Source organism: Lycium barbarum, chromosome 9, assembly GCF_019175385.1.
Source record: "Lycium barbarum isolate Lr01 chromosome 9, ASM1917538v2, whole genome shotgun sequence".
NCBI classification, from domain to species: Eukaryota; Viridiplantae; Streptophyta; class Magnoliopsida; order Solanales; family Solanaceae; genus Lycium; species Lycium barbarum.
The window spans coordinates 113268947-113413125 of record NC_083345.1 but is presented as its reverse complement, the minus strand read 5'-3'; the positions used below and the strand labels follow the sequence as shown (position 1 = coordinate 113413125).

Sequence of the window (144179 nt, the reverse complement as noted above, 5' to 3'; positions counted from 1 at the left end):
GATCATGTCATGAAAAATTGTAGTCATGGCTCTCATATAGGTGGCACCTGCATTCTTGAGTCCGAAAGGCATCATTCGATAATAGTATACTCCCCAAGGTGTGATGAATGTCGTTTTCTCAGCGTCTTCTTCACCCATTATAATTTGGTGATATCCTACGTAGCAATCAACGAATGACTGCAACTCATGCTTTGCACAGTTATCAATAAGTATGTGAATATTTGGGAGGGGGAAATCATCTTTCGGGCTAGCCTTGTTGAGATCCCGATAATCCACGCATACCCTGACTTTGCCATCCTTCTTTGGTACAGGCACGATATTGGCTAGCCAAGTGGGGTACCTTGTAGCTCGAATGACCTTTGCATCAAATTGCATGGAGGCTTCTTCTGTGACTTTTAAACTCAAATCCGGTTTAATGTTTCTCTTCTTTTGCTTCACCGGAGGACAAGACGGATCAATAGGCAACTTATGCGAAACAATGTCTGTGCTTAGACCCGGCATATCATCATAAGACCATGAGAACACGTCTATATATTGTCTCAAAAGGTTGATCAATTCTTCCCTTTGTGACGGAGTTAAATGGACGCTAATTCTTGTTTCCCTCACTATTTCTGAATCTGCCAAGTTTATGGTTTCTGTTTCATCCAAATTTGGTTTTGGATTATTCTCAAAATGTTCAAAATCCTTAGTTAACTTTTCAGGTTGCATGTCCTCTCCATATTCTTCAGAGTCTTGTTCGGCATTTACTATGGGCTCGCTTGTTTCATTATGTGTCACGTTCACAGTATCAGCAGATTTACTAGTTTGATTGCTTAAAAATAAAAGAAAAATTAATTAAATAGAGACGAAATAAGAAATAGAAAAGCATAGTTTGGATTTGGCATTTGATCTTTCAAAAGTTGGAGGCAAAACACAACAAAAGCATAAACACGATTCAGGCCTCAATTTTGAATCGCGTTGTTTCATCAACTACTAATACAAATCATCTACCATGACTCCCGGAGAACCGGGGGCGGGGTACAAGTCCAATTGTTCAAAACATCTCCAGGCTCAGCATCCCAGATAGTTGGAGTTTCAGGGCAATCATCCAGAATCACGTTGCATTCAGCTTTCTTCTCGGCAATAAATAGATTCTTGAGTCCTTCCACGAGGTTGTCTTCAGCTGCTTCCTCTGATGCTTGGGTGGCGGATGCTTTGAAAAATGATTGATTCAGGAGAGGAACAGGCTTTGGCAAAGGAATATCACTTTTTCTTTTGAGACTAGCCAATGAGATTTCTTCAAGAGTGGGTTCGTATCCAAGACCAAAAGTATCATTCTGACCGGGTAGCTGAATTGGTTCCACTATTCCATTCAAGTTCACCTCGAGACCTCGACCAGTCTTGAAACCATTCTTCAACATCTACCAGGCCACCATCATAAGCACACGTGGCAATTTTACCCTTTCAGCTTGAGTAGTACACATGGTTTCCTTGATATGGAAGACAGATCCATCTAGCCTTTCTACGCTTTCAATAACAGGAATTGAGTTTTCGGGGTAGATCGGATTGTTGCCTTCTCCATGGATCACAATTTCCTGACGATTCCGGACCAATTTCAAATTTTGATGCAGGGTAGAAGGGACTGCACCAGCCATATGGATCCATGGCCTTCCTATCAGCAAATTGTAACTTGCGGATATATCCATCACTTGGAATTGCACCGTGAACTCCACAGGTCCAATTTCCAATGCTAAGTCAATCTCTCCTATGACACCTCTTTGAGCTCCATCAAAACCTTTAACTCTCACGTGACTGTCGCGAAGTTTCCCGATATCAATTCCTAAAGCTCGGAGAGTGGTGATAGGACATATGTTAACAGCTGAACCCCCATCGATCAACACTTTAGAAATGAATTTGTCCCTGCATTTGATTGTAATGTTCAATGCCTTGTTGTGCCCCAAACCTTCAGGTGGAAACTCGTCGTCATGAAAAGTGACTTTGTGGGCTTCGAGGACTTCTCCAACGATGGCTGAAAATTTCTCGCTAGAGGCCTCAGCTGGAACATAAGCTTCATTTAGTACCTTCACTAAAGCGTTCCTATAAGTTTCAGAATTCATCAACAATGCTGATAAGGAAATTTGGGCTGGTGTTTTCTTTAGTTGTTCGACCACGGAATATTCCTTAGTCGGCATTTTCCTCCAGAATTCTTCAACTTCAGCCTCAGTCACAGCCTTCTTTTGGCCGTTTTCTTTACTCGGTGCTCCTCGTGCTACCTCTTCGGGGGCATAACACTGCCCAGATCTAGTCAATCCAGCAACAACAGTTTTCTACAACAAATTTTCCCTTTGCTTTGTTCCTTTCATCAGACTGATAATTCCAAGGAACTGCTTTGGTGTTGAAAGAAGGTACCTGAGCAACTAAGGCCGTGATCCTAGGCCTTGGAGTAAGCACTTCCGCTTCGATTGGTGCCCTCGTTTGGACTGTGATTACGGGAGCAATAAAGGCTGATGATTCAACATTTTCCTCTTTTTTGACCGATACAATAGTCCCCTCCAATTTACAATCTTCATCAATGGTAATCATGTTCACATTTGCACCACCATGATTGGGTAGAGGATTGTCGTTTATATTCGGGGGAGATCCTTTGAGCTGGATGACTCATTCTTTGATTAATGCCTCGATTTTATCTTTGAGAGTAAGGAAATTTTCAGTATCATGTCCGGCAACTCCTGAGTGATACGCATAACGTTTAGTCCGGTCATACCATCTAGGAAGGCGATTAAGAACTCTTCCCTGAATTGGTTGGAGTATCCCTGCGGTTCTCAACCTTTCATATAATTGGGCTAAGGGTTCGGCTAACGGTGTGTAAGTTTTGGTTGGCTTTCTTTCAAAGTTTGGGCGAGGTCTGGGTGCATTCTATGGACAGTTTTATGGTTGGTATTGGGGTTGAGGCGAGTAGGTTGGCTGGTATTGTGATGGGCTTTGATGGGCGGGTGCTCGAGGTGGGTAATATGCTGGCTGGGTGTGGTAAACAGGATGGGGAGCGGGTGTAGGTGGATAATAAGGCTAAGGGGCTTGGGTGTATTAGCTATAATATGAAGGCTGGGATGAAGGGTATTAGTAGGTTAACATCTGGTTTGGTCTACGTTCCTGGATGGTCATGACCGCGGACACTCCGTCCCTCTTCTTCTTAGCTGAATCTGATTGAATTGCCTTATTTGTTGCTTGCAAGGCTGCCAGATTTATGATTCTTCCCATCTTGATACCTTCTTCTATGAAATCTCCCATCCTAATAACTTCAGAATTTTTTTTCCCGATGACACTTATCAGTCTTTCATAGTATGTGGCATCTTTTAAAGATTGTACGAGGAGCGTTGTCATCTCACTTTCCGCCATTGGGGGCTGGACTTTTGCGGCTTCTGCTCTCCAACGCATAACATATTCTCTGAAAGTTTCTGTTGACTTCCTTTCCAAGTTCACCAGATAGAATCTATCCGGGACAGTCTCAGTGTTAAAACTGAACCTATCCATGAATTCTTGCGCCATCTCTCCCTAACTATGCCATTTCTGCGGATCTTGGCATGTGTACCAATCAAGCGCTTCTCCTATCAAACTCCTTATAAACAGCTTCATCCTAATAGCTTGATCTTTCCCTACTCCAACAAGCTTATCACAGTACGATCTCAAATGAGCCCTTGGATTTCCTTTTCCATCAAACATATCAAATTTTGGCACCTTATATCCAGCAAGAACTCAATATCGGGATGAATACACAGATCCTCGTATTCCAGTCCTTCACATCCCTTGTGGGTATGGATGCTTCTAAATGCTTCCTTCAGACTACGAATCTCCTTTTCCACATTCTCATTTGTTTTTGCCCTAGCTTCCCTTTCCATCTCCTCATAAGGATCAGTCTCTGGATGCTGCACGGCCTGCAATTAGGTAATGAAAGGTTGAGCTTCTGCTACATATACCGGTGGCACATACTGCGTGTTATGGTTAGCGGTGTGTGCCAACGGTATGTGTTGGGCTGCTTGGTAGCTTTGGGTAAGTGGGGTAGTTTGGATAACTGAAGGCTGAGGAATATATGGAGTGGTGAAGGCTAGCGGATTGGCTTGTTGAAAGTTAACTTGTTGTGGGTTGGCTTGTTGCGGGTCATTTTGTTGTGGGATGGTTTGTTGTAGGTTAGTTTGTTGTGGGATGGCTTGTTTTGAGTTAATCAGTGGTGGGATGGCTTGTTGTGGATTAGATTGTTGTGAGATGGTTTGTTGTAGGTTAGTTTGCTGTGGGATGGGGGGTGAATTGGTAGTGCTTGGATTGACTGTGTGAAGCGGAGGGTTTGGGGGAAAAGACTGAGGGGCGGGTGAGTCAACAGGCGAAAAGGATGGTGGGATTGTCGCACTTGTTCTTTGTTCATGATGAGGCGTGTTGAGGGTAATGGACAGGTTGGTGAGATTTCGCAGTCGCTCAATTTCACTTTGCATGTTGGCCATTTGCTGCATCAATTGGGCGATGAGTTCATCATTCCCTCCCCCCGAAGCCTCAGGTTCTTCTCTCGGAACGGTGATAAGTCCCAAGCCAGTCTGTTCGGATGCCCCTGAATCATTCATATTGTTGGATGCTCGTGCCTTTGATCTTGTGAAGTATGGGTGATCTGCCAGTTCGCAGTCAACACGAATCAGCCTTTGGGGGAATAATCAAAATAAAAGAAAAACCTTCAAAAATAAAGAACACTGCGTTAGTATAGTGCGAATGATTGCTGCTTTAAGTAAAATAATGCGCACATTTGAAAGAAGCACATAGTAAACAAATCATATAGTAAAAGAGAAATCTAACAATCATAGTGCGACCAACTATGCACAGGACCTCTTTTGTGCCAGAGGTAGGCCTAGCGAGGATCTAAAGGATAAAACATGTAATTATATGTCATCCCAATGTGCTATTAGCTGAAGACCCCCGAAACATACAATGTTTGAAAATTTAAATCCTGGTACAAAGGAAATTATTACAACTACTACTTGACTTTCATAAGCTAATTAACACGACGAAGGACCTTCGTCATTCTTGAGCCATTGGTTGCTTGGATTGATTGACCGATCTTTCGGCGATTCTGGATAATGAATGACATAGCCAGAACCCCTCATGTTTTGATGCCTTCTTTGATGCAAGTTTCTCCTTGCTGAGCTAGAAGTGTATCTAATTCTTGCATGCTTTGTTCGTAACTAAGTGCTTGCTGCTTCCATTTCTCTGTCTCCCTTTCCTTTTCCTCAAGTTATGCATGGTGCTCAGCTTCAGAGACAAGATTTTTCTTACGCAGTTGCTGGAGTAAGATGTGCGGTTCTGCTTCTCCATCCTTAATTCGTCCCCTCAGGCTAACGCCGGGCTTGATTGATCCTTCCAAGTTAGCGGTCAGCCACTCCAAATAGTGATCATCACATCCAGCTTGGTATCTGTTTGGCTCAATTGACTCTGCTTTCATGGTTTCCCTCGATTTCCACATGCTTATAACTTCTTTTGCAAAAGAAATTTTTCCCTCTTTGTAGTTGGCTCGATAATGATCCATGTCTGCCACTAAAGGTATGTTTTGCTTTCTTCCAGATTGTCTTAAAACTCTTAGTGGGGCATAATGTTGCAAGCCCTGAATTCCCATCAAAACTAAAAATGGTACGATCTTTGTACGAAACACCGAACCCTCGGATGGAAACCAACCGAACATCCATTGAATTGAATCATCGTTCAAACGGCTAAGAAGTCGTACCCACCCTTCTACACAATTTGGATTTTCAAATGATCTATTAGTCAAAATAGCACCTGGAACATGTCCAAGAATGTCATTTTCACCCGTCGGCTTTCGAAATGCTAGACTTTTGTCGACCTTTTGAAGATGTTCCATCAGCCAAATTTGTAAAAGCAAGTTGCATCCCTCAAAATGCTTGTACCCGTGCTTGCAACGTCCTAACGCTTGATAGATATCTGCCACGACCATAGGGACCACAGTGTAGTATTTTCCTTCAATGCCACCAAATAGAGCTTTTGTTACAGTAATGAGTCGGGTGTGAATATCTCTTATTGTCCCTTTAGGGAACACCATAGTTCCTGAAAAACACACTGCGAAAGCGAAGCACCGTTTTTGTTTCCAAGAGTCATACGAGAAAAATTCATCTTGATGATTGGTGAAACTTTGTTGATAGCCAAATCTATGATACAAGTAATAAAATGGTATCGTAGACCCTTGTAAACATTCTACACCTTTACCTCCGAAACTGTCAACAAATTCTTTTGGTAAAGGTTCCTTTGGAATAATCATGCTGCAATTTTGCCATTTTTTCTTCTTATGTAATAAAGCTGCATTTTCCACATAGCCCCCTATTTCCTCTAACAATGGAGTCATTTCATTGTTGCTGAATCTGAACATGACTCTCTTCTCATCCCAAAACACAGTTGCTGCCTCGATGATGTCTCTACATGGTTGGATATCCATTAAATACGGTAAGTGTCCTAGTGCTCCACGTACCACCCGCTGTCCGTAGTCCCCCAAATCAATCCACCATGCCTTTAGTTGAGGAGGAATGCTCAAGACCATGCTAAACCTTGGGTAAATATTGTGCTGACTCAAGGTTACCCGCGTTCACAAATGGTTAGTTCTACCCATTACCCTTCTAAGTATCACATGGTCCACATAATATACATGTTTATCCTTCAAACCAATGCACATAACGTGATAACCGTCGCTCGGGGTCATACACCCACTCGGATATTTGGACGAGGTTGACTAATGGACTTAATACACCTTGGGTATTAAGCCTCCTGGGTTTGCATGATGCATGTCCGTAAAAAGGGGTTTTGGTTTAGCTCTATCTTAGGCTGACTAAGAGTTGGTTTCCTATGACACAAGGCTCTCCTAAGTGGACAACTTGGGAGTGGAAAGTCTGTGGTTGTCGACTGCACCGATCGACTAAATCCACAAGATCGATCCAACTAAAGGGTGATTTAATAGTGCACGGCCGCGAACCGCGAAACCGCTTTAAGTGTGTGAATTTTCCAAGAGTGGAGGAAGTATGAACGAAATGCCAGTTAAAGAAAACAATAACATATTATTACATAGAGAATTTTACATAAGGAAAAAACAATAATTAAAGTCACTTAAAAGCATATAAGAGAAACAATAAAGCAATAATTACGGCAAAAAATAAAGAAAACAACCAAAACATCCAACAAATTAATTTATTAACCTAAGTTGTTATGGTTAAGAACCGAAAGTCCCCAGCGGAGTCGCCAAGCTATTATACCCCATTTTAAACGGGTCAAATCGGAGTACAACATATTGGTGATTCCCAAATTATTTAACTTAAGGAGTTGCCACCTAATTATTTTAACGATGAATTAGGGCACCTAATTATTAACTAAAGCAAAGTTAAACTAAACCTCCGTTAATGGTCTGCTTATTTAATGTGATTCTAGGTAAGGGTTCTCGGTTATCCTAAAGGGAAGGGGTTAGGCATCCTTTAAGATTCGCTAACTACGATTAATCGGTCAAACTTAGGTTAATATAATATAGTCAGGAGTATGTAAAATAATAGATTGTTAAAGACTTATGGAAAATTTTATATAAATGTTTTAGTATGAGCAATTGAGGAATTTACACTTAGAGGTAATACTAGGTTGAATGATTTGAAAATCATTTGATAGCTAAACGATATAAATTATTAGAAAACTTTAAAACTTTTATTCAGCTAAGTTATTGGCATCTTAAAGAAAATTGTTATGAAAAATAAAAATTTGATTATAATTTGGGCATTAACAGGTAGCCCCTTTTAAAAAAAAAGACGGATTTGACTCAAAGTTCCTAAAGTTAATTGCAAATAAAATAGACTCAAATCTCATGAATGAGCTAAATCTTACAGTTTTCTTTTTTTATCACGTTATTTCTAAAAATTATGAGAAAACTTATTTATCTTTGCACAACAACCTATTTTCAAAAGAAATTTCCAAAAATATTCAAATCGTTATAAATATCTTCAGCTTCCCTTTTAACATATATAATTGATTTTGAAGCTTTTTGAGTCATAAAAAATACGTAGTTAAACCATTCGGGAGGTGAGCTCAATTAAGTTTCGAAAATAGTAATAATACTTCTCAAGGTTCTACAAACTAATATCCCCATTACCCCTCTGACAGTTAAAATATTCTAATGTTTAAGGCCGGCCGGTAGTTCTAAATAAGTAAGATACACAATCAAACTTAAGAAACAAATGAAAATCCCGGGGTTTTCCCGGTGTTTTTGTTCAGGAGTGTTCAAGGGAACGAGAGGAATGAATGGAAATGCGCGTTTGAGGTCCAGTGGCAGCATAGTCTCAAAGTGAGACTGCTCGGACAATGAGTCTTTATGAAGACTCCATTTCGCTCCGAAGTGTACATGTAAAAAAAAAAGATAAAGATTAGTGACAAGGGAATTTACACGAGGATATCTATACTTAGTTATTAAACTAAAATGAAACTTAAGTATGAATGCATATAAATTACATATACGGGTCATATGACAAGTATATTCATTATAATTTGCCAAACAAGTAAAGAAACAAAGGCCCAAGTAAGCTGACATAAGAAAGAAAACACAAACAGGCTCAAATTGTATGGCATGCAAGGGACAAAGCCCAATATTGAAAGCAATATGAATCGGCTAAAGCCTAGAGACGAACCCAGTTCATTAACATAGCGATAAAAGGCTAGAGCAGGCCTAATCAGTTGAGAGGTAAATTCAGACTGGCCCAATTCTGATTATAACCGAAGGATATACCATGTATATGCTGGATATACAAGTTCATATATACCACGGGTATACAGAGCTTTTGTATATACTTAGTACATCTTGGTATATCTTCTATATACACAGCTTGTACTCAAGTAAAACAATCATGTAGACTTCACAGAAAACCTAGTTCTATCCACTCATCATATCATGACACATTTAGAAAGTACATAAAGGCAGTTTGAAAGACATGATACAGGTGATATACATAAATATTCAGAACTCAGAAATTAACAGGAAGCAGTTACTCAATCATTCTCTTTTACTTAAGTATATGCCATGCAAGCTTGTAGTTTGATTCATACTAAGCGCAGATACTCAGAGCAAGCTACCAATAAGGTATTAAAGACACATAGCCTTATAGGTCTAATTAAGGTCACCTACTACAGATATAGTCAACTAGACGTAAACCTAGTAAGGATGCGAGACAAGATCCTTGAATTTAGCTAAGCAAGGCAAGTATATATTAGGTGATTCAGTACTGATAATAGCCTTATATGATGAAATGCAACAAGGCAGGTAAAGGGCTAAACATATGCTAGCATTTAGCACTCAAGTGATGAAACAAATACACTTTGCAGGTTACATTGTATAACTAAGTAACATTCAGAGGCATGCTTAGACATGAACAACAAGACACTTAACTTCAGACAATTAATATGAGGTTTCAGAGCTCAGATTTTGAATTTAGCAAACCACTTTTGAACTAACACACACAGGGTTATTTTCTTATGCTTATATGATATGCAGGCATAGACTAAATGCATACGTTTGAATATCTAAACTAGAATGAAGGCAGCATACAAGATCTCATGATATTTAGACAGTAAATGTAATCACATGATAACAACAAACAACGATGGAGACTCCAACATAGCCCATATGACCTTTCAGCAAATAGGGACATTTATCATTCAAAGGTTTATATCACATCTATCCCTTTTAGACCAGGCTTATTACATTCTGTACATAAGTCCAGTTTTCACAAATTATTTTCAAAATTCAGATGCAGAACCAACTCAAACAAACCAAATGTGAATATTTAAACCATCATTGTTTTAGCAGACCTATGGGACTTACAGGACATAACCCTTGCACCTTAACTATTTCAAATCTCAATTTCACCCAACATGTAGTGTATATAGATTTCAGGACAACTAAACATGTTTAAATTATTCCATACTGAGCAGAAATTAGTGCAAATATTAAATTTACAAAGGTTTCCTTTAAAACACATCATGTCTTGCCAACAAACAATCAACAAACTTCATGCTATTCTCAGATCACTTAACTGAAGCCCCGATGCAACTAGTCATGTTTATGTATACATATCAACAGGTGAATATACTCTATACTAAACAATACACATTGCAATATGGACTTACACAAACTGTCTATGGCACCTGTTACACTTAAAATAGGATAAGTAGGAATTCCACATGCTCTTTAAGCTAGATTAACAACAAAGTAGGGTCTAATTCCATATAATAGAGACTCAGCCATCAGTAATAAACTAAAACTAATTCAAAGAGACTAACAGGGAACTAGACCTATAAATATAACTAAACCGGGTTAAATATGAACAAAAATGTTATAATAACAACATACCCCGGTGGAATCCACAATGTGGGGTCTGGAAATATGAACAAACATGTGCAAACTAGTAACTAATAAGCATGCTTAAGCAAGAACAATTATTAACACACATGAACAAAAGGCTAAACTAGCAATTAATACTACATTTAGAACACACATGAGTAGGAAAGCAATTAATAAATGAGAAAATAACTAAAGGAAAGAGTGTTTACCTTTTTTGGAGGCAGTGAACAGGGGCTTGAATCTCGGGTCTACGCTCGAACGCGAACGACGCTCGGATCTTTCGAATGCAACCCTCACCAAGAAATGGAAGTGAAATTCCTTCCAAGACCCTCAATATACTCAAACACAATGAAAAGGAAGAGAATTTAGAACTAAGAAATCAAACTAAACTCCTTAGAAATTATGCTTAAAAATGACTCTTTAATTAAACGGGACTAAGTTTTTTTTAAAAAAGACTTAATTTGTAATTTTCGTTTTTTTTCAGAACCCCCCTTCAACACTAGGATGGGGTTCTTTTATAGAACCCCGAAACTCTAGATCCCATTGTCGTTTTGATTGTGAGGCGAATAGAAATGGAGGGAAAAATCCCTCCAATGTTTGAAACAACCAATCATAGGTGAGTATTCAAACTCACAAATAGACGAAACCCATTAAATGGTTTTAGATCAAAAGCAGAGGCGGAGGGAAAGAAAACAAAAGAGACTTCTTCAACGGTTGAAATTCTAAAGGAGGAGGGGTGAGATCATTAATTTCTTTCCCTCAAATGGTCATGCATGGCCTGTATTCACGAAAGCCTCTGCGAATTTTACTGTTTTCGTCGAGAAAGCGAGAGAGGGAGAAGAGAGAGGCGCGGCTGAAAGAGATTAGGTATAGATGATGAAATAAAGCTGTGGGCCGGGTCGATTTACGGGTGTGGGCTGGGTTGGTTTGGGTAGATTTTAACGAATGGTTAGCTGATTATTATGGATTGGTCCGAAAATATTTGTGGATTGATTGGGCTCGGATTTTGGCTAATATTGGCTGAATGAAAGAAACAATTTGGGCTTCTAAATTTAAATAAAAGATCTTCTTCCATTAATTATATATTAACGTATGCTAAAATATTACTTACTATAAAATATATTTATTACTAAATAAACTTATACGATGTTGTACTAGCCGTGCGATAATATTTTTAAAGCTTAACAGTAAGTAAATGCTATTGTTTAATTGCATAAAATGAATGCGATGTGTGTGTGCATAAGACGGTAAATAAAAATGTTAAAAGTGATCATAATGAAAATCCTAATAATAATGGTAATGATAATAATAATGATAATAATAATAATAATAATAATAATAATAATAATAATAATAATAATGAGAAAACGACAATATTAATAGAAAACTAATTAAAACTGTGGTAACGTATAAATAACTATTCTTAAGCTATCAAAAACATTAGAAATGCAAATAAATATTTGGAAGTAAGGCGGGACAAAATTGGGTGTCAACACTGCTGCCACATCCCACAATTTATAAGAAGCCAACTATACTGATTCTGTATCAGAGGCATGCATTACCCGTAAAGCACGACCCATTTGATCTATAAAGTACTGGGGATTTTCCTTCGGGTTCGACCTAGTGAAGATCGGAGGATCCAAATTAAGCATATCACGAACGCGGGAAATGACAGCCTTATCCGGAAGGCCAACCTGTCGCTAAGTCTGAGCGGCAACCAATCTGGTCAATAACTGAATCGTATCTCGCAAGTCCTGATCTGGAGCAGTAGGGGGAGGATGGGGAGGAGCTGCAGGCTGAGGAGCTGGAGATGTTGGGGTCCTCCTAAGCTCTTCTGGCACTGGTGGCGTAGGCGTAGTCTGTGAGGGGTTGGTACTGTGGGCTTTACTGTGCCCTGAGGCAACGGATGGTACCTACTAGTACCTTCTCCCATGGTAGCATTCAACTTCTAATGGACTTAGTCTTTCTCGTTGTCGGCATAGCTAAAAGTTTAAACACAAGAAAGATTAGAACATTGCATTCTTATAATTGGTCTCTATCGCACGATCTAGATCATGAAAGGAAAATGACATCCTAAATGCCCTGTAGCCTCCTAGCTATAGATATGGTGCACAACATACCGATAACCAGGACTCTACTAGACACAACTCATAGACATCCCTAAAACTGACCTGCTCTGATACCAAGTTTGTCACACCCCGACGAAGGGCATGACGGGCACTCGATCTTATCAATTGAGTACCACTTGCCGTACACTTACATGGCTACAGTATGACTATCGTAGAACATAATATGAACTGAATATGATATAGAAGGACACCTGCACGCAGAAAAGGCCCAATACAGTGAAAGATATATGCATAGCTGTATTTATATATATATATATATATATATATATATATATATATATATATACACACACACACACACACACACACTAGCCAACGAGGCTGCCACGAGTATCAACAAAATGACATACATCCGGTAAAGCTACAATATGAACATCAGAATCAAACTAAGGCCGACGAGGCCGCATATGACATCTATATACATCGTACTGTCTATGAGCCTCTAAGAGTGCATATACATAACATACTGGACAGGACAGGGCCCCATCGTACCCAAAATATGCATATACATAACATCTAAACCTCATGACATTTACTTAACACTTGTTTAACATGGCCTAAACACTTTATATCCTCAAGGATAACCTCACTCTCTGAGCTAACATCAACTAAATACGACGAACTTATTGTACGAAAGGGTAAGGTGTAACAAGGTCCCTCTGTTCTAAATTCCTTTTCAATAAATTTCTTATATTTCTGGACAACTTGAATTTTGGCTTTGCACGTATCCTTGTAGTGGTCAATCTTACCACAGTGAGTGCACAACCAATTTTCAGTTGCATTAACAAATTTGATTTAGGGATTATACAGAATTTTGCCCTTGTGAAAGCCAATGCCTTGCTCGCCACCACCATTACTCTTGTACATAGCAGCAGTTACATCAGAGGACCAGGTCCACTGAAGTGACTTGTCAAGCTTAATTCTTATCCTTTTCAAACTTTCTTGAAGCTGGTTATTCTTTTCTAACTCAGTGGTAAGATTCGTTTTGGTTCTCTCTAGCTCATTTTCAAGCTCAAGCTGAATCTTACTAGCCTCCGTTTTTCCTTTAGAAGGAGTGTTCATCCATTTTTTCATTTGGTTGTTTAAAAAGGAATATTTCTAGTTAATTCGTCAACCTGTTCCTTCAGATCTACAATTTAGACTACCATATCATCCCTTTCTTGTTCTATATCACAATTTCTTCAGTGAGAACATTGTTCTCTTTAATGAGGCCATGATAGGCATCAATCAACACATTTGTTAGGGACATCAATTTTTTCTGAGAGTAACTTTTCAAGTTTTTCTGAACATCAAGAAAGTTTACCTCATCTTGCTCATTATCATCATCAACATCAGATTTGGCCATGAGTGCAAGGGTTGACTCATATTCTGAAGGTTCATTGTCAGCAGCCATCATAGATGTATCACCTTTGTCATCTTCATCTTTAGATTCACTGGAGAAGTCTCCCCAGGCAGCCAACGCTTGCTTTACCATGTTGTCAGCAACATCTCTTCTGTTGAATTTCTTGTCAGGGACCTGGTTCCTCTTCACTCCCTTGTCAGCATTCTTGTAGTGATCTTGCTTGTGAAGAGGACAATCCTTAATGTAGTGTCCAGGCTTCCCACATTTGTGACATAAGTCATTTTGTTTGAAGTTCTTGCTGGAGCATCCTATCTTGGAGATCCCACCATTTTTATGAATCATCTTATGCAATGTTTTTGTAAGGTAAGCCATATCAGATTCATTACCACTTGAGTCACTTTTAGCTGCTTTAAAAACTAGGTTTTTCTCCTTCCTTGGCTCCCATCTTTCAAGCTCCTTCTTTTTCTTCACCTCATAGATTTTGAGATTTTCAATCAAATCATCAATAGTCATTTTTTCCAGGTCCTTGGCTTCAGTTATAACATTAACTTTACTCTCCCAAGAGCCTGGTATAACACCAAGTATTTTTCGAACTCACTTGTTGGTTGGAATAATCTCACTAAGAGAATGAAGCTCATTGATATGGAGGTGAAATGAGTGTGCATATCCTGGATTAACTCATCATCCTTCATCCTAAACAGTTCATACTCAGTGGTGAGCATGTCTATTTTGGACTGCTTGACTTGAGAGGTTCCTTTATGAGCCGTCAAGAGGGCTTCCCATATCTCATTGGCTATTTCACAAGATGAAACACGATTGTATTCATCTGGTCCAATACCACACATTAAGATCTTCTTTGCCTTGAACCCCTTTTCAATGGCTTTTCTATCAGTTTCAGTGTATTATTTTTTGGGCTTTAGAACTAAATTTCTAGACTCTGTATCAGTCTTTGTAGGGACAAAAGGACTATCAAAACTGATGTCCCAGAGTTCAGAATCTTCAGCCATCAAGTAGTCATGCATTCTTGTTTTCCACCATCCATAATACTGTCCGTTAAACCTTGGAGGTCTTGTGGTTGACTGGTCTTCCTCGAAGTTTGGTAGAGCAGCCATAATGAGAGATCCTTTCTCGGTGTTACCCTTTTAGAAAGAAGTTGCTCTGATACCAATTGATAGAAACTAAGAGTCCACCAAAATAGATAAGGGACCAGGTTCCTTATCTGTTTCCTTAAGCAAAACCAGAAAGTAAATGAGACATGATATTTACGTGGAAAATTCCTTGCTCAAGGGATTAAAAACCACGACCTACCCCAGCAGGATTTCCAACTTCACTAAACTAAGCAACTTCAGATTACAACCTATTGCAACCTTTAATCCCTACGCCTTACAATACCTCTATTGTAAGCCCTTTACAATCTCTATTGCAAAGACAACTCTTGACTAAATCTAGCCAAGAACCCAAACACACTTTGACTAACTCTAGCCAAGAACATAAACCAACAAAGGTTGTAAATCTGTCCTACTATTGCACTTCTTGAAAGCAGTGTAGGAATATAAGTTAAGAATAAAAGACAAAGACTCTTAGCAAACCTAAGAACTTAAAATATCTTCAGTGGTTGGAACTTGTCCTTCTGATTGTTAGAGCTTTGTTCTTGAGAACACCTTGAGAGGGGTGGTGGCTACACTTGAGAGAAAATGTGATTTTTCAGATTTGTAAGTGTTAGGTTAAACAATGCCAACATGTTGTAAATATAGGGGACCAAATGAGGAGCATGTGACCAGGATAGAGAGGTTACAATGGTCCTTGTATTTTAGCCGACATGCAGTTATGCTGCTGTAGTTCTGCCTATCGGAACAGTGCCACAACTTTACAGCTGTCATGTACCGTACAGTGCCCAGGGGACCTGATCAAGGACCTGGTTCTTGGCGTATTTGTCAAATCATCAAAACTATGAAATATCTTAACTCATCAGCTGGAAACTATGCCCTCCAACTTTGGATGTGCACAAGTAGGCATCATCAACTTATCTCCACTTTATCAGTAGAACACTCTAGCTTACAAATTGATCATTTAGACACCTCCAAAATTTCTGTGCCATGTTAATATTTGTAATATTTGTGTTTACATATTCAGCTTTATACAAGTTGAGGTGTCTACTTGTACACATCCAAAGTTGAAGGGCATAGATACTTGTCAGCTGAGGTCAAGTTTGGGGGCCTGCTCATGTATTGTGCCCTTACAATATCAGTGGATTAATAGACAAACCATTTGATAGTCCCATTAAAGTGAATCTTCAATGCTCCTTACACTTACAAGTAGCTCATTCTTATAGTATGTTGTACTGATTTCTTAATTCTAATGTATGAGTAAACAGCTTTACGTGAAACTATTTATGATATCAACCTCGCCTCAGCTAAGTGTCATTAAATGTTGAAATCACACTTGATCTCTCTCCCCTTCTTCTCTCTCTTTCATTCACAAAACATCTGCTCTGGACAATGAGTAGTTAAAGAGAATCACATGGATGCTATTTGGTCTTGTGGAAAAGATAAAGACAACGTCAATTGAACTAAGTAAAATCGGAAAAGATAAAAGACGGTGATCGTACCTCTATATATCTGAGCTTGAGGAGGCTGTCTTACTATAAGGATAACTCTTCTATTAGACATTCTAATTGTAGGGATTAAACTCTTAGATCAAGACAATTAAAGGAGTGCCTTGCATACCATCCCATTTAACTCAAATATAGGAGACAAAGAAACCTCACTAAACAACCCTTCCACAGAAGATTTGTTATTTTCACTTAAAATTGACCTTGAACCGAATTCCCCATCTCCTCAATTTGCATTTCCTTGATTTTGAGGGCAGCACTTTCAACCGAGAGACATGATCTTACTTCAATCAGTTGCATTATAATTTATTTATTAGTATGCGATCCACAATTGCAGAACTTAAATCTAATACTCTCAGGTGTTTCTAGGATTTAGTCAAATCATAATCTGAACAAAAGAAGACTTTAATACACTCGGAAGGATTAGTAAGGTGTTGATATTTCCTCCAGAAATAAATTTATCACTGCAAAGTAGCACTTCACCATCTGGTGCTCAAATATTCACACGTTTACAGTGACTCTTGCAAGATGGAAATGTACGAAGTGTCAGAGCCATTAACTTAATTATCATGATAAACAACAAGAAGCTAAAAGAATAATCAAATTGATTCACTTATTCATTTATCCTCAGCAAAAAGTTCTCATGTTTAGCTTTCACCAAGACAAATTCGTGTATTAAGTCATGAATGTGGACGGCTTCGACAAGAACAGGGGTACTAAGTAGTCCGTAAAGTATGAGCGTGTAAATGATATTTCTGGACAACTACGGAGTCTAACAATGTATTGTCCCTCAAATGTATTACTATCTTATCAAAGGTGTCGATTAATTAATTACTATTTAAATCATGTGAACTGAATATAAAAAAAATATTTAAGAGATTTGACATTGACATTACTGCTTTTTATTATTTAAATAGTTTTTTTTTGTCATTCAAATATGTTATCAGTCGATGATATTAGATCCAAATTTTATTTGGCACAATTGAAAAACCGAAAAACCAAAAAACCAAACCAAGAATAAGAAAAACCGAACCAAACCAAGTTTATATTAGTGTGGGATTGGATCCTATTTTTTCAAAATCAAAAGAATAATTCAAAAACAAACCGGAAAGCCAAATGCTCAGCCCCAGTTATAATCCAAGTATAACTTGGTTTTGAATCAAACCACCTTGAGTCAAAAGAGAGAAAGCGGAAGAAAGAGCAGGCAAAGAGAGATCAGGCTCGGGAAACAATAAAGAGAAGATTAATGAAATATTAAACCATGTACGTTTTACTATGAAATATTAAACCATGTAAGTTTTACTTTTTTGCACATTCTCCACTAGCTAAAGCACCCGCTTTTATACTTTCAACGTGGGTTCGCCCATAAAAAAAATGTAAAGTATTGTGGCTAGTGATTGATTACCCACTAAAAAATATTCTATCTGCTATATTTTCACATTGGTTACGCCTATAACAGTATCTATTTATTGAGTCTCAACTTTTACCTTCCTGTATATACTTTCCTTCTAGTTTGCAAGCAGCAGGCAATTTCATTCTTTCATTAAAGAGTTTATGAAGGCAACTCAAGTACATTTAGTTGTGGCCACTCTACTAGTGTCACGGTTACCTTCGCAGCTGGGTTTCGCATTGCCATGAGGTTTTGACAACTATCCCGATAGCCCTGACAATTCTAATAAGGAAAATTGCATTCCGTTCATTTGTTGTTTCGAATGCAATCACGTTTAAGGAATAGGTGAATGCAAAGGTGATGACCTCCGTAACAACGAATGCACGGAGCGATTCTTATTAGAATCGTCATCCCTTTATTAGGTTCTCTGTCAAAACCTCCTGGCAATGTGAAACCAGCTGCAAAGGTGACTGTAACTAGCAGAGTGGCCACAACCAGATGTATTTGAGCTGTTGAAGAGATAGCTTTGATTTCTGCTTCCCGTTTCATCCTCTGGATTATTCCGTTTTATCCTAAAGTCACGTCGTCCCAATCGATCAGAGCGAAGCTTGTGGTGGTCTTTGAATTTCTCCTATTTTGATCACCACTTGTAGGGGCGGAGCCAGGTGGAAGCAAGGGGGTTCATCTGAACCCCTTCGGTGGAAAAATACATTGTATATTCAACGTCAATTTTTTTTATGTATATACAGTAGATGTTGAATGTCCTTGTCTTATTCGTGTACTTACTTCTTCATATTTTGAATCCTTAGTGAAAATTCGAGCCACTGATCACTAGTTGAGTACATATTGTCGAAGAACATGGTAACTTGTTACACTGAGAAACATTACTCATATGGGACAATGATGTTGGACTTTATTTCTTCTGATGATTCAAATATTATGCATATTGTCGAAAAAGCACAATATAGGAGTATATATTTTCTGGAAAAATTTGTCCAGTATTTTTAGAGACATCTACTCATCAACTGAAGGGATGTATTCAATGTTTGTAGGACACATCTATTTAGAAAAGGTGGTGTAGTTAATTTTTCACTCTCCATAAATACACTAGTCTTGTTTGTTTTGAGAAAAGAATCATAAGAAGAAGTAAATCTTAAGAGATACTACTTTGATTATCTTTTTATCAAGGTGTACATGCAAAGAGCAAATCCCTTTCCAAAGGCAAAGACCAAATTCCTTTCTTCTGAGTGCTGATCAAGGCAAATATATCAAATCCCTTCCTTCATTACTGCCTATTCATCAAGAATCTAATTGATTTCCTATATTGTATAAAATGTTTCATCCAGGTAAAGCAATTGACTCACAAGATCATAAGTGATATATTTTGGATAATATAATTGTCACGACCCAAACCGATGGGTCATGACTAGTGCCCGAGCTGGGCACCCGTATACGACCCGCTAGATATAATCAGACTGAAACTGAAAACAATATGACACACTGTAAAAGCACGCTGTGAACTCATCATATCATACATCAGAAAGAGCCTGTCTGGTGAGAAGTCACAGTTAACCAAAACATAACAAATATGCAAGCCGACAAGGCTGCCGCTATACACCGGGACGTCCAAGACGAACTACGTCGATATAGCTGACCAACAGTATATACACAACCCACATATGTCTACAGACCTCTAAGAGTATAGCAGAATCTATGTCAAAAGGATCTGTACCAAAATATCTCAAGCTCCGGAACAATGGAGCTCTCCAAGCAGCTGGGTAGAAGTCCTAAGCCGAAGGATCACCAAACTGGGTGTCTGTACCTGCGGGCATGAAACGCAGCCCCCGAAGAAAGGGGGTCAGTACGAATAGTGTACTGAGTATGTAAGACATGAAATCGACATATATATAAAATCATGGAAAACATTTGAGACATGTCAATGAATAGGAAAAATAAATGCATCAGTATAGCTATATTAAAGAAACACATATATCTATAGAAATATCACAACAAAGGCCACAGCGTCACCCCCTGTCAACTGTGCCATATATATATACACATCATAACAAAGGCCACAACGTCACCCCTTGTCAACTGTGCCATACATATACACATCACAACAAGGCCACAACACACCCCCTGTCAACTGTGCCATATATATATACACATCACAACAAAAGCCACAGCACACCCCCTGTCAACTGTGCCATATATATATACACATCACAACAAAAGCCACAGCACACCCCCTATCAACTGGGCCTTGTAATACACAACAAAGGTCACAATACACCCCCTGTCAACTGTGCCTTACATATACATGAAGAATGAAAATGAGTGCAGTGCATAATCAAAATGAAATAATAGAGCTCTCTGTAATGTCACAAAATAGCCATACGCATATATTACACTCATGGCATGCATATGAGTTCAAATGAAAACTATCGCTCTATTCCACCTTGGAGGAACAATTTATAAGGTGAGATCAACAACAATGAAATAAATCGAGAAAATCATGAAATAGCTTAACATTTTCATATCATCGTTGAAATCATATTTGAGACCTTTAAGCATAAAATCATCCTCAACGTAATCCTCATAAAAACATTCTCGTTCTTAACATCATAAGAAGCTTTAAGAGTCATAAACTTCTAACTTTGAAATCAAGGAGGTTATGGAAACACTTATGGAATCATACCATAGGAATCATGCCTTTGAAAGAAAGGGACGAGCCTTAACATACCTGTTCGACTTCCTACTAGATACGCTCATCCGCCCAAGATCGTAAATCTACATATAAGACCATTCATACTATGATTAGGCCCATTATCATATATTTATCCTAAGCCTTCAAATAATTCTTCCTAAATTTTGTCAAAATTTCGGCAGCATCTCCTCTGTTTATATGCCTAGCCCGAAATCACAATTCAGCAACCAACAACAACAACAACAATACCAACATCAATAACATCATCATCAATACCAAAATATTCCATAAAATATGCCACGCTGTTTTCCAACTTCCATAACTAACAAACTTACTACACGATTGTTTAGCGACTTTATCTCCGTAAATAAGCCTTAAATAATACCATAAGAGAAAGATTCATACCTTTTTTCTTGTTAAGAAAGCCATATCCTTAATATCCACGCTAAAATCTCCTGCAAAACGATACTAGAATCACAACCATGCGTTACCCGGACCTAAACCACTACTCCGCGACTTAAAAATTGCTCACTTTTTGTTTCCCTCTCTATCTCTCTTCAATTTCTGGAATTTTCCAGCAAAATCTGGTGAAAAAAGGGGTTCTTACCCTTTTTATAAGGGTCAAATTCGAGTCAGGTTCACTGTAGCATTTTACTGTAGCAGCAATGTAGCAGTTCAGTACTGTAGCAGTACTGTAGCATGCATTTCTGCTTAGTCATCTGAACTTGTAACGTCCATAATTCTCTACTCCAAAGTCCCATCGACGAGCGGTTTGTTGCGTTGGAAACTAGACTCGACGAACTTCATTTTAAGCTTTTGTTTTACCTTAAAACACTTCATATGCTAAGAGATATTCGTCCACCAATTTGGACCAAAATTTTCACACAAAACATTACCCATCCTTTTTCCAAAGTCGTATTACTCCATTTCTTCCACTCATTTCCTTATAAAACCTTCTGGTATACCTTATATACATCCTTCCTCATTAAATATACTTAATAATGCTTGCTCCTTATATTCCAAAGTGGTTTTACTTAATCATAACTCAACGTACTTATGTTTCAAATTTGATAAGTGCTTCTTCGAAGATACGGAGTGTAACAATAATATATATCATCCCCCAAAGGAATGGATCCAATAAGTACACGGTTGGAGGCACGTGGCAAGAAAAATCTAAGGCCGATGAAATAAAAGTCGAAAATATTATGAAGGCATCTCAAACACATCTAGTTGTGGCCACTTTATTAGTTACAGTCACCTTCGCGGCTCATTTTGCATTGCCAGGAGGTTTTGACAGTGATACTGATAGCACTAATGAAGGGAAGGCGATTCTTTTAAGAAAAACAATTCCAGGCATTTGTTGTTACAGATGTCATTGCATTTGCATGCTCCACCGGTACTATGTTGAGAGTATTTGGCTTTGAAGCCACTCCCTTAGTTTAATTTGCAAAAAGGCCACTCATTTTCTTTTTCCATTATTTTTTCATTTTAGGGTTAAGGGTTGTGGTCCCGGGGTCATTTTATAATTTTAAAAACTTTAGAGTTTACAACTTATACACTTAAGTCCCCTTTCACTTATAATTAAAATGCACAAAAGCCCCTTCTCTCTCCTCACTTCTTCCCAACTCCTGCACTCCAAAAATTCAACTTGTCTCTCCCTCTGCCCAAGCTTCTCAACGTTTCTGCCGTCCATTCCAGGTATTTTCTTTAATTTAGCAACTTCTCCAGAGCATTTAGAGCTCCATTTTGCCCTGAAAGTTGTTATTATTTTACCAACTCGATAGAACCCTAGTGTTCATAAAATTGAGATTTTTTTTTTCAAAATTCTGGAAGTTTCGCCTGTTTTTTAGTAGAATATGTGTTATTTATACTTATTTTGCTTCTTTCGTTCTTTGTTTTTCTGTTTTTGCTTTTTGTAAAGTATGGTCTATTAATAGACTTTTGGTCAATTATTCTTTTTTTTTTGTCGTGGTTGATCAACGTCACTGTGTTGTTTGTATATAGATTATAAAAAGTGGTTAGAACTAGAGGAAGAGGAGGGCACATAATTCAAACCTGTTCTAGGGCCACATCTAATGATAGAAAAAGAAAAGGTAGAGAAGTTAGCTGAGAAGGTAAAAGAAGAAAAACTATAGAACCTGAAAATGAAGCGTACTCGGAGGAAAATAATGATGTGTATAGTGTCGAGGAAGGTGAAAGAGATGTTCCACATATTTTTGAGGAGTCTGGTGTCACACCCCAATCCTGATAGGGCATGACGGGCACCCGACCCTTACTCAGAGTCGATCGAACCCACGGGCTCTCGTTATACCTATAATCTCACTGGACTTACAAGTCATGAATTGAAATGCATAATGGAAGCTTTTCAGAAAAATATTCTTTTCGTCTTTCTTAAACCAAGTAAACTGTAATCATATGAAATCTGTAAAGTAATGCATACTGAATACATCGGCTTAAATAGCCGCTTACTAGTCTGGCAGGCTATATACGTGACTCTGTCTGCAAAGTCTCTAACATAAATCAATACACCATAACACACATACTCTGACTCGGCAACACTCCGAAAAGAAATAGAGCTTGTCAATCCCGCTGGAACATCTTCTAGCAATATCTTCTACTCATCTGTGTTCACCTGCGTGGCATGAAACGCAGCGCCCACAAGAAGGGGCGTCAATACGAATAATGTACTGAGTATGTAAGGCATGAGTAACAACATAAATCAGATATGAAAAGTAACAAGGAAGAAGAGAGATAACCTGTACATCTGAATGCCTCGTAGGGCGGATGTCATGCATGCTTAGCCTTTTAAAAAAAACATTTTATACATATACTTAGTACCATGCCCGACCATTATGGCTCGGTGTTATATATATAGTATCCTGCCCGGCCACTAAGGCTCGGTGTTATCATCATTAGCCCGCATCCGGGGCAATATCATAACATGCCCACTGCAGTGGTGTGCACATCTACGTGCCTGCCCGGCCGACTATAGCGCGGCGCGGTGTGAGAAAATACATACATATATACATAAAGCATTCATGAGAGCCAAGTAAAAGCCATAAGTACATCGGAGTGACGTAAGGTCGGTAATCTCCGATTATATTATGGAATAATCATCGTCGCTTTGTCTCACCTTGAAGGAACAATTATTATAAGGTGAGACGATCAATGAAGAATAGCATTAAGAGAAAATACAGAATAAGATCATAAATCTCATAAGGCATCAATTCATATACTTTTGGAATCTTAAAAAGAATAGTCATCGTCCATGAATAAAATTGAGAAATCAAGAAATAGTTCAACATTCTTATCTCGTCATTGAAATCATAAACTTGGAACCTTTAAACATGAAATCATTCTTATCATAGTCATCATAGAAATATTCTCACCCTTGACATCATTTTTGTTATTGTAAAACATATCCATCATTGTTGTCATAAAAGCTTACGGAGTCATAAACCTCTGGTTTAGGAAATACGAACATTTTGGAAAACATTCATGAATTATTAGGAAGGGGTTATGCCTTGGAATCATGAACATCTAACTTTTGGAAATAAGGAGGCTATGAACGCATTTATGGAATTATAATCATAGGAATCATGCCTTGAAAGAAAGGGACGAGCTTTAACATACTTGGAAGATAATTCTCGACTTTCAACTTACTTCCTATCTTGCAATTTACTGGCGATTATTCGTAGCCTCGTAATCTACATATACAACCATTCATAATATTATTAGAATTATCATCATACGCTCGTCTCGAAACTTTAATTAAAATCCTTTTAGATTCTGTCGAAATTCGGGCAGCATCTCCCCTGTTTATGTGCCTAGCCCGAAATCATTATATCAACAACAACAATACCAACATCATCAATACCATTATCCATACCAATATACTTCCTAAAACATCCCACACGATGTCTTCTAAATTTCTCAACTAACCAACTTGTGATACGACTATTTAATAACTTTATTCCCGTAAAGAAGCCGAAATTAATACCAACAACATCAATAAAACATCTTCAACATTCTACAAAATAAATATATGTATTTTTATCCAAGATTCTCTTCAAACCTCAATCCACAAATTAACAACATCAACACAACAAACTATAACCTTATTCTTGCAATTATTCCTTAATTCATATTGATAGAGGAAGAGATTCAACAATTCATACCTTGTATTTACTCAAGTAACAAGATCTTCAATACCCACTTGTTTCCAAACTCACTTCAACACAAAACAAATTTATAATCGCGTCTACGCGTTGCCCGGACCTCGATTGCTATTCCATAGCTTGAATTTCACTCAAAATCCTCACTTTTATGTGGGATTTAAGCCCCGTTTTGTTGCTAAATTTTCTGGAAAGTTTTGGAACATTTTGGATGAAAAAAATGGGGTTTTAACCCCTTTTATAGGGGCTTAGGCGGCGTACTGTAGCAGTACTGTAGCAGTACTGTAGCGCCCTGTTTCTGCGTCAACAATTCAGTTTGTAACGTCTATAATTCTCTACTCCGATGTCCTATCAACGAACGGTTTGTTGTATTACAAACTAGACTCGACGAACTTAATTTTTGACTTTTGAAACACCTTAAAAATCCATATATACTAGGAGATATGCGCCTCCAAAGTTGACTAAAAATCCTTCCAGCATTTCTCAAATTTTCGTCGAACTTATTTTCTTCAATTTGCTCGATCTCGAAATATTCCGAAACTCTCCATACATGATATTTATCACTTATTATACTACTAATGGCCATGTTCTCGTGTTTCAAAATACTCTTTCCCGATTTCGACTTACGAGATCGTAATTTACCCTTTTTCTTCGTTTTTACGTACTTTCCATGGCTTGTGCTTTTCAAAACATCATGGAACGTCTCCGACACTCCATTACTACGGTGAGGTAAATGTCATACTCATGCTCTGAAAACGCGGGGTATAACATCTGGTGGTGATGAAAATGTTGATCCCTTGTCGTTGCCATATTGTGCAAGGACAATTGACGTCGACAAGTATGGTCTGATCAATTGGCTAGATGATTACGAATCATTTCCAGCAAAAGTTTCAGTTAAGAGTAGGCTGACATTGCTTGCTGATTTTAAAACATTGATAAAAGATCATAAACTTAGGAAAATGTTCAGGCATTCCTGTTTTGGTCACTTAAGAAAAGTATCAGAACACTTCAATAGATTCAATGGAATGTTGGTGCACTATACGGTTCTTCGTCATGTGGTTCATAAGAAGAAGCGAGAGATGTGGTTCTTGGTGAATGACAAGCCCGTGTGTTTTGGCTTGAATGAGTTTGCTTTGATCACTAGTCCAAATTGTGGATCATGTCCCAGCCGAACTAGAGAGGAAAGGGCACTTAAGAAAAGGGCAGCATTCTGCACAAAAGTTTGTCGCGATAGAAAGATTTCTGCAGAAATGCTGTTGGCGGTGATCAGAAGGCCTAGGCTGACCAAAGAGGAAAAGCTCAAATGTTGTCTAGTGTGGTTTCTGCACATAATATTTCTTGCCAAAGATGTGTCGAGGGGTGTGGATCATGACACGATAAAAATGGCAGACGATTTGGAGTTCTTCAGTAGCTATCCTTGGGGAAAGACATCATTTGAACTCACTCTGGACTACTTGAAGAGCAAGACAGACATTCCCAAGCACCACCAAGTGCACGCGGAGAAAAAGGTTGCATCATATGCTCTCTATGGCTTCCCCCTGGGCATTCATGGTAAATATTATAGACCACTAGTGCAGTAGAGTATAGACTGTGTCTTGTTTATTTTTCACTCAGATTTTATTTCTGTGATTACAGGTCTGGGCATATGAAGATTTTTCTGCACTTGGAAGGAATGCTGGGAAATCAGAGGAGGTTCCCTTCCCTATTCCTAGGATTCTTAGGTGTCACACGAAGAAAATGGAGCGATTCGCTGAAGGAGATCCATTTAAGAGAGTTGGAGTTATCGAGGTATAAATTTGGAGTCTATTATTAATTTTTCAGCAAAAAGATAAGCTTAATGTTAATGTTTTTGTTATTTGTAGATGGCGCACCCTTACCTCATCCCTACAGTGCGTGAGTTGGAGCAGGATTACATGAAAAATCTGCTGCCATATGATGATGAAAATAATGATCCAATTATTGATGTGTTGGAGCGTGAACTTGAAGGCGTGACTGTTTTGATTACACCAAAAGAAGTCCCCAGTGATGAAGCTGAGAATGAAAAAGAAGTCCCTAATGATGAAGCTAATGTTGAGTATGACGCTGATAAAGCTGTGTGGACTGTTGTCGAGGAAATTAATGGCTCCATCAAGGAGTAATTTGATATTTGGGTTGTAACAAACAATTAATTTGTGTGTGGTGGATGATAACAAACAATTTTATTGCTTAGTTTTAACTGTTTGTTACTTTAACAAACAATTTATGACAACTGTGTTGTTGCCTGGTGAATTTGGACGGGCAAAGTTTTGTAAGTGGTAATTTATGACAAAGTTGGAGCGTTGCAACATTTTTATTTAACTGTGTTGTTGCTCTGTGGATTTGAATGTGCTTTTGTTTATTATAGACTTGAATTAATGTTTATGATTATCGACTGTGAGTATGTATTGAATGTTTATTATAGACTTGATTATTATTATAGACTATGGCTAAGATTTATACGCAAACTCATATAAATAAAATTTGCTTCATATTCTTAATAATTCATCATACATACGCACAAAATTAAAGACCCAATCTCACTACAGACCCATTAGACATTTCCAAATAGCAAACATTGCTAATGAACCATACAACAACATTCGAAGCCCAAATAGCAGTTGATATAAAAACCAGATCACTATTTGCCTAAAAAGGCTATAATTAAATTAAATAAAATAAATAAAAAGAATTGATGTTATTTTAACAATTTATTATATCATATTAGAGTCCCCATCCATTATACACATGATCCAAAGAGCTTTAGAACAAGTAATGGTCCTTAATCATCAAATATTTGCCTAAAAAGGCTATAATTAAATTAAATTAAATAAATAAAAAGACTTGATGATATTTTAAAACTATATTAACACTTTATTACATCATATTAGAGTCTCCATCCAGTATACACATGATCCAAAGATCTTTAGAACAAGTAATGGTCCTTAATCATCAAATATTTGCCTAAAAGGCTATAATTAAATAAAATAAAATAAATAAAAATACTTGACGCTATTTTAACACTATATTAACACTTTATTACATCATATTAGAGTACCCATCCATTATACACATGATTCAAAGAGATTTAGAACAACTAATGGTAATCATAACACTACTATCCAATTAGTCTGACAATAAGCTAATGTTCTCAAAGCACAACCTTGTTCCAAGGAGGGCCATTACTTGTTCCAAAGATCTTTGGATCATGTGTATAATGTATGGGGACTCTAATATGATGTATTAAAGTGTTAATATAGTGTTAAAATAGCATCAAGTCTTTTTATTTATTTTATTTTATTTAATTATAGCCTTTTTAGGCAAATATTTGATGATTAAGGACCATTACTTGTTCTAAAGCTCTTTGGATCATGTGTATAATAGATGAGGACTCTAATATGATGTAATAAAGTGTTAATATAATGTTAAAATAGCATCAAGTCTTTTTATTTATTTTATTTTATTTAATTATAGCCTTTTTAGGCAAATATTTGATGATTAAGGACCATTACTTGTTCTAAAGCTCTTTGGATCATGTGTATAATGGATGGGGACTCAAATATGATGTAATTAAGTGTTAGTATAGTGTTAAAATATCATCAGGTATTTTTATTTATTTTATTTAATTTAATTATAGCATTTTTAGGCAAATATTTAATGATTAAAAACCATTACTTGTTCTAAAGATCCTTGGATCATGTGTATAATGGATGGGGACTCTAATATGATGTAATAAAGTGTTAGTATAGTGTTAAAATATAGTGTTAAAATAGCATCAACTATTTTTATTTATTTATTTATTTATTTTATTTTATTTTATTATAGCCTTTTTAGGAAAATATTTGATGATTAATTAAGGACCATTACTTGTTCTAAAGCTCTTTCGATTATGTGTATAATAGATGGGGACTCTAATATGATGTAATAAAGTGTTAATATAATGTTAAAATAGCATCAAGTCTTTTTATTTATTTTATTTAATTTAATTATAGCTTTTTTAGGCAAATATTTGATGATTAAAAACCATTACTTGTTCTAAAGATCTTTGGATCATGTGTATAATGAATGGAGACTCTAATATGATGTAATAAAGTGTTAATATAGTATTAAAATAGCATCAAGTTTTTTATTTATTTTATTTTATTTAATTATAGCCTTTTTAGGCAAATAGTGGCTTGATTTATATATCAACTGCAGTAGAGTATAGACAAACTACAGAATCTATAATATACTTTACTCGTTGGATATTATACACTTTTGGTATATTATAGACCTATCCATGGTCCCTTAGATTTACGCAGTTTGGGGTTTTGACTTTTAAAAAAAAAATTATTTTTATGAGCTTTACATTCACCAGGCTTCTCATTCCAAAATAGTCCCCTTTATTTACATGGTCTATAATATACCGATGGTCTATAATTGTCACGACCCGACTAGGGGCCGCGACGGGTACCCGGGGCTAACCACCGAGCACCACTCGTATTATTACTTCTTGGGCTTATTAACAATCAATTATCCAATTCATGCTCAATTTATAAAAAGAAACTGTTTCATTTAGAACAAAATACTTTTATACACATGGGCTCTTAGGCTAGCAAAACAATTCATATATACATATACATGCATAAAGGCCCTGCCATAAAACCATACGACCCACATCGAGTATCTACGAGCCTCTATGAGATTACATCTACAATTGTACACAAAAGGATCATCATAGGCACCTCCGGGATAATGGAGGGCTTTCAATCAACTAGCAGCCTCTAAAAATCCGGAGCGAGATCTCCTCCCTGTCTACCTGTGGGCATGAACACAGCGTCCAAAGAAAAAGGACGTCAGTACGAACATTGTACTGAGTATGTAAGGCAAGAATGAAATGAACAACATAATGGAAAGATCATGAGTCAAGAGACAAGGATATAACCTGCACAAATGTCATAGGAAATTACATTACTTACTTATATCACATTTTACATAATTATAGCACACATGTTAGCACATCTCATACATCATTGCACACATCATCATATACATCATCGCATCATCCTCTGTATCGTCACCCGCGTCCGGGTAACCCTCATATGCCGCCCACTAGTGGTGATCATGCCCGTCCCTCTAGGCTCGGTGTAAACATAGCAGCCCGCATTCGCGGTGACATGCCCGTCCATATAGGCGCGGTGGAAATCATAGCAGTCCGCATTAGCGGTGACATGCCCGGCCATGTAGGCGCGGTGGAAATCGTATCATCACAACCTCAATCATACACATTATCATTATACATCTCTTGCCATAGCATCGTATTATCATTTCTTAGTATTCCATAGTCGTATTACAAATTAGTATCATTGATCATTTTACTATCATAGCATACGTTAAGCTTTAAGGCAACCACACTATGTCGGGGTGACATAAGGTCGTGAACCCCCGATGGTATTATGGACATTTGTGATTATCATGCCTCGCCTTGAAGGAAATAAAACATCAGGCGAGTGTTAACAATAATAACACCATTATCATGCTCATATGTGACTTCATACATAGAAGGACTCATAAGCTTCATCTTATCGGAGGATTGTGGAACTTGAAGGATTCATGCCTTTTTGAAAGAAGAGTTAAGCCTCACATACCTTTCGCGTTTAATCGATCTAGCGTTTGCTTATTCTCCTACAATGTCGCGTCTCTACCTTCAAGAGAGGAGTCGTACTAACATTAGTCAATTAGCCATAAGAACGCACTACTATTCTAGAGAAAATTGGGCAGCACTTCCGTTGTTTATACTACTTTTCCCGTATTTTATATCAACTCCCAACATCTACAACACAACTCACAATATCGCAAGCAACAATCATCATTTATATACTTTAGGCAAAATCCACCATTTCTCTCCAGTTTCTTCACATTTATGGTTATAGGTTCGCTATCGTATTTTCCCACGTATCACACTTATCTCATGGTCTACAAGTCATTTATAACGTATTTATACTCACAACACCCTAACATTCATGATTCAATTCAACTGTCATCCAAACATCACACTATTCACTCTTGAATGACCCATTTGCTATGCTTCTCTACAAGTCGGGTACCTTAACCTTCCAATACCTTAAGAAATATGTAGTGGTCATGAAACTTACCTTGGATGATGGTTGAACAAGCCTTGAGTGGAGTTTCCCCTTCTAGCACCAAAACCCTATCTCCTCTCTTTTAGGTTTTCTTGAATTAGATGCACTTGGATTAGGTTTCATACACTTGGGTTCATGGATTTGGTGTTATTGATCATGGATTTCCCTTGAGTTCTCTTGTGGAGGAGTGTTAGAGAAGGTTCTAGAGGTTTTCTTGGCCAAAAATGAAGAAAAAATATGATTTTGGACGAGTTGGGTATATTTAAAGTGGTCCAGAAAATTCTGGACCGACACAACATGCGGCACGCTTTGCGAAATGCAAAGCATGCTATGCGGAACACATCTTTGGTCGCAAAGCTTGCTAGCTGACCAACTCTCACTGGCACACTTTGTGGTGGAACTGCGGAGCCGCATGTCGTACTTGCGAGCCGCATGTTGCGCCGCAAAGTGCGCCAAATGTGATATTTCGCCCCGAACTGTCTGTCGTATAATGGACATAACTTTTGATCCCGATATGCTGTGAGGGCCCACGACCTATGGTTGGAAATATCTTTCAAATATCTACAACTTTCGTTCTGTGGTGGTTTCCCAAATTCCACCTATATAATAGCGTTTTGGCCCCTTCAAACCAGATCATCCGAAAATGTTTCCTTAACTCGCCCCTTTTGGATGACCTATGCCCATACTTGGCTTATGGATCCTTCTTGAAACTTACTTAACACTTCATTACCAATATAAGGGACTTTATAATTCTTCTCCAAAATTTCATTGAGACATCATTAATTCGATACTCGTACTTTCCCTTCGTTAGTCAATTCACCGTGCACGAACGAAAATTTTTCTGAGGTGTAACATTCTCCCCCCCCCCCCCCCCCCTTGGGAACATTCGTCCTCGAATGTTAAACTATTCGGGATTCTACGAAAATTTCGCCAGAATTTTCCCTGTACTATGGCACTACTGACCTGTCACAACAACTTATAATATCATCGCCTTACAGGGCTACATCACAATAGCAACATATTTATGGCCACAAACCACCAAAAACATAAAAATTAAAGTATACGTACCTTATCTCATTGGCGTTTCGTCTTGGATTTCTCCTGGGGCTTGGAATAAGTGCGGATACTTAGACTTCATACTTTCTTCCGCTTCCCAAGTCATTTCTTCCCGATTGTTGTTCCGCCACAGGACCTTAAATGAAGCTACCTCTTTGTTGCGAAGCTTTCGCACTTGCCTATCTAAGATTGCAATAGGCACCTCTTCATAAGTTAGTTTTTTCCGTTATTTGCACATCATCTATCGAGACAATCTTTGTGGGATCTCCGACACACTTGCGGAGCTTGGAAACATGAAAAACTGGATGGACTGATTCAAGCTCCGAAGGTAACTCCAATTCATAGGCTACCTGTCCCACCTTGCGAATGATTTTGTAGGGCCCGATGTATCTAGGGCTTAGTTTCCCTTTCTTACCAAATATCATCACCCCTTTCATTGGCGACACTTTCAAGAACACCCAATCATTAATTTGAAACTCCAAGTCTCGTCGGCGGTTGTCCGCATAGGACTTTTGGCGACTTTGGGCTGTCAACAACCGATCTCGAGTCACCTTGACCTTTTCTATTGCTTGCTGGATCAATTCAGGGCTCACTAATTGTGCTTATCCTATTTCGAACCATCCGATTGGAGATCTACATTTCCTTCCATATAGCGCTTCATACGGAGCCATTTGTATACTAGAATGGTAGCTATTGTTATATGCGAACTCAATGAGGGGTAAGTGATCATCCCAGCTACCACCAAAATCCAACACACTCGCCCGTAGAATATCTTCTAAGGTTTGAATGGTACGCTCGGCCTGCCCATCAGTCTGTGGATGAAATGCTGTGCTAAATTTAACTTGTGTGCTCAAACCTTCTTGAAAAGACTTCCAGAACTTAGTTGTAAACTGTGCTCCCCTGTCTGTGATAATAGACAATGGAATGCCATGGGTTCGCACAATTTCTTTAAGATATAGCCTCGCATAGTCCTCTGCTGCGTACGTGATTTTGACTGGGAGAAAATGGGCTGCTTTCGTCAACCTATCCACGATCACCCATATCGAATCATACTTACCTCGAGAACGAGGTAGTCCCACAATGAAATCCATGTTGATCACATCCCATTTCCAAGTAGGTATCTCTATTGCTTGCAATAAGCCTCCCGGCTTCTGATGCTCAACTTTTACTTGTTGGCAATTTGGGCATTGTGCTAGGAATTCCGCTATATCTCTCTTCATACCATCCCACCAATACATCATCTTGAGATCATGATACATTTTGGTCGCGCCTGGGTGAATAGAGTATCAGGAACAATGAGCTTCTTCTAAAATTCGTCGGCGCAGACCCGCCACATTTGGCACACATAACCTGCCTCGGTATCTAAGAATCCCATCCATTGAAACTTCGAACGGAGAGTTTTCCTTTCCATGAGATGCGTCTCTATAACGACATAACTGAGAGTCTTCATATTGCCGCTCCTTCACTTCCATGTCCAAGGATGAAATTGCGGAATCTTTGATACTAATACCTGCATCGCCTGAATCAATTACACGCACTTTAAGATTAGCCAATCGATGGAGTTCTCGAACCATCTCTTTTCTTCCCGGAGGGACTTTACATAAACTGCCCATTGATCGGTGGCTAAGTGCATTGGCTACTACATTGGCTTTTCCGGGGTGGTACAAAATGTTAACATCGTAATCTTTTAATAATTCTAACCACCGCCTCTGTCGCAGGTTCAACTCCCTTTGCTTGAAAATGTACTGGAGGCTCTTGTGATCCGTATAGATAACAACGTGCACACCGTACAAATAAAGTTTCCACATTTTTAAGGCATGAATAACCGCAGCCAATTCGAGATCATGAGTCGGATAATTCTTTTCATGTTTCCGCAATTGTCTCGAAGCATACGCAATAACCTTACCATGCTGCATCAATACACATCCTAATCCGACACCCGAAGCGTCGCAGTACACCACATAGCCATCTGGCCCGTCTCGAAGTGTTAAAACTGGAGCTGAGGTCAACCTGTCTTTCAACTCTTGGAAACTACGCTCACAAGCATCGTTCCATTGGAATTTAGCTGCTTTCTGGGTTAGTTTCGTCAATGGGGCTGAGATAGATGAAAAGCCCTCTACAAATCTTCTATAATATCCGGCCAAACCTAGGAAACTACGAACTTCTGTTGGCGTCGTAGGCCTTAGCCAAGTCTTCACAGCTTCGATTTTCTGAGTGTCGACTCGGATGCCATCACCTGAAATAACATGGCCCAGAAATGTTACCGAATTCAGCCAGAACTCACACTTTGAAAATTTCGCATATAATTCCCGGGCTCGAAGAATGCCAAGAACAATTCTCAAATGATCTGCATGTTCCGATTCCGTGCGAGAATACACCAGAATATCATCGATAAATTGTAACACCCCGCATCTTGGAACCAAGTTTAAACTCATATCATTAAAGTTCTAGTGGGTTGACAGGTCTATTTCGGGCAACGATAACTCCTTGATCCGTTGTGAATCTGGAAGAACTTCCTTGTTGAAAGTTGTAGCCCTATTACCAAGATTTCCAACGGTATATTATGGGGATTAAATGGATATATGTGCAAAAAGTTATGCCCCATTGACTGAAGCCTGTTCGCTGGAAAATCGCCTGCGTTACGGTGACGAGTTACGGACCGTAACTCGTGTTACGGACCGTAACAGTGTACCGTAACACAGACGAAATTTCCAGAACCTCACTGGAAATTTTCATCAAGATACGGTCCCAAGATACGGTCCGTCCCTTCGTGTTACGGATCGTACCTTGTGTTACGGACCGTAACATCGGACCGTAACACAGGGAAAATTTCCAGAAAGTTTCTGGAAATTTTCATCAGGGTACGACGCGACGTTACGGTCCGTACCCTGTGTTACGGTACCGTAACGTGGGCGCGTTTTGGTCCGCATTTGAGATTCGGGTCAACTGACTTCGGGAGGCCATAACCCCATCGTAAGTTGAGAATTTGGGAAAACTCAAAGAATGAAAGTTGTAGATTATTGAAATATCTTTCCAACCATAGGTTGTGGGTTCACAGGCGACGTCGGGATTGGGAGATATGGACGTTTTAAGACAGAACAGTCCCGACCTGTTTTCAAGTTGGGTCAACCCATTTTCCCTTGGTATTTAAAGAAAATGAAACCCTAGAAGCCTCATTTTTTCCCCTCATTTCAGATTTTAGAGAGAGGAAAAAGAGAGAGAGAAATTTAGAGAGAAGAAGGAGAAAATCAACCAATTTTAAGGCCCCGAATCCTAAAGCTCGTGAAGGATAAAGTGTAGTACGAGTTGTGGTCGTCATTTTAAGCTAAAGATCGGGCTTGGGAGTGTTGATTTCGTGGTGACTACCCAAAAGGTAATATTTCTACTCCCAAATCATTTATAATTGTGAATTGATGATTTATTGGGAGAATAATGATTGGGTTGTTGAAGATAATTATATGAACTATGTTAGAATTGTTGGGTTGTTGATTTGGGATTGTTGTATTCATATGGATTATGAAGAATGATGTTAATTGCATCTAAATGGGATTGTAGAAATGACTAGAAGTAAGAGAATGGGGATTTGGTGAAGAAAACACCATTAATGAGGGTTATAGAGCTTCATGCCCACTAAGTGTTTGATAAAATGCTTAGATGAACAAAACATGGATATTGTTGCTAATATAGAATCCCTATGACTTGTATGCTATAGATTGAAGTTGAAGGGGGTGAAGGACATTGTGATACGCTCAAAAGCGGAAGGTTAAGGTATGTAGAACTTCCATCCACATGTGGGAACTTCTATGTTCTTCCCCGTGATCCGTTTAGTAAATTCTATGAAGTTCAACTCCTAGGGCATTAAACCCAATGTATTGGTAGCCCGTAATTATGTATGTATGTATGAACATGAATTCCATATGTATGTTCGTTATTGTGTTCCTAAACCTCCATTTCGGACATTAGGAATCCTAGCTTAATCCATGAATCATGAATTCTTTCTCATGTGTTCTCATTATGTTCATATGAAACTGCATGAGTTATTTTTACAAGTTATTTCATGAAAATATGTTTACAAGTCCTTTCGTGAAAATCATGATTTCAAGACAAGTACAAGTTAATTCACGAAAGTCATGGGCTTCTTAGCCAACTATGTTATTTTCATGTTCGGGAGTTGTAATAATACTGAGAAGGCTCAGATAGCCTGAAACTACGTATGCCAACGTAGGATAAGAATCGCTCCGCCCAGTAGGACGATTCCTTCATATGTTCCCCATTGAGGGATTTGGATCCATTTATGTTATGTTCATGTCTCGTGCCCCGGCAAGGTACGAGATGGCTTAGCTGATCGGGCAGAGATCAGACTCCACGCTTCTCCCCGTGGTGGTTTATGTCGGTATTACAGATTATTACAGATCATTTCAGATTATCTCATGCTTACAGTACTCATGTTTTATGTTCAGTTTCAGTACTCAGTTTCAGTTTCAATTCCATGTTATGTACTCATGCTTATGCTCATGTTCATGTCCCAGTTTTCAGTTTTTAGTTCCTATCATGTTATTCTATGTCCCATGTTGTTCTTCCGGTTGCTTTACATACCAGTACATTTAATGTGCTGACGTCCCCTTTTATTTCCCGGGGGCCTGTATTTCACGATGCAGGTACGGATTTACAGGACGACGCTTCTGATCATTAGGATTTGCTCGTGCTAGCTTATTGGTGAGCCCCATTTCATTCGAGGTTTTAAGCATTGTCTTCTCTATGTAGTTTTGCATGTAAAGGTATGCTGGGGACCTTGTCCCAGTACGTATGACTTCCAGTCCAAACTCAAAATAGAGGTTTCATAGACTAGACAAATCAGTTATGTCATGATAGACATTTGAAGTCATATGGACATTTGGGCACACTCATGTTTAAACAAGTACTTTATTATGTAATATGACCTATTATGTTGTACAAAGGTTCATCATGCATTCACGTCATATTCCGCTTATAATATGAAATCATGTTAGTTCAGCAAGTCATGTGGTTCGCTCGGTCACATGTAGTCAGGCACCGAGTGCCGTGTTACGTCCAGGCCATGGTTCGGGGCGTGACAAAGCTTGGTATCAAAGCCTAGGTTCAAGTGTCTTTAGGGAGTCTATGAAATCGTGTCTAGCGGGGTCTCTTTTATATGTGTGAGGGCCCCACACATATAAACAGTTGACCACCAGGACATTCAGGATTGTCTCATTTCTTTCATATTCTAGATCGTGCAATTAGAGCAGTATTTTTAGGATGATTTCCTAACTCGTGCGTATACGTGTTTTCAGAAAATGCCTTACAAAAGAACTTACAAGAAGAAAAACACAGCCACTAGCCAAAGGGCTGCCGCCGAAGTAGCTCACGAAGATACTGTTCCGTCTCAGGCAACAGGTCCAACCACCTCTACTGTTACACCTCCGAATGCTTCGGATAGGGATGTTAGGAGTGCTATCAATATGCTCACCCAGCTAGTAGCAGCTCAGACCCAACGTCAGGAATCTGGGCCAAGTTCAGGAGGTAATGGGGAGTCTTCTAAGGCAAAGGACTTTCTCAGAATGAATCCCCCAGTATTCACGGGAACGAAAAAGGATGAAGATCCTCAGGACTACATTCACGCTCTCCAAAAGATCTTCAGGATTATGACAGTTACCGAAACAGAAGCAGCTACTTTTGGAGCTCATCAATTACAGGGCATTGCTAACACGTGGTATGAATCTTGGGAATTGTCCCGAGGTGAGAATGCACCTGATGCTACATGGGATGAATTTGCTAGCGCATTTCTAGACCACTTTATGCCAATAGAGCTCAGAGAGGCTAAGGCCGAACAGTTCCTGAAACTTAAGCAAAATGGCAGGCCAGTTCAAGAATACTATTTGGAATTCGTTAGTCTGGCAAAGCATGCCCCACACATGGTACCTGATATGAGGGCAAGAGTGAGAAGATTCGTGGGAGGTCTTGATTCCCATTTGTATGATGGAGCCAATATTGTTGCACAAAATGGGACCATGACTATTTCCAAGATGGTTGCTTTTGTGCAGGGCAAGGAGACAAGGCTAAAGGAGGAAGAAGCCTTACAAAAAGAGAAATACAAGGAGTACAACAAGAGGGTCAAATCTACCGGACAGTTCAGCGGGAACCGAAATAGGAACTTCTTCAAGAACAGGTCAGCAGCACCTGCTCCGTCCACAGCAAGTGCCCCACCCCCTAAGTTCCGCAATGATAAGAGGCAGAATTTCAGGTCATCAAGTTCGTACTCTCAAACTAGTGGGGGTCAGTCGAACTATAATTATCCGATATGCGGCAAATGTAATAAGAAACACTTAGGTGAGTGTCTCATGGGCAGGAACGTATGTTATGGTTGTGGCCAGAGGGGCCATATTCAGAAAGATTGTCCATCAGCTAGGCAAGGTACCGGAGGTAATGTGACGCAAACCACAAATTCAGCAGTCCCTCGTAATAATCAGGCCCAGCAGGGGAGCAATGCAGTTAGGGCTGGGAACGCAAGCGGGGGGCGAAACCGCATGTATGCATTGACAGGCCGTCAGAATGCAGAGGCTCGGGCAGATGTTGTTACAGGTACTCTAACAGTTTTCACTTTCGATGTATATGCCCTTATTGACCCAGGATCCACCCTATCTTATGTAACCCCTTTTGTTGCTAAGAAATTTTGTATTGAACCTGAAAAATTGTATGAACCCTTTGAAGTGTCCACCCCCGTTGGAGAATCACTCACAGTTAGACATATGTATAGGGGTTGCCCAGTTTTAGTCTACCACCGCAGAACCATAGCTGATTTAGCAGAATTAGAAATGCTAGACTTCGATGTGATCATGGGTATGGATTGGTTAGCTTCATGTTATGCCACAGTCTGTTGTAGAACTAAGGTGGTAAGATTCGAGTTTCCTAATGAGCCAGTCATAGAATGGAAGGGTAATTCAGTAGTACCCAGGGGTAGATTCATTTCTTACCTAAAAGCCAGAAAAATGATTTCCAAGGGCTATATCTACCACATAGTTCGGGTCAAGGATTCAGATGCTCAAACTCCAACTCTTCAATCTGTTCCAGTTGTAAATGAATTTCCGGAAGTCTTCCCCGAAGATCTTCCAGGAGTCCCTCCTGACAGGGAGATTGAGTTTGGAATTGATTTACTTCCCGATACTCAGCCGATATCTATTCCACCATACAGAATGGCTCCAGCGGAGTTAAAAGAGTTAAAAGCCCAATTGAAAGATCTACTTGATAAGGGGTTTATTAGGCCTAGTGTTTCGCCTTGGGGTGCACCAGTCCTATTTGTCCGAAAGAAGGATGGTTCTTTAGGTATGTGTATAGATTACCGACAGCTGAACAAGGTCACCATTAAGAACAGGTACCCTCTTCCTAGAATCGATGACTTATTTGATCAGCTGCAAGGTGCCCAATGTTATTCCAAGATTGATCTCAGGTCAGGTTATCATCAGTTGAAGGTTAAAGAAGTGGATATTCCTAATACAGCTTTTAGGACCCGTTATGGCCATTTCGAATTTCTCGTTATGTCATTCGGGTTGACAAATGCACCAGCTGCTTTTATGGATCTTATGAACAGGGTCTTCAAGCCTTATCTCGATTTATTCGTCATTGTCTTTATTGACGATATTTTGGTGTATTCCCGTAATGAGGCCTAACATGCAGAACATCTCAGAATAGTGTTGCAGACTCTTAAGGAGCGAGAGCTTTTTGCAAAATTTTCAAAGTGTGAGTTTTGGCTTAAATCAGTGACATTCTTAGGCCACGTGATCTCGGGTGAAGGTGTTAGAGTTGATTCTCAAAAGATTGACGCCGTAAAGAGTTGGCCCAGACCCGCTTCAGTTTCTGATATAAGAAGTTTCTTGGGTCTGGCAGGTTATTATCGGCGCTTTGTGGAAGGATTTTCTTCTATCTCTGCTCCGTTGACCAAGTTGACTCGAAAGAAAATTAAGTTCCAATGGTCAGATGCTTGTGAGCGAAGCTTTGAAGAGCTGAAGAAAAGATTGACTTCTGCCCCAGTTTTGACCTTGCCAGAGGGAACCGAAGGATTCGTGGTTTATTGTGATGCTTCGGGAGTTGGTCTCGGATGTGTCTTAATGCAGCATGGTAAAGTTGTAGCTTATGCATCTCGTCAGCTCAAGGTTCACGAAAGAAATTACCCGACTCATGACTTAGAATTGGCAGCTGTAGTTTTTGCGCTTAAGATATGGCGACATTATTTGTATGGGGTGCACGTTGATATTTTCACGGATCATAAAAGCCTGCAGTATATCTTCAAGCAAAGGGAGCTAAATCTTAGACAGAGGAGATGGCTTGAATTGCTTAAAGATTATGATGTGGATATTCTTTATCATCCGGGAAAAGCGAATGTTGTAGCGGATGCTCTTAGTCGGCATTCCATGGGGAGTTTAGCCCACGTGGATGTGGATAAGAGAATTATGACGAAGGAAGTTCACCGTTTGGCCAATCTAGGAGTCCGACTTTTAGAATCCGGAGACGGTGGGGTGGTTGTTCAGAATAGTACTCTTTCCTCTCTAGTCGCTAAAGTCAAGGAGAAACAATTTAGTGATCCCTATTTATTGCAGCTGAAGGAAGGGATTCACAAACATAAGACAACGGCTTTTGAACAAAGGGGAGATGATGGTGCCTTGAGGTACCAAGGCAGATTATGTGTCCCAGATGTAGATGGACTCAGAGAGCGAATCATGTCGAAGGCCCACAATTCCAGGTATTCTATTCACCCAGGTTCCACTAAGATGTATCATGATCTCAAGGAGATGTACTGGTGGAACGACATGAAGAAGAGTGTGGCAGATTTTGTAGCTAAGTGCCTGAACTGTCAGCAGGTGAAAGCTGAACACCAGAGGCCTGGTGGCTTGGCTCAGAATATTGATATTCCTGTTTGGAAATGGGAAATGATCAATATAGATTTTGTATCAGGTTTACCTCGTTCAGCTAAGAGGCACGACTCTATTTGGGTGATCGTTGACCGGCTTACTAAGTCAGCACACTTTTTGCCAGTCAAGACCACATATTCAGCAGAAGACTATGCCAAGCTGTATATTAGTGAGATTGTCAGATTGCATGGGACACCAGTGTCCATTATTTCAGATCGTGGAGCTCAGTTTACAGCGAATTTCTGGAAATCCTTTCAGAAAGGATTGGGTACCAAAGTGAACCTCAGCACAGCTTTCCATCCCCAAACAGATGGCCAGGCAGAGCGTACTATCCAGACTCTGGAGGATATGTTGCGCGCATGTGTCTTGGATTTCAAAGGTAGTTGGGATGATCACTTACCACTCATCGAGTTTTCCTATAATAATAGTTATCATGCTAGTATTGGGATGGCACCATTTGAGGCTCTGTATGGGCGAAGGTGCAGGTCACCAATTGGTTGGTTTGAAGTAGGTGAAGCAGAGTTATTAGGACCAGATTTGGTTTATCAAGCTATGGAGAAAGTCAAGTTAATACAGGAGCGTTTGAAAACAGCTCAGAGCCGCCAAAAGTCTTATACAGATGTGAGACGAAGGGATTTAGAATTTTCCGTTGATGATTGGGTGTTCCTTAAATTCTCACCCATGAAAGGTGTTATGAGATTTGGCAAGAAAGGGAAGCTAAGTCCCAGGTATATTGGACCTTACAGAATTTTACGAAAGGTCGGTTTAGTGGCTTATGAACTTGCGTTGCCACAAGATTTGGTAGCTGTACATCCCGTGTTTCACGTGTCCATGTTGAGAAAGTGTGTAGGAGACCCATCGTTGGTTGTTTCTACTGATACTATCACAGTTAAGGACGGGTTGACTTATGAGGAGATCCCTATAGCCATTCTTGATCGTCAAGTTCGCAAGTTGAGAACTAAGGAAGTAGCCTCAGTAAAAGTCTTGTGGAGGAGTCAGAAGGTTGAAGAGGCCACATGGGAAGCCGAAGAGGACATGAAATCTAGATATCCTCACTTGTTCGAAGACCAGGCAGATAGTTTTCAAGGTAAATACCTTTAGTTTCCATGTCATGTTCCTTATGTATTCATGCCTCATGTTTCACGTTAAAGTTCATGTATTCATGTTTCCATGAGATCAAGTCATGTTAGTTCAGTCTTCATGTTTCATGTCATGTTTCCTTCACATTCATGTAATCAAGCCATGTCCAGCCATAATCTTAACCATTATCCATCATTCGAGGACGAATGATCCCAAGGGGGAGATATTGTAACACCCCGCATCTTGGAACCAAGTTTAAACTCATATCATTAAAGTTCTAGTGGGTTGACAGGTCTATTTCGGGCAACGATAACTCCTTGATCCGTTGTGAATCTGGAAGAACTTCCTTGTTGAAACTTGTAGCCCTATTACCAAGATTTCCAAAGGTATATTATGGGGATTAAATGGATATATGTGCAAAAAGTTATGCCCCATTGACTGAAGCCTGTTCGCTGGAAAATCGCCTGCGTTACGGTGACGAGTTACGGACCGTAACTCGTGTTACGGACCGTAACAGTGTACCGTAACACAGACGAAATTTCCAGAACCTCACTGGAAATTTTCATCAAGATACGGTCCCAAGATACGGTCCGTCCCTTCGTGTTACGGATCGTACCTTGTGTTACGGACCGTAACATCGGACCGTAACACAGGGAAAATTTCCAGAAAGTTTCTGGAAATTTTCATCAGGGTACGACGCGACGTTACGGTCCGTACCCTGTGTTACGGTACCGTAACGTGGGCGCGTTTTGGTCCGCATTTGAGATTCGGGTCAACTGACTTCGGGAGGCCATAACCCCATCGTAAGTTGAGAATTTGGGAAAACTCAAAGAATGAAAGTTGTAGATTATTGAAATATCTTTCCAACCATAGGTTGTGGGTTCACAGGCGACGTCGGGATTGGGAGATATGGACGTTTTAAGACAGAACAGTCCCGACCCGTTTTCAAGTTGGGTCAACCCATTTTCCCTTGGTATTTAAAGAAAATGAAACCCTAGAAGCCTCATTTTTTCCCCTCATTTCAGATTTTAGAGAGAGGAAAAAGAGAGAGAGAAATTTAGAGAGAAGAAGGAGAAAATCAACCAATTTTAAGGCCCCGAATCCTAAAGCTCGTGAAGGATAAAGTGTAGTACGAGTTGTGGTCGTCATTTTAAGCTAAAGATCGGGCTTGGGAGTGTTGATTTCGTGGTGACTACCCAAAAGGTAATATTTCTACTCCCAAATCATTTATAATTGTGAATTGATGATTTATTGGGAGAATAATGATTGGGTTGTTGAAGATAATTATATGAACTATGTTAGAATTGTTGGGTTGTTGATTTGGGATTGTTGTATTCATATGGATTATGAAGAATGATGTTAATTGCATCTAAATGGGATTGTAGAAATGACTAGAAGTAAGAGAATGGGGATTTGGTGAAGAAAACACCATTAATGAGGGTTATAGAGCTTCATGCCCACTAAGTGTTTGATAAAATGCTTAGATGAACAAAACATGGATATTGTTGCTAATATAGAATCCTTATGACTTGTATGCTATAGATTGAAGTTGAAGGGGGTGAAGGACATTGTGATACGCTCAAAAGCGGAAGGTTAAGGTATGTAGAACTTCCATCCACATGTGGGAACTTCTATGTTCTTCCCCGTGATCCGTTTAGTAAATTCTATGAAGTTCAACTCCTAGGGCATTAAACCCAATGTATTGGTAGCCCGTAATTATGTATGTATGTATGAACATGAATTCCATATGTATGTTCGTTATTGTGTTCCTAAACCTCCATTTCGGACATTAGGAATCCTAGCTTAATCCATGAATCATGAATTCTTTCTCATGTGTTCTCATTATGTTCATATGAAACTGCATGAGTTATTTTTACAAGTTATTTCATGAAAATATGTTTACAAGTCCTTTCGTGAAAATCATGATTTCAAGACAAGTACAAGTTAATTCACGAAAGTCATGGGCTTCTTAGCCAACTATGTTATTTTCATGTTCGGGAGTTGTAATAATACCGAGAAGGCTCAGATAGCCTGAAACTACGTATGCCAACGTAGGATAAGAATCGCTCCGCCCAGTAGGACGATTCCTTCATATGTTCCCCATTGAGGGATTTGGATCCATTTATGTTATGTTCATGTCTCGTGCCCCGGCAAGGTACGAGATGGCTTAGCTGATCGGGCAGAGATCAGACTCCACGCTTCTCCCCGTGGTGGTTTATGTCGGTATTACAGATTATTACAGATCATTTCAGATTATCTCATGCTTACAGTACTCATGTTTTATGTTCAGTTTCAGTACTCAGTTTCAGTTTCAATTCCATGTTATGTACTCATGCTCATGCTCATGTTCATGTCCCAGTTTTCAGTTTTTAGTTCCTATCATGTTATTCTATGTCCCATGTTGTTCTTCCGGTTGCTTTACATACCAGTACATTCAATGTGCTGACGTCCCCTTTTATTTCCCGGGGGCCTGTATTTCACGATGCAGGTACGGATTTACAGGACGACGCTTCTGATCATTAGGATTTGCTCGTGCTAGCTTATTGGTGAGCCCCATTTCATTCGGGGTTTTAAGCATTGTCTTCTCTATGTAGTTTTGCATGTAAAGGTATGCTGGGGGCCTTGTCCCAGTACGTATGACTTCCAGTCCAAACTCAAAATAGAGGTTTCATAGACTAGACAAATCAGTTATGTCATGATAGACATTTGAAGTCATATGGACATTTGGGCACACTCATGTTTAAACAAGTACTTTATTATGTAATATGACCTATTATGTTGTACAAAGGTTCATCATGCATTCACGTCATATTCCGCTTATAATATGAAATCATGTTAGTTCAGTAAGTCATGTGGTTCGCTCGGTCACATGTAGTCAGGCACAGAGTGCCGTGTTACGTCCAGGCCATGGTTCGGGGCGTGACATAAATACAATCACAAATAGATCCAAGAGAGGCCTGAATATGTTGTTCATCAAATTCATAAATACAGCCGGAGCATTAGTCAACCCGAATGACATCACTCGGAATTCATAGTGGCCATATCCCGTTCTGAAGGCCGTTTTAGGAATATCCGCCTCTCTAACTCTCACTTGATGGTAGCCCGACCTCAAATCTATTTTTGAAAACCACTTGGCGCCTTGCAATTGGTCGAATAGGTCATCAATCCTTGGAAGGGGATATCTGTTCTTTATCGTCACCTTGTTCAATTGCCTATAGTCAATACACATTCGTAGAGAGCCATCTTTCTTTCTCACAAATAAGACCGGTGCTCCCCACGGTGATGAACTGGGTCTAATGAATCCCTTCTCGAGTAAGTCTTTCAGTTGTGCCTTTAGCTCTTTTAATTCTGTCGGAGCCATTCGGTAAGGAGGAATAGAAATAGGCTTTGTGTCAGGCAACACATCAATAGCGAAATCAATCTCTCTTTCTGGTGGAAGGCCTGGAAGTTCATCCGGGAATACATCTGGAAATTCATTCACCACCGGAACTAACTGAAAAGTTGGCGGTTCTGCCACGGTGTCATGAACCCGAACTAAATGATAAATATAGCCCTTGGCTATCATCTTCCTCACCTTGAGGTAGGAAATAAACCTACCCCTTGGCGATGCTGCGTTACCCTTCCATTCAAGCACGGGCTCTCCCGGAAATTGGAATCGAACCACTTTTGTCTGGCAATCAACATTTGCATAGCATGAAGCCAACCAATCCATACCCATGATTACATCGAAATCTACCATTTCCAGCTCAATCAAATCGGCTTGGGTCTGACGATCACATATAATAATGACACAATTTCTGTATACTTGTCTTGCTATCACGGGTTCACCAACCGGAGTAAGCACCTCAAAGGGTTTAATGGACTCGGGTTTTACCCCAATACAACCGGCAACATATGGAGTAATATAAGAAAATTTAGAACCCAGATCTATCAGCGCATACACATCACGAGAGAATATAGACAATATAACTGTGACTACATCCGAAGAGGACTCAAGATCTTGTCGTCCCGCTAAAGTATATACACGAGGCTGAGTGGCACCTGAAGTAGATGCTGCCCCTCGGCCTCTACCTCGGCCTGCTGTCATCTAAGGAGTCTGCCCTGCGGGGCGTGCTGATGAGGAACCCGCTGCTGAGCCTGTGGGCTGAACCCCACATCTACCATATCGCGAGGGACAATCTCGCATCAAATGTCCAGTCTGCCCACAAACATAACAACCATCAGTGTCCTGACGACACGGCCCTGAATGTAATTTGTGGTACCGACTACATCGTGGAACTGGTGGTCGCCTCTGGCTGTGATCACCCCCAAACTGAGAACCCGACGCTCTCGAACTATGACCTTGTCCCGATGGAAAAGAACGATCAAATCCCCTATCTGTGAACCGGGGAGGTGCACTAGTCGCTGACTGTCCTGAATGTCGGGAATAAGCCTGCCTCGATCCCCCTCTATAATCGCTGCCTGTGCCCATAGATCTAGCCCTTTTGCTTGGCCTCCTATCACTGTCACGATCACCCCTTTGTTGTTGTTGTCGCCCCTCCAAATTCTGAGCATGAGCCTGTATCCGGGAAATGTCTATCCCGTCTTGCAAAGAAGCTATCAAACAATCTCTAAATAAATGTGGTCCCAAACCACTCACAAATCTATGTACCCGATCTCCCATGTCGGCCACCATGGTCGGAGCATATCTAGCCAAGGAATTGAATTGCATGCTATACTCTCGGGCACCCATGTTTCCTTGCCGCAAATTAAGAAATCTATCTGCTCTAGCTCGGCGGACCTCGGGTGGCAAATAATGACGAACAAAAGCATCTACGAACTCTTGCCAAACCGGAGGAGGCGCATTCTACCCTCTTGATAATACCCAATTGTTTTACCATAACACCGCCACATCCCGGAGTCTATAGGATGCCAACTCCACGGATTCGGTTTCGGAGGCATGGACAATCTTCAATGTCCTCAATATTTCATCAATAAAACCTTGGGGGATTTCCTCCGGCTTTGACCCAAAGCACTCCGGAGGGTTTAGACTCATAAAATCACGGGCCTTAGTACTTGCTGCCCGGTCACTTGAACCCATATTTTGTCGTTGTGCTTGTGCGGAAACCAATTAGGTCAATAACTGAATGGCCTCGGTCATTTGTCGACCCGAAGCAACCGGCGGAGGAATCGGAGCTGGGGCTCCTCCTTGCTCTTCCATATTAGGCGAGGTAGAAGAAGAAGTGGGAGTGGCAAGCGAGGAAGTAGCACCCTGAGTCTCGCTATGTCCCAACTCAACTGGAGGTTCTCGGCTGGTGCCTTCACCGGCGGCATTTAATATTGCGCGGATTTGCTTCTTTCTTGGCGGCATCGCTGAAATCATAACGCACAATTAGAATAAAGGGGATCTTACATTATGGCTTTATCGCACGATCTCATAGAAGAAAGATGGTCATTTTTCCTAAATGCCCTGTAGCCTCTTGTTTATTGATGTGGCGCGCTACACACCATAAACAAGACTCTACTAGACACGGCTCGTAGACACTTCCTAGGACCGAACTGCTCTGATACCACTTTTGTCACGACCCGACTAGGGGCCGCGACGGGTACCCGGGGGCTAACCACCGAGCACCACTCGTATTATTACTTCTTGGGCTTATTAACAATCAATTATCCAATTCATGCTCAATTTATAAAAAGAAACCGTTTCATTTAGAACAAAATACTTTTATACACATGGGCTCTTAGGCTAGCAAAACAATTCATATATACATATACATGCATAATGACCCTGCCATAAAACCATACGACCCACATCGAGTATTTACGAGCCTCTATGAGATGACATCTACAATTGTACACAAAAGGATCATCATAGGCACCTCCGGGACAATGGAGGGCTTTCAATCAACTAGCAGCCTCTAAGAATCCGGAGCGAGATCTCCTCCCTGTCTACCTGTGGGCATGAACACAGCGTCCAAAGAAAAAGCACGTCAGTACGAACATTGTACTGAGTATGTAAGGCAGGAATGAAATGAACAACATAATGGAAAGATCATGAGTCAAGAGACAAGGATATAACCTGCACAAATGTCATAGGCAATTACATTACTTACTTATATCACATTTTACATAATTATAGCACACATGTTAGCACATCCCATACATCATCGCACACATCGTCATATACAGCATCGCATTATCATCTGTATCATCACCCGCGTCCGGGTAACCCTCATATGCCGCCTACTAGTGGTGATCATACCCGTCCCTCTAGGCTCGGTGTAAACATAACAGCCCGCATTCGCGGTGACATGCCCGGCCATATAGGCGCGGTGGAAATCATAGCAGCCCGCATTAGCGGTGACATGCCCGGCCATGTAGGCGCGGTGGAAATCGTATCATCACAACCTCAATAATACACATTATCATTATACATCTCTTGCCATAGCATCGTATTATCATTTCTTAGTATTCCATAGTCGTATTACAAGTTAGTATCATTGATCATTTTACTATCATAGCATACGTTAAGCTTTAAGGCAACCACACTATGTCGGGGTGACATAAGGTCGTGAACCCCCGATGGTATTATGGACATTTGTGATTATCATGCCTCGCCTTGAAGGAAATAAAACATCAGGCGAGTGTTGACAATAATAACACTATTATCATGCTCATATGTGACTTCATACATAGAAGGACTCATAAGCTTCATCTTATCGGAGGATTGTGGAACTTGAAGGATTCATGCCTTTTTGAAAGAAGAGTTAAGCCTCACATACCTTTCACGTTTAATCGATCTAGCGTTTGCTTATTCTCCTTCAATGTCGCGTCTCTACCTTCAAGAGAGGAGTCGTACTAACATTAGTCAATTAGCCATAAGAATGCACTACTATTCTAGAGAAAATTGGGTAGCACTTCCGTTGTTTATACTAATTTTCCCGTATTTTATATCAACTCCCAACATCTACAACACAACTCACAATATCGCAAGCAACAATCATCATTTATATACTTTAGGCAAAATCCACCATTTCTCTCCAGTTTCTTCACATTTATGGTTATAGGTTCGCTATCGTATTTTCCCACGTATCACACTTATCTCATGGTCTACAAGTCATTTATAACGTATTAATACTCACAACACCCTAACATTCATGATTCAATTCAACTGCCATCCAAACATCACACTATTCACTCTTGAATGACCCATTTGCTATGCTTCTCTACAAGTCGGGTACCTTAACCTTCCAATACCTTAAACAATATGTAGTGGTCATGAAACTTACCTTGGATGATGGTTGAACAAGCCTTGAGTGGAGTTTCCCCTTCTAGCACCAAAACCCTATCTCATCTCTTTTGGGTTTTCTTGAATTAGATGCACTTGGGTTAGGTTTCATACACTTGGGTTCATGGATTTGGTGTTATTGATCATGGATTTCCCTTGAGTTCTCTTGTGGATGAGTGTTATAGAAGGTTCTAGATGTTTTCTTGGCCAAAAATGAAGAAAAAATATGATTTTGGACGAGTTGGGTATATTTAAAGTGGTCCAGAAAATTCTGGACCGACACAACATGCGGCACGCTTTGCGAAACGGAAAGCATGCTATGCGGAACGCATCTTAGGTCGCAAAGCTTGACAGCTGACCAACTCTCACTGGCACACTTTGCGGTGGAACTGGGGAGCCGCATGTTGCGCCGCAAAGTGCGCCAGAATGTGATATTTCGCCCCGAACTGTCTATCGTAGAATGGCCATAACCTTTGATCCCGATATGCTGTGTGGGCCCACGACCTATGGTTGGAAAGCTATTTCAATTATCTACAACTTTCATTTTGTGGTAGTTTTCCCAAATGCCAACTCTATAATAGCGTTTTGGCCCCTTCAAACCAGATCATCCGAAAATGTTTCCTTAACTCGCCCATTTTGGATGGCCTATGCCCATACTTGGCTTATGGGTCCTTCTTGAAACTTACTTAACACTTCATTAACAATATAAGGGACTTTATAATTCTTCTCCAAAATGTCATTGAGACATCATTAATTCGATACTCGTACTTTCCCTTCGTCAGTCAATTCACCGTGCACGAACGAAAATTTTTCCGAGGTGTAACAATAATAGACTACAGCTTGTGGTTATTATAGATATTGTATTTGTTTGGTTATTAATCAACTTAGCTTGTGATTATTATAGATATGGTAGTTGTTTGGTTATTAATCGACTCATCAAACAACATTAAATCAACAGTGTGCAGAAAATAAAGTAAGAACACAAAGATCATAACATAAACTATTTTCATTAATATGGTGGATTTTTACATAACAAAATAAAACCCCAAAACACCACCCAAAGCTTTCAACGATGAAAGTCCAACAACTTCCATCTACCACTTTCATCACTGAAAGCTTATACAAAAATATACTTAAAACTAATATTTTAGGGGGATTGTGGTGGTGATGGGTGGGGGGGGGGGGGGGGGGGGGGGGGGGTCATCAGAGCATCGGGGTCAACACCCTTGAGCTCAAGAAGCACATGCAGCATGAGCGCGATTCTGCTGATGGCAGTTTCCAACCGCTCCCTATCCTCGCCGAGGGCCCCTAAAGAGCCACTGGAAATCGTTCCTGAGGAGTAGCAACTCAGGATGTGGTGCTCCGAACTGAGGGTGACGGTTTGCTCTGTTCCTAATCCTTCTCGCCATTGTTGATCAGAAAGTTTTTAGGAGTTTTTTGTGATGAGAGAGATGAGATAGTGTATTTGAAATAGGCTTAGGCGATTTATAGACTGATGACCTCGGTTTAGTGAACCGACGGCTAATGTGCGCATGGAGGTAGCGTTTAATATTGGGTTTGATTAGACATAACCGCAGGCTTTTTGAATTTTAATTGGTGGCGTTTGGCGGTTCGGCAGTCGATGGGCTTTAAAGGCGATTATATATCATATACGTTGTCTAGTACAGACTAGATATTAAGTTTATTATTTACTATACCTAGTAGATATATAGAACACAGTCGTGGTTTATTATATACCATTATATAGTTGATTAATATTGAACTGACATTCAAGAAAAACACAATGAAATACATTCACAGAAATATTTAATTGAAGAACCAAAAATCGCAAAGTACAAGAAAAGCATATTTAATTGAAGAACCAAAAACTGCAAAGTACAAGAAAAGCACAATGAAATACATTGAAAAATACATCACGTTCATCCTTCTCTATTTCGGCACGTTGTTCTCTTGTGGCCACTTCCATTGCAAATTGAGCACTTGTTTCTCCTCCCTTTTACACGTCCTTTGGGCTTAAAACATTTTGCTATGCCAGGGATACGCTTTATTCTCTTCCTTCCAAGTTGGTTTGGCTGCCCATCACACTCTTCGACATCAACATCATGATTATCCGTATCAACATCATGATCATCCGTATCCATTGAATGATCATTCATGCTCTCATTTAGCATTGAATTTGCATCCACTGGCTGCTGTGGCTGCGGTGGTGGTAGGGGTGGTGCTGCTGATGTTGACGCTGCTTGAGACCTCTCAACAACATTTATTCTCAAAACAGGCCTACAACCATCATCAGCAACATTAAGCATATACAACACCACATGCCTATCATTCATTATGAAAGAAGGGTGAGCTTTTCCCCTAGTGGATAGAGCATTAATCATATAACTAATGCGCAAGTCGCTGGGGTCACAATCTAACTCCCCGCTTTCCTTTACGCTCTTAACCAAATCGTTATACGTACCATTGCGATGCACGGCGATCGGCACTGTCACCTTGCTCACAGAATTCCAAATCCAATATTTTGGGGTCTCCACCCATTCACCCATGGAATCACCACCTACTATAACATATTCTCCTATAGACGCCATACTAAAGATATAATAGACTATTGCTATGGTCTATAATTGGTCGATGCCTAGACTTAGAACAATACCAGGTTCAGACAAAAAAAAAAACAGCAGGGATACGACTCTTTTAATGGAGAATTGACTCCACAAGAGGATTAGAACAAAAAAACGAAATCCGCTACCAGGAGATGCGGACGGAATTGGCACCTGATAATTGAGCTTTAACAACAATGGTGAAAATAATTCGAGCTTCTTTTCAATGATTTCTAAGAGATTTAAGTTACAATGACTGAAGTGGGGAAGAAATCCGTCGTTTGAAAATCATTTTCAGATGAAAAGCCGAAAATTTGGTAGGAAACGGGATCGGAAAAGTACTGAAATGGGGAGCAACAAGCTTTTAGAGGGAACAAAAAAATTGGGCTGCTAAATTGGGGTAATTAAATGTTGGTGGTTCGGGGCTGTTTTGTATTTTTTATAACTTTGGGTATAGGGGTGACAACATGGGAGACTTCATTTGATGATGTCATAAATAGAGGCCCTTTAGCCAATTCTTTGAGACTTATGACCTTTTGTAAAAATAAGTGTTGAGAGTGGCCTTTTAACAAACTCCCCCTGTACTTCATCATGGCAGAGGAAAGACGCTCATCAAGTAATAACAAATAAGTGTTTCCGATTATATGGGAGCTTTATAAACACGCACTCGCACTGCAACTTATGGCAATGTTTGCAGTTGTAATTGCATTTGTAACTGATATGTATGCTAGGTTAGCGCTTTCAGCTGGTCTTGCTGTTGCTGTATGTGTCATCAGTTGCCCCTCTTTCCTTGTCTAATTTTGGGTTTATTATTGTGCAGTGATCATGAATGATTTAAGAATAGAACAGAGTAGACAGACATGAATGCATGCTAGCTATTTGTGATAAAGAAGAACTTGAAGGTTATTGTCATTATTTTACTTTGTATTTAACTCATATATACTAGCATGGTATAAATAATTTTTTTACTATATTTTCTGTGTATTAATTTGCTATCACGGATGCCATCGTTGTAATTGCATTTGTAACTGATATGTATGCTATGTTAGCACATTCAGCTGCTCTCGCCAGCCGCATACGTACTCATCCATTTTTCACGTCTCATCTTCTTCATGAGCACAGCTTAAGCATAAAGCTCACCACCCCTCTATAGTTGATACAACATAGCCACTCCATCTCCACCCAATAGCCATCGTAAATCCCTTCTCCAAACAGCCATAAAACTAGATCCATTAGAATCACATCAGCTTATAAAAAAAAACCTAAAACAGCAGCTGGAAAAGAACCATACGAAACCAGCCCCAAAACCAGTTGTCAACCACCACATTAAAACTCCATAAAGCCACCCAAGATGGATTTGAGCTGAGAATCTTTGGGTCGAGTTTCTGTTCGGATTTCGTTACTCCGGTCGAGGTCGAGTTCCGCTTGAGGTTTTCCGTCGAGCTCTGGTTATTCAAACTTAACATATTCAAATTTGTTAAAAAGCTCTTTAAGGTCCATTTTTCACTTTGCTCTTTAAATTTTATAGCATGATTTTTGTGAATGTATGGCTTGAGTAAAAATAGGATCTCGATGAGTTTGTCATTGATTTCAGTTAGTTATATACAAATATGTATCTTTCTTTCTCCAGTTGCTACGTTTATTTTTGTTAGTACTTAGTTTTCTTACTAACTGGGCTTGTTAAGTAATAATGTTAAAGTTCTCTAATAAAGTTCATGTTTCCTTAATAATTAAAACTTGAAGATGCAAGCACGTTGATATGCATGAAGGAATTTTAGCTTACTGTTTTCTTAAGTTTTCTATTTGTGTTTCATTCTCCTATTTGACTTAATGGGTATTTTAATGGATTAAATAAGTGTAGTTCTCTAAATGCCTAGCATCATATTAGTGTGAATGGTTTATTACCTGATTTGTTATACTGTAATGAATGTTTCTTTTTATTTGTTATTGGATAATGCATGAGGACGATGAAAATAGGCCATGTGGTCTTGGCATTGAGAAGAGATTAGTTTAGTCATTATTTCTTAATAAATTAAATGGATCAGAAAGAGTGGTATATAGCGTCTTCTTTCTTTTGGGCCGAGATTAGTTTAAGGGCTAACTAGTTAATTAAATGTGAGATGAGCGAGATGGGATGCGACTTATTTCAAGCTTCGTTGTCAAATATAAAAGAAAAGAGTGGTAAAACCAATTGTAAGGGAGCGAGATGGGTTGCGAACATGTTTCAAAGCCCGTTGTCAAAAGAGTGAAAGTTTAATCAAATAATAATAAGTCTCGGATTTTAGAGACAAATAATTGCTTTGATGCTACATGAGCTTTAGGCACGTTTCAAGATGTTTGTTTCGATTAAGAATGCGGTTACGCATCTTATTTCGAGACGCTTTAAACAACCCAAGGATGCTGTTACGCACCTTGGCCAATCTCTTTTTAATAATTAATCTTGTTTCGATTGAGAATGCGGTTACGCATCTTATTTTGAGACACTTAAAAGATCCGGAATGCGGTTACGCATCCGGGTTAAGACTAATAAATGTTCGACAATAAAAAGCACGAGCAAATCAAGGCTCGCAACACAATTTATCCAAAAATAATTTAAGCCAAGTATAAGTCGATAAAGTGACCGTGCTAGAACCACGGGACTAGGGGAATGCCTAACACCTTCTCCCTGGTCAACAAAATTTCTTACCCGGTCTTTTGTTTCCGCGGACCATAATAAAAGAGTCATTTCCTTTTTATTAGGATTCATAAGGTGACTTGGAACACCAAAACTCAATTTCCAAGTGGAGACTCTGTAAAATAAATAATTTCTTTTCAAAACAATCACTTCAATTGGAAAAACCCTTTAATAATTAAAACCTTTGTGCATTTATAGCATGGTGGTGAAAAAAGGGGCGTGACATCGTTGATGTCTGTGATGGCAATCCGGAACAACAAATGCACGGCACACTGTTTTCCTTAATAGAATTGTCATCCCTTTATTAGGGCTATCGGGATCGCTGTTAAAACCTCCTGCAATGTGAAACTAGCTGCGAAGGTGACCATAACTAGATGTACTTCAGTTGCCTTCATAAATTCTTGGATTTTTGGTCCATCCATTGGCTCTTCTTGATTGTTCAATATGGCAACATGAAGAGCATTTTTTGCCACTTCTGTTAAGCATTTCCCAGCAATCCAGGCAGAGCAAAACAACTTGATGAAACAACTGATACAATTGAGCTGACCAAATACAACTTATCCTACAAACTTACACATCTAACAAACGAAAATGAAGCAACTGATATAGCTAATCAACCAACATAAAACACAACACAACGTAACACTCTCAAGCAGTGGCGGACCTAGCCTTACAGAAGGGGGTTCATCCGAACCCCATTCGGCGAAAAATTGCACTGTATATACAAGGTGAAAATTATTTTTTATGTATATATAGTAGACATTGAACCCCCTTAACTTTTTCATTTATGGCTTCTTTATATTTTTGAACCCCCTTGGCATAAATCCTGGCTCCGCCACTGCTCTCAAGAACGAAAATAGTCTTACTCTCAACATATCACAACATATGCGTTTACATGAGTTGAATGCACTCAAACAAACAAAGTCAGACAGCTAAAAGCAGTGGTTTGAGACCCAGTATATTTACTTAAACACGCAAAAACAGGTAAGCATAGCGTGTTCACGCTGCTAAGAAAAGTGCGCTTTTCTGTGCACACTGCTAACCCGACAGAGGCTTTTGCACCCAAAGCCATCGGTCCTTTCCTTTCGTCTTTCAATATAAGCAGAAATTCACGCTCAAGTGGGAAAAGAGAATGATTGCATCAAATGTAAGGACAATTTTTATTAAGGCGCTAGTTTCTGGCCACGTGCGTCGCACATGTATTCTAATTCAATAAGTATAATTTTTTTCTTTTAAAATGATATAAACAATAATACTAAAACATGTGTGTAATGAGTAACTGAAAATTTGAAGAAAGAAAGTACCAACTGAATTTGATAAACAAATAGCCTACTCAAATGACTTAATTGTTAAACGCAAAATATTATGAATCTTCTAAACCTGCAAAATTGAACAATTAAATTTAGGTATGTGTGATATGTAATGTCATAATTTAGACATAATTAAGTGCCAATAATTTTAATATTTCCTCACGGACAACATTCTTAATGTATGTTCACCTGGACGTTTTATATGTTCAATTATAACTATGACTCTTATTTTGATCATTACATTGATATTTTCAATTGTGACCGCATCTCAAGTTTTCTTCTTTTTTTCATCATGGGATGTTCTACCAAAATTATTTCCTTACAATCATACTCAAACCAAAGTGTATTGAGTCCTTTCTTTAGTTTGAATTTTTATTTTTAGTTTTCTTGAACAATCTTATATTTGATCCATTACAAAGACAAAAAAAACTATAGGTTATTAAATAAAAAAAAAGGCAGAGAATTATTGTGATACTTAAAATCATAAAAGACATAATACATAAACAGACCCTTAAATTTGATCCCAGCTGGCAAGTATGCCCTCTAACATTGGGTGTGCACAAGTAGGCACCTCAACTTGTATAAAATTGAATATGTAAACACAAATGTTGACGTGACACTGACGTGTCACGTAAAATTTGAAGGGCCATGTCAGTGCCAAGTCAATGTCATGTCAGCATTTGTGTTTATATGTTCAACTTTATACATGTTGTGGTGTCTACTTGTACACACCCAAAGTTGGAGGACATACTTGTCAGCTGAGGCCCAATTTAAGGGCTTGTTTATGTATTATGCCATCATAAAAGTCTTGATTAGCAACAAATTAAAGTAGGAAGAGTTCCTATCTTATAAATTGTAACGATTTTCACCCTAACCTCTATATTTTCCTCCAAAATCATAAAAACACATCCATTCTTTTGTTATTTGTGACAGCGAAGTAGGAAACATACAATACATATATCCCAAAAATTAATTTTGCGTTAGAGGCAACTGTGTGCCTACTATTCTGGTCCGTGAATGAGATTATATTGTGTCCCGTCAAAAACTCATTTGAAAGGCTGAGTAGACGTGAATTAACAGTACTTTTTTTTTTATCTTGTTGTTGATCTTAAAAGATGATAAGTTTTTCGTGAATTGTTTTATACTACTGTTTAGTTTTTTGCTAAAAAATAAAAAGATGAGCAGATCACATTTGAGTCAAGACGAACATCTAACAACATAATCTTTGACTGAAGAAAAATCTCAACACCAATGCTCTCCAAAGAGTTATTCTAACTGCAAAAGTTCAAAAAAAAAGTTATCAGATTAAAGCAAAAGAATACAGCAAGTATTTTCATCATATTCCAAAATAAAATTATAGAAAATTATGAGATCTCTTTATTGAGAAAAAATATACTAACAAAATGATGAAAAAGAAGCACAACTATTTATCGTTTCTGAACAAAGTGATCTGACACTTGATGCCAATTTTATAAAGTAGGAATGAAGGCTATTCATAAATATTATAACCGGTAGAAGTTTAGAGGACCGAACTAATAAATATTAGAATGTGAATAGGTTAGTATTCTAAAGCACCACTACTACGAACTGTGAATTGCTACAGCCTTATATTAATTACTGGCAAATGAATCAATTACCACCATTTATCCTGTTCAATGCATCTGATTTTATTCATTTAGTCTACTTATTTTAATTAATTATTAATAAAAGTCTTTTTTCTTTTAAGGATAAAATTGTTATTCAACTTTTGAAGGGCAATTTGGTATTTTAACTTTTCACTTTGGGGCTTCCCACTTTTAGTATAATATGATAATACATAAACAGACTCTTAAACTTGATCTCAGCTGGAAAGTATGCCCTCCAACTTTGGGTGTGCACAGGTAGGCACCTCAACTTGTCTTCACTTTGTCAGTTGAACACTCCAACTTACAAAATGATCATCTAGACACTCCAAAATTCATGTGCTACGTCACTGCCATATCAGCATTTGTGTTTACGCGTTCAACTTTATACAAGTTGAGGTGCCTACTTGTGCACACTCAAAGTTGGAGGGTACACTTGCCAGCTGAGGCCAAATTTGAAGGCTTGTTTATGTATTATGCCTTTTATTAAATATTTACTTGGCCCACGCAAATTTTAAAGTGGCTTTAAACTTTTCAAATATCAACTGCACCTTAACTAAGATTATAATCAATAATTGCATTTTAGAACTACTAGTGCTGAACGGCACCTGGTCTATCTCCCCTTCTTCTCTCCCTTTCTTTGACAAAACATCTGGCTATTGACAACGTGTAATTAGAGAAAATAGCATGAATGTTAGTATTTTACCAGTCCAGGAGAAAGATAAAGACAGCATCAATAAATTAAACAAAATCAAAAGGTCCAACAAATGAGCTCCAATTTGGTTTCCTGTCCTTAACGTCCCATTTCCCCCCTATGAAAGCATTTCGCTCTAAAAGTTCAAGGTTCGATAATCTGCCAATGGTTGAAACAAGAGGGCTCTCTTATCATAAATTAGGAAGAACAACACTAAATGTGAATATCAAAGCGATTAAGAAGAGTTTCGTGATCATACAATCTCTTAGCAAAAGTTGTTTTTCCTTGTCCTGACAGTCCAACAATTGAGATGACATCTAATTCCCTACTTAAAAAACAGGAATTAGCAACGAACAAATTATGTAGCTAAACAACAAAATCCATTGCTATAAAAAGATTATGTTAGCTACGAGTAATTTAGCAACGAAGTTAGTAGTTAATTTCAATTTTTTTTATAGTGATTGTCGAGGTCCGTTTACAAGTTGCTCTATATATAAACATTTCAGTCTCTTCTTCATAACCGATCATCCTTCCTCTAATGCCTCGATGTTCTTTCTAAGGATAGAGGGAGAAACAATGGAAGAATGGATGAACAGTAAACAATGAGCTCCAATTTGGTTCTTTAATTTGCTTGGAAACTAGAAAGAACGCAAAGAGAAGAGACTTCTAATAGATGCTAGTAAGAAGTGGGAAAAGAGTGTGAACAAGTTGATAACTAGACCAAGTCATTTGCAACTTGCTTGTAACTTTTGAAATTCTATTGTAGACAGTGTGGTACCAGATCATCAACTAGCTAGAATCAACTAGACAAGATCAAATTTCAAACAACTACTTCAATTATTTCCTTCCAATTTAATTCTCTCATCTCTTGAACCTATTCGTCGCAGACCCAAAACCAAAATGACCCCCCTAATATTTCTCGGTTGTGAGACACATTAAATTTGAATCTAAGTCCCCCAAAGAAAATGCAAATCAAATAAAGAAAACAAAAAAATTAGAGGGGGGTCAAACTTCTTGAATAAAAAGAATACAATTCAAAAAATAATTGGAATCGTTCCGAAGAGAATATGTGTCCCGGCACTGCACAAATAAGATCCGGTTATATATCATATATGTGGGTATATATATTGTGTATTCATCATCATATCATGTAGGCATAAATGTATAAATTGCCCGACCATATAGGTACAGTGTGATAATCATTAGCCAGTGTCCAGGCCTCCTGCGGCCGGGATACCATCTCATGCCGCCTACTAGTGGTGTCTGCCCATGCTATCTAGACATGGTATATACGCTTCCCGCCTTAGCGGTGTCTGCCCGACCATATAGGCGCGGTGTAATATCATCAACATGTACTCATCGATTACGATAAATTGGATCGGATTTTGCTGGTTTTTTTTTCTGCAGTACCTCGACGTGACATGAGCGTGAAAGGGGTTCAAGAATCAGTTTTCTTTTTATAAGGGCTAAAATCACTTATTTTGGCTTTTTTACCCCATATTGTAGGGTGGAGGACCGAACCCACGTATGTGGCAAAATGCTTTAGAAAAGATGAGCTCTACCAGTCTCTCCTCTTTTTGATTCCTTGAACGTCCAGAAACAAGTTTCCTTTAAATTCTGGATTTGATTTATGGTACTTAAAAAATTTCTTATCTCAAATCTTCTCGACTAGATTGATAATTTAAAGGGTTAATTACATTACACACCCCATGAATATGACTCAATTTCAAATATATTTCATGTATTTTAAAATCAAATACTTACATCCTTAATTTTTGTATATAATAATCAAATAAGATTTAGATGTTAAATGCAGGTGTATAACAACTAATTGCTACAAATAAAAGTTATAATAATATCTAAACAAACAAGGCTATTATACAAGGTTTGACTGTATTTCTAAGGGGTTATTTGGTTACCGGGATGGTCTAGACAAAGACATTCCATGGGTTGGGATAGGTCGAGACTCGAGATACCCACCCTCTCTATGGGATAGCTAATCACACAGAATTAATTAATACCTATAACCAAACACGGGATAAATAATCTTGCATTTTAATTGTTATCCCTTATTCCACCAATCAAACCACTACTAAAGATTTGATGGAGAAGCAATGCCAACTGTCTCGTTGACCATAAATTATACAAGAAACAAGAAATGAAAATCAATAGGTATCTGCAAAATTTAATTTTCAACTAGGCGTGGAGGTAGGGTAATGCAGGGGATACTATTTTTGGCCATTCTTTTATCATACTATTTATCAGGCCATATGACAAAACTTAGATACTCCCATCATCTCCCTCGCTACAATATATCTCTGATTCTTTGCCTTCTATATTCATCATGAAAGTTTTTTCTATTTGCTTCTTTAAACTTTGAACACCCTTAACCAAATTCTTGGCTACGACACTGACTCGTCGAGATTGATTTTATGGCGTTGTTGCAGCTGTTTCATCTTCTCAATTACTTGGTTGGGTTGGGATCAACAAAACGTGGCGGCATCAAGCAGCACCCACTTTGTCAGTAGTACTTTACCCTGCCATCTGAGAATTTCTTAATTTCAATGTGTTACTGCAAAAGGCCCACAGACAGAGCTAGAGTTTATGAGTTTTGAACTCTAAAAAAGAGCTTATTGAGTTTTGGATATATTATTTATACATGTAGGTGATTGTTTTAGCACAAACACAAAGTTATGACCAAAGGTACAAGGTTTTGTTGAACACGTAGCTTTCTCTCTAGCTTGCCCCTTCCAAAAGCTAATGTTTTTGAACTCTTAATTGGTTCTTTGGTATAAATACAAGAAAAATAACTTGCAATATTAGAGAATTATATAGAGCATTTCGATGGGGTAGAGATGAATGTGATTATGGAACTTCTTGAACAGCAATCAGTTCTTCCACTCCTTGAAAAGATTCTAAAGACTCCCACTTGTCATTTGTTCTGGGAACTGAATTGACTCTCATATTTGTTGCCATCATCTAGTCAAAATTAATGTTTTAAGGCAAAGTTATGATTAACTCCTACATTTTCCAGCATTCCGAATATTTTATTTTTGAATTTTCTTTTAAGGGTGTGTTTTGTACGGAGGAAAAGCTATTTTCTGGAAAATGTTTTTCAATTTTTTCATATTTGGCTGGTCAAAAGTTTTAGAAAACATTTTCTATATGCAAACAAATTTTTAGAAATGAGAAAAATAACTTCCTTAGTGGAAAAAAGTTTCATAAGTAGCATTCCATACTAATAGCCTATTTGACCAAACTTATTTTTCTTCAAAATTACTTATTTTGAAAAAGTGAGGTATTTGGCCAAGCTTTTGAAAGAAAATAAGTACTCAGAAACGTTTTTCAAAAGCTAAAAAAAGTAGTTTTTCCCTTAGATTCACTTTTTTGAAAAACACTTTTGAGAAAATACACTTAAAAGCACTTTTTAAAGCTTGGTCAAACGCTAATTGCTGCTCAAAAGTGTTTTTAAATTAATTGGTCAAACACAAACAGCTTCTCACAAATAGTACTTTTTGAAAAAATATTTTTTAAAAAAATTACTTCTCAAAATAAGCTGATTTTAGAAGCTTGGCCAAACAAATTATAATTAACTAATATCTCTTTCCCGCACCCCAACACACCCCACTGCCACCCCCACCTCCCCCCTCATAGCCACCACCCCGCCCCACCTCCATACTAGTGTTTACCTAAATTATGCACAAATATTTTAGGACAATTTTTGTTTTCTTACTTACCAAACACAAGACAACAAGTACAAAAATCTTTTTTTACATGAAACATGTTCCGTGGAACATACTAAACATACCCTAAGTATTTGACTATGACTTAATTATCAATTTTGTGATATATAGGATGTATTTGGGTACATATATTACTTTTTCTACGTGTTTAAGTCTATAGGCATACATGGGGTTTAAGTGTTCATTAATTCTCTGCGGCAACTATCAACAGGATAATGTGTTCCAGTACTGCTAAAGGTGCAGAGAAGCTTTCAAGGTATGCTGATTTTTGCATTCTTATTATCTTTACATGATTCCCTTGATGGTAATTTTGAATTTGATCAACACCTTATTTTGTATTTGGGATTCCTAATATGGATAGTTATTATGATGCTCCCTTGCAGAAATTAGATAATTAAATGAAGATAGTTTCTGTTATTAAGGATTGATTGTCAGTGGAGATGTGTTTCAACTTTGTATCAGAAGGTCGTCCTCTTTATTATTACTAGGTGAATGAAGTAGAATTTTGCATATTACATTGTGGCCTAGCAGTGGCGGATCCAGGATTTTCATTCAGGGTGTTCGGAAAAAAGAAGAAGCTAAATATACACTGTAATTTTTTGCCAAGGTTATTCAAAAGTTAATATATGCACATAAACACAGAAAATTTATCCTATATATACACTGTAATCTTTTGTCGAGGGTGTTCGGGTGAACATCCTGGCCCCCAAGTAGATCCGCCCCTGGGCCTAGTATATCAATTATCAAGGAATGTCTAAAAATTAGGTATAAAAGGTAAGTTTTAATATAAAGCCAGAAAAATTATTACCATGTGAACTTGTGCTCTATCTTATATCGCACATCACTTTTGCCTCCTTTTCCAATGTGTGATTTGCGTAAGGTGCCATGTGCACCCTTCTTTGAAAACTTACTTGCCTAGAAGCGTGTCGGTCCTTCACATTGACCAACCCTCATCAGCTCGCCCTTCATCAGGGGCGTCGCATACACCCCCTCATAGGGACTTAGAGTGTTCAATAGGTTTACCCCACCATCGTACTGCGAGAGTCCGACTCAATTTTGGCCTAACAGACCTTACAGATTTGTTGCTTTGAACTACATCATCATTGAGCCGAAAAACATGTACTATGTGAATTTGTGCTCTGTCTTGTATAGCGCTTCACTTTTCCATCCTTTTACGGTGTGGAATTTGCTTAATTTGTAATATGCACCCTTTCTTTGTAAGTTTGCCATGTTAGAAGTCTGCAAGTCTTTCATCTTGACCTGCCCTCTATCAAGGACGTCACATTATCGTTTTGGGGGGCCAAGGAGCCTATAGAGGGAGTTAGGTAATTACGGTATTATCTTAGCTTCAGCTAGGTTCTTTTTTTCACTTTTCGTTAAACTTCTGGCTATAGCATTTTATTGACATATCTATTAATAAAATTCTGATTGTTTGCTAGCACTCTCAAAGTTATGTTAGATTGATGTCACCGAACTTCTTACTTACCATTTATCTTATGTACAGACTAGTAAGCTAGTAGGGATGCGGCTCCGCAGTACCAAGTCTGAGAGTTTCCAATAATGATCTTGCAAGTCTGGGAGCAACTTGATGCATGACCTCTGTCACTGGCGGAGCCAGGATTTTTGCTATGGGGATTCAAAAATATAAAAAAGTAAACACACGAAGAAGCTAAGAGATTCAATATCTACTATATATATATACATAAAAAATAATTTTAGCCTTGTATATACAGTGTAATTTTTCACCGAAGGGCCTCGGTCCAACCTAGCTCCGCCCCTGACCTCGGTGATTAGATCTCCATTCGGAGTGCTCTAACCCGGAGACCTTTGATGACAGAGAGGAATGAATTGCCATGCCATTCATACATTCGGAGGTTCAGTATTTGCTTTCTTCAATTGAAATTTATTTGACAGGCCGTTCAATAATCAGAAAAAGGCTCATTATCCAATTGTTTAATTACTTTGTAATCAGTTAGATGGGCTTGTTTCTTCCTTTGTTGGTTAAAAAGGGGGTTTAAGTTCAACTGTTGGATATAGTGATATCTTTTTTTTTTCTTTTTCTTTTTCTGAAGTTCAACTTTCAAGGTTTACCCGTTAATGGAAATGATGTTAATATTTAGGAGCGGCAGAGCGGGTCAGATCGGATATGGGCATGTCAAAAATGAGTTAAACAAAAACGGATAAAATATCCGAACTGCCCATATTTAACATGGATAAAAAATGGGTTAACCAATGGATCCTGGTTTCAGGAATAGTCAAGTGAGAACACAAGGTAAAAGCCAAAATAAGTTTGGACTCCGAGAAAACAACAACTCATGGAAAACAACAAGCAGACAAAAGTTATGGATAATATGGATATCCATTTTATAGGAGATACTGTTGATTGCTGGTTGTGGTTTATGGTGGCTGTGAATTGTGATGATGCAAGATTTATTTGGTGTTGCTGCTATATGTTGCAACTTGCACGCTGTCGAACATTTAAGTGGAACTGTAGCTCCACCATTGGTCACTCTGTTGTTTAAATCTCAGTGGATATTTTTAACGTTATTTATCTATACTGCTGCTGCTAGTATGTTGCACTTGATTGAAGTTGGCCGCTCTGTTGTTTAAATATTAGTGGTATCTTTTACTTTATTTATTTTTGCCGAGTATTGGGTGACTTTATGTGCTTTTGAGTATCAGGACAAAAGAAAGCTATATTTTTCACTTCCCTATTGGTATTTTCCCAGCCCTTATCCTTCTACTTTCCAAGCAAAAGATTCCCTGATGGACATTACCAAACTAAAGAGCCAAATTGGAGCCCACGAGTCTTTCTTCAATCATTCCACCCTCCACCTTTCTTGTTTGCTGATTGAAAAAAAAAAAAAAAAGTATTACTCCCTCCACCATTAGAAAGAACATCAAGTTCATTAAAGTAAAGGAAGCGATGGTCGGCTTTGAGAGGGGACTGAAATGCTGATAGAGCAACTTGTGACAGGGCCTCGGGAATTAGATGTGATCTCAATTTTTGGAATGCCAGGACTAGGAAAAACAACTTTGGCTAAGAAATTGTATGACCATGAAGCAATTTCCAATCGCTTTGATATTCACTTGTGGTGTTGTTCTTCCCAATCTTATGATAATAGAGCTCTCTTGTTTAAATTATTGGGTCATATTTGTGAGTTTGATGATAGGACCAAAAAAATGAGTAATGATGAACTAGCTGAGAAGCTCTACAAAAGTTCGAAGGGAAAGAGGTACCTTATTGTTGTGGATGACGTGTGGAGTTCTGAGGCATGGGATGATATAAAGAAACCTTTTCCAGATGATGATAAAGGAAGTAGGATTATTTTGACTACGAGACTTGAATCGATCGCCACATATGCCATGATCTCTTCGACTCCTCATCACCTTCGTTTGTTCACTGAAGAAGAAAGTTGGATGCTAATGAAGGAGAAGGTATTCAAAGAAGACAACTATTGTCCTCAAGAAATCGAGGAGATTGGTAAGCAAATAGCAAGAAAGTGTGGAGGATTACCCCTTGCAGTTGTATTGGTAGCTGGTCTTCTTGCAAAACATGATCATAAGAAAGTAATTTACTGGCAAGACGTCGCTGAAAGTTTGAAGTCAAAAATGCAAGGTTGCATGGATATAATTGAATCGAGTTACCAACACCTGCCCATTCATTTGCAAAAATGCTTTCTCTATTTTGCTTCAGTTCTAGAGGACCAGAAAGTTCCTGTTCAAAACTGATACGATTATGGATCGCCGAAAATTTTGTTGAAGCCGGATCGAAGAGCTTAGAGATGGTTGCAATGGATTACTTGATGGATTTAATTAGGAGCAACCTAGTGATGGTTGCTAAAATAAATTTCTCAGGGGAGATCAAAGCCGTCCATATTCATGATTTAATGCACGAGTTTATCTTGGTGAAAGCTAAAAATGTCAACTTTTTGCTGAGGATAAATGAGTAAGTAAAATCAATTCCGTGTGTGTGTTTATACATGTATATATATATTGCTGTCACTATGATAATGGCTCTGAAATTTATTCTCCTTCTTGAACCAGTGGTGGTACATTATCACTTGCTTCTGAGGCTCGATGTAAACGTGTGAATATTTTAGCACCTTGTCAAGTGCTTCTTGGAGATAGATTTTGTTTTGGACGAAATATCAACACCTTACGATTCCTTCCCAATGTAAATTCTCCATTTGTTGATTATGATTTGACTAAATCCAGGGAACATCTGAGAGTATTAGATTTGGGTTCTGTAAGGCTGCATCAGACACTTGTAGATGCATTACAGTTTCTGATTCATTTGAAGTACTTACAACTGAGGATTTATTTTCTTGAAATTCCACGCTCAATATGCAACCTGAAGGAGTTAGAAACGTTTATAGTGACTGGAGAATACAATCATATCAATATTCCAAATACCATTTGGGATATCACAAGCTTGAGGCTTTTGCATATAAGTCCTCTATATATCATTCGTGGAGAATTAGAGGATCTTCACAACTTACAAACCTGTTCTGATCTGGTTATTTTTCCTGGGATGGACTATCAGAGGTTCATGAAAAGATTTCACAATCTTCTAAAGCTCAATTGCTTATTATCTGGTTCAGGGACAACTCTAAGATATTTCTTTCCTTCTTTTGACTCTCTCATACAACTCGAATCTCTCAAGATTGGTGTCTCTACGGCAGTGGTAGATGTTGGGTCTCACATAGTCGTGATGTAAGCGCTTACCTCATCTTAGTCGTGATGTAAGCGCTTACCTCATCTTAGTCGTGATGTAAGCGCTTACCTCATGATAGTCGTGATATAAGCGCTTACCTCATCATAGGAAATTCATTCCTATAAATAGGTAGCTTATGGTTCATTTGTAAGACATTAAGATCATTTGCTAAACACATCCCAAAGAGAGAAAAAAATCTAAGAGAAATACTCTTAGTGAAAAGCCTAAGTAAGAGAAGGTCTTTGAGAGAATTTCCTGTGGTAAAATGCTTGAGTGTAATTGGGATTTGGGTTGTGAGGTTGAGTGTTGTAAACACTTGTAATATTTCTTCTTTAATAAGATCTGCAGCAGCAACGTGGACGTAGCTCTCACATTGAGGGTGAACCACTATAAATCTGTGTGTGTTATTTATTCTTCGCTTACATCACGGCGTAAGTAGGTTCTGTCTAAGGAGGTTGGTATTTAAGTGGTCCAGCTGTGACCCTCCAATCTTTCCTGGGAACCTGCTTACAAAGGTCGGATTTGGGATTAAAATCCTAACAGTAGATCCCTATGGTTTCGAAGACTTTACATACCCCTCAAACCTCAAGAAATTAACTTTGGCGCGTCTTGAACTCCCTTGGAGTAAGATTTCAAACATTAGCCGATTATCCAACCTTGAAGTTCTAAAACTAGAAGGTTATGCCTTCATAGGCAGGCGATGGGATGTTAAGGACGGGGAGTTTCCTAACCTTAGAGTTTTGAAATTAAAGAATCTAGGATTCTTAGAATGGACTGCCTCTGATGACTCTTATCAAAGTCTTCAGCAAGTACTGGTGCAAAGTTGTTTGAACCTAGAGGAAATCCCTGAAAGTTTTGGAAGCAAGTGTACAATGCAAGTGATTGAGGTAAGATCATGTCGCTACTCGTTTGTAAGTGCTGTCCTAAAAATTAAGGAAATGCAAGTTGAGGAGATGGGGAATTCCGAATTCAAGGTCATTATTTGTAAGTGAAAGGCAACAGTCTTGATCGTAAGGGTTGCTTTGTTAGGTAGCCTTGTCTTATGTTCTTGATTAGAAGTGTATGCTGCACTCAGTATACAAGGCCCTCCTGTAATTGGCTTGATCTCAGAGTTCAATTCCTACCAGTAGATTGTCTAACAGAAGAGTTTTCCTTGTCAGACAACCTCATCAAGTTTCCTTAATTTCAAAAGTTTTAAGGTTAGGATGGAAATGTACACTCTGCTTTGATGTGCAAAGGTAAGGTGAACATGTACTATCCTATTACCTTACTCCCAATATTTAGAAGTAAATAAGTTAAAATTTTCGCATTTCTTGTACTGACCATGTTATTCATGAAAACACTGCAGGAAAAAAAGTTGGATCTGAGGATGAATAATGGGACATGCACAATTTTTTTGGTTTTGATTGTATATACATGTGACTTGCTCAATGTGTATACATTTGGGTTGTTAGTATTTTATGTTCTGTTCAACAATCCTTTTAGGTGTGTTATGTGTAGTATATTTGAGTTTTTGTTTTGCATATACATAATAAGTTGAAAATATTTGAATAAGCTAGATGAACGTTGTTGGAATATCAGTGGATTAGACAAACCATTTCATGGTCCCGTTAAACTGAATCTTGAATGCTCCTTACAAGTAGCTCATTCTTATAGTATGTTGTACTGCTCTGTTAATTCTAATGTATGAGCAAACTCTGTACTAATGGTTCTTTCTCAGTGTAGAACAGATCATAGCTTAATTTTGTCCAGAAAATGGACAAAAGGGGGTGCAGAAAACAATTTAAGATGAAACTATTCATGATATTAACCAAACCTTAGTTAAGATTATAATCAAAATAATTGCAAATTAAGAGTTACAGAGTGTTGAATGACACCTGATCTCTCTTTTATTCTCAAAACATCTGCTCAGGACAATGAGTAGTTAAAGAGAATCACATGGATGTTAATTGGTCTGTGGAAAAGATAAAGACAGCATAAACTGAACTAAATCTAATCGGAAAAGAGCAAATGAAAAGAGAAAAAACCGGTGATCCGTATCGCTATATATCTGAGCTTGAGGAGGCTGTCTTATTATAAGGAAAACTCTTGTATTAGACAATCTAATGGTAGGGATTGAACTCGTAGATCAAGCCAATTAAAGGTGGGTCTTGCATACCATTTAATTCAAAGATATAAGATAAGAAACCTAACTAAGCAACCCTTTCGCTGAAGATTTGTGATTCACTTCCAATTATTGACCTTGAATTCCGAATTCCCCATCTCCTCAATCTGCATTTCCTTAATTTTCAGGGCAGCACTTTCAACAATTGCATTGTCCACTTGTTCCCAAAACTATAAGGTATTTCCAACATCTTTGCACCAGTACTTGCTGAAGGTTGGGATATGAGTCATCAGAGGCAATCCATTCTAAGGATCCATGATACTTTAATTCAAAACTTTAAGGTTAAAGAAACTCCCCGTTTTTAACTTCCCGTTGCCTCCCGTTGAAAGCATTTCCTTCTAATTTCAGAACTTCAAAGTTGGGTAATCTTCCAATGTTACGAAATTTTAATCCAAGGGAGGTTAAGATATACCAGAGTTAATTCTTGAGGTTTGATGGGTATATAAAGTCTTCAAAACCACATAGATCTACCACTGCCTCGGCAGTGGCGTAGCCAGAAATTTCGCTAAGGGTGTTCAATAATTAGAGTATATATAATTTACTTCTTCAACGATTGAACGCTGTTAGCGAAATTCCTGGTTACACCACTGATGGAGCAGTAGTTGATCCCTATGGTTTTGAAGACTTTACATACCCATCAAACCTCAAGAAATTAACTCTGGTATATCTTAACCTCCCTTGGATTAAAATTTCGTAACATTGGAAGATTGCCCAACTTTGAAGTTCTGAAATTAGAAGGAAATGCTTTCAACGGGAGGCAATGGGACGTTAAAAACGGGGAGTTTCTTTAACCTTAAAGTTTTGAATTAAAGTATCATGGATCCTTAGAATGGATTGCCTCTGATGACTCATATCCCAACCTTCAGCAAGTACTGGTGCAAAGATGTTTGGAATTGGAGGGAATCCCTGAAAGTTTTGGGAGCATGTGCACGATGCAACTGATTGAGGTAAGATCATGTCGCAACTCTGTTGTTAATGCTGCCCTGAAAATTAAGGAAATACAAATTGAAGAGATGGGGAATTCTGAATTCAAGGTCATTATTTCTAAGTGAAAGTCATGAGACTTGAAGAGAAGGGTTGTTAAGTTGCTTATGTTCTTGAAATAGAAGTGTATGTTTTTGCTGGCAGTGCAAGCCATGAATTGTTTTTTTTTCTTTTCGGAATGGTTTCTCTTTTTTCGATTTTATATAGTTCATGAATTGTCTTTATCTTTTTCCACAAGACTAGTACACCCATGCTATTCTCTTTAACTACTCATTACCTTGAGCAGATGTTTTCTGAAAGAAGGGAGAGAGATCGGGTGTCATTCAACAGTTAAGGTGTGTTCAATATCAGAAAAAGTTTCATTCAAAAGGGTCTGGTGCACCCCCTTTAGTCCATTTCTGGGCAAAATAAAAACTCTTTTCTTTATAGCTTGCAAACTGCAATTCTGCAAAAGCTACTTCACTTTTTGCTTCGGCGCAATTGGCTCTTTCCCCACTCAGTGTGAGTTCTGCTTAAATTGCAAAGATGAAAGGAATGATGGCTTTTTGGGTGCTTGTCCACTGAATGAATGCAACTCTATATTCTAATGGTTCGTGTTCATTGATTCTCCACAGACTCTTTTTTAAGTTTACAAGTGAAAATGTTTAACTCAAAATAGTCAGATGCTAAATGGTTCTTTCCACAATTTATTTTAACTATTATAGAAGCACCAGTTTGAGAACATTTCGTCATCCGTCAGGGCATTTCCGCAAATAAAATGAAAACTGAGGATAATTAATAAATCATTCTTCAACTCTTATTTTGACTCTACACGTGTCCATTGTGGCAGGCCCTATGTCTCCTTCTTCACATTTTAGGTGTCTTTATTTTTAAAAGGGCAAAGGGGCAAATATACCCCTCAACTATAGGATATGGAGTAAATATACCCTCCGTTAAAAAAAAGGAGGATTTATGCCCTCGCCGTTAATGAAAAGGGGCATATATACCCCTCAACTATAGGATATGGAGCAAATATACATCTCGTTACAAAATTGGTGTATATATACCCCTGCCGTTATAAAATAGTGCAAATATACCCCTGTCGTTTTAAAATGGTGCAAATATACCCTTTTCACTGACGGATTTAAAAAAAAATATTTAGGTTATTTTTTAATTAAAAAATATCACGTGACTTTAAAAAAAAGTCTACCCATTTTTTTGTGTAGACATACTTTTCTAAGGCCACATAGTAATTTTGTTTTTTGATAGGTGGGGTCTGTTCGTTTAAAAAAAATATCTCCGTGACTTTACAAAAAATAAGTCTACCCATTTTTTTAAAGAAATAAGTCTACCCTTTTCACTGACGGATTTTAAAAAAAAATATTTAGGTTATTTTTTAATTAAAAAATATCACGTGACTTTAAAAAAAAAAAGTCTACCCATTTGTTTGTGTAGACATACTTTTCTAAGGCCACATAGTAATTTTTTTTTATAGGTGGGGTCTGTTCGTTTAAAAAAAATATCTCCATGACTTTAAAAAAAATAAGTCTACTCATTTTTTTTAAAAAAATAAGTCTACCCTTTTCACTGACGGATTTTTTAAAAAAAATATTTAGGTTATTTTTTAATTAAAAAATATCACGTGACTTTAAAAAAAAGTCTACCCATTTTTTTGTGTAGACATACTTTTCTAAGGCCACATAGTCATTTTTTTTTATAGGTGGGGTCTGTTCATTTAAAAAAAATATCTCCGTGACTTTTAAAAAAATAAGTTTGCCCTTTTCACTGAAGGATTTAAAAAAAAATATTTAAGTTATTTTTTAATTAAAAAATATCACTTGACTTTAAAAAAGTCTACCCATTTTTTTGCGTAGACATACTTTTCTAAGGCCACATAGTAATTTTTTTTTTTTGATGGGTAAGGTTTGGTTCTTTTAAAAAAATGAGTAGACTTATTTTTTTTAAAGTCACGGAGATAATTTTTTTAAACGAACAGACCCCACCTATCAAAAGAAAAAATTACTATGTGGCCTTAGAAAAGTATGTCTACACAAAAAAATGGGTAGACTTTTTTTTAAAGTCACGTGATATTTTTTAATTAAAAAATAACCTAAATATTTTTTTTTAAAAAAATCGTCAGTGAAAAGGGTATATTTGCACCATTTTAAAACGACAGGGGTATATTTGCACCATTTTAAAACGACAGGGGTATATTTGCACCAATTTTGTAACGAGGGGTATATTTGCTCCATATCCTATAGTTGAGGGGTATATATGCCCTTTTCATTAACGGCGAGGGCATAAATCCTCCTTTTTTTTAACGGAGGGTATATTTGCTCCATATCCTATAGTTGAGGGGTATATTTGCCCCTTTGCCCTAATCAAAATACTCTCTTACATAAAAGGTCTACCCGTCTTTCAATTTTTGTCCAGAATCTTCATCATCATTCATTTCGTCGTCCGTTAAGCATTAAAAAAAAAACATGTGATCCCATATTAAACACCAACCAATATTAAAAAATAAAAAATAAAAACCAACCAATATTAAAAAAAAAAAAGTAAAAAAGGTGAAACTCAGCATCTCCAAACTCACGGGAAAAAAAAGTGGATCCCATATTAACAAAATCAAGCAATATAAAAAAAAAAGTGAATCTTATATTAAAAAACAAACAATGTCAAGAAAAAGTGCAGACTTTATATTCGTAGCAAATACTAATATAATAAAGTTTTAGATACGGAGCACAAACTACAATGTTATATTAATCGTGTTTTGAACATAGTATCCCATATTGACAAAATCAAGCAATATAAAAAAAAGTGAATCCCATATTAAAAAAAACAAAGTCAAAAACAAAAATGCAGACTTTGTATTCGTAGCAAACACTAATATAATAAAGTTTTAGATACGGAACACAAACTACAATGTTATATTAATCGTGTTTTGAACATAATATATATATATATATATATATATATATATATATATATATATATATATATATATATATATATATATATATATATTATATGCATAAAAATAGTGCAAACTAATAATGTCCAAAAGGGTGAGCCCAATACTAAACAACACCAAGCAATATAAAAAAAAAAATTATATAAAGCATGGGTTTAGACCCATGTTTTGTCGTCCGTTGTCCCTTAAAAAAAAAAGGTGGGCCTCATACTAAATAACACCAAACAATAAAAAAAAGGAAGAAAAAAAAGTGGAACTCACCATCTCCAAACTCATGGGAAAAAAAAGTGGACCCCATATTAACAAAATCAAGCAATATAAAAATATTAAAAAAAAATATAATGTTAAAAAAAAGTATAGACTTTGTATTCGTAGCAAATACTAATATAATAAAGTTTTAGATACGGAGCACAAACTACAATGTTATGTTAATCGTGTTTTGAACATAGTATATGTATATATATTATATGCATAAAAATAGTGCAAACTAATAATGTCCAAAAAAAAAAGCACCCCATAAAGGGTGGACCTCATACTAAAAAATACCAAGCAATATAAAAAAAAAAAAAGTGGAACCCACTATCTCCAAACTCACGGTAAAAAAAAAAAGTGGACCCTATATTAACAAAATCAAGCAATATAAAAAAAAAAAGTGAACCCCATATTAAAAAAAATAATGTAAAAAAAAAAGTGCAGACTTTGTATTCGTGGTAAATACTAATATAATAAAGTTTTAGATACGGAGTACAAACTACAATGTTATATTAATCGTATTTTGAACATAGTATATATATATATATATATATGCATAAAAATAGTGCAAATTAATAATGTCTAAAAAAAAAGTGCACCCCATATTAAAAAATCAAATAATATTCATGTAATTTTCAAAGTATCTCATTAAGTTAATAATGATGGATTCATTGCCACGTGCGTATCAATCCATTAGTAGGAACAAATGAAATTGCTTTTCTTCAAAAGGTTAAGTAGTCAAACCATACAGTTTTCTTTCTTTTTTTATATTAGCCTGAGAGCTAATCTAGCTATTAAACTGTTGTATTTGCTATTCCGCCATGTCATTTATTTGTTATGTTTACTAAAATAAATATACTTAAAATATTTATATTTTAGAATAAGATAGAATTTAATTACTTTTTTATTTTTATTCTTACTCTAATAAATGTGAAAAGAGATTAATGTCGTAAAAAAAATATATCAAATGGAGATCAAATAATGAATAAGGTAAATTAATCAAATTATAATTCTAATCGACATTTTCTTAAAAAACCATGCAAAAGACAACATGACAAGTAAAATGAGCTAAACCGAGAATATTTACCAAAAATAAAAAAATAGTATTTTTTCGTTTAAATAGAAAATCAATTTCTACTTTGTTTCGTTTTAAACATGTAAAATTAATTTAATAATTTGAATTAGAATTATCCAAATCAAAATTTGATAAAACATAATAAGTATTTTACACCTTTAAATTAATCGAATTAAAATTGAAAGTATCAACTGATGCTTAAATATTGCTATTTTTTTTATCTCAAAGAGAGGAAAATAGTTTACTTTTAAACAAGTCTTCTCTTTTAAAAAATATTAATAAATTTGTGAACATAATATATATATATATATATATATATATATATATATATATATATATATATATATATATATTCAAAGACACTATATACACATTGATGCACTATAATGTAAAGTGTTGGGCCAGTGCGCAGCACGGGCATAGGCCGCCTAGTAGCTATTAGACAGTGCAGGATGCATTGGATCTCCAACACAAGCAATTCTGAGATACTTGACCGATATATGATAATAACATAGGGTAGTTGAACAATGGTAACGTTGAACAATAGAAGAATAGGCAATATACCCGATATCTGCATAGAGAATGAGCAACTTGTAGGGAGCATTAAACAAATGAATCTGGAAAATCTCGGATTTTTAGTCAGGCCCTTAAACCTCCTTGACTCGTTTATCCTTCTAGAGCAATGTGGACCACTGAATACTTCAATAGTACATGAACTTTACAATGAAGGTAAATTTTTTTTTCTAATTTAACGAACTAAGTCGAGAAATCCAGACATAAAAAGATTTTAAGTAACATAATCAAAATCCAGAATTTAAATGGAAGTTTTCAACTAATGCTTTGTTTGCTAGACAAATGCATAATATGCCACACTAAAGGAAAGCTAATGCTTTGTCAGGTATGTGAAGTCCTCAAAAGCTAATTAACGTCAAGTTTGGGATTAGTTCAAAAATAGAGAAAAAGGTCGCAAATAAAGCCATTTTAGATTAAACTTTTTTAAATTTAAAAAATACATGGATTTACCACTGCCCCAGAGACACCAATCTTCAGAGATTTGAGTTGACTGAGAGAGTCAAAAGCTGGAACAAAATCGCTAGAAGGGGTTCCTGAATAATCTAATTGACAACTGAGTTTTTCAAGATCGGTAATATTCCCAAGGAAAAGAAATCATAATATTAGAGCAGGTTTTTAAGTGGTGGTGGAAAATGGGTGAGTTTGGTTGGATTTGGGCCGGTTGAAAACAGGTTGAGTTTCAAATCGCCCATATTTCATATGGGTAAAATATGGGTGAGTTGGTTAGAGGTTAGCCCGTATTATATAAGTGTAATATTATTTCAAGTCTAATATATATAATTTTTTCTTTTGCTCAAATTAAATTAATTTTTTCATGTATTTATAATTAAATACATGAAATAGAAAATTCGGGGTGGGGTGGGGGTGGAGGGTAGGAAAAAGTTTCCCATTTTTTATAAAAGTACAACAACAACAACAACAACAACATACCCAGTGAAATTCCACAATGTGGGGTCTGCAGAGGGTAAAGTATACGCAGACCTTACCCCTACCTTCCGAGGTAGGGAGACTGTTTCTGAAAAACCCTCAGCTCAAGAGAAAGCATGACAAAAAAGGTCAGATAAGAACGAGCAATTCATAGTATTAGAACGAAATAACGACAACAAAAAACATGGTACAATAGACTGAAAAAAAAGGAGTCGTAGCTACCACGGATGAATAAAAAATCGAAGTACAAGAAACAATAGATTGTAGCATAAAACAAAGGACAAGAAACTATGGTGCAAAACTACGATTAATAGTGAAAGAGGGTAAGCGGGACTACCTATTAGTCTTTTACCCTAATCTGCGTCCTCCATAACCTCTTAGCTAAGGTCATGTCCTCGGTAAGTTGGAACTGCACCATGTCATGTCTAATCACCTCTCTCCAATACTTCTTCGGCCTACCTCTACCTCTCTTGAAACCGTCCATAGCCAGCCTCTCACACCTTCGCACTGGAGCATCAGTGTCTCTCCTCTTCACATGCCCAAACCATCGCAGCCTCACTTTCCGCATCTTGTCCTCCACTGAGGCTACTCCCACCTTGTCCCGGATATCTTCATTCCTAATCCTATCTCTCCTAGTGTGCCCACACATCCATCGAAGCATTCTCATTTCTGCAACTTTCATCTTTTGAACATGAGAGTTCTTGACTGGCCAACATTCCGCCCCATACAACAAAGTCGGTCTAACAACCACTTTGTAGAACTTGCCTTTAAGTTTTGCTGGCACCTTCTTATCACACATTACTCCTGAAGCGAGCCTCCATTTCATCCACCCTGCACTAATACGGTGTGCGACATCATCGTCAATATCCCCATTTCCTTATAAAAATAAAATATATGAAACAAAAAATTCGCGTGTAAGGGGGTGGGGGGATGGTGGGTGGGGTAAGAAAAGTTTCCCACTTTTTATAATTTTTTTATAAAAGTAAGATAAAATATATGAAATAGAAAATTCGTGGGGTGGGGGGTAGGGGTGGTTTATTAAAAAAAAATTAAAATGTAAAATAAAATATATGAAATAAAAAATTAGGGTGGGGGTGGTGGGGGATATGGTCGGAGTGGGAGGTAAGAAAAAGTTTCTCATTTCTTTTATAAAATCTTTATAATAGTAAAATAAAATATATGAAATAGAAAATTTGGGAGGTGTGGGGTAATTGGAGTGAGGGTGGGGGGTGGTAGGTGGGTAGGTCGGGAGGGGGAGTAAGGGGTGGCATAAAGGTGGGTGGGGTGGTAGGGGTAGGTATAGATGGTGTGGTGGGTGGTGGAGGGCAGGGTGGGATTGGGGTGATGGTTGGTGTGTTTTTATTGATTCGGAAAATATTTTTCCTCAAATTTTTAAGGAAAATATTTTCTCCTATTTTGAGAAAAAATTATCTGTTATTGGGTCTAGTGGGTTCAAATATGGGTATTCATATTTTCCCAATTTTTAATGGGTTAAAAATTAAATGAAGTCCATATTTAGCCAACTAAAATTTAAGCAAACTTAGCTACTTTTTCTAATTTACAGGGCGTAGCAAACATACACGTATAAGCTGTGTATTTTCGCGTGTATTTGGGCGAGGTTCTCCCTTTGCCCGCCCAGGTTCGAACCCTACCAACAACATTACTTTCTTACATATTTTTTCTGGCTTCTTCTTCTTGTATTTTGAGTGTATTTTTGTCATATCTATTTTGTTCATATGTATGTTTATGTGTATTAGAAGCAGTGATAGAACTGTGTATTTGTTCATATGTATTGTTATACCCCATTTTAACCGGGTTAAATTAGAAGTACAACATATTGAAAATTCCTAAATTTGTTTTATTTTAAGGAGTCGCCACCTAATTATTTACGGTGAATTAGGACACCTAAAGTTTATTAAAGTAGTTATCTAAAGTTGATATTATTGTAAAGTCTACGAAACCAAAAGATTCTAGGTAAGGGTTCAATTAGTCTAAAAGGAAGGTATTAGGAATCCTTTAAGACCCATTAACAATGGTTAACCGACCGGACTTACATTATTTAATTATGGCCAAAAATGTAGATGTAAATATTTAAATATTTAAGAAAATATTTTGTAATGATTGCTAAAGTTATTTAAAGTAAAACTTGTAGAAAATAATAGTTGCATAGAATTTAGTTAAAAATAAACTAAAAAGAAACAGAATGTGTAATGTTTATATGTTTTTGAAGAAAATGACTAACAAATTTAAAAGAGTTATTTAATAAAATTTTATAGAAAGACTATTAGTTCAACGTATATTGTACGAAGGTTGTTTTAAACGAATATGTATTTCAAGTATTGGACAGAAACTAAAGTGAAAAAGTTATCCGTTAAAACTAATTTATTTTTTTATTTTCTTAAAATAAGCTAACATTAGTGTAAGATTTGTGACGTTTTAAACTTCTAAAATAGTAAGCATAAATTATGATTCCCTTAGCCAAAGATATAGTCATGTTATTTTGAAAATCAATTACTCAAATAAATGTTATAGATACTATAAATAGTTTTAAAAATAGAAGTGAATGTAATTTGTGGAATTAACTACCCATTACTAAACTAAAACCCTTAATGTTACTAAAGTTTATCTTAATTAACAAACAAGAATGTTAGCCATACAATACACATTAAATGCACACAAAATAAAATAGAGGAGTAGATATGATGTAAACGGGGCTGTGATCTGTTGACTGTTGGGCTTCGGCCCAGATTTTTGCCTTCTTATGTGGCTGCGGACAGGACTGATATGGAGGAGGTCATGTTGGGCTTTAAGCCCAACACCGAATGCGGCAGGTGATGAGTCCTGAATTAGGACTCCATTTTTCTCCGATGTGTACATGTAAAGAAAGGAGAAATAGAGATTAGCACTCATATAGGCACAAGTTGATTGAGACTGTAAATTTTAAATTAAACTGTCAGCCCAACATAAACAACACGCATGCTCGGCTACTTTAAGAGACAAAGGCAGAGAGGGCAGGCATCATTCTTCTATGTACACAAATATGCAGATAGTAGTGGCATAATTAGTATAGACGATTGATCAATATGGGTTGGTAACAGGACAAGGCACAAATGACAATTGTGACACGAAAGTTGATAGCAATTTGAGGGTACGATATAGTTTGAAGTTCAAAGGTACAACTGTAACAATCAAGCAAACAAAATTACAGATAGCTCCTACTGCTCCCTATAAAAACTAACTTAAATAATCTTTAAGCATGCTATTGTATCACATTGGCTTCACAACAGGACAAAGAGAATAAGATCTTGAATCAAACTAAAGTAGGGAACAAGGCAGGCTTAAGAGGTTAAGATAGATTAACAAGCATGGCGATCTATTAACAAACTCCATAATTTTAGCTAAACAGGGGACTGCTCACAGTTAATGTAGTAATAGCCCCAAACAACAGCAGAAAAAAAAAAAAAACTTCAACAATGCGCAATCTTTTAGTTCTAAACACTGACTGAACTAAATCCTTTAAACACTCTGTTTTCCTCTTAGTCTCAGCTAAAAGTCCAGGCCATAAATGGCTAATCTCATTTAAGGATAAACCAAAGAACCATAAAAATGAATAATCAGCTCTAAATAAAGTACAGCCCAAACACCAAACTGACTAGGACGATAGGGATGCATCATGGTCAACCAGCACATTCAACAGAAGTGAAATAGCCCAGACAAATCATGTAGAAGTCACTATACAGAATAGATGAGTTCAGAGACAATTAAAAAAAAAAAAAACAGATGTGGGTATGAGCAGGAGGAAATGCATAAGTGCATACATATGAAATTCATATCAAAAGACCTTAATGACACCAAACAGTAATAACCAAATCAAACACATACTCCTTTGAAAGGGCAAAGAAGAGTAGTAACAGCAGCTGTAGGCAAAGCAAAAGGGAAGAGGTACACAATTACTAAGGACAAACAAAGGCAAATCAGGTTGGCAACCAATTCAAAACATTAATGCAGAGTCAAGTGGAATATTTCCATACAATAAGGACATAGAGGGAACATTTCAAAATGGGAAGATACAGCAACAGACTGATCAAGGAGTTGGCACCATTAAGGGTATTGCAACAATAGCTGTAAGTTCTAGAGGAGCATGGAAGGTAATGAAAGAGTCAACTCCAAGTATAAGATGAATGGTCAAAGGCAGGTAGCAGGCAGGATCTTTAAAAAAGATCAAATCCTATCAACCAACTAAGGCATACAAGTCGCAAGGTGCGTTAATTTAAGCATTACTAATGTGTGCCTATGGTCACTGGGCATTTAAGCATAAACAGGAAGAGCTGAACTATCATGCATTTAAAATGAAACTCAGAACCCACCATGTATTGCACCTAGCCATTTCTACTACTTGAATTCATGTGAAACTAACCAAATCATAAACAGAGCATGCTCTGAACAAATCGACCCAGTTTAATCCATGTAATCGTCAACAACCAACAACTTAACAACAATAACTAAACCTAAAACAGACCCATTAAGACTAATTGTAGACTAATCTAACGACTACCACCAGATATCAAACATATGAACGTGAAAACACCAAATTACAGGCATTATGCTAAAATACTACTAATTGATAATGAAGATATATGGCATGCTTACACAAGAAAATTGATTAAATCAAACCCAAGTTGATCTAAAAAACTAACACTGAATATATATGAACTACTAAATCAAGCATAGACGTGCTAATAAATAACTAACACATAGCAAGATTAAAACTTAAACTAAACAAAACCAATATGAACGCATAATACACAAGCAAAAACTAAACTAAATACACAGAAAATACTAAGAACACTAAAAATAAATTGAAATAAATACAAGGAAAAGCTTTACCTTTTGTGTGTACAATGAACTGAGGCGCCGATGGCCTCGAATCTACTCTCTCGTTATGAATAGACCCGAACTTTGAGCCAAACGAGTTCAAACGAAAGTATTACGGATTTTGTGAACTAAAGTTTTGTATTCACTTTTGGCGAATTGAATGAAAATGCTAGGAAGTAGAAAGTAACGATTGCTATCAATGGTGTTTGTAACAAAATACTCGTGTATCTTCCCCAAAAAAACTGAAAAAATCCCCCCCGATCTCAGGGGAATTCCCATCCTTTTATAGGGCTGTGATTAGGGTTTAAGAAAAGAGGAAAAGGAGCGTATGAGAGAGAGGAGCGTATGAGGTGAGGAGCGGCGTGGGGAACAAAGGTGAGTGGAGAGGAACGTGGGAGTGGGGGACAGCAGTGGAGATGGCAGAGCGTGGGAGATAGGAGAGTGGAGAGAACGTGAGAGGGAGAGAGAGGAAGGAGAGAGAAAGGGGAGCGGATGAAGAAGGAGAAAGAAAAGGGATTAGGGTTTTAGGGAAATAAGATTTGGGCCGGGTCAGTAATTTAGGATGTGGGCTGGATCGGGAATAATGTGGGCTGGTCCGTTTGAATAGTGAAATGGGTAATGAGATAATAATTTGGCTGAAAATTGTTGATCCTTCCTCCTCTATTTTAATTATTCTTTGGGCTTCTAATTTAATAACTAGTACAACATATACTATGTAAAGACAATTAATAATTAATATGTAGAAAAATAAAGATTTTACAAAGTGTTGTCTTGTAATTAATTTAACGATTCCAAATCGGAAAAAATGAAACGATGACGAACATTTAAAATTTATGATAAAGTAATGCTCGTAATGTTGAAAATAGAAGTAGCGAAAATAATAGTAGTGAAAATAAAGTATTTAGCTTGTCAGTAAATTTAGATGCCCGAGTGAATAAAATTAAATAAAGGAGGGACAAAATTGGGTGTCAACATGTATGTGTATGTGTATTAGTTCAAATATGTGTATACATATGTGTATTTGTTCATAAGTATTTGTATGTCAAATATAAACATACATTCAAATTTGTATTTGTATTTGAAGGAACTGTGTAGTTGTTCGTGTGATGAACTACGAATCGAATACACATACATTCAAATTTTGAATGTGTATTTGAGCCACTGGGCTGTTATTGTGTATTTGAGTGTGTATGCCAAATATACATATACATTCAATTCGTGTATGTGTATTTGAAGGAACTGTGTATTGAATGTATGTGTAAGAAAATAAATGTTGTTGTGGGGGTTCGAACCTGGGCGGGCAGGGGGATAGCCTCGCCCAATACCACTTCAGCCACTCAAACATATGTATTTAGGTGTAGCTACGAATGATAATTTACAAAATCACTGTAACTACTAATTATAATTAAATGAAAGGGTAGTTATGCTTAATAATTAGGTCTTAAAAGAAGCTACAACAAGTAAAAATTCCTAAAATTTAAGTGGTCAAACTCATTAAAATATGGATTCAAATGGGCTGATTTTACAAATATGTGCTGAAATTGTCGGCCCTACTTTTAAGCTGTCAAGAACCTCTAGTCGTTGACTACAAGTATATAAACGACTTATATGCAGATGCCTCAAGCTTGTCATACCCAAAATGGTTTCTGGAATGCAGGCTATAATACAATGGTGTACTCCATGCTGGACCTCCTTTTAACAACAAACAAGCCCAACATGAGCTACCAAGCCCTTCTCGAATTCCATAGGACAAGAAAACAACAACTTGATTTCACGGCTTCTGATCACCGTCCCATGAGTTCTTACCGAAAACATAATTTAAACACTCATACGAGCCCATGAATAATCATAGACAAGAAATCTTACCTTTTCTGCCAAAATCCTTTGATTTCCTTGCTTTACTTCACCTTGAAGTAACCTTTGAACAATTATAATCGGATAAGAATCAATATAAGTACCACATGATTAACGAGGAGGGAAAACCACCAACTTACCTTGAAGCTTGAAGAAGGGAAAATCAGTTTTGGGAAGCTTGGGAAGGAGAGAGGGTCGGCCTTGGGCTGATCTCTAAGTAGAGAGTGTAAATAATGACAAGGAAATATCAACTTGGCTTTATATGGCCTCCGCCTTTAAAGCTAGAACGTGAAGCACATAGGTGAAACACATGGGTGAAGCTCATAGGTGAGGTCATTGGCAGGGCCGGATCTACAGTGGCGGGTGTGGGTTCTCGGGAACCCACATCTGCTAATGTAGGTCCTATTATTATATTGAAAATTATAGTCAAGTATAACTATTTTCAGTTTGGAACCCACCACTGAATGACTGATGGTTCAATGGAAAAGAGGGGGGGGGGGGGGGGGGGACTGAAGCGGGTTTTGTCTAGATTGTACACGGGGTCGATTCCCGCTGGACTCATGTTTTTTAATTCAAATTTACTTCTTTTGTTTTTCTAGCAAGAGAGTAACCCCACGTTTCTTCTTTTTAAGTCAAATTTGCTTCTTCTTTTTTCCAGCAAAAGAGTAACAGTAACCCCACTTTTATGGTATGATCTAATCTATGGTTAATTCTGCCCTACTTGTTTTTTTTTTCATTTATGCAGGACAAAGGCATTCTCCTCACAACATACGACATTGGTTACTTCTCTCGTTTCTTTTTCCGGAATGTTGTGATTTACTTGCGGGACTACACTAGGTATGTTGTTGTTTTAATTTTTTTTTTTGGGAACCCACAACCTTAAAATCCTGAATCCGCCTCTGGTCATAGGCAAAACACATAGGTGACACACATGGGTGAAGCTAGTTAATGTTGTATCCAAATTATGCCTTTCGGCAGCCACACAGTACTGTGATAAATCGCGCATAACGTTTTACTCAGACATCGTATCGACGAACGGTTTAATGAGTTGAAAACTAGACTTGAAGACCTTCGATTTGGTAGGTACATCACCCCGTAACTCCCAACTATACAGGGAGGATAGCTCCGAGGAAACTAACCCAAATAATAACGGGATTTAAAGTCTTAACTTCGATAAAGCTTAGTCGACTTCTTAATTGCAACACGCTATACTTCCAACCTTGACGTATGACTCAAATACCTCATAACGCGGCCTACGTAACATGACGAGCACTTCTAATCTTACCCCGAAGGTACGGGACATTACATTTTGGCCAATTTTCACGCCTAGGGTCAATATTTAAGGTATATGTTAAGGTACTTGTTTCAGTAAACTAGTACACAAGCATCTTTGTTGACAAAATAACAAATGATGCCTAATTAAATTCCTATGAGGTTCTATCTCCATTGTTAATCACACTCTGCGGAATAATGAAATTAACTTTCAACTACTTCACACTCCGCAATTAGTTTTATAACACTCATGAGGTCGAATTTGTGCAATTTCTGGAAAATGAAATGCAAAAAACTGACCTCATGAGGTCGGTTTTCTGCAAAAAAACTAGCAGAATCATGCTGCTTTTGCAATTGACCACTTGCCAAAATCAATACAATTCTATATTCAGCTAAAACTAGCTCAAATAGCTGCTAACAATCCACCAAACTACAACACAAATATATCTAACATCCTCCAACCCAAGCTACATTAAATTCAACTCGAAACTACTTCAAAGATGAATGAAAAAGTCATACAAGTCATAAGTTATAGAGTCCAACTTCAAACTTCGTAAACATTCACAAAACACTTGTAGAATTCTCACAAAGCCACCAATCAAATAGTAGCTCAAAATCTAATCAAACAGTAGCTCAAAATCTTTGATATAGATCAAAATCAAATCCATCAATGTTCTAGGATAAAATTGAACAAGTAACCCAACAACATATGTAGTTAGTTTCTCAAGGATCTCAAAAGCAGCAACTACGTGTTGACAGAATACAAAATCACCATCTACTTGATCTTCTTCTTAGGCCTCAACAGCAAAGCCAAATAAATGATAGAAGTTAGTCTGCAGTCACTGATAAGAGTAACATAATGTGTCTTAAGAGTATGATGAAAATGAACCTGGTTACTGTGCCCACACTTCTTCTTGCAGCAGTTGACACCACGAGGGTGCAATCAAGCATAGCACCTTTCAAATAAAAGAAAGCATTAGAAACAAACATGAATTTAGTTAAAACAATACAAAATTTCCAGTTTGACGCCATCAAAAATTTCCCCCTTGCTAGAATCTATTAAGTCATCTGCAAGTACATCCTGTCCACTTTAAGTTTTGATAGTCTCACTTTGACCACTGAATCTTTGAAGAAAATCAAATATCAAATGGCGAGATGTTTCATGGTTATTACTAAACCATACATGGCTACAGTTGAGGAAAGTATTTCAATGTTCGGTCAAAGTGTTGTTCCCAAACGCACACGCAAGTATACATGGTCGTACAAGTAATATAAGATTTTAAAGTCCATATATCGTACCCACAGGGACTTATGATTAACTGTTTACTAAATTAAACTGATGCAAATTATCTAAACAAGAAATAAAATCCAAATTTATATATTTATAAACTAACTAAAAATAAAAGAAAGCAAATAATGAACTTTAACCAAGAAAGATCAGATTTTTATCGGAGAAGAGAAAGATCGAGGGCTATGACCATTAACAATCCAGTTGAGTCTTTAAACCGTTCTACCTATCAATTTCCTGAGTTACTAGTTGACGGGTTGATGTTAACTTTATGATATTCTTTCGAACTACTCACAAGCCTGTAAATGCTACTATAACGCCTATATATCTATGATCGTCAGAGGTAACAAGAACGCATTTACTTCTCCGTAACCAACTAAGTAGGGCTAAAGGGTAAATTTCTATCCTCAGTAGCGAAACAATTAAATCGAAAAAACTCCATTTATTCTTATTACGTACGTGAATTCCCTCTTTCAAGTCCAACTCACGCACCAAGATAGTGCTCAACTATTTCGTCAAATAATCAAACAATTAAGATAAAAAATAAATAAGCAACTCAAAGATGGAAATCAATAGATTGCAACAATCGTCAAACCACAACTTTCATGATAGTGTCAAAACCCTAGAACTAAAGAGTTTAGCTCTACATAGACATAGAGGAAAAACAACAAATCATCCAAATAAAAAACGTAAAAATAAGTATTACAGAGAAGAGAAGGTAAAACCCTGTAACTATGACATCCACGGTGGCTCCAAGCTCTCTCACGTTCTCATTTGCTAGCAGCTTCCAAATTAAATCCTCTTTTCTTTTTCTTTCGCGTTTTATTCAATTTTGGTCCAAATCTCTTTATCTTCACACCGTTTTATTCCTACACATTAAAAATATAATATCAAGCACAAAGTTATGTATTAACACTCAAAAGACGATTAAAAGTATTGAAATGCGAGGCAAACAATGAGTAACTATATGCATTTTAGGCCGAACATCACCACCCCACACTTAAACTCTTGCTCGTCCTTGAGTAAGCATTAAAACCACTCTCAATAAAACAAACCTAGGAACACCACTACTTTGATTGATACCAATAATTAGGCCCTCTAGCAACTCAACTCATTAAATATCATCATACAAGATATACAAGAAAACAACAAACTCCTAACCTCCTACCTCAAAAACAGACTCTAACTCATCAAATTTATGCTCGCTCGCCTACTCTGTCAAAGAAAACTAATAACATCACCTATCTATCATGAAACAAGTTCCCTCACAAGAATAAATAGTCCACACACTCAAATCAAAGAATCGAATGTAATTTAAGAACTTAACATCAAAATACAACTCTCGCACTCATAAAGAAATTCACATGTATGCACAAAGAACCATAGGCTTGCCCACTATGTACATCTCTACTAATGTAAGTATGCTCACCCATTATTTTCATCTCTTAACTTTATTTTTCAGCTCTTTCTTCATCAATTATTTTCACTAGTAATTCTCATCATATCAAGAACGCTTCAACTTTTTTTTTCAAGCAATTTTTTTTTCATGTCACATTTTAAGAGGGCCTTTTCATCGTTTGTAGCTATCATTGATCACCTTTTACACTTGACCGTCCGTTTTCTTTAGATTTCACAATTATAACACAGTATAAGCTATAGGGCTCAAGGAAGCAGGGATTCAAACAAAAGGATCAAGGCAAAAATACGGCTAACAAAAGAAAGGCTACAGTCTCAAAGGGCTAACTAGTGGTACAGTTTTTGAAAAGGCTAAGGTTCATAAGACATATCAAAGAAAGCCTATTATCATCTTCTAAAAGAGCAACACTTTTTATTTCGCTTCAATAACATGCAAGGCAAGTTCTAGACTAAGATGCAAAACATGGAATATATGCAATAAATCCTCACCACACATGGCACAAGTCTCAATCAAGATGGCAATTCTACTATAGGATAGATAGGATCATGATGAACTACAAAATAAGAATAAGCTATATACAAAGTCACAACCACGAGCGTAAGTGTCAGAAAGTCTATTATCTTTTCGTTACTAAAGCACTCATAGGAAAGTATTACTCAATCTCAAGCCTAAATATGCTAATATTAAACAACTTAAAAAGTCTTTCTTCTCCCTCTTTTACTACTCCTAAAAAATAAAAATTAATCCTAAAAAATAAAAAATTACCCGGTTCAAAGACCCCTCCTCGGGAAAGAACTGAGGCCATAAGAAAACCTAAGGGGTGGATGATCTATGCCGCTAATGAAGGACAAAAAAGCTATAAAAGAAAAATAAAAGAAAGAACAAAGTAAAATCTTTTTGATTTTTTTTTTTTTGTAAATACATAAGGCTAAGAAATAAAAAATATCCTATGGGATAATCATCCTTAACCTCAAAAATTGGAAGTACCCACCCCACACTTAAAAATATGCATTGTCCTTGATGCATGTAAAGTAGAGAAAAATTAAAACAAGTGTAAGAAATGCTCCCTAAGACCCTCTAGGGCCTATCTAGCAGCATAATCCTCAACATCAAGGGTCGGGACAACCCCACACTTAATTCCAAACATGCTCCTCAGCTATCAACTTTGGGTACTCAGACTTCCCATAATCTGCAAAATGAAAACAAAACAAAGTGTGACACAATAAAAATAAAATAAATAAAATACAAGCTGGGTTGCCTCCCAACAAGCGCTTGATTTAACATCGCGGCATGACGTGAACCAACTTTTCCTTCCTCTTTGAGGATATAAATTGCACCCCTAATTTTGTATCAAATTTTCTACTCCGCTAATGGGGCGGCGGTGTGAAAATATAGGAACCAAGCAATAGGTGTCGCATTTTGCACTTCTTGGCCCTTAAGTGAGGAATATCATTTTGTCTTTTTGGTGTGGAAATTTGAGATGTAAGGCTCTTGTTCTTCATCTATACACTTCTTCGTCGGTGTGGAAGTCTTGATTTCCATGTCGCCAACCAAACACAATGTAGAAAAATGTTTAGAATGAATACCAACATGTCCCAACTCCAAAACTGCATTATTTTGGACATCCTCACTAATGTACACCTCCTCAACCTTGGCATCATCAACAATATTCTGGTCGAATGGCTGGAATTCCTCTTTCTGCTCCAAATCATGACTGTTGTCCACGACAATTGGTAGTTGGGCATCAGATGCACCAACCATTTTATTCAATTGAGCCTGCAAGTCATGGACATCTGAGCCAAATTGGTCTATCTCTTGTCTGAGCTTAGTTCTGCTTTCTATCAGTTGTATCGCCATGTCCGTAAGACCATCACAGAGAAACCCATGAAATTTCATTTGTTGAGCTTGTTTCGCTAGCCAAGATTGGCTCACTATCTCTGCTTCTTCAAAGTTATCTCCTTGCAGGAACTCACTCTCTTCTTCTGTTTGAGGTTCGTCTTAGGTATTGGCTAAGCCTGTAATTTGCAGATCATTACATGTTTCAGACTTGGCCTGCATCTATGTGAGTTTGGCATGAATCCTCTCTATGGCCTTCCCTAGTTCTGCGGTTTGCTCTCTTATTATGTGTTGTGCTCCATAATTTGTTTCATCATATCTCTAACCGGAGCAAGACTTTCCGCATCCTCCACTTCATTACTCCTGTTAACATCACAAACAACAAGAGAATCATAATAGGGGCTATGAGGTGGGAAATAAGAGTTAGGACAACCATTCGAATGACCATCTTGACCACCATATATACTACAAAAAAAACATTCCACTCAAAGGATTGGGTAGGTACGCACAACCCATTCCCAAAAATATTATGACAGTGTTTCCACTGGTGGGGTCCTCCACAACTCGGACAAGAATCACCAAAATAGGAACAACCAATATTCGACCAATTTTTATTCCAAGATGCCATGTCAAGAAAGATAACCAAAATATTAAATTAAAAATAAAAAAACAAATTAAAAATAAAACTTGAATAGACAAAAGAAAAGTCTAATCTACATAAACAGTTAATTTCTAAGTCCCCAGTAACGGCGCCAAAAACTTGTTGCTCCCAAACGCACACGCAAGTATACGTGGTCGTACAAGTAATATATGATTTTAAAGTCCAGATATCATACCCAAAGGGACTTATGATTAACTATTTACTAAAGAAAACTGATGCTAATTATCTAAACAAGAAATAAAATCCAAATTTATATTTGTAAACTAACTAAAAATAAAAGAAAGCAAATAATGAACTTCAACCAAGAAAGACCAGATTTTTATCGGAGAAGAGAAAGATCTAAGGCTATGACCACTAACAATCATCCAGTTGAGTCTTTAAACCGTTCTACCTATCAATTTCCTGAGTTACTAGTTGACGGGTTGATGTTAACTTTATGATATTCTTTCGAACTACTCACAAGCCTGTAGATGCTACTATAACGCCTATATTTCTATGATCGCCAGAGGTAACAAGAACGCATTTACTTCTCCGTAACCAACTAAGTAGGGCTAAATAGTATATTTCTATCCTCAGTAGTGAAACGAGTAAATCGAAAAAACTCTATTTATTATTATTATGTACGTGAATTCCCTTTTTCAAGTCCAACTCACGCACCACAGAAAGTGCTCAACTATTTCGTCAAATAATCAAACAATTAAGATCAAGAATAAATAAGCAACTCAAAGATGGAAATCAATAGATAGCAACAATCATCAAACCACAACTTTCATGATAGTGTCAAAACCCTAGAACTAAAGAGTTTAGCTCTACATAGACATGGAGGAAAAATAACAAATCATCCGAATAAAAAAATGTAAAAAGAAGTATTACAAAGAAGAGAAGGTAAAACCCTGTAACTATGACCTCCACGGTGGCTCGAAGCTTTTTCTAGGTCAAAAGTTCTGAACTAAGAGTTTCAAATTCTCCAAAGTTATGTAAAAACCCTGTAGAATATGTATTTATATGATACCAAAAGGCCAGAACTTTTAAAAACCAAATGCAAATCGGACCAGAAAAAATTACGAGCTCAGGAAAAGATTCAGGGACGTGAATTTGTTGCCGCACCAATGCGCTGAACTGAAACAGCGTGCCATGCCTCCAGAAGCTTCCATGTAGACAAAGTTTTCTAAGTATTTTACCATCTCGTGCTCAGTTAGCTGCCTGCCTTAATTTTCCACCAATTTCAATTTTTCACTAATCATTATAACATGATTCCATCTCGACAAAGCCACATAGATCAACTCTTCATTTATTTTCCCACGTTCTCATATGCTAGCAGCTTCCAAATTAACTCCTCTGTTCTTTTTCTTCCGCGTTTTATTTAATTTTGCTCAAAATCTCTTTATCTTCACACCGTTTTATTTCTACACATTAAAAATATAATATCAAGCACAAAATTATGTATTAACACTCAAAAGACGATTAAAAGTATTAAAATGTTAGGCAAATTTATGTTTTTTGTCCCTGCATATACACATGACAGATAGGTGGAACAACTATTTAAGTTAATTCTTCTAAAAACTAGGTGGAAATAAATCTCTCTCCCCCCCACCCCGACCTGAAAAATGAGTTATTGATCAAAACACACCTGAACTGTCACTTATTCTTGAGTTTTTATAGCCCACCCAACTATCGGTTGTTCCTTTTTCCTACCTGAACTATCACCATCTATGTATTAAGATACATCTCGAAGCTGATTAACTCACTATCAGCTTTCTCTTTTACTAGCTGAACAACTGACAATTGCGGTGTGAAATTCACTGATAGTTTAGGTGTGTTTTATACCATTAAAAGCAAGTAAATGAAATCAAAGAGAAGTTGAAAGATGAAAATGAACCTTGATCAATTGGCCTTTAACAGCTTCAGGGCCATAACCAACAACTTTATCACAATAAGCAAGACCTGAAGGAGTAACTGCAAATTCACATTCCGTAGTTGTAGCTTCTTCTGCAGCAAATGCTTCAATATTCGACTCGAAAAAAGTCGCCGAAAAACCCAAGCCAAGAGCAGTAAGAGCTTCTCTTCTTGTGAACAAACAAGGCAATGGACTAACTGTCTCTTTGAGTTTGGTAAAATGTGGAATTGGGTTAGTTGTTGTTTGAGAATTTTTGATACAGAGTGATTTGAGTGTGTTGTGGTTTGTTGGAATGTATGTTCCAATGGACAAAGGAACTGAATTCATTTCCACCAAACAGAGAGTTTTTTGAATAGATAAGAAATGATGCACATGTGCGTGGGTTTTAGCCAAGTTTTTTAGGGTCTGTTTGGAAAGCCACCTAGTAATTGGAATTGGTGTAATTACAAGGATAGTTATTATACTGCCTAATAATTACGCAATATAGTAATTACGATATCCTGTTTGTTTGTCATAACGTAAATATAGAGTAATTACAAGTGCACTGCTTAGCTGCAAAAATATAATTACACAATTTGATTAAATTTTAAATAAATAAAAAATTAACTATCTTATAAAATTAATATTTGACAAATATGTGTCTTCATAAATGCTAATTTGAAATACATATTGTTTCTTGAAAATATATTAGTCAATAACATATTGTAAATAATATTGTTAAAAATAATTGAAATATATTTCTCAAATTAATAATATTTTACTTATTAATTTATAAAAACTAAAGCATACATTTTTTAAGAATATCAAGGACTGCATGTTTGAGAAAAAGATTAATATTTATAAATATTCATAATATTATTCAAATGTTGGTCAAAAATAATCTATCAATTCTAACTGAAAAATGAACAACATGCAATGTGAAATAACAAATTAACAAAATAACTATAAAACAATTCAAAAATTTTTTAAATAATACTTTTATATCAAATTCCAACATAAGATAAAATAAGCTCCAACATAACTTAAGTAGATATAATTCAAGAAAAGGAAAACATGAGTCTATAACCTCATTTCAACAATGAAATTCTACTTTAATAATTCAATCGTTATATCCCACGTTTATTAATGACTATGTTTTTTCTAATATTAGGAGTAATTTCAAAAACTAAAATAATAACACCGTTACGCTAAACAAAGAAAATAAAAAATAAATGAGCAATTAGATGAAATCACAAGAAGTAACGGTTGAAAGATGAGAAGAAAAAATAGTGCCTACTGTTGATAGAAAAAATACCAAAAATCTATTTGGTGGCTGAAATTATACTTATGCGAAATATATCACAGATACCGCTAATGAAGTTTACAATGGAATCACATCGTTAATACAATTTGCAATATATTGGCATTATTTGTGATTAGTGATAAAATGTCAAAAGATATTAAAAAAAAACAATTTAAAAAGTCAAAAAAAAAAAAAGGAAAGAAAGGAAAAGTAACCTTGTAATCACACTCAATTCTCAATCCCCACTTGAGAATTGGAGAGTGTAATTACCCTCTCCAATATACACCCAATTCCCTAGTAATCAAGTAATTGCATTGCCAAACAAACAGGTCAAACTGTGTAATTACACTTAATTACACCCAAATCCGATTGCCATGTGTCCTTCCAAACAGGCACTTGTTATGTACCTGTTTGATATTTCCCCTCTTCCCTTCTTTTTTTTTTCTTTTAAAAAAAATATATAACATTTCTCTGAAAAATTATATTGTATATTGAAGGTTAGAGTTGTTGTTGCGTATATAGTTGATGAGTGTATGCTATGTAATGATTTCTCTAATATTTGTTATGTCCGTTTTACTGTCGTGATTTATCTTTTTACTGCTTTGATATGCATTACTTGAGCCGTGGGTCTTTTGGGAACAACCTCTCTACCTCCGTGAGGTAGAGGTAAGGTATGCATACACTCTACCCTCCCCATACCCCACTGTTACACCTCGGAATTTTTCCGTTAGTATGCGCAAAATAGGCTAACGAGGATATAGTGTATATGGCGTTTTGGAGACGAGTGATAAGGTCCCGTAGATTGGTATCGAGGTGTTGAACAATTGTTAAGAAGGTTCCATAAGGATCGGAGATGAAACAAAGTGAAGAAAATAAGATTCAGTGAACTGGGGAGTATACGGTCCATTATACGGACCGTAAAAGTGTTTTACGGTCCATTATACGGACCGCAAAAGCGTCACAGAAGAGACTGACTGAAGGGTGAGTTTTACGGTGTACTATACGGACCGTATAACGGTTTGACGGTCCGTAAAACGAACCGTCAAAGTGTCACAGAATGAAGTTGAGGGAAGATCAGTTTTACGGTGAATTATACGGACCGTATAACGATTATACGGCCCGTCAAATGGAGCGTCAAATGGTCACAGAGAGGGGTGATCACTGAGTCCATTTTACGGTCAGTTATACGGACCGTATAAATTTGTACGGACCGTATAACGAACCGTATAATGGCATCGGGACTGAAGTGTGTTTTATAAAATAATGATCCAAGGTTTCATTTTTCATTTCCCATTTCTACTACACGATCCTCTCTCTCTCTCTAGAATATTCTACACCCTTCCAAACCAAGAACACAAGTTAAAATCTAAGATTTATTTCATCAATTCACCACAACCTAGTGCAAAAACACATCAAAAGGGATTATTTGAGTCAATAATTTCCTAGAAGGAGGAACTAGGGTTTTGTTGGAGTGAAGTATTTCAACTCAAGGTTTGTTCGATCACCATCCAAGGTATGTTTCATGACCTTATCAAGTTATTTAAGTGTTAAAAGAATAAGAAAGCTTGAATTGTAGAAAGACATAGAAATATGGGTCTTGAATGGGTGAATAGTGCCACTATTGAGTGATGATGGAATTGAATCATATAAGTTGAAGTGTTAAGGTTATGAATATGCTAGAAATGATGATTTTTCCATGAAATAAGTATTAAAGGTGCGAAAACATGATAATAAGTTATATGGATAAATATGGGAAAATTGGAAGAAATTGGTGGAATGTGATGAGGGTATGTAAATGATGGTTGTTGGTTGTGATATTGTGGGTATTGTGGTGAATGTTGGAAGTTGATATAGAACATGGGAAAAGTAGTATAAACCAAGGAAGTGCTGCCCAATTTTCTTTAGCAATAACGACGCGTTCTCATAACCAATTAACTAATGATAATTCGAATTCTATTATGAAGGTAACGACGCGAGATTTGCAGAAGAGCAAGTGAACGACATTTAGCTAAGCGACCAAGGTATGTGAGGCTAGTCTTTTCTTCCAAATGGCATGAATCCCTTTTTTTTCATGAGTTTTGTACTCCGATGATATAGAAGCCTATATTCATGACTATCTATATAAGCCAAGAGATACGATATGATGATGCTAAATTGATGATTATGTCTTCATTGCTTACACTCACCTCATGTACTAATCCCTTCGAGGTGAGGCAGAATGTCAGTAATTACTCCATAATGGGATCGGGGGATCACGACCTTACGTCACCCCGATAGAGTACAGTTGATCATGAACTTATGCATATACTATGATAAGATAAGCATATTTTGAAAAAGCATATGATGATAAGCATTTTATAACGAGCATGTCATAATTGTATTACACCGCGCCTAGTTGGCCGGACAGTCACCGCTACGGCGGGCAGCTATACGGATACACCATGACCCTCTCGGGCATGGGCAGACACCACTAGTGGGCGGCATGAGATGGTACCCCGGACGCGGGAGGCCTGGACGTGGGCTTACATTATTGATTATTACACCGTTCCGATATGGACGGGCAGCTTGCATGATATGCATACATGATATGATAAAGAGTATGATTAAGACAGCATGCATCGTTCTTCTTATGGTTATCATTCAGTTCCATATGTTCACATTGATGTTCGCTACATTGCTAATATCTTCTTTTCAATGTTTATGCCTCTCATACTCAATACAATGTTCATACTGACGTCCTTTTCTTCGGACGCTGTGTTCATGCCCACAGGTAGACAGGGAGGCGAGCTAGATCCAGATCCGTAGTAGCAGTCAGCTGTGGAGAGCACTCCATTGTCCGGAGGTGCTTATGATTCCTTTGTGTACCTATATATATATATATATATATATATATATATATATACATTCATTTTGGGCATGACGGAGTCTTGTTCCGTCTATTGTATAGTATGTCAGTAGAGGCTCGTAGATGCGCAGTGTGGGTTATATGGCTCCACAAGATATTACTATATGCATATATTATTTTGATAGCCGTATGGCAAATGTATATAAGCAACTATGTTTCTTTGTAAAGTACGATTCCCGCATATTTCGTCTATAAGTTCTGAAAAGAGTATTTAACGAGTAAAATAAGCATTAAGAGGAGCGGTGCTCGGCGGTTAACCCCGGGTACCCGTCGCGGCCCCTAGCTGGGTCATGACAAAAGTGGTATCAGAGCAGTTCAGTCCTAGGGAGTGTCTACGAGCCGTGTCTAGTAGGGTCTTGTTTATGGTGTGTAGCGCGCCACGCCAATAAACAGGAGGCTACAGGGCATTTAGGAAAATGACCATCTTTCTTTTCATAGATCGTGCGATAGAGCCATGTGTAGGATTTTATTCTCTTCTAAAGAGTGCGTTATGATTTCAGAATGCCGCCAAAGGGGAAGGCTACAGCTGCCCAGAAGGGCAAAGCTACGATGAAAAAGCGGGCAGAAAGGGAGCCTCCGGCGAATGTAGGGGAAGGTGAATCACAGAATGAGGCCTCGCCTAATGTAGAGGGGCAAGGAGGAGCCTCGGCTCCGATTCCTCCACCAGTTGCTTCGGGTCAACAAGTGACCGAGGCCATACATTTATTGACACAGTTGGTTGCCGCCCAGGCACAACGACAAAGTGCGGGCCCGAGTGATCGTTCAGCCAGTACAAGAGCCCGTGATTTCATGACCCTAAATCCCCCGGAGTTCTTTGGATCTAAGCCGGATAAAGACCCGCAAAACTTTGTTGATGAAATGTTGAGGACTTTAAAGATTATTCATGCTTCCGAGACTGAATCCGTGGAGTTGGAGTAGACCAAATGGAAGACCTTGAAGATATCTCAATGACCGAATTTAATATTGCGGAGATTAGCGAAATGATTCAAACTTTTTGATTTTATTCTTGTACTACTTTTTTGCAACTCATGTATTATTTGCAAGTTAAAAAAAACTACAACTTGCAAATAACTGTTATCCATTAATGAATAAAATATGGCTCATTGAGCCTTCTTCTATTTACTTGTGTTCATATTCTTACTTATATTAAGTTAGGAATCACCTAAAATTTACTAAGAATATAGTTATAATATACATCTACTTAAATTAAAAAATAGAAAGTTATATACTTGGAAAAATAACTTAAGTTATAATACATATAACTTAAACACACACACACACACGGAAGTGAGTTAGACAAAAAAAGAAGTGACTTGGACAAAAAGAAACGAAGTGGCTTAGACAAAAAGAGACGAAGTGACTTAGACAAATCTTTTTTGTCGATAACCTCAGACCAATCAATCGAATATTGAATAATACGTAATTGATCGAACACTACTTGAAAACGACTCTTCTGCTCCGAAACGGACTGTTCCAAATGTTCCTGGAAATTCTTGCTCCCATTGGACCATTTGTATCTATATGCTATATACACATATATATATATATATATAGCTAAGCATATAAGTTAAGTTTTTTCTAAGTTTATAAATTTCTATTTTATAACTTAAGTAAATTATAAGTATATTCTTAGTATATTTTAGGTATATCTAGTATAAATATACTTAAGTTATAAACTTAGAAAAAAAAACTTAAGTTATATAGTAACTTAACTTATAAACTTAGAAATAACTTAAACATAGTGTATATATATATAAGTATATTTATATAATATATATATACTTGACCTTGAGTTATAAAATAGAACATTATAACCTTAGAAAAAAAAACAATTTAGAATTTTATAATATTCAAAAGTTTTTACTTAGTAAATATATAAACTTAATTTATACATATAACTTAATATATATATATATATATATATATATATATATATATATATATATATATATATATATATATGTTGTTAGTTAGTAAATATATAAACTTTAGTTATAAACTTATATAAATATACAAATATACCTACAATATATTAAGAAATACTACAATATACATATACTTAAGAAAAAAAATAAAATACTTCTTTTACGTTTTTAACCGGCTGGGTCCGGTTTCCACATTTCCACCCAGTTAACCGGACCCGGTTAACCGGTGACGGTGGCCGGTTCCGGGTTTTTGACCGGAAACCGGCTGGTTTTCTAACCGGTTTCCGGTTACGGCCGGTTTCAACCGGTTAACAGGTTTATAATTAGACTTTTCAAAACCAAAAACCAAAAAAGAATTGCAGCACATTCTTGACTTTTCATTCTACCTACCATTGTTCCTCCCTCCATCACTAGAGAGAACACCAAGTTTGTCAAAGCAAAGGAAGCGATGGTCAGTTTTGAAAGAGAGACTGAAATGCTGATAGAGCAACTTGTGACAGGACCTCGGGAATCAGATTTGATCTCAATTTTTGGAATGCCAGGACTAGGCAAAACAACTTTGGCTAAGAAATTGTATAATCATGAAGCCATTTACAATCGCTTCAATATTCGCTTGTGGTGTTGCTCTTCCCAAACTTATGATAAGAGAGCTCTCCTGTTTCAATTATTGGGTCACATTTCTGAGCTTGATGATAGTACCAAAAATATGAGTAATGATGAACTAGCTGAGAAGCTATACAAACATCTGAAGAGAAAGAGGTACCTTGTTGTTGTGGATAACGTGTGGAGTTCTGAGGCATGGGATGATATAAAGAGGCCTTTTCCAGATGATGATAAGGGAAGTAGGATTATTTTGACAACCAGACTTGAATCGATTGCCACATATGCCATGATCTCATCGAGTCCTCATCACCTTTGTTTGTTCACAGAAGAAGAAAGTTGGATGCTACTGAAGGAGAAGGTATTCAGAGAAGGTGATTGTCCCCAAGAACTCGAGGGGATAGGTAAGCAAATAGCGAAAAAAGTGTGGAGGATTACCCCTCGCAGTTGTATTGGTAGCTGGTCTTCTTGCAAAACACCATCACAAGGAAGTAATTTACTGGGAAGAAGTAGCTGAAAGTTTGAAATCAGAAATGAAAGATTACATGGATATAGTTGAACCGAGTTACCAGGACTTACCCATTCATTTGCAAAAATGCTTTCTCGAGTTTGCTTAATTTCTAGAGGACCAGAAAGTTCCAGTCAAAAAACTGATAAGACTATGGATCGCGGAAAATTTTGTTGAAGCCAGTACTACATCGAAGAGCTTAGAGTTGGTTGCGATGGATTATTTCATGGATTTAATTAGCAGGAACCTAGTAATGGTAGCAAAAACAAATTCCTTAGGGGAGGTCAAAGCCGTACATATTCATGATTTAATACACGAATTCAGCCTGATGAAAGCTAAAAGTGGAAACTTTTTGCTGAGGATACATAATCAGTTGTAAGTGAAATCAATTTAAAGATGTTTCTAGCTTATTGTTGTTTATTATGATGATTAATCAATGCTCTTGACACTTATTCTCCTTCTTGAACCAGTGTGATTATATTTCCATCTTCCCAAGGGAGGTCTGGACATCTGAATATCGTAGAACCAACTTGTGCAGTTAGTTCTGGTCAAAATATCACCACATTACGATTCAGTTCCAGTGTAAATTCTCCTTTGGTTGATTTAGATTTTACTAGATCCTGGAAGCACCTGAGAGTATTAGATTTGAGTTCCGTAAACCTGCGTAAGACACTTGTATATGCATTACAATATCTGATTCATTTGAAGTATTTGGAGCTGCAGTATCTGTTGGGAAGAAACAAGCAATAACCAAATTGCACGACGAGGTAACAGCGGAAGAAATACCCAAGTCGAAACTTCCCACACTATTTGAATCAAGAGAAGACAATAAACACTAGCACAAATGGAAATCCAGGCAGCAGCTATACCAACAATAAAATAGCAAAGCAAGAAAAAATAAATCGAATGGAAGAGACACCAAATTTACGTGGTAAAACCCCTTCAAGGTGAAGAGGAAACATCCACGGGACCTCCGGCCCACAAAAGCTCCACTATAATCAACAAGAATTACAAAAATGTTCTCCAAATGACTACAACAACAAAGCCAAGCACGGAGCAACAATACATAAAAGATAGCACCAAAACTAGCAAAGAAAGTTGAGAAATCACCCCCAAAAATGAGCTACTGTTTGTACTCGAAAACTGGAGCTACAGAACACAAAATTCGATCTCCACCGTTGAAATCGAAGAACCAAATGTTGAAAACCGCCAATTCAAATTTCAGCACGATCCAACGGTTAACGAATCAAGAAACGTAACTTAAAGCGGACTACTGTAACAGAAAATTTCTGGACGAAAATCTGCTTTCTCTCTCACGTTTTTCTCTCTATATGGCTGCTATGAATTCACTCTTGTGTTCTGAAAATAAGACCTAAATTGATCCTATATATAGAGGAAATTTTGGGCAAAATTGGCGTGATCCAAATTGGATTGGGTTTTATTAATCCAATTCCATATAGAAAGGGAAAATCCAAAAACCTAACAGTATCCTGATTACATTCCGTATCAAATATGCGACCTAAAGGAGCTAGAGATATTTATAGTGACCGGAATCTATCGTAAAGCTTGCATTCCAAATTCCATTTGGGATATGACAAGCTTGAGACATCTGCATTTAACTTGTCTATATACGTGGCAACTATTAGAGGATCTTGACAACTTGATAACATGTTCCGATCTGGTTATTAATTCTGGAGTGTATTACCAGAAATTTATGAAAAGATTACCCAGTCTTGAAAAGCTCAGTTGTCGATTATATAGAACCTCTTTATAGAAATTTCTTTCCTGCTTTTGACTCTCTCAGACAACTCAAATCTCTCAAGGTTGGTGTCTCTGAGCTTGTGCCAGCGTTAGATCCTTATGGTTTTGAGGACTTTACATACCCATCAAACCTCAAGAAATTAACTTTGGTAAATCTTAAGCTCTCCTGGATTAAAATTTCAACCATTGGCAGATTGTCCAACCTTGAAGTTCTGAAATTAGAGCAACATGCTTTCAAAGGGAGACAATGGGACGTTAAGGACGGGGACTTTCCTAACCTTAAAGTCTTGAAGCTAATGGATCTAGGATTCTCAGAATGGACTGCATCTGATGACTCATATCCCAACCTACAACAAGTACTGATGCAAAGTTGTTGGAACCTAAAGGAAATTCCTGAAAGTTTCGGGAGCAAGTGTACAATGCAACTGATTGAGGTAAGATCATGTCCCTCAATTGAAAGTTCTGCCCTGAAAATTAAGGAAATGCAAATTGAGGAGATGGGAAATTCGGAATTCAAGGTCAATATTTGGAAGTGGAAATCACAAATCTTCAGCGAAAAAGTTGTTTAGTTAGGTTTCTTTGTCTTGTATGATATGCGCAAGGTCCTCCGTTAATTGGCTTGATCTGAGAGTTCAATCCCTACCATTAGATTGTCTAATACAAGAGTTTTCCTTATAATAAGACAGACTCCTCAACCTCAGATATATAGAGGTATGGATCACTTCTTTTTTTTTTTTTGGCTGCTATTGTTTTGTTTCTGGCTGACTAGTATCATGCATCCATGATATTATATAGAGGTATGGATCACCGGTCTTTTCTCTTTTCATTTGCCCTTTCCAGATTTTGTTTTAGTTCAGTTGATGCTGTCTTTATCTTTAACTAGATGCCGGTGGCGTGTGCTAGCACGCGCCCAACAATTTAGGTCTTCCTATTAAATTTATAGTATTTTTTAATTATAAAATTTTAATTTTATCTTTGATACTTCTATGTAGAGATATGATATGAAGGTTTCAATGAGATGAGATCAGTATACATAACCATAAAGATTGACAGAATTTTGTATTGAAACAGTTAGGGGTCATTTGGTTTGGTTGTTGATTAGAGTTATCCTGCGATTAATGATGCAAAGTTTAGTTATTTATGTATGAGTTATTCTATCTTCTACTCTGGATATAATAATATATATATTGACTCATAACTTATACATGTTTTACTTATGTGGGATTATAAAATGGTAAGTCAACATTGTATGGCGTGCTAAATTTTATACAAAACAACTAAACGCTATCAAACATGATATTAGTAACTCCATTCATAACCAATAATCAAACAACCCCTTAACTCTTTCAAGAGTGCTCACCAAAATTCTCCACTTACCTTTTTTTTCCACGAAAGAGCCACAACCCACATATATAGTAAAATACGCCATGTTTAAGAAAGGATATATAATTGAGAAAATCATGGCTTCAACAATAAATGATTTCACCCCTAAAGTATCAAATGGATAAAAAAAAATAATGACACAATATAATGGAGTTTGAAACTTTTAAGAGTGAGCATCGCCCCTGCGACACTATTAATCATCCAAACCCATAAATGATATCCACAAGTGTAGAAAGTCGTATAAACTTCATATCTAAACATAACAATGGAATATAATAGCCATGTAACTGAATAATAATCTCAGTTAATCAAAATTATTTTAGTTATTTGATTTTTGTAATTGAAAATTTAGTCATTGAAAAATAATTCTACTCAAGGTTAATTTAAAACCCATCTAAGATTTTTTAGAATATAAATATTATAATCAGTAAACAAACATCATTTTCTTAAATCTTAATACGTATTAAACAACTTAATCATAAGAAAACCCCACAAAAATGGCACTTGGAATTCTACATAAATCATGTTAATATTCCTTCCCGTCCATATTATATGGTGTTTTTAGTTTGGGCAAATTTTTTAAAAAAATTTACTCACCCCTAAAAAATAAGAAATGTTTTTATGAAATTATTTTTAATTTAATAGTATTTATTTAATACGATTTCTAGATTATATAAAAATACACTTATCTAAATAAAGTTAAAAAAAATTAATACTTTTTAAATTATATAACAACTGTGTAGTATTTATTTTTGAGTACATGTAGAAGCTACACAAGCACTAACATTACAATAAGGGAATAGCAAAACAGAGTACTTCACCTAAGCTATTAATGTAAATGCAAGACAACGTAAAAAGTGCAATGAAGATATAAAATAGTTGGCCAGTTGGCCCCACGTGAAATCATTACGTCTCGAGCACGTAATGATTACATTATCAGAGGGTAGACTTTTGTTGTAATTGTCAATGTACAAATAATAAAGCAAATGAAACAGCCTTCCTAAGCAAGCAAATGACTGAACAACTCTATTCTGTTGTACCAAAGGTAATAGAAATTGTACAAAGGAAATTGCAGAGGTAATTTGTTCATTTTCTTAAAAAAGTTATACTGTACCAGCACGTGTCCTGATAGCCCCTGACCCACTGCCTCTTTGTTTTTCTAATAATTTTGCATAGGACAGACGACGAACTGCCCAAAACTCACATTTCTATATAGTAGAAAAACTACTCATTGTCCTAAGTAGATGTTTTGTGAATGAAAGAGAGAGAAGAAGGGGAGATAGATCAAGTGTCATTTCAACACTTAATGTGCTATTATTATGAGTGAAAATTATTTCACTCCTAATTTTATTTTAAAAATTAAATTTCCCTCTAGAAACAATATACATTCTCCTCCTTTATACTATGTAATATCTATTTTACCCCTAATATTTTTAATTCTCCATTTATGTATGAAACATATACATATATATGTAAAAATAACAAGTAATAGGCATGTATATATATATATATATATATATATATATATATATATATATATATATATATATATATAAAATATATATACATGCATGTACATACATAATATATACTTAATGCATGTAATATTAAAGTATCAATCATAAAAGTAACATTAGATTTTGTGATAAATTCATAAAAGGATTATTCTACTCATTGTAAGAATTTAAATAAAAACCTATAATTACCTAGGTTAATTTTTTTTTTATTTTTTATATAAGATATAAAGGTATTACATAGATGGAGAATTGAAAATGTCAAGGGTAAAATAGATAATGCATAGAATAAAGGGGGGAGAATGTCTATTGTTCATAATTGAGGGGGGAGTTTGATTTTTAAAGTAAAGTTGAGGGTGAAAATAATTTTCACCCGTAATAAAAATAATAGCACAATAAGTGTTGAAATGACACTTGATTAAACAATGCCTAAACAGCAATAGAACCATGAAAACCTGCAAAAAAAAGAAAAAAAAGAAAAGAAAAGGGAAATAAAGGATCAAGAATTGAAGTTGAATAGTTTCCTTCTGCTTAAAACAGAGGGAAAAAAAATTCTAAAGAAAATGGTTTTGTCAATGTTTCATCATGAACTATAAGGGGAAAAAAAAGTTGTTCTAGTAATATAAAAAAATACTATTTTTTATTTTTTTTAAACCAACTATTGCATTGAGTTCATAAATGGAGAAAAATAACTAAAGGAAGTAAGCAATATCTTGGCAAGAAAATGTTAAGTATAGAAAAACAAAAAATGTTTTATTTTTATTTTTTAGTGATTAGGAAAAGTTAAAGGGTGGGAAAAAAATGGAAGAAGTGATAACTTACTTCAAGAGGCAGTTGAAGAAGTGATAAACAGATTTGTAATTAACAGAAAGTTCTGGGGCTGAAGCAGAAATAAAGGAAATGTACACAAATGTTTTTGGTGTAGACAGATTTGTAATTAACAGAAAGTTTGGGCTGAAGTAGAGATAAAGAAAACGTACAATTTTTTTTTTTTTGTTGTGGAATGGGTCTTGGATTGCATTGTTATGTGATCTTCAGAAGATACAGAAACAAACCTAATTCGATCCTGTTGAGTAATTATATTTTTGCATATATCATCCTATTTCAAAGAGAACCGTGTACTATCTTCTTCTTCTTCTTCTTCTTTTTTTTCTTTTTTTTTTTTTTTTGGGGGGGGGGGGGGAGGGGGGGATCGTTCGGATCTTACGGGTCAGATAGAAATAACGTTTACCGGCTACTTTTCTGTTATGCCTTTGAAAAATAGACATTTGTTTCATTGCATCAATTCCCAAGTGAGAAGTAGCTAAATCTCGTAATTTTATTCACTGTCTCAATGCATTTCACTCTTCTCTCTGATACCGTCCCACACAAAAAGAAATGGCACAAAGCCCCGACCTTTTCATTGTGGTTCTTCTACATATTTTTTGTAGTCTATATCATATCAATTATATCCGTCCTAGAGAATTTGTTCGATATTGTAATCTTCTTATTAATGATTGCGATAGCTTTTTATAAAATTTGTGCTTAAAGAGATTACTTAGGTATTTAACTTTTTTTTATTTAAGTTCATTATAAGTAGAATAATCCTTTTATGAATTTATCACAAAACCTAATGTTACTTTTATGATTGATATTTTATTATTACATGCATGTGTGTGTGGATATGTATATTTAAGTTTCAGTTCTCTCTTATTCTCTATTGTCAACAGTGTTTTCAGAGGTATTTTCGAGGCGAGTCCCGGGGCGGAGCATACCAAAAACGCTCCGGGGCGCAAATGAAAGGCGTAGATCCATAGGGCGTACACCCTAAAATTTGGGGCGTAAGTCCCGGGCGTTAAATTTGTTTTTTATTATTTTAAAAGTATTTTTTTTATAAATTATGATTTTTATTATTGGTATAATGATATTTATACTTTATGTTATTATGTTGTAGTGATTCTTGCTAAATTAGGGAAATTACATAAAAAAAAAACCCCAACGTATAGCCAGATTAATTATGATGCACCCAACCTTTGCGGGCGATCTATTACCCCTCTAGTCTTAATTTTTCAGTATTTTAGTACCATTTTCTGACTGACGTGGTAAAAAAAAAATTGAAGCCCAGTTGCACAGTGGAGAGTGTTGCACACTCTCCGCCACATTGGTGCCACGTTGCTGCCACGTCACTGCCACTTTTTCTTTTTTTTTTTTCATTTGATTTTTCTTTTATTAATTATATTTACACTAATTAACCTCTAATTAACTATTAAATTATTAATTTTGTCTTCTTCATCACTAAACTCTTCTTCTTCATCACTAAACCGTTCTTTCTTCTTCTTCTTCTTCTTCTTCTTCTTCTTCTTCTTCTTCATTTCAAGAAATCCATCAATCCATTTTCTTCCTCCATTAGCACACACACATTCAACCCATTTTCTTCCTCCATTAACACACACACATTCAACCCATTTTCTTCCTCCATTAGCACACACACATTCAACCCATTTTTTTCCTCCATTAACACACACATTCAACTCATTTTTTTCCTCCATTAACACACACATTCAATTTAATCATCAATCATAAAGAGCTTATTTTCAAGAAACATTCAACCCATTTTCTTCCTCCATTAAAACCCATTTTCTTCAACCCATTTTCTTCCTCCATTAGCACACACACATTCAACCCATTTTTTTTCTCCATTAACATACACATTCATTTGAAGGCAAATCAAACACCAAAATATTTTTAACCATTTTCTTCAACCCATTTTTAATATTTTTTGTACCTCCTGTTGTTGCTGCTGCTGCGTTGTTGTTGCTGTTGTTGCTGCGGAGGAGGAGGTGGCGATGTGGCGGCGACGGAGGCGGTGGCGGTGGTTGAGGAGAAAGAAGAAGAAAGAGAAAAAGGAGAAAGAAGAAGAAAGAGAAAAATAAATTGCATTTAACAATTGAAATGTGGAAGAGAGGGAGGGAATGTGTCTTCAATGTCTTCTTTCTCAATTTTAAGCATCTGAGTTGCAACATTTCATTTTTTTCAATTCACTCGCCATAATGTTTTTTGCCACGTTAGTCGAAAATGGTACTAAAATACTGAAAAATTAAGACTAGGGGGGGTAATAGGTCACCCGCAAAGGTTGGATGCGTCATAATTAATCTGGCTATACGTTTGGGGGGGGGGGGGGGGGGGGGTTATGTATTTTCTCGCTAAATTATATATATATAAAAAAAAACTCTCATAGAAAATAACATTGCCGTAAATAGTTTCTTTTAGATGATTATGCCTGAAATTGATATGATAGAGATTCCATAACACTATTTTCTTGAAGCAACATTATCCATTTTTTGTCAGTGCTTTTACACTTTTTCCCTTCCCCTTCTATGAATATGTAAATAAAAGTCAGTGCAAATATTAGTTGAGGTCGGGAAGGACTAATATCATTTTTTGTGTTTACCTTTTTCAAATAATATTTATAATAACTTCTTTTATATTATTGATGATTTATTTGCAGAATTTTGGGAAAATACATTAAAACCCCCCAACGTATAGCCAGATTAATTATGACGCACCCATCTTTTGCGGGCGGCATATTACCCCCCCCCCCCCAAGTCTTAATTTTTCAGTATTTTAGTGACCTTGTAGCGCTGATCTGGCACTGTGCATGACTACACGACCAAGCAGCGCGTGAAGGGGCATTTGACCTGTTATTTTTTGCCACGTGTATAAAATATAACGGGAAAAAACCCGCCCCACCCCCCTCCCCCTTTATTTTCTCTTCCTTCTTCTTCATTTTCTAATCTTGACTCCATTTTTGCCAAAGCTTGAAGATTTTTTTTTTTTTTTTGAAATCTGTGACATGCATTCTAGTGGTAAGTAATATTTTCTCCAAACTCATTATTATTCTCATCTTTTATTTATATGTTATATCTTTCATTTTTTTTTCTAGAGTTCTTAATGAAAGAGTTCAAATCGGAGTTGAACAATCTTTGTACTCAAAATGACGATCCAAAGATGAAGCGTCAAGTGCGATGCCAGCACGGAGTATTATTAAAAATGCAGATTTATTGGTCTCCCAATAATCCCGGAAGAAGATTTTGGACATGCCCATTCTATGGGGTACGATTATAAATATATTTTTTTATATTGCGTGCCTTATTTCTGCCATACATTACAGTGTGCCTAACATGAGTTGAATTTATTTTATAGGCTAAGAAATGTAAGTTCTTTGAATGGAGGGATGATCCTATTAATGAAAGGTATAAGTTTGTTCTTCACAAATTGATTAAGAAAATGGAAGAGAAAGCAGTGGAATTGAAGAAGAAAATGGAAGAGCAAATAGTGGAATTGAAGAAGAAAATGGAAGAGCAAACAGTGGAATTGAAGAAGAAAATGGCGGAAGAAGTTGGTTTGAAAAATGAAATGGAAGAAGGAGAGTCTTCTTGCATTGGTGGAGATATTGGTAATGACAATAGTGAAATGGCTATCGGTAATGAGAATATCACTACAAATGAAGAGATGAAAGTGTTAAAGGTTGAATAAGAGATGAAAGTGTCAAAGCTTGAAGAAGAGATAAAAGTGGTGAAGCTTGAACAAGAGAAGAGGGGTAGATGCATTACTATTAACAAGTTTTTGTTTTTGTGTTTCTTTGGTGTTGTTCTTTGGTGTTATTTTATTGGGTGTTTTTGAACAAGCATTACCAATGTCGATTGCCATAGTAGGATTACATGTTTGTGTGTTGAAGGATGTTTAAGTGATTGTTATTCACTTTATGTATGTAAGTTGAAGAAGTTTCTTGTCATGGATGTTCAATTAAAAAAGTTGTCTTCATTCAACTTGAGAAGAAAAACCATAGATAAAGATAAAGTTCATAGATATAGTTATCATTGATGATAATTCATAAACTTTACATCATAGGGAGAAACCTAATCTATTTCGATAACTTCCCTCTTGATATATTAACAAAGAAGGTTACTTTCTCATTATGTTCACAACCATTAAAGCATAAGACGTGTCCCTCCTTTAGAAGGTTTGCATCAATGAAATCCTTCCACCCTTGGCAGAGGCGGGTATGCGCGCCAACCTTATACATCATATTGTATTCACGCTGCTCGTAGAAAACAACAGCTTGTGTAGTTATGTTTGGAAGAAAATCTTGTATGTTAGAAGGTAGGATCTGCACAAAATACATGAGGCATTATGAATAAGTAAACACATCAATTGAAATAAGTTTGCAAAATAACACTTACAAAGTCATCGTTGTCAACGTATGATTTGGTTAGTTTCTTCTCGAAGTAAATCAGTTCATCTTCACCTAGAGGCATTTTGCTATTAAATTCATTGTTTGAATGAGAAGGAATGGTGTAGGGATGAGTTGAAATGGACAGCTTAATAGGCTATTTATAGGCTGATGATATTGAATGGTTACAATTCTCATTAGCCTCCCCAACTACCAGTCAATGTACATGAATTCAATTAAATTGAATTGAATCATCCAATGCAGACTGACTGAATTCCTTTCAGTCAATGTACCTGAATTCAAGCCGCCACAGAAATCTGCCCACATTTATATGTACACACACGGCACAGTACACATACTGCACATTTAACTTTAGTGCTTAATGTACACACTGCCCAAATCACAGTACCACAGCTAACAGAGCACAAACAAGTATGATTAATAAGTCATTCTAACTTTTAATTAAGCAGAAAGCATTAAGTCACTGTAACTGCTAATTCAAGTCTTCCAAACTGCCGAATTCATACAAAGTGTTTAATATCCAAAAACAACTTAATTCTTGTAATCTAAATAATGGTCATCACTTCCATGGCCTCTTTTCTTTGCTTCTAGTGGCCTTGTCGAGTTTGTCCCTTCTAGTCTCATCAAGCATGCTTCTTGAGTAGCATGGTTTGCCTTTGTACCTCATCCCTTGCCGTGCTTTGTGACCAAGGTCTCTTGTGACTTCAACAGATCTTATAGGCTGACTTGCTTGATGTTTACCATCAAAATTCAGCACTCTACTAGTAGGCATGCCATGCTGCAATAAACAAATTTGAAAATTAGTCACTTCACAACTTCACATACCAATGACATTGTAAAGAAAATATTAAACTTACATTCAGGGATGTATAACCACTTTCAGCAACAAAGACTCCCATACCAAGTAAGAAGGTTGACCCTCAGAATCAACTCTTTTGAGAACAGCGGGGGCAGGACTAGCAACAACTTCTGTTACCTTTCTTGGCCTTCCTCTAGGCTTTAGAGTAGCAACTGCAGGTTCTTTTCTTAGCCTTCCTCTAGGCTTTGGAGTAGCAACTGCAGGTTCTTTTCTTGGCCTTTCTCTTGGTCTTGGAGGAGCACTAGGCACATTAGGATCTTTTCTTGGCCTACCCCTTGGTCTTGGAGGAGTTTCAGGTACCACAGGTGCTTTTCTTGGTCTCCCCCTGGGCCTTGGGACATTGTTTGAAGCAGCAGTTGTTTGAGAAGTAGCATTGGTCTGAGAAGCAGCAAAGGTTTGAGAGGCATCATTAGTTTGAGAGGCAGTACTGGCTTGAGAAGCAGCAAATGTTTGAGAAGCATCAAATGTTTGAGAAACAGTACTGGCTTGAGAAGCAGCAAAAGCAGCCCATGTTCCCTTCTACAAGTAAAATGCAAAGTCATAAAAATTCAATAGTGTAGTGCAAAGTCAAGAAAATTGTAGGAAGGACATACCCTCTGACAGCCTCTTTTATTGTGGTTTTTACCTCCACATTGGCTGCAAGTCATCAGCATGCCTGTTCTTGGCATTTTTTCAGATTTCTTTGCTTCACTGGCCTCTTTCCTTCTTGCTTTTGAGGGACTGCCTGGCATTTTTCTGATGATTGGTGGTGCAATAGCAGGATTAGCAGACCTAGGCCACATTGCCATATTTATCATTAGTTGAATGTAGTGACGATAAGTTTTGAACCAGTTCTTCTTGCTATAGTATTCACGGACATATTCAATAGGTTCATACTTCTTGTACAACATGGCACAAATGGCATATGGACATGATATTCGTTTGAGCTGCCATGACCTACAACTACATTTCTCATTGACAATATCAATAGCGTGCTGATATGGACCATCAAGAATCTCAAACCCATGCTTACCATTAAACACAATATTACAGTTCATTGACTTCCCCATGTTTTCTTCTAATGTCCTTAATGCCATTGGAGATATTCTTGTGACCCAAGTGTTTGCAAAAGACCTCATCACGCTTATCCTATTCATTACCTTCATCCTAATCTCTTCTAGCATGGTTATGATGGTCTTGTGTCTTGCAGGCAAGATCCAAGCATTAACGCTCTCAGCCATATTATTGTCAATGATGTCACACTTAGTTTCAGTATTAAAGTATACCTTACAAAAAGTGTGTTCCTTGTAGTAGAGTAAATCCTCAACAATCTTCTCACCACCAAGCAGCTCTAATTTGTCCAAATTTCTCCTCAAATCTACCTCAAATGTGCTTTTAGCATATTTCCAAAAAATCAGCCTCCTTTTAAGGCCTCCCAATCTTTTGACCAGTTTTCAAGGATGTGTCTAGCACATTGCCTTTGCTCCACTTCTGGTAGGAGCTCTTTTATAGTGGCAATAAGCCCCTGAAAAGGAACAGTTTAGTATCTTCTGCATATAAAATCAGCAAAGTGTAACAACATAAACAATATAAAATCAACAGTTTAGTACCTTCTGCATATCTGAAATGACTGTGCAACCAGTCCCATCGCCTAAGTTCAAGTCTTCAATCAATATTTTCAAAAACCAAGTCCATGTGATTTTGTTCTCATACTCCACAACAGCCCAAGCAATTGGCAACATCTGGTTGTTGCCATCCTTAGCCACAACAACTACAGTTGACCCTTGCTACAACCCTTTAAGAAACAGCTATCTAACCCAATGCATCTTCTACAACCACTCAAAAATGACCTTTTCAAGGCATCAAAACAGATGTAGAAACCTAAGAAGCAAGGCCTACCATCTTCAGCAAATTCTGTAGTAGACACTTTTACCACACAAGTACTTCCTGGATTTGTTTTCAGCACTTCATCTCTGTAATCAAGTATTCTTCCAAACTCTTTTTCTTGATCACCCATGATCTCTAGTAAAACCTTAGATCTAGCTCTCCTAACAGTGGACCTGCCAACATGTACACCAAGTTCCTTCCTAATTGCATCTTGGAGTTTGCAAATTCTGATGTTTGGTTGTTCAGTAATTCTATCTTGTAGCAGCTGGTTAGGTACTTAGAATTGCACATAGTTCCTTGTGGTCTGAACACATTTATGTTTAGGATAGTATGTTTTGATTTGAAAATTCTTTGTTGAATTGTCCAGTTTAGCATAAATTAACCATGGACAACCATCCCTACATGTGACCCTCACCCTTGAAGGCTCATTGACAAACTTATCTAACTGAATATGCTTCTGAAGTGAATATCTAGTCACAGCATCTCTAAACTCATTAACACTTTGAAAAATCATACCAAGCTGCCATACTACCTTCTTACATGTAGGGTCAAACCTTATGTATTTACTTTCCCTTCTAGGTTTCAAGGTTACCCCCTCATCAGCATCATCCTAATCAGATGTACAACTACATGCATCAGAACTAAAGTAAAAGGGTTCATCACCACCTACCCTTCCTTCCAAACCTCTTTCACTAGGTTCTGTTTCATCAAATCCTATGTCTTGTTCAACTTCACCTAAAGGAACATCATTAATGTTAGGTTGCCCCTTTTTCTCTCTTCTAGTCCTTCTCTTATAAGCCCTCCTTTCAGCCCTAAATGTTCTAACTTCCTCATGTACATCAGATCCATTATCACCATCTGGACCATCAAATACTGCCGCATGGTCTGATTCAACATCAGATTCAACATCAGAATCTGTTGATTGAGAGTCAACATGGTCACTACTTACTTGCTTTGCATTTTCACCATCTTCAGGTTCAGTTTGTTTGGGTGAATTTTCAGCAGCTTCTGTTTGTGGGGTTGAAGAATTAGTGGGAAATTAAGAGGGTGAAGTAGTAGTTGCTGCAGTTTCAAGTGGTGTATTTTCAATGGCTGGGTTTTCATTAGGGTTGCTTTGAGAAACATTTGGTTCACATTGGATACCCTCATCAACTTTATTAAAAGCATCACTTTTTGTTTGGTTGTTGGGAACAATATATTCCAAAGGCAATGGGGGCACGTCTGGTTCATCTACCATATGGCAGACATAAATCTCCACAATGTCCCCATCTTTCAAACTTAGGGAAAGGTAAAAAATATCCTTGTCAGTAAGTACATCTACAAGAATGTCACTATTAGGGGGCTTCACCTTAAAACCACAACTTGGACTATATCCTAATTCCTTTATGTAGTCCTTAAGCTCAAAATATGACAACCTATCAACATCAACATCTAAGAATTCTGTACAATTGCCACCCTCATATCTTGGTACACCACTACTTAAATCAAATACCCCACCATAAAACCATCTCAACGTAACATAAATAAAATCAGCCATACCTGAAAGTCACAAAGCAACAATACTTAACAAAACCCTTAAATTACAAAGCAACAAAACTTCTCACCAACAAGCAACATCAAAGGGAAACATATGATATTTAACAAAATCAGCAGCAAAAGTTACTCGTTCATTTACCTCATTCTACTAAAAAAACCCTACATTAACAAACACCCGATTCAAAACCCTAGAATGCAAGAAAATAATTAAATGTGAACCCTAACAAGCAAACTATATCAGTAGAGAAATACACTACAAAATACACAAAACGAAAAAATCTAAACCTGCAAAATCACGAATGATAGCCTTCTTCAGCAAAACAAACTTCACCAAAATTGAGAATGCAAAAACGACCCTAGAAATCACTAAGTATTACGCGAATTAATGTATGTGGTGGAAGATCGGTTGAAAATTATCAAGGTAAACAGTGCAAATGCTGTGAAAATCGATGAGAGAGAGAGAGAGGAGTGGAAATGAATTTTGTTCATGTTTAAGGGGGTGAAATGAAAAGGGAGTTAAAAAATAATGCTGATTTTGAAATTTAAAAGGCGCGTGTACAACACGTAAGTTAAAAAATTGGGGGTCACTAAAAATCAGCGCTAAAAGGTCCCTAAAATACTGAAAAATTAAGACTAGGGGGGTAATAGGTCGTCCGTAAAGGTTGGGTACGTCATAATTAATCTGGCTATACGTTGGGGGGGGGGGGTTAATGTATTTTCCCCAGAATTTTAATGAAAACTTTACTTTTGCTTATTTTTTAGTAATCTATACTATATTAAAAGCATGAAGGGCCTTATAAATGTTGATTGAACTTTTTGCCCTTCATTAAAAGACTCTAAATAGACAAAATTGTCATTTACTAGTTTCCTCAAATTATTATTTATTAATTTTACCTTGTAAAAATATACCTCCTCACAATTAATACTTACCAAAATTAATACGTGTATGTAAGAAATTCTATTTCATCTAGAATTCTACCTTTTTTGAGTTTTACTTTTATGACACAATCTTTTTATTTCCTTCTGAAATTAATTTAGGTTAATTATAGAGTCCAAGTAATAAAAGACCTTCGTTTACTAGGAAATAAGTAGTATTCCTCTATTTACAATATCTTGAATGAATTGTGATTCAACCATGTAATCCATCGTATGCTTTGCTCATGATTAATTGATTGTATCTTTTCGTTTGTAATATTATGTAGGGCCAACTACAAGCTACATTAAATTGGTGGGAGAGACTCCAACTGTGAGGTGAATGATATGGTTCCTTTCACAGAAACTCTAATTCACGAGAGGTTGGACAAGTTATGATTAGAAAAAATAAGTTATTTGAAGTAATTTTGACATATGATCAGAATTTTAGATTGAAGATATTGTTAGGTTTTTGGGTTTTTCCCTTCCTGTGTGGAATTTGATTAATAAAATCCAATCCAATTAGGTTTTTTGGGTTTTCCCTTTCTATGTGGAATTGGACTAATAAAACCCAATTCAATTTGGACCAGGCCAATTTTGCCCAAAATTTCTTCTATATATAGGATCAATTTAGGTCTTATTTTGAGAACACAAGAGTGAATTCATAGCAGCCATATAGAGAGAAAAACGTGAGAGAGAAAGCAGATTTTCGTCCAGAAATTTTCTGCTACAACTGTCCGCTTTAAATTGCGTTTCCTGATTCGTTAACCGTTGGATCGTACTGTAATTTGAACTGAGGGTTCGAAGCATCTGGTTCTTCGATTTCAATGGTGGAGATCAGAGTTTGTGGTCTGTAACTCCAGTTTTCGAGTACTAACAGTAGCTCATTTTTGGGGGTGATTTCTCTTCTTTCTTCGCTAGTTTTGGTGCTATCTTTTATGTATTGTTGCTCCGTGCTTGGTTTTGTTGTTGTAGCCATTTGGAGAACATTGCTGTAACTCTTGTTGTTTATAGTGGAGCTTTTGTGGGCCGGAGGTCCCGTGAATGTTTCCTCTTCACATTGAAGGGGTTTTACCACGTAAATTTTGTGTCTCTTCCATTCGATTTATTTTTGCTTGCTTTGCTATTTTATTGTTGGTATAGCTGCTGCTTGGATTTCCATTTGTGCTAGTGTTTATTGTCTTCTCTTGGTTCAAATAGTGTGGGATGTTTCGACTTGGGTATTTCTTCCGTTGTTACCTCATCGTACAATTTGGTTATTGCTTGTTTCTTCCCAACAGATATATTGTTTCTTATGCATATTGACCTTACGATTTTTATTTATAGAGAGACATTTATTTTGATCACATATTAGTATGTGTTTGACTTTTAATCAAGGAGATGGATATATAAGAGTAAAATGACTTAACCTGTAGGTAAATTATGATTTTTGATGGTTACAAAAGGAAGTGGGTGGAAGCTTTCACTCCCTTGAAGAGGGAGCCAAAGGAGGCTCCGTACAGTGAGCTTCATCAAATTTCTCCTCTTTTTTATTTTGATATCAAAATTCATTTGTTTATGTTGTTTTATTGTAAAATTATGTAGGTACTGATGTTTAAGTAAATCAATAAATATGAGTTCAAAGGAACAAAAGGTTAATTATTTGTATACTCCAAATAAACAATTAAATATTTACACGAGGATGACTTTTAACTTTCACTCCCTTGAAGAGGGAAGAGTTTTATCAAATTTCTCTTCTTTTTTTGTTTTGATATCAAAATTCATTTGTTTATGTTGTTTTATTGTAAAATTATGTAGCTACTGATGTTGTAAGTAAATCAACAAATATTAGTTCAAAGGAACAAAAGATTAATTATTTGTATCCTCCAAATAAACACTTAAATATTTACATGAGGAGGGCTGCTTTTAAAGTTTCTAGATCAGTCGTAAGTCTTGAATCATACTCGGGTATTTGTTCCTGATAATTTTATTTCATTAAATTGCTTTGCAATTTGTTTTATTTGGTTTGTTCCATCTCTCTCTCTCTCTCTCTCTCTCTCTCTCTCTCTCTCTCTCTCTCTCTCTCTCTCTATATATATATATATATATATATATATATATATATATATATTATTATAATTTTTTATATCTCGAGTCATTTATTTTCTTTCGATATTGAAATTGTTGTATATTTATCTAAGTTTATTTATTTTCTAAAAATGTGATTTTATTTATATGCATTCATCGACGTATTTAAGGTGGATGTGGCAATTATATTGATTTTTTTTCCATGACAATTGAGCTTTTATTGAAAGCTGCGACTAATTTGTGAAGTCTAATAGTAAGTAATGTAATTGATTATTCTACATCCATTAATTGCGTAAATCTATTTTTTCATGCTTGAATTGAAAAATTAAACACTTTATAGCCATGTTTTTTTTTTTAAAAATACACTTTAACAAATAAAAGCTCTCAATATTCTTTTATATATTAAGTTATTTCATTACTAAATGAACGCAAATTATCAACGGAAACTTACCCAGCAAAATTCGTCACTAATTTTATTTAGCGACGGATTAGTAACAAATTATCAAAAATTTCTTTTAGCGATAGATTAACAATGAAGATCGTAGCTAAGTTCAATTTCTTTTCTGCAGTGTTTGTTGTCGAATGATGTACGCGCTTTGGTCACGCATAAAGCGCATAAGCTGAAACTAGTAAAATTATAAAACTGAAGATACATGAGACATACGCAATTGGTTTGGTTTAGTGTTTAAAAAATCTGAACTAACCCGGTCCATGTATACCCCTACTTATAGTCATAATCGAACCAAAGTACATGTTCAGTTTTCTATTTAGTTTGATTTCGTTTATTTTTCCTTGAACGATTCTATATTTGATCTGTTTACGAAAACAAAAATAGGGCTATATGTTTTAAAATTTTAAAAAAATAGAATTATTGTAATATTCAAAATCATGAAAGTTATAAGAGACATGCACACATTTTTGCCGCAAACGTGGTGAATATAGTCTTATACCAACTGGTTACTACTAAAGTAGAAACAAAACTATTCATGTTAAACTAAAGTAATAAAGCAATCTCCTATAAGTTAAGTTCACTCGAATTCTTTTGGCAAAAAATTAACGATTATATCATAGGTTATCTCATAAATGCAAGTTCCAAAATGTTAGGGAATTAGCAGAAAATAAGCTTCTCCAACATGAAAAGGAAAATATTTACCTAGCGTCGTAGTTGCCGCTGACCAGAATATACCAAACAAATTTTTTTATGGGAATTTCGGAAAGTTGATAAAATGATGAACTGGTTTGAAGCTTTGGTGTTTACTTTTATATATAGTGTAGTAAAATATAAGTAAATGCTATGCATAAATGTTAAAAACCGGTGGAAGCTTAGAGGTCCAAACAATAAAACTTGGAATGTGAAAAGATGAACTAAATCCTCCACCAATTACCCATTCAATGTAGCTGTTTTTTTAGTAATTATAATTATTAAGAAAATTTATTTATCCAAGGATTAAGTTGCTATTTATATTCCCTTTAATTGGCTATAATGAAACATTCACTAAAGTTAAATCCACAACATCAACATACCCAGTGAAATCCCACAATGTGGGGTTTGGAGAAGGAAAAGAGTACTCATATATTACCCCTATCTCGGAAGATAGGGAAGCTGTTTCCGAAAGACCCTCGGCTCAAGAGAAAACATGACGAGAAGAGATCAAATAAGCACAAGTAGCTCAAACCAATATGAAAATGCAACTAACGAAAGCGAAAAAGCCCTGATAAAGTAGTCTGAGAAAAAGAAACAGTGGCTACCACAGATAAATAAGATAGTCGAAGTACAAGAAATAACATCTAGTAGCAAGAATCAAAGGACAATAATGTAACACCCTGTATATTAAAATAAAGGTTAGACTCATATCGTTTGAGTTTCAAAGGAAATTTGAAGGTTTGAATGTTTTGCGAAAGTGGCTGAGGGGCCTACTTCGGGCAACCATAACACCTTGATTCATTGGGAATTTGGAAAAGGTTCTTTAATGAAAGTTATAGTACATAGAAATACCTTTCCATGCATATAAGGATCAGGCTAATCGGAGTCCGGTCAAGGAGATATGATCGTCTCAAAATGGCTAATAGAGGGGTGCTCAGATTCGATAGAATCGACTAAGTTTTCGGTAAGTCTGTCTTCTATCCCGATTTAGTGAAAATCTGTTACGAGTTTGAGAAAACATAAAACATGGAAGTTGTATCCCTTTGGAATAACTTTCCAACGGTATATTATAGAGGTCAACCGGACATCTCTACAAAAAGTTATGGCCATTATACTGAGAGCAGTCCGGGCTCGCCAAAATCCTCGCGAGGCGAGGAAGGCAAACGAGGCGAGAAAGTCAGGCTCACCAAAATCCTCGCCTTGGCCTCACTTTACTAGTTTGTGGCACCCCCATATGGCTTGGCGCATCTAAATTCTCGCCAAGTAAGGCCTAGGGGCAAGTAAGAACTTGTATAAATACAACACTTAGCTTCTAAATATCAGTTTTTCACATTCTTCAAGCCATAGTACGAAGTTCTTCTCTCCCTACCTTTAGAATACACCAAGGTAAGTCTATTCCAACCATTACAAGTGAATTCTAACATGTGTTCTCATAATCTAACAATGAAATCATTGTTCTTAACATAGGGTTTTCAAGAAAACCCATTTAAAGGATTCAAGACTTAAACCTTGGAACTCTTCTTCCAAAATCATATTGTTAATACAAGTTTGGAGCATTACCAGGTATTTAGGGTTACTATCTAAGTGTGGGAATATCATTGTTCTTCCCCATGCCACGTTCTTCCATGAAAGTATGAGATTATACAAAAACTAAGGTTCTAGATATGTTCAGGATAACCCTAAGTTTATTTACTATGATACACCATGTGCCTATGAATTGTTTTGTCACACCCCGCCCTTGGTAAGGCGTGACTGGCACCCGACACCCTACGGCAACCGAGTGAATCAACTTATAACTTGCATCCTTCTTGTCTTGAATGGTAAAATATGGCTAAGGGATAAATATGAACCTAATATCATGCAAAAATATATGTGCAATGGGCTACGATGCCAACATAACTACCGACACAACATAACTAAGCTATACACGGGAACTGTCTGCAAAGCCTCTTTGAACATGAATGAAATATACAAGTCGGGACAGGGCCCCCGACATACCCTTAACACACAGGAACTGTCTGCAAAGCCTCTTCGAACATGAATGAAATATACAAGTCGGGACAGGGCCCCGACATACCTTTAACACAATTCATATATATATATATATATAGACTTAGACTCGGCAATGCTCTAGGAAAAAGTGGAGCCACCAAATGTAACTGGTACCTGAAGGCAGCCTACGGTGGAAAATCCTCGTCTCATCTATTTACACCTGCGGGCATGAACGCAGCTGTCACACCCCTACCAGGAGTATGACGGGCTCCGACCCGTAGGCCGGGAACCACCTGACTCATCCGTGACTTCGAACATTATAAACCATAACTCAAAGAATATCTGCATGCAGAAAAGGCCCAACATAGGAATATCCGCTCGTTCAGCACATATGTACATATGCAGACTGACAAGGTCGCCACAACATAATGTATTTCATAAAGTCGGCAAGGCTAACAGTAAAGTATCAAGAGCTCAAAGTAAGACCGACAAGGCCACCAATATATTATACAACAATATGAACCGGTGGAGCTATAAAACATCTAACTATATACACACGTCTACGAGCCTCTACATAGAATACAAATGATCATAAGGACAATACCAAATAGACTGCAGCTCCGAAGTAAGTGGAGTGCTCCTGAGAATCCGCTGATAGAACACCTACGGGTCTGATCCGTCTTCCTACCTACCTGCGGGCATCAGCGCAGCTTCCACAAGAAGGGACGTCAGTACGAATAATGTACTGATTATGTAAGGCATGAATAACAACATAATAGAGACATGAAAGGTAACATGGAATAAAAGAGATAACCTGTATATCTGGATGCCTCATAAGGCGGATGCCATGCAGGCTTAGCCTTTAAAAAAATATTTTTATACATATACATAGTACCATGCCCGGCCATTAAGGCTCGGTGTCATATATATAGTGTCATGCCTGGCCATTAAGGCTCGGTGTCATATATATAGTATCATGCCCGGCCATTAAGACTCGGTGTTATCATCATTAGCTCGCGTCTGGGGCAATATCATAACATGCCCACTGCAGTGGTGTGCACATCTACATGCCATGCCCGGCCGACTATAGCGCGGCGCGGTGTGAGAAAATACATATATATATATAAAGCATGCATCAGAGCCAAATAAAAGCTATAAGTACATCGGAGTGACGTAAGGTCGGTAACCTCCGATTATATTATAGAATGATCATCATCGCTCTATCTCACCTTGAAGGAACAATTATTATAAGGCGAGTTCAACAACAATGAATAAAAATCAAGAAAATCACGAAAATAACGAAACATTCTCATATTCACATTGAAATCATAAGCTTGAGACTTTTAATCATGAAATCATCATCATCGTCGTAATCATCATAGAAACATTCTCATCTTTAGCAACGTCATTAACATTGTAAAAACATGTCCGTTGTTGTTGTCATAAAAGCTTACAGAATCATAAATCTTTGACTCGAAAAATAGGGACATTTTGGAAAACATTTATGGATTATCAAGAAAGGGATCATGCCTTTAGAAGAAAGGGACTAGCCTTAACATACCTGTTCAACCTCCAGTTATCTACACTTATTCGTCCGAATTCGAGACTCTACATTTAAGAGGATTCACACTATCATTAGACTCATCATAGTATACTCATACTAATCTTTCAAGTCAAACTACTCTATATTCTGCCGAAAATCGGGCAGCATCTCCCCTGTTTATATGCCTAGCTCGAAATTCCAATTCAGCAACCAACAACACCAACAACAATACCAATAGTAATAAAATCATTTCCAACACCAACATATGCCATAAAACAGCCCACACACTGTTTTCCAACTTCTATAACTAACCAACTTACTATATAATTATTTAACCATTCTATCTTCGCGAATAAACCGATATTAACGTAATTAGAAGGAGATTCATACCTTATTCTCGTTGAAATAGCAATATCTCCAATATTCGCTTTGAATCCATGCTAGAATCCGCCACACAACAATGCTAGAATCACGACCACGCGTTATCTGAACCTAAACTAATACTGCGTCGCTTAAAAATCACTCAATGATAGGCTCACCTCCCTCATCTGATTTCTGGGTTTTTCTGGAAAAATCTAAGCAGAATGTGGAAAAAAAAAGGGGTTTTACCATTTATATAGGGTCAAATTCGGGTCGGGTTTGATTAACAGTTAATCTAACCGTCATAGCTTATTAACAACTGTAGCAGCACTGTAGCAAGTCGGTTACTGTGACAGTACTGTAGCACGCGTTCCTGCTTTGTCAGCCAAATTTGTAACGTCCATAATTCTCTACTCCGACGTTGTATTGACGAGAGGTTTATTGCATTGAAAACTAGATTCGACGAACTTCATTTTAGGCTTTTGAAACATCTTAAAACTCTTAATATACTAGGAGATATGCCCCTCCAAAGTTGACTAAAAATCTGCCCAAAATTCTATCCTTAATTCTATCAACTTTTTCCAAATTTTTGTCAAACTTATTTTCTTCCATTTATTTGATCTCGAAATCTTCCGAAACTCTCCATACATGATATTTATCATTTATTATACTTGATAATGGCCATGTTCTTGTGTTTCAAAATAGTCTTTCCCGATTACGACTTACGAGATCGTAATTCATCCTTTACTTCATTATTACATACTTCTCATGGGTTGTACCTTCCAAAGCATCATGGGAAGTCTCCGATACTCCATTAATACGGTGATTTACGTGGCAAGCTCATGCTCTGAAAGTGAGGGGTGTAACATTCTCCCCCCTTAAAAAACATTCGTCCTCGAATGTTGAGGTAGAGTTCTCTTTGAGATAGATGTTAATGTTCTTACATGTATTTGTCGGTATTTACTTTACTTACTTGCCGTCTTACTTGTTCATTTAAAACTGAACTTATCCAAATTACGCAGTTTATCCTTTTTCTTTTGTGGCCAAAATTTAGGCCCATACTCAAGGTCGTCCCTTTTATTACCTGTCTGTCTACTAACTCTTCATGCTTTATCGTTCTCATTGTATATTTAGCCTCCGTCATTTACATTCTTATATGCTATTTTATCCAGTACTTACCACATACTTTTATCCAATTTTGGTCCCATCTTCTTTTTATTCAGAATTTCTTGTTCTCTTCGATCTCCACGTATCTTTCTTACATTTTACAGATGTCCCAGGCCTTTGTCTTCTTGGAGTTTACTTATTCTTGTTCTTCCTCCCTTAAAGATAACCTCAAGACTGGTCACATTTTATCATCCTTTTCTTTCTACAGCAGTTGAACTAATCTCTGCGGTACTTTATCTTTTAACTAGTTTAACACCGAAATGTCTCGCTTAATTTCTCTTTCCTTCAATTGGACTTCTAGCACTTGGCTAACTAACGGTAATTCTTGTACTTATATCAAAAACATCCCAAATCTCCTCTTTAATGATTCATTTCCTTCAATTTACTCTTAAAGTTTCTGATCCTTAGTTCGGCTAATAACTTAGGGGTGAATTCAGAAATTTGTCGAAAAATAACCAAGATTCCTATTCATGCAGCGAATTCGAATCTTTTCATTCTTTCCTTTGTCTGTAACCTTCATTCATCCCTTTTTTCAATAAGATCCATCATGTTTCTTGTTCTACGAGGTCTCATTGTCAGCCATTTATTCTAATCAAAAGTGATGTCCTTTGATCATTTTCTTTGAGGGTCTCCTTCTACTTTTAACCTCTGCCCGATTCTCACTTAATAAGTTTTTCCCATAGTTTGATGCCATTATTTGTCATTTTGGTTTATCAATCAAGCGAATCTCTTAATTACTTAAATTTCCATCTCCTTTATTTATATCCTTGAATCTGTTTCCTGTGATCTTATCTTCATCTACTTCCATGACTTCACTTTCCATTGACTTAGTTCCTCCTGTTTCGCAGCCCTTTATTTCTCTGCTAGTGGACAACATTCTTATTCAGCTGTGGCACTTTTCCTTGCTTGCTTCTCTAGTGCTACTTCAGATTACCCCTCTTAGTAATAATTAATTTTACATACATATCATCTCATCTCCTTGTCAATTCTTTGGTCGGACTCCTTAATTCCTTGCATTGTCATCATAGTTCCACCTATGGTAGCACCTAGATAGTTTGTCATAGCATTTCCTTGCTAATGGCTTATTATTCTCATTAATTACTCTACTTCAGATTACTCATCCAATGCATCAAAAATACAATAGCCAAGGGATTTATATTCAAATGAGACTCAATTCAACCATATACAACAACCTCAGCACCATCCTTTATACACTTGTATACAACATTTTCTTGTCATCATTGTTATCCCTCATAACAAGATTATACTTACAACATACTAATGATCATATCTCCAGCTAATCTACTGTTTAAAATATCTTCAAATATCCATGGTTGAATCTTTCCTCCAATTTCCTCTCCTCAATTCTTAACATTATTACAACATAACTCATAAGCATGAGACTAAAATAAGATCTTACTTAATCACAACTTCCTTTCAATACGAGTTTGCTTCCCTCTTTAAGTCCTTGGCTCTCTTATACCAGCGGCTAATTGAGACTCAACTAGCTTCCATCCTTCTTCAAATATTTATTGTTGTCCCCACACCATTTTACTAGCCATTTCATCAGGATGGTTATTTATATGGTCCTATGACATATACTCTCATGATTTGTTATAAACGGTGACTTATAATTTCCCGACGCAGGAGATATTTTCTAATCTCAGGTAGTACTGCTATCATGCTATCCATAGGCATACTGTCTTTCTTTCTTTTGACGATCATTGAGATTCCTATAAATATTCCTCTTTTAAAACTCTCATCTCTTCCAACGCTGCGATTTTTCTTTAGTAATACCGTCTGTCCCTAATACTTATCCTTGATCACTTGTAGGCCTTCTCACTTCCTCCGTTACCTTTTTGGGGTACGTTTGCGGCATATTTAATTGTAACAAAAAATTTCTCTGGTACGAACGATTCGAATCATAGCCCGGAACACAACGTATTGCATTGACAAAACTTATTTCCTTTGATTTGCTAAACCTTCATTATCTTGTCATGCCTCCTTTCCTATGTTTGTCTCATAATATACTTGCATTTAGTCCCTTTTCACTTTTCTTTAGCACATCGTTGTTGTGTTAGTTCATCTCGAATTTCGACTCCTTCAAGCCAGTACAGTTCCTTCTTCTGTACTTGGGAATATTCTAATTCGTCTAAGAATGTCCTCATATACCAGTAGCATTTGAGTATTGACCGTCTTTGGTAGTCAATTGGCCAACCCTAACGATCCTTCAACTCCTCAAGTCCATATAGTGTCGGAGTTTCTTTTATTACCTTGTTTGACTTATTTCTCTTTTGCTAACTAGATTCTTGTATAAAGTCATCCACACATATTGGACACAACTCAAACTACTTCCTTCTCTCATGCCTAATAGTCCCCTAGGTTAATGAATCAATGGTGACATCGGAATTCGTTAAGCTCCTTATAGAATGTCCGACTATACCATGCTCCTTCAGCCTTAAGTTTTTTTTCCCCCTTCACAGACATCCTTTCCTCATTACCCTTGAGATTTCTCTTACTCTTGGTTCTTGATTCCGATTTGGGTTTACATCATACCAGTAAAAGTCGATACTTTCTCTCAAATTTCACACGATTCGTCCTTTTCTTAATTTAGCTTATAGTGTCCCGCAGTTTCTCTTAACTAATTGTTTGTATCATAATCATGCGTCATAGTCCTTCTAATGTCCCGCTGATTCTTGTTCTCATCATGAAATTTTAGTAAAATACAACCTTTTCTTTCTTCCTTCATTCATTTCTTATTTCCCTTCACGATACCATAGCTTACTCGTATGTATGTTTGTTTCTCGTATATTCATCTTGTTTCCTTTACAATCGTATCTCTATCCCAAGTCCACTGTCATATGCCATCACTGTCTACCCTTGGCCAACCTTATTAATTCATTAAACTTCCTCTTATAGTCGCTAAGCACATAACTTCCTTTAATCAATTCATAACCGCACTTTCTCGTACTTCTGTCCTGAAGGTCCTCCTTGATTTTCGTTGCTCTTAAAGTGCTCTTTTCCATTTGCCACTTAATAATATCTACCTAAAAGTTTTCAGAACATTCCACTATGAGTATAAACCCATCTTGATCTCGTGTATATATATACTTCTAGGGTGGAACTTTCCCGTACTCGTTAACTTCCTTTCCCATATCCATATCTCTTTCTTATCACTTACTGACCAATCTAATCTATAAATCGTAATACTGTATTTGAGTTCCTAATGTCAACTTTCTTTATGTTTCCAATAGGCCCTGATCCTCTGAAATCTCGGATGTAACTCATCCCAGTTTCTTAACTACGAATCATTTTTCCCTCCAGGGTTCCTCCTTCAAATTAAATTAAAATCACTCTAAAACATTCTCTTTGAAAGCATCGCATAGTTGTTCCTTCAATCATGGCTTACTAAACGGTTGATGGTCACATTTTGTCTTTATTCTTTCTCTATAGACATGCAAACAATTCAATTTGTAAAAATATCGGCAGAGTTTCCTCTATAATTCTTACTACCTCATTCCTGCACACAGACCAGAAAACATATCCAATGCCCCACAGAGCAATCACAAATACCATAATATCTTGTTCAAGTTCTTATATCAACATCTATCCATATTAATAAAACAGGAAACATACCTTTCGAATGAACAACTTCAATTCGAAGCAATTTCCTCGTAGCGACATAATCAACTGCTTATCCATGATCAATATATTTGGGTTAGGATCAGCGACATTATGTCCTATGATTTAGCTCTATGGCACGATCTAAGATAAGAAAGAAAGGTCAATGGTTCCTAAATGCCCTGCAGCCTCTTTTTTATAAGTGTGGCGCGCTTCACACCCATAAACAAGCCTCTACTGGACACGGCTCGTAGACATTCCCTAGGACGAACTGCTCTGATACCACTTTGTCACACCCCTACCAGGAGTATGACAGGCTCCGACCCGTAGGCCGGGAACCACCTGACTCATCAGTGACTTTGAACATTATAAACTATAACTCAAAGAATATCTGCACGCAGAAAAGGCCCAACATAGGAATATCCGCTCGTTCCGCACATATGTACATATGCAGACTGACAAGGTCGCCACAACATAATGTATTTCATAAAGCCGGCAAGGCTAACAGTAAAGTATCAAGAGCTCAAAGTAAGACCGACAAGGCCACCAATATATTATACAACAATATGAACCGGTGGAGCTATAAAACATCTAACTATATACACACGTCTACGAGCCTCTACATAGAATACAAATGATCATAAGGACAATACCAAATAGACTGCAGCTCCGAAGTAAGTGGAGTGCTCCTGAGAATCCGCTGATAGAACACCTACGGGTCTGATCCGTCTTCCTACCTACCTGCGGGCATGAGCGCAGCGTCCACAAGAAGGGACGTCAGTACGAATAATGTACTGATTATGTAAGGCATGAATAACAACATAATATAGACATGAAAGGTAACATGGAATAAAAGAGATAACCTGTATATCTGGATGCCTCATAAGGCGGATGCCATGCATACTTAGCCTTTAAAAAATATTTTTATACATATACATAGTACCATGCCCGGCCATTAAGGCTCGGTGTCATATATATAGTGTCATGCCTGGCCATTAAAGCTCGGTGTCATATATATAGTATTATGCCCGGCCATTAAGACTCGGTGTTATCATCATTAGCCCACGTCTGGGGCAATATCATAACATGCCCACTGCAGTGGTGTGCACATCTACATGCCATGCCCGACCGACTATAGCGCGGCGCGGTGTGAGAAAATACATACATATATATATAGCATGCATCAGAGCCAAATAAAAGCTATAAGTACATCGGAGTGACGTAAGGTCGGTAACCTCCAATTATATTATAGAATGATCATCATCGCTCTATCTCACCTTGAAGGAACAATTATTATAAGGCGAGTTCAACAACAATGAATAAAAATCAAGAAAATCACGAAAATAACGAAACATTCTCATATTCACATTGAAATCATAAGCGTGAGACTTTTAAACATGAAATCATCATCATCGTCGTAATCATCATAGAAACATTCTCATCTTTAGCAACGTCATTAACATTGTAAAAACATGTCCGCTGTTGTTGTCATAAAAGCTTACAGAATCATAAATCTTTGACTCGAAAAATAGGGACATTTTGGAAAACATTTATGGATTATCAAGAAAGGGATCATGCCTTTAGAAGAAAGGGACTAGCCTTAACATACCTGTTCAACCTCCAGTTATCTACACTTATTCGTCCGAATTCGAGACTCTACATTTAAGAGGATTCACATTATCATTAGACTCATCCTAGTATACTCATACTAATCTTTCAAGTCAAACTACTCTATATTCTGCCGAAAATCGGGCAGCATCTCCCCTGTTTATATGCCTAGCCCGAAATTTCAATTCAGCAACCAACAACACCAACAACAATACCAATAGTAATAACATCATTTCCAACACCAACATATGCCATAAAACAACCCACACGCTGTTTTCCAACTTCTATAACTAACCAACTTACTATATAATTATTTAACCATTCTATCTTCGCGAATAAACCGATATTAACGTAATTAGAAGGAGATTCATACCTTATTCTCGTTGAAATAGCAATATCTCCAATATTCGCTTTGAATCCATGCTAGAATCCGCCACACAACAATGCTAGAATCACGACCACGCGTTATCTGAACCTAAACTAATACTGCGTCGCTTAAAAATCACTCAATTTTATGATAGGCTCACCTCCCTCATTTGATTTCTGGGTTTTTCTGGAAAAATCTGAGCAGAATCTGGTGAAAAAAAGGTGTTTTTACCATTTATAAAGGGTCAAATTCGGGTCGGGTCACTGTAGCGGCACTGTAGCAAGTCGGGTACTGTAGCAATACTGTAGCGTGCGTTTCTGCTTTATCAGCCGAACTTGTAACGTCCATAAATCTCTACTCCGACGTCGTATTGACGATCGGTTTATTGCATTGAAAACTAGACTCGACGAACTTCATTTTAGGATTTTGAAACATCTTAAAACTCCTAATATACTAGGAGATATGCCCCTCCAAAGTTGACTAAAAATCTGCCCAAAATTCTATCCTTAATTCTACCAATTTTTTCTAAATTTTTGTCAAACTTATTTTCTTCCATTTATTTGATCTCTCCATACATGATATTTATCATTTATTATACTTGATAATAGCCATGTTCTTGTGTTTCAAAATAGTCTTTTTCGATTACGACTTACGAGATCGTAATTCATCATTTGCTTCATTATTACATACTTCCCATGGCTTGTACCTTCCAAAGCATCATGGGATGTCTCTGATACTCCATTACTACGGTGATGTACATGGCACGCTCATGCTCTGAAAGTGCGGGGTGTAACAGCAGCGTCCACAAGAAGGGACGTCAGTACGAACAATGTACTGTGTTTGTAAGACATGATTAGTGACATGATATAAAAATGAAGATAGCAAAGATAAGGTGAGTAATTATACCTCGTACACTTTCTCAGAACTCTGTCACGTAAATTAACTTGTCGATAGGAAAAACATTTCATACACATCCATACACAATATACACACATTTGCATTCACATACATTTACTATACATACATCTGTCATATCCGTGCCCGACCCTGTCGGGACTCGGTGTCATCCGCACTCGACCCTTTCGGGACTCGTTGTCATCCGTGTCCGGTCCTTTCAGGATTCGGTGTCATCCGTTCCCGGCCCTTTTGGGACTCGGTGTCATCCGTACCCAGCCCTTTTGGGACTTAGTGTCATCCCTACCCGGCCCTTTCGGGACTCGATGTCATCCTTACCCGGCTCTTTCGGGACTCGGTGTCATCCGTACCCGGCCCTTTCGGGACTCGGTGTCATCCCCAACTGATCAGTGGGAGTGCAATGCATACATACATACATACATACATACATACATACATACATACATACATATAAAAAAAAATACATAAATGAAATCAGCATCAGCATCATAATTAGCATTATCATTATTACCATATCATTTCTTGAAGGATCAACCATCGTAAGATGAAATCGATAATGCCATGAGAGTATCGAGAACCATGAACTTAGATAGCATTAGAAATAGAATCGTCATCGCTATATCTCACCTCGAAAGAACAAGTATTATGAGGTGAGATTAATGCCAAAGAATAGTCTTAAGATCATGATACTTAATAATGCGCTCCTCATGCCTCATTGTTGACACCCAATTTTATCCCTTCTTTATTCTAATTTATTTCCTTGGGCTTCTAAATTTATTAACAATCTAAATACTTTATTTTCACCACTATTGTTTTTTTGTATTGCTACTACTATTAATATTGTTATCCTCTTATTACTTTCATCCTCACTATCTTACTATCAACATTATTAACATTATTTTATCACAATTTTTTTATGGTTCGTCATCATTTCATTTTCGGATTTTGTACTCGTTAAATTAATTATAAGTCAATACTTTAGTAAGTCCTTTACTTTCTACATATTACTTTCTAATTGTCTTCACATAATATATATTGTACTAGCTATTAAGTTATAAGCCCAAGAATAATTAAAATGAATGAGGAAAGACCAATACTTCAGCCAATTAATGGCCCAAACAACAAACATAATATGCTCCAACATTTGAGCCTAAATCAGCCCACTACCCACCTACCCGACCCGGCCCATTTTTGCGTTTTATTCATCGAACCTAAAACAAACCCTAGTCGCGCCTTTCTCTTTCTCTTTTCACCTCTTCGCCCTCTCTCTTCACACTCTCTCTCTACCCGAAGAACTTAGCAAAATCACAGATCCCTTTCACGATCACAGGCCGTGCATGGCCATTTTGGGGAAGGGATTTAATGGCTCGTCCTTCCCCCATCCGGATTCAACCGTTGAAAGAGGGAAAATTTGTTTACTTCCCCTGTTTTTCTGCTTTCATCTGAAAACCCTTAATGGGTTTTTTCCACTTATTGATTTCAAATACTCGCATGTGATTGGTTGTTCAAAGGTTTTGGAGGGATTTTTCCCTCCGTTCCTACTCACTTTACAAGGACAACGAGGATGAAACCTGGGGGGTTTTCGGGTTCTATAAAAGGAACCCCATCCTCAGTGTTGAGGGAGGGAGAAAAGAAAAAAAGGGTTTTGGAATCTGGGTTGGGTACCAAACATTCCTAATTGAGACTTTCATTCAAAACTTAGTCCCGTTTAATCAATAAATCAATTTTAAGTAGAGTTTCCAACAAGTCCAGTTTATTTTCTCTTGTTTTAATACTTTCTTTTGTTTTGTGTGATTGGGTGTGTTGAGGTCTGCACTCGAAAAGATTCGAGCGTCGTTCATACTTGAGCGTAGATCCGAGACCCCCCACACCCCTGTTCACTGCACCCAACAAAGGTGAGTTTCCCTCCTTTAGTTATTTTAGTTAGTTTCTGGTCGATTACTTGCTGTTTTGTTTACATTTTAGTTAAGTTTGTGGTATTAGGATGTTTTTCCTTTGTCATTGTCAGTAGATCAGCATATCTGTTTGTGAATTATTTGTCAATTAGCAAAGTATGTGATAAGATGTTAGCTTACATGATATGTTGGTTAAATGATCATGTTTGGCTCAAGTGCTATTGTTCAAAGTCAAGTAGGATTGTTAGGAATATGTGTTCGATCATTGTTTTCTCATGTTTATGTTGGTGCACAACACTGCCACGATGCTGTAAATGTTTCATATAGCTTAGTAATTGCACAATGCCATAACTTGCTGAGATTAAGGCCTATAAGAGATAAATCTAGTTTGATAGAGGATAAATGTGCATATTTGTGGTTCAAACTAATGAAGGAGAAATCTCTGTTTGATTTGGTTCATTTTTTTTATTTTGAGAAATCTGAAGTGCTAACTGATTTTATTGTGCACTTGAATGATTTCTAGTCTCAATCTGTGCGTGTATGATATTCAAGTCAAGGATTTGTTTTCTTTGTTTGGGATCAGTTTAGTAATCATAGATACGATATGCTTGGAGGATTAACTTAGTGCCTATTTAATAGCAACTTAGGATGTATGATAGGTTTACTCAATTAATCGTCCTTTAAGTTTCTTCATAATGGGTGTATCCTTAGCTAAATGACCTTGTGGATTAACAGCTCTCAGTTTGGTTCAAGTGTTGATTAGTCAAAACTTCAATTTAATTCAAAAAGAAGTAAATAGCTACTAGTCCTATTCTTGATTAGTTAAAACTTCAATTTAATTTAAAAAGAAGTAAATAGCTACTAGTCCTATTCAAGATTTCCTGAAGTTAAGCTCTAATTACCTTTTACTTTGGTGAATGTTATGGAAAACTATGTGTAATTCTCTATATCAGTTTGATGGTTCAATGTATTTAATGTTAAAATCTTAAAATAGTGACTGTTTTTCCTGGGATATAATCTCTGAAATTGTGCCACCTTCAAACAATTTTTCTCCCTAAGTTTTTCCAGTCAAAGGTAAATAAGAATGACTAAATGTGTTCATCCCAATTTCAATTTGTTTGTGACCTGTTGGGATCATGTTGAGTGATTAACAAATCACCTTTGAGTTCAGACAGTTAATGGTGTTTTCGATCCTTTCGATTATGTTCTTTTCCCCTGAAATCTTTAAGGTGCGAACAAAGAGCCCTTTGTTTATTTACTACTCACTGTATTTGTCGTTGGTTGAGGTATTGAATTTGCTTTGAGTACCTATTTCTCTATAACAGATATGAAAATGTAACAGTGCATATCCTACCTTGTCTATTGTTTGCATACATTTTTCTTTGTCTATCTTTACGGTTCAATTGTTTGCATACATTTTCCTTGTCTATTTTTACCTATTTCTCACTTGATCATATCCTTTAAGTTTTACATTTTCATATCTGTTATAGTTGGTCGTATTAGGTATCGAAATCTTTTTGAGTATGCAAAATATATGCTAAGGTCTTCATATATATTCTTATATGAGAATCATGGTATGGTTTACTGCTTGGTTCTTTAATACCTTTTGACAGTAAGATTTCTCTCTAACTTCGTCATTTCTTTCTTTGTTTGACATATACACCGGAGCCGAAGAGTTTCACTTTGAGACTCAACGACACTGCTTATGGAGTCTGCGCATCGTTCACTATCTGCACTCCTACTTTGCTTGAGCCGAAAAACCACAGAATATCTCTACCTCTTGTGAAAGTTGAAAAATGGCTTTTAACATTTTATATCAGCTTTGCCTACTCATTAGCGTGTTTAAAATTTCTTGCGTGACTAATCTTCTAATTCCGTTTTGTGATTGACTGTTAAGATCTATATTACTTCATGATTTATATCTAAGTTTCATTTAAAAGTTTTACTTTAGTTGGTAGGGGCTAATTACTTTTTTTACCTGGGATGAGGTTTAGATATAAAGGAAATGGAATAGGTAATTAGTTATCTATGTTTCTCCAAATTTTATCTTTTAGGTGGGAGTTTAGTTAAATATTTTCACTAAAAAAAGAATTTACTTCACAAAGCAGCCTTTATTTTGTTTTAGCCGATCTAATCTTTCTTTGAAAATAAGTGGGTCTCAAGGTCACCAATTTAATGCTGCACTTTAAACAAAAGTTGTTTTGAGTTTACAAAGTCATTTTAGTTCCTGTCCATTTTTTTAAAAGGTGGGTATTCACAAATAACATTTCTGAGGCATTAATAGAGCATTGAAAGAGAAGATTTTCTGATGCTTAGCATCTGTACATAATTTTTACAACTTTACAACCATGCCTTTTAATTAACCTTAAGTCCGGTCGGTTAACCATTGTTAACGGATCTTAAAGGATGCCTAAGACCTTCTCTTTAGATTAGTTGAACCCTTACCTAGAATCTTAGGTTAGTAGACCTTAAAACGGAGTTAACTTTAGAAAAAGACTTTAATGGACTTTAGGTGTCCTAATTCACCGTAAACAATTAGGTGGCGACTCCTTAACTTTAATTAACCCCGAAATTACCAGGATGTTGTAAACCATTTTGACTCTGGTTAAAATGGGGTATAACACTCATAAGTACCATGAGATTCATAGACTTCTAGCATTTGTGTAAGCAAGGATATTATGGATATGGCACAAAGGTTTATAATAAAAGAATCATGCCTTTAGAAAGAAAGGGTTTAGCCTTAACATACCTTTCGGTTTCCTAGGTCACTTAACATTTATTCTTCTAATCCCACAAAACTACACATAAACCATTCATACTATCATTAGGCATGTTGTCACCCACTTGTCTCAAGCATTTAAATAAAATCTCTTTAGGATCTGTCGAAATTCGGGCAGTATCTCTCCTGTTTATATGCCTAGACCGAAATCATAATCCAGCAACCAACAACAATAACAACAATACCAACATCAACCACAATATTATCAATACCAATATATTCCATAAAACATCCCACACGATGTTATCCAAGTTCCACAACTAACCAACTCATTATATGACTATTTAACAACTTTATATCCGTAAATAAACTTCTTGAATGCCCGTTAATATTGTGATATCTTCATTTTCCCCCTTGAACTTGAGCCAAAACTCATCGCTATACGATTTTATAATCATAACTATACGCTGTTCGGATTTAAATACAGAGATTTCACTTAATTTGCTCTAAAGATTATATGGACGAAAGTTAGGGGATTATTCTAAAGAGTTTGGGATATTTTGAGAGGTGTTTGGATGAAAAATGAGGGGTAAACCCCTTTTATAAGGTTCTAAAGTCGGTTCGGTACTGTAGCAGTACTGTAGCAGCGCGGCTACTGCAGCAACTAAGTTACTATAGCGTGCGTTTCTGCTCTGTCAGCCTAACTTGTAACGTTCATAATTCTCTACTCCGATGTCGTGTCGACGAGCGGTGTGTTGCGTTGGAAACTAGAATCGACGAACTTCATTTTAGGCTTTTGAAATACCTTAAAACTCCTAATATATTAGGAGATGTACCCCTCCAAATTTGACCTAAAATTCTGTCCAAAATTCTACCAATTTTCAAATTTTCGACAAATTATTTTCTTCGATTTGCTTGGTCCCGGAACCTTCCGAAACTCTCCGTACATGATATTTATCATTAATCATACTTGATAGTAGTCATGTCCTTTGGTTCTAAGGTTGTCTTTTCCGGTTACGACTTACGATATCGTAATTCATCCTTTACTCATACAATATACTTAATAATGCTTCGTTCCTCATAATCCAATGTTGTTTTACTTAGCCCTAGCTCAACATACTTACGTTCAAATTTAATAAGTGCTTCTCTGAAAGTATAGGGTGTAACATGCTCGTTATTGTATTCCTAAGCTACCTTTGCAGTAATTGGGAACCCTTACTTATTCCATGAACTCATGCCTAATTCCATGAGTTCCAAGTACTCAATAATTTATGAGTTTTAAAAGTATGAAACCTTCTATGTTTTCACACAAGCTTTACGATATGAATTCATGATTGTACTATATTGTTCAAACCCATGTTTTACAAGCTATTTGATATGAAACCATGTTTATGTTATATCATTTCAAAGCATGCCTTTAAGTTATTTCATGAAACCATTATTTACAAGTTATTTCATGAATATCATGGGCTTCTTAGCCAACCATATCATGTTCATATTTTTGAGAGTTGCACAAATTACCGAAAAGGTTTAGATAGCTTGAAACTACGTTAGCCACCGTAGGATAAGGATCGCTCCGCCCAGTTAGGACGATTCCTTCATGTTATATTGATTGGATCATTTCATGTCATGTTTTCATCTCATACCCCTGGCAAGGTGTGGGAGCTCTGCTGGTCCGGCAAGGTACCAGATTCCACGTACCCACGTAGTGATATCATATTGTCGGTTTATGCAATGCTCTCCTTACTTAATATGTTATATATATATTCATGCGCATGCTCATGTCCAGGTTTTTCAGTTTCAATTCTTATCATGTTATTTCATTCAGTTGTTTTACGTACCAGTACATTCAATGTGTTGTCCCCCTTTCTATTGCCCGGAGGCCTGCATTTCACGATGCATGTACGGACTTACAGGACGACGGATCTTCTCCATAGGATCATCCACGTATCAGCTTTTGGTAAGTCCCATCTTCTTCTGGGTTTAGTCATTATTTACTTTTATGATAGTTATGCATTTAAGGTATGCTGGGGGTCTTGTCCCATTAAGTATGTTTAGCAATTCAGACTCATATTAGAGGTTTCATAGACTAGACAGTTATGTTATGTCAGATGTTCAGAGTCGTATAGCCATCTTTGGCTTATTATCTATGACAATCCATATTCATATTTTAAACAAGTATTTTATTATATTTTGAAATCTCATGTTTATTAAGGCTCATCATGTTTATGTCGTATTCTGCTCATGTTATGCCTTATGATGATTCAGCAAGCCATGTAGTTCGCTTGGTCACATGCAGTAAGTCACCGAGTGTCGTGTTACGTCTAGGCCATGATTCGGGACGTGAAAAATAAACTCTAGATCTAAACTGCGACTAATAGTACGAAGGGATACACGGGACAACCTACTAGCCTTCTTCCCTAATCTAAGTTTTCCATAGCCTCCTATCTAAGGTTATGTCCTCGGTAAGCTGGAACTGCGCCATGTCCTGTCTAAGCACCTCTCTCCAATACTTCTTCAGCCTACCTTTACCTTTTCTGAAACCGTCCGTAGCCAACCTCTCACACGTCTTGTGGGGCATCTGTGTCTCTCCTCTTCACATGCCCAAACCATCTCAGCTGCGCTTCTCGTATCTTGTCCTCCACCGATGCCACTCCCACCTTATTCCGGATATCTTCATTCCTAATCCTATCTCGCCTGGTGTGCCCACACATCCATCACAGCATTCTCATTTCCGCAACTTTCATCTTTTGACTAAAGTTAAATCCACGTTGCCTGATATAAATGGATTGACAATATCAAATTTTAAGTTGATCCTAACTAATTGTATTCAAAATATGACTATTTAATTAAGTTTATTGTTTGATTAGATTTTAATTTAGTGTAGGGGCAAAATGGTAATCTAACTTTGAAGGTGAGAGCTTCTCACTTTTAGTATAATACTGATAATGATAATCTTAACTAAGGTGAGGTTGATATCCTGAATAGTATCATCTAAAATTGTTTGCACCCTTTTTTTCCATTTGCAGGACAAAATTAAACTTTTATGTTTTATAGTAGCTTTTAAACTGCAATTTTCGAGCGGCGTTGTTCTACACTGAGAAAGATCCATAAGTACAGAGAGTTTCCTCATACATTAAAATTAACAAATCAGTACAATATACAATAAGAATAAGCAACGCGTAAGGAGCATTGATACTGCAACAACCTTCAGCTAGCTTATTCAAACATATTCCAACTTATTATTTACATGCCAAACATAAACTCAAATATACCACACATAACACACCTAAAACAATCCAAATGTATATGCATTGAGCATGTCACAAGTATATACAATCAAAACCAAAAAATTGTACATGTCACATTAGTCATCCTCAGATCCAACTTTTTTCCCTGCAATGTTTTCAGGAGTAACATGGTTAGCACAAGAAATACGAACATTTTAACTTATGTATTTCTAAGTATTGAGAGTAAGGTAATCGGATAGTACACGTTCACCTTACCTTTGCTCATAAAAACAGAGTGTACATTTCCATCCTAATCTTAAAGTTTTGAAATTAAGGAAGCTAGAAATTTCAGAATGTCTCTGATGACATTGTTGGAATCTAGAGGAAATCCCTGAAAGCTTTGGGAGCAAGTGTGAAATGCAACTGATAGAGGTAAGATCATGTGGCCACTCTTCTATAAATGCTTCCTTGATACAAGTTGACGTGATGCGGAATTCAGAATTCAAAGTCATTATTTGGGAGTCTTGATGATTCAGAAGGGTTTTTCAGTTAGGGAAATCAGGCTTGTGTTTTTGGACTAAAATCCGATTGTTTCTGCACTTCTTAACTCTAATGTTACTAAATTTAGGTTTGTCTAATACAATTTATCGTTTAAAAACAAAGGGCGAGATGAGATCAGTTGCCAAAAATTCACTATTATAAAAGGGCCTAAAAATGGATATACTTGTGGTTATGTTACTCAGACTCTCCTAAAATGTCGTCTGATGCGTGTCGGATTCTTCAAAAGTAATGTATTTTTTTGAGGATTCGACACAGGTGCAACAACACTTTTGACCTTGAAAGTTTGCTCATGGAGTAAACAGGGGTCAAAAAAGTACAATCCCACCCATTTTCAAGGTCATTGGGTGTAATTTCATGTATGAAACCTTGATCACCTCTAGATGTAGGAAACAATGGTATCTCTTCATCCTCTCAATTAAGTAGCATTTTATTTTGCCAATTATGCAGTTACTAGCAAACAAACCAAACCCACCCACTACCATCAGTGGCGGATCCAGAATTTTCATTCAGGGTGTTCGGAAAAAAAAAAGTTAAATATACACTGTAATTTTTTGCCGAGGGTGTTCAAAATTTAATATATGCACATAAACACAGAAAATTTACCCTATATATACACTATAATTTTTTGCCGAGGGTGTTCGGGTGACTACCACGCCCTCCCCGCGGGCCAAACTCGAAGAACTTTCCATTCTATCTTGTTAATTCTTTGTTCGATTTCTGGTAGGTTCTTCTTCTCTCTCTTTTTTTCGCAGCGACTCAAAAGTGGCAGGTTGACTAATAAATGCATCAATTATTACTCCCTCCGCCCCATTATAAGTCCTCATTTGTTTGCACTTAATGGAGGTCTGAATTTGAATGGTTCAGACCTTAGGTCATTAAGTGCATTTATTTACATTAAGATCTAAGCACTTATTTGGTCTGAATAGGTCTTAATCATTAAGATCTAGAACAAAATCTTAATATAGTTAAGAGGTATTTTGTACGAATAATATTTACCACCAGCTCCACCCACCTCCAACACTACTCTCTACCACCCCCCTTACTACCCCAACCCCCTCACCCCCACCTACCCAACATACCCCCTCACCACAACCAACCAACCCGCCACCACCTACCCTCACGCCCAACCTACCCCCCTCAACTCACTACAACCACCACCAACTCCACCTTAACCCCCACCCAACCCCCACGCCATTCACTACCCCTACCCCCACCCCCCTTTCAACCACCTACCTTAACCCCCAACCACCCTTACCCTACCATTCAGACCCACCGCACTACCACCACACACCCCAACCTATCAACACCCCACCCCATCCCTAAAAAACCCACCCACCATCACTACAAACATCTCCATCATTATTAGCAAACATAAATGATTCATTTTTTTTATCAAATAATATTTTCATTTTATTAAATTTGCATTTATTTTCCAATATTTAGTTACTTTTTTATTTGAATGTATATTTATTATGTTTAATAAATACATTATGCACATTCAGATGTTGACAAACAAACAGTCTTAATCATTTAGTGTTCATATCTAGACACAACATCTTAATAATTCAGATGTGCATTCAGATTCAGACGTCTTAATCTTAATGAAAACAAATGAAGCCTAAGTATTACCTTAGCCAAAAATACACATATTAAGAAACCAATAATGCAATATAAAGTTCATCAAATTATCCCTATATAATAAAAACAAATTATTTTTACCTCTTGATTAGATCATGCACAAGAAATAAACCTTTTGACATTAGGAATCCAATAATATCAAGTTATTATGTGGCTTTTTCAATCTTCATTTAGACATTACTTTATTGTTCAAGGGTAGAATTGAAAAACATTAGCTAATTTATATCTTGATTTTCTAAGATGACACTTATTATGGGACAGAAAAAATCTGACTAAAGTAACATTTATTATGGAACGGAGGGAGTATTTCACTGCATATTCTTTAAGGTGTTGATATTTTCTTCTGAACTAAATGTATCACTGAAAAGGAGCACTTCATCAGCTGGTGCTAAAATATTCACACGTTTACAGTGACTCTTGGAAGATGGAATGTACAAAGTGTCAGAGCCATTAACTTAATTATCATGATAAACAACAAGAAGCTAAAAGAATAATCAAATTGATTCACTTATTCATTTATCCTCAGCAAAAAGTTCTCATGTTTAGCTTTCACCAAGATAAATTCGTGTATTAAGTAAGTCATGAACGTGGACGGCTTCGACAAAAACAGGGTAACTAGGAGCCCGTTTGGATTGACTTATAAGTTGGCTTATAAGCTGTTTTCAGCTTTTTTGAGTGTTTGGCTGGCCAGCTTAAAGTCATTTTATGCTTAAAATAAGCTCAAAAAAATAATTGGACCCATTTGACTTAGTTTATCTAAAGCAGCTTATAAGCTGAAAACAGCTTATAAGCCAAAAAAAATAAGTTGGACTACCCCAACTTATTTTTTTCAGCTTATAAGCTGCAAACAGCTTTAAGCTGTAAGCCAATCCAAACGGGCTCTAGGTTGTCCGTAAAGTACGAGCGTGTAAATGATATTTTTGGACAACTACGGGGTGTAACTATGTATTTTCCCTCAAATGTATTACTATCTTATCAAAGGTGTCGACTAATTAATTACTTTTTAAATCATGTGAACTGAATTTAGAAAAATAGATTTGGCATTACTACTTTTCATTATTTGAATGGTTTTTTTCTTGTCATTCAAATATGGTACTAGTTGATTATATTAGATCCAAATTTTATCTTATATGGAACAATTGGAAAACCGAAAAACTAAATCAAAAAAGCCAAACCAAGAATAAGAAAAATCGAACCAAACCGAATTTATTTTGGTGTGGGGTTGGATCCTATGTTTTCAAAATCGAAAATAGAATAATTCAAAACCAAAACGGAAACCAAAATGCTCAACCCTAGTTATAATCCAAGAATTAAATGGTTTTGAATCAAACCACCCTGAGTCAAAAGAGAGAGTGGAAGAAAAAGCAGGCAAAGGAGAAATTAGGCTCGAGAAACAATAAAGAGAAGAGTAATGAAATATTAAACCATGTACGTTTTACTTTTTTGCACATTCTCCTCTAGCTAAAGCACCCGCTTTTATACTTTCAACGTGGGTTCGCCCATCAAAAAATATTGTAAAGTATTGGTGGCTAGTGATTGATTACCCGCTGAAAAATATTCCATCCCCTCGTTCTTACTCCTATTTCTTTTCAATAAATGTATTCTAATCAAATTATTTTAAAAAATATTTAATACTAAAGTAAGATGAGGAAAATTTAACTAATTTTATCTTAATTTTATAAATGAACAAATAATTTAAAACGTATATTTTTAATAATGTGACCAAATAATATAAAACAGGACGGAGGAAATACATTTTCACATTGGTTAAGCCTACAACAGTTTGCAAGCTTAACCAATGTGAAAATTTTTACCTTCCTATATATACTTTCCTTCTAGTTTGCAAGCAGCAGGCCATTTCATTCTATCTTTCATTAAAGGAATTTATGAAGGCAACTCCAGTACACTTAGTTGTGGCCACTCTACTTGTGTGATGGTCACCTTCACAACTGGTTTCACATAGCTAGAAGATTTTGACAGCAATCCCCGTAGCCCTAATAAAGGGATGACAATTCTATTAAGGAAAACATCATTCCGTGCATTTGTTGTTTCAGATGCAATCACTCTTGGGAAATAAATGAATGCAAAGGTGATGACATCCGAAACAACAAATGCACGAAGCGTTTCTTATTAGAATTGTCATCCCTTTATTAGGATCGCTCTCAAAATCTCTTGGCAATGTGAAACCAGCTGCAAAGGTTACTGTAACTAGCAGAGTTGCCACAACTAAATGTATTTGAGCTGTTGAAAAATAGCTTTGATTTCTGCTTCCCGTTTCAACCTCAGGATTCTTCCATCTTGTCCTAAAGTCACGTCGTCCCAATCGATCAAAGCGAAGCTCATGGTGGTCTTTGAATTTATCTTTTTTTTTATGACATGGAAACCCGCAGTCGCTATCCTTTGGGTGCGCACAGGGTAAACTCAGCTCCTATGCAACAACTCGCAAACCACACACGAGAGATAACCTGCACTAAAGAAACAGCGTGCGACGAGCTCGACCCAGAAGACAAATCCTCTTCTGTTGTAGGTAGAGCGTTTCGAACCCGAGACCTCCATTATGAAAGCCCCATGCTCAACCAACTGAGCCACCCTTGCGGGTAAATTTCTTCTATTTTGATGAGAGCCAATTGAAAGCAAGGGCGTTCATCCAAACCCTTTCGATGAAAAAATACATTGTATATGTTATTTTTTAATTTTTTTAATATAGGCATAAGTTGAAATGGTCCCTAATATTTGGGCCTAAGCCACTAACCCGTTACTCACTTGATAACTGCCATGTAAACATACTTGCCCATAACCACTAAGAGAACTGCTATTATGGCAGTTTCTTCCGGAACTGTTTTTGATGGGAAACTATTATATATATATATATATATATATATATATATATATATATATATATATATATGGTTCAAGGGTCTCTAAGCACAACTTTCTTTAAAAACTCCATATCATCTAAAGAGTGAGGGTTAAGTGCTTAGAAGGCCGACGCCGACGATGATTCCGAAATAATGACCGGAGGTACTCCATTCTTTTTCCGCTGCGCTATTGTTCTGTAATGTCTTACATTTTGGCATTAGAGCTTTCGTTTTATCTCTGCCTTGTTATTTTAGAAATTTGCAAAAACTGTTCAAAATGGGTCTTTAAGTTCCAGATCTGTTTCGACATTTTTGAAGCATATTAATGTCGAAAATCATTAGAAAACTTATTTTCTAATTTCTTGCAACTGGAATCGTTGTTTTTGAAAATGGTTCTTCAAAATCGGGTTAAGATGACCCATCTAGATGAAGAAGATGACACAGTGCAAAATAAGTACTTTTCTGCGCTTAAGGAGTGCTTTTCCTGCAAGTCTTGTTATTGAGATTGAGATAAAGTTGAAGGGGGTCTTATTTTAAGATGATATCATTCATTATTTTATTGTTGTTCTTATAGTACATTGAGTGGTTTCCCTATGATATGTACTTGTTTTCTAACTATTTAGAAGAGCCGGTGGGCCTCTTTTTCGTCGTCCAATCGGCACCTTTTTGGTAGTCCATTTCAAGTTAAAAAAAAAAATTATGGGACTCATATATATTAAAAAATAATAATTAATATTAAAAAAAATTGGGTTTTATATTAAACACCAATTAGTATTAAAAATAAAAATAAAAAGTGGAATCCACCACATTCAAACTCACGGGAAAAAAAAGTGAACTCCATATTAACAAAATCAAGCAAAGAAAATCAAACAATTAAATCAATAATGATGAATTCATTGCCACATGCGTATCAACTCATTAGTGGGAGCAAATGAAATTATTGTACAACAACATACTTAAAATACTTATATATTAAAATAAGATAGAATTTAATTACTTTTTTTTTTTTACTCTAATAAATGTGAATTCTAACTATTTAGAAGAGCCGGTTGCGCTCCTTTTTCGTCGTCCAATCGGCTCCTTTTTGGTAGTCCGTTCCAAGTTAAAAAAAAAATTTTTGGGCCCCATATATATTAAAAAACAACTAATATTAAAAAAAAAATTAGGCTCCATATTAAACACCAACCAGTATTAAACAAAAAAAGAGAAGAAAAAAGTGGAACCCACTACATCCAAACTCACGGGAAAAAAAAAGTGGACCCCATATTAATAAAAATCAAGCAAAGAAAATCAAACAATTAAATCAATAATGATGAATTCATTGCCACATACCTATCAACCCATTAGTGGGAGAAAATAAAATTATTCTACAACAACATACTTAAAATACTTATATATTAAAATAAGATAGAATTTAATTACTTTTTCATTTTTTCCTTACTCTAATAAATGTGAAAAGAGATTAATGTCATAATAGAAAAAATATTATTAAATGGAAATCAAATAATTAATAAGGTAAATTAGTGAAATTATAATTCTAATTGACGTTTCCTTAAAAAATCGTGTAAAACATAACATGACAAGTAAAATAAGTTAAACAAAAAATATTTATTAAAAATTAAAAAATAGAAGTTCTTCATGGACCCATATTAAACACCAACCAGTATTAAAAAAAAAACCAACCACTATTTAAAAAAAAGTAAAAAAAGTGGAACCCACCATCTCCAAACTCACGGAAAAAAAAAGTGAACCTATATTAACAAAATCAAGCAATATAAAAAAAAAGTGAATCCCGTATTAAAAAATAAACAATGTCAAAAAAAAAGTGCAGACTTTGTATTCGTAGCAAACACTAATATAATAAAGTTTTAAATACGGAGCACAAATTACAATATTATAGTAATCGTGTTTTGAACATAGTATCCATATTGACAAAATCAAGCAATATAAAAAAAAAAGTGAATTCCATATTAAAAAAACAAACAATGTCAAAAAAAAAAGTGCAGACTTTGTATTCGTAGCAAACACTAATATAGTAAAGTTTTAAATACGGAGCACAAACTACAATGTTATATTAATCATGTTTTGAACATAGTTATATATATATATATATATATATATATATATATATATATATATATATATATGCATAAAAATAGTGCAACTAATAATGTCCAAAAGGGTGGGTCTCATACTAAACAACATCAAGCAATAGAAAAAAATAAAAATAAAAATAAAAAAAAGAAGAAACTATATAAAGCATGGGTTTAGACCCATGCTTTGTCGTCCGTTGTCCCTTAAAAAAAAGGGGGGTGGGCCCCATACTAAATAACACCGAGCAATAAAAAAAAGGAAGAAAAAAAAGTGGAACTCACCATCTCCAAACTCATGGGGAAAAAAAAGTGGCCCCCATATTATCAAAATCAAGCAATATAAAAAAAAAAGTGAACCCAATATTAAAAAAATATAATGTTAAAAAAAAAATGCAGACTTTGTATTCGTAGTAAACACTAATATAATAAAGTTTTAGATACGGAGCACAAACTAAAATGTTATATTAATCGTGTTTTGAACATAGTATATGTATATATATTATATGCATAAAAATAGTGCAAACTAATAATGTCAAAAAATAAAGTGCACCCCATAAAGGGTGGACCCCATACTAAATAACATCAAGCAATATAAAAAAAAAAAATGGACCCACCATCTCTAAACTCATGGTAAAAAAAAGTGGACCCCATATTAATAAAATCAAGTAATATAAAAAAAAGTGAACCTCATATTAAAAAAAAATAATGTCAAAAAAAAAAAAGTGCAGACTTTGTATTCGTAGTAAACACTAATATAATAAAGTTTTAGATACGGAGTACAAACTACAATATTATATTAATCGTGTTTTGAACATATATATATATATATAATATAGTGCAAATTAATAATGTCAAAAAAAAAAAAGTGCACCCCATATTAAAAAATCAAACAATATTCATGTAATTTTCAAAGTATCTCATTAAGTCAATAATGATGGATTCATTGCCACGTGCGTATCAATCCATTAGTGTCAGCAAATAAAATTGCTTTTCTTCAAAAGGTTAAGTAGTCAAACTATACAATTTTCTTTCTTTTTTTATATTAGCCTGAGATCTAATCTAGATATTAAACTGTTATATTTGCTATTCCGCCATGTCATTTATTTGTTATGTTTACTAAAATAAATATACTTAAAATATTTATATTTTAAAATAAGATAGAATTTAATTATTTTTTTATTTTTATTCTTACTCTAATAAATGTGAAAAGAGATTAATGTCGTAAAAAAAATATATCAAATGGAGATCAAATAATGAATAAATTAAATTAGTCAATTATAATTCTAATTGACGTTTTCTTAAAAACCATACAAAAGAAAACATGACAAGTAAAATGAGCTAAACCGAGAGTATTTACCCAAAATTAAAAAAATAGTATTTCTTCGTTTAAATAGAAAATCAATTTCTACTTTATTTCATTTTAAACATGTAAAATTAATTTAATAATTTGAATTAGAATTATCCAAATCAAAATTTGATAAAAAATAATAAGTATTTTACACCTTTAAATTAATCGAATTAAAATTG

At 36.7% G+C, this 144179-nt stretch overlaps 3 protein-coding genes across 6 annotated transcripts; 2 read left to right on the top strand and 1 right to left on the bottom strand.

The window, feature by feature from the left end:
• Positions 1-61814: 61814 nt before the first annotated feature.
• On the top strand, positions 61815-68260 carry LOC132609475 (putative late blight resistance protein homolog R1B-8). 4 transcript variants are annotated; one of them, XR_009570860.1, is made up of 4 exons: positions 61815-62104; positions 63353-65797; positions 65896-67803; positions 67914-68259. XR_009570860.1 is itself a non-coding variant. In XM_060323458.1 (4 exons), exons 3-4 carry the CDS (start codon positions 65523-65525, stop codon positions 66566-66568), a joined length of 948 nt encoding a protein of 315 aa, XP_060179441.1. In that variant the 5' UTR covers positions 61815-62104; positions 63353-63500; positions 63582-65522; the 3' UTR covers positions 66569-68260. The 4 variants fall into 4 exon arrangements, 2 of the variants coding, with proteins under 2 accessions (XP_060179441.1, XP_060179440.1); XM_060323458.1 differs by having other exon boundaries at positions 63353-63500; positions 63582-65797; positions 65896-68260; XM_060323457.1 differs by having other exon boundaries at positions 65896-68260.
• Positions 68261-89407: 21147 nt separating this feature from the next.
• Positions 89408-90969, bottom strand: LOC132609474 (peptidyl-prolyl cis-trans isomerase FKBP13, chloroplastic-like). The gene is made up of 2 exons (XM_060323456.1): positions 90573-90969; positions 89408-90099 (listed from the first exon to the last, which is right to left on the bottom strand). The coding sequence occupies exons 1-2, from the start codon at positions 90915-90917 to the stop codon at positions 90094-90096; spliced, it is 351 nt and encodes a 116-aa protein (XP_060179439.1). The 5' UTR covers positions 90918-90969; the 3' UTR covers positions 89408-90093.
• A 6181-nt stretch (positions 90970-97150) lies between these two features.
• LOC132612194 (putative late blight resistance protein homolog R1A-10) lies at positions 97151-100140 on the top strand. Its single transcript, XM_060326516.1, has 4 exons — positions 97151-97706; positions 97927-98185; positions 98281-98532; positions 99615-100140. The coding sequence occupies exons 1-4, from the start codon at positions 97151-97153 to the stop codon at positions 100138-100140; spliced, it is 1593 nt and encodes a 530-aa protein (XP_060182499.1).
• The last annotated feature ends 44039 nt before the right edge of the window (positions 100141-144179 follow it).

Bases quoted from the DNA above. Each gene is read 5' to 3' on its own strand.
- LOC132612194 (XM_060326516.1), top strand. From the start codon at position 97,151: ATGGTCAGTTTTGAAAGAGAGACTGAAATGCTGATAGAGCAACTTGTG. The intron at 98,186-98,280 runs GTAAGTGAAATC...TTCTTGAACCAG, and splicing joins CTGAGGATACATAATCAGTT to TGTGATTATATTTCCATCTT. The intron at 98,533-99,614 runs GTATCTGTTGGG...TGACTCTCTCAG, and splicing joins TTGAAGTATTTGGAGCTGCA to ACAACTCAAATCTCTCAAGG.
- LOC132609475 (XM_060323458.1), top strand. From the start codon at position 65,523: ATGCTTTCTCTATTTTGCTTCAGTTCTAGAGGACCAGAAAGTTCCTGT. The intron at 65,798-65,895 runs GTAAGTAAAATC...TTCTTGAACCAG, and splicing joins TTTTTGCTGAGGATAAATGA to TGGTGGTACATTATCACTTG.
- LOC132609474 (XM_060323456.1), bottom strand. From the start codon at position 90,917: ATGAATTCAGTTCCTTTGTCCATTGGAACATACATTCCAACAAACCAC.